Source organism: Salvelinus sp. IW2-2015, linkage group LG28 (assembly GCF_002910315.2).
Source record: "Salvelinus sp. IW2-2015 linkage group LG28, ASM291031v2, whole genome shotgun sequence".
In the NCBI taxonomy this organism is placed as follows: Eukaryota; Metazoa; Chordata; class Actinopteri; order Salmoniformes; family Salmonidae; genus Salvelinus; species Salvelinus sp. IW2-2015.
In genome coordinates, this window is record NC_036868.1 from 11,713,810 (window position 1) to 11,850,490 (window position 136,681).

Below are 136,681 nucleotides of genomic sequence, written 5' to 3' on the forward strand. Positions count from 1 at the left end.
GTGAAGTGTGAAAGTGTGTCTATGTGGTGTGTGCGTCAATAATGTGTGTGTGTCTTTTGTGTGTGTGTGACGTGGTAGTGTGTGTGTGTGTTGTGTTGTTGTGTGGTGTGGTGTGTGTGTGTGTGTGTGTGTGTTGTGTGTTGTGGTGTGGGTTGTGTGTGATGGTGTGTGGCTGTGTGTGGTGTGTGTGTGTGGTTGCGAGTGTCAGTGTAAGTATTTGAGTGGTTGGTAGAGTCTAGTGAGTGTACATAAGACAGTGCAAGGGGTGTTTAGTGAAAAATAAATAATGAATATAATGAAGTAAATAAATAAATAATGAGGGGTCAAGTAAATTGTCCTCGGTATCATTTAACTAACTGTGTTTCATGAGTTTGAGTCTCACTGTTATGTCTACACATGTTAGGAAATAGTAAAATAAAGGAAAACACCTTGAATGATAGTGTGTCAACTTTTGACTCTGTACTTTATATATAATGTGCATAAGGCTCATCCAAACCTGTTTAATTTATGTTTTCCCAATACTTTCCTAATCCTAAAGTACGCTAATACAATATCAGAGCTATTTTTTGTACTACCAATTGGTGGCTGAAAATGAGATATATGTCTTGTATTTGCGGCTTTCTTTCATTGATCCCTAATATCTGAACATTCTCTACCAGCTAGTTCTGTAAAAAAATCTAATTAAATGTACAACAAATTTTAAAGGGATTGCTTACAAAATGTACTGAAATGCTCTTAAATTAAACTCATGAGAAAACTATGTTGGCCAGCAAGTGGAGGGTTGGTTGAATTACATTTATTGCAGCGCATTGCAATGGAACACACCTGCCAACGCCATAGTACAAGCACCTGCCAAAGAAGTCAATAAGAAAAGCATACGTAGGAAAGGCATACATTTTTTCTGAGATGGGCCCATAGAGACGAATGGGTATTGGAAGTATTTGTGCGGGGCACTTAACTCCATGGCTCGTTGGCCAAAAGCCTATGGGCATTAATGGAGTTTGTAGTATTTTTAATAAACGCAGAAATGAAGCTCTGCGTAAACACAGTTTGTAGCCGAGGGTCTTATAAGTTTTGTGCATGAGTTCATTCTTCATCAGCCGACGTCCCTTTTGTAATTGTAGTGCATTTATGTAATTTAAAAAGCAACACAAGCCACATAAGGATCATAATTCATAACGGTCATGTTTAACTTGATTGATATTATCTCACATGAACAAAACGTATAAGATCTCCTAAACAGACACCTGTTTTAACCTCAAGACCTTATTTCTGTTTATCGCAAAACCCTATTCTTGTCACATGTTTTTCTCTATAGATGTTGAAGAAACATAAGTAAATCATTTGCGTATTTTATGGATTACGAGCTGGCGAGCTCGTATTGATTTCGCCGGCGCAGCTCTACAGAAATAATATTTGGTGCACGCAGACAACAGCGCAGCACAGACATGCCCCTTGCAACACTTTTCAACAACATGGTTTTCCAAAGGCAAGTGAGTTGAGTTCTGCTATATATCAGTTATCGAATAGTCGATTCGAGCATGAATTATCATTGTGGACAGACACATAGTTACTATCAGCAGGAACTCAAGACCACGATTCCTTAGAGATTGGGTGAATACTGTAGAACAATTGAACGGAATATGTTGCACATATCTAGTATTAAGGAAGTATCGAAAACAGGCGATTATGACAGTATAGATGAAAACATATAGATAGTTTGCTAGTGCTAGTGCTGTGTTTTATGAGTAGGTTCCACACTAGGCGTGAACAAATGATAGTAGTTATCTATTACGAAATATGAGCAACATATGAGCTAGACCGGAGTCGTAATACATATAAAAGATCACAGACGCTGTTGTACGAGAGCACTAGCTTGGGAAGAAGAGAATGCTGGCAAGGATACAGACATACACATAATAGAAATACAATCACACTATCTTGAGGCTTGTAGTCAGTAAAATCGAACTCAACATGAATTTACCATACTAGTGATGTCGGCAGACGTATGACATTCTCATGTAACGAACACTGTGCATGGATAGAGATTATTCAAAGGGAGTGTAATTGAGTTCTGTGCCAATGAGAATATAAAAAATAACATACGATGATGAGCATTAGAAGATGATAACAGATAGGAGCATGAGATAGGATCTGAATTAAGGACATCTCATTATACAATAGAAAAGTAGATGTTGCTTGATGGACTGCTGTTAAGAATAATAGAGCTCCGAGTTAATCCTACTAATTCATAAGGATCAGCAATGGAACTAGAACAGTTGTTCGTAATTTGACATATTAAGATGAGGGAAACTCCTACAATTTGTTGGAATGTTATATAGCTAGAGTCATATAGTGTAAACTGATGTATGGACTAATAGAATTTTTTAAACTAATTGTCACAATAGCCCCTCTCTACACTGAGAACTATGCGATCTACAGCATACCAGCTATCAAGCACAAAGGCTTTCGATGCGGACATGAGAAATAGCCAACTCATAGACGCCAATTAACTATAGTACAGAGTACTCAACGGTATTAGCCTTAGCTTATCCCCACATGACACCTTTTTCTCAAAATCATATCACACAGGAATCTCCTGAATGCAGACATACATATAGCGCAAGGCCTAGCTTATACCAGGCTATCCATATTTTCCCAATCCTTTGACTTTGTCTGACAATATCTACTATGACAGATCATCCTATACTGTACCTACTTCTGAACACGTGAGCAAAGCTTATTCAATCCAAGCTCTACAGTTAGGACTGCAACAGCACACTAGAGACTAAATATGTCCGAATACCTTGCTCTCAACAACAGGCTCCAACAATGATAGTCACAATGGAGATGTATAAATAAGTTAGTCGCGTCAACGCTATATAAATGAAGACTATAAACCAAATACTTCCACAGTTCAATGGTTTCATAATCAGATCATATTAGCGCTTCAACTAATATCGCTCACATAGTTTAGTACTCACGTACATATTAGGAGCTATTAGACATCGTTTATGACATAGTCGATAATGCGCGTCTAAACTATAATAATTGCAAATTGACATAAATTTGTCAAGTAAACATGTAGTCAATCAGGGCTTTGATTTATAACGCTAAGGGAGACCCTAATAAGAAGAGGTGGACCGGCTTGTTAATAAAGGTTCCTCACTAACACACAACTCAGGAAATATAAGAGCAGTTCTACCGCGACAAGCCTCATCATTTTGCTGAGAGTGCCAAGTAGTCCACGACATATATACCTTTTAAAAAAATTCCCATCATATGTGAGCAGACTTATTCTTTATCAATTTTGTTCATCTGAAATAGTGATTGACATCATACTCCTCTCCTCTTTGAGAAGATATACTTTCAGTTGAGTTCTTGAAAAGAGTAACTATGCTGCGTTTATAACTACCTAGTTGACACTCCCTCTTTGAGCATGTATTAAATGGTTTGTTGGTCACATCTCACGAGAACCTGATTGTTGCAAGAACACAACACACATGTGAATAGTATATGCAAAAAATAAGGAGAGGATAGATGAAGCGTAGAGTATGATAGCAAAAATGAACTCGACATATGTATCGACGAACAGACACTATGTATCATATGTCATTCGAGAATCAAATATACTACGAGTAATAAATAACCCTTTTAACTTTATTATTAGATATTATTAAACGTGTAAAGTCATGAACCTTACCAAGGCTTATCATGTTAATCATCGAGAAGGTCACTGTCGACAGTATGGTTTACAGTGGATCAGAAGGCATAAACACGATTGATGATATGAGGGAGGAGAGGACACCGTGCACAATAGATTAAACATAGCACGTAAGAAGTTTGATAAGAAAATGGTGCGCTCCGTGAGTCATATGAGCTTTTTACACATCAATAAGACCCTATCATAAATTTATTATGTTGTAACTGCCGGCCTTTTTAGTCATAAATAGTTAAATAATGCTGCAGATAGGGGGTGGATCTCACTTCCACTCTGGCTCAGGAGATACTTTCTGTCTTCTGATTGGTGTTTGAGCTTGTAAGTCTATGCTTCGATTTTCACCTTACATAGATATGCCAAGGCCATATTTGACACACCTATTGCAATAAATACACATATAGTTCTATCACTGCTAATGTGCATTGAATGCCAGTCATGCAGATCAGTCTATGTTGTGACTTAGAGTAAAATCCATACTAGCTACACTAGCCACGTCCTTGCTCTGCATGTATCAGACGGTTAATGATGGAATATTACAGAATCTAGGGCTTGTAAAAAACCCACCCAATTGGTATATCTAAGAGTTTGTTTGACAAATCTTTTGCTTCATTAAGTGGATTAATCCAGCCTACAACAAGGTCCATGGGCTTCTGCATTGAGGAACAGTTATTATCGCATTCTGTGTGGCATTCAAGTACTCAATGTATGTTTAGGGCAAAAGAATAGTATCTTACATTTTAAATTATCCTAAGTCTCTGAGGAAAGTAAAAAATCTAACATTTATGAATCTACAATTAATTGGCGTAAGGACTGTTGGATACTGTACCATTATTCGGCAAAATAGCATGTCAGGTTAAGGACTATTCTGATTAAAATTGATGAAAGACAACATGATGCTATGACATGTATGAATACATTAGGAGACCAACAATCTACTTTAATAAAGATTTTCAGCATAACTGTTTCAGTGCTTTGGCCTTCCAAGAGCTTTGGAAATTTAAATACACAGAGCTTTTTAGTGTAGTTTAATAGAAGGTATAACTGTATTATATCAGTAGCGATGAACTAACATCCTCCATTTGAAGAATATGTCTCCCTTGATGTATTGTTTATAGCTCATTACTCAGTTAGTAAGTTGCTTATATTATCAATGACCCTAAAAACCAGGTGTTAAACAACAATAATAATGGTATATTTGCCATGGATTGTAACAGATCCATCATGTTGGTGTGAAAGACTGATTGGTGCACTCCTCTGGCCAAAATCAGTCCCCACAGATAATTGTGGTACAATATAAGGAGATATAAATTACATCTACAAAAACGACAACATGATTACATTTTTCAAGGTATTGTAGCCTTTCATTCGTGGCAAAACAACGAACACCATACTCTGGTTCCATGGCTAAGAAAAAGCTCTGCTGATGTACTGATTATTGCAGATGACTTAAGAAAGAGTAGGAGAGACATGTAATCCCCATTTTTACTGCACTGATTAAACACAGGTAGGTTGGTATCTGAATTTCACTGTGCAATGAGATGCCTCTCTTGTACAAAGACAAACACACCATTCTTATTTAATTTTTTAATTACAGCATTCTGAAAAATATTTACACAATGCCGTATATAAAAGCATTATGTTTATAGCTGCAGTGGACATTGATAATGCATCATTAATGGGTGGAACGTATAATGTAAAAAGCTGTATTACGCCAAAAATACATATATACTTTTTATTTCTATAACTCGCGTTGTAACTATGGCATATTTTAACAGTAAAAAAACACACAAAAGTGAGGTTGCACTGTACGTGCTCTAATAAACAACAATGTAAGATACAAATTTGACTGTACAGTCACACAATGGAATGTTATTATTTGTTGTGCAAATATAAACATTCCTGCAACTAACATTTTGACATTTCTGAGAAAAAATGCTTCATTGGAATAGCTCTGGTATGCAAGTCGTATGTACAGTCGCTCGTTGCTCAAATAAGAAATGACATTTTTCAGTCATGCCACTTCACCAAGTTCAACTTCGATATGCTAATAGAACGGACGATAAGTGCAGTTTCATTTCAGTACATGTAATGAAAGTTATGGGTAATCTGAACAATTTACCCCCTTAACTTTAAAGAACAGCCTTTTCTTTTTATAGGCGGCTCTCCCTTTTTCACCAACTATTTAAGTTTCCATCGTCGGTGTCCAACATTGCATTAGCACAGTGCATGATCGATTACAGTGTCTAGTCAATCGGGTTTGTTTGAGCGAGAAGCGCGCCAAGTAGAGCCAGTCTCTCTCTGGTTCTCATCTTCTCTTAGTGTCAGTTAGCTAGAGACCACCAGCCCTATTACGTTCCCCTCCGCCTTTCTCTCACTCCTCTATAGGCAATTCGGTGGGCTTCTCGAGGACGTGCACTCTCCGCCTTCTCCTCCATCCATTGAGAACACCAAGAGCAACTTCATCATTCAGTCAGGAACATATCTTTGAAAATGCTCATTGCCATGTACGTAATTTATGTTGAAATGTTTGCGTTCCATTCACAATCAAACTGTAAGCGTTATACTTCCCATAATTTTGTGTTGTTTGTAAGACATGGAAGATACAGTATCTGCTTTCCACCAGATGAAGGGAATATGAGATTTGTCACCTCAGCACATAGGCGGACACCTTGAAATATCGAACAGAGACCTAAACTTAACACAGATCCTCACAACTCAACTGTTTGTTCATATCAGCATTTTAATACGCGTTATGAACACTGCAATTGAATTACTTCTACAGAGAGCCTTCACCATCATTGAAATACCGTCTTCAAGGGAAAATGAGCCAACACAGACTGCTTCTTGAACAGACAATTCCTTTCTCTGTCATTTAGTAGGGAATTTATACTGCAAATTGCACGCAAACTGGTGCATATATCTGGTTCATTGCCTTCTACAACGATAGATCTACAGTAAGTATGATGCTGGATTGGTTAAATCTGCTTAAATCAAGTCATGAAAAGAGCCAATGTGATAAAGAAGGAGAGATGTGAATTTCACACACAGCTTGTTTGACATTTGAGCTTTAGTTGTTTGTGTTTCTTGTGGTGTTTGCGTTTCTCTGTGTGTGTGTGTGTGTGTTTGTGTGTAGTATGTGTATATGTATGTGTATGTGTATGTTGTATGTTGTGTGATGTGTAGTGTGTATGTGTACTGTGTAATGTGTGTGTGTATGTGTCAGTGGTATGTGTATGTGTATCTTGTCGTTCTGGTCTGTCTGCTGTCGTCTGTCTGTCTGTATGCGTCTGTCTGGTCATTCTGTCTGTCTGTCTGTCGTCTGTCTGTCTGTCTGTCTGTCTGTCTGTCTGTCTGTCTGTCTGTCTGTCTGTCTGGTGTCTGTCTGTCTTCTGTCTGTCTGCTGTCTGTCTGTCTGTCTGTTGTCTGTCTGTCGTGTTGTTGTGCTGTGTGTGGTGTGTGTGGTGTGTGTGTGTTTTTGTTGTGCATGTGTGCACCGTGTGTGCATACTCTGTTATTGACTCGTACATTAATCGCTCAATGACCAGTCTTTAGTTGAAGGGTGCAACACTGCAGGCCACAAAGTGAAAGGAGCAATGCTGAGTAAAAAAATATATACATAAACAGAGGCCTCCAACTAACAACGCTTCCACCTCCTGCTATGAGGCAATAGTTGTATTGGCTTTAGTAATATAACGAGACAGCAGCTACTATTCTGGAGTCCAAACTCTGGCTTCCTCACTGATAGATAGTTAGCCCATTTCAACTCCCTCACAGCCCTTTGGCTATAATAATAGAGGAAGATGGCCTGATTCTTGTCATTTGTGTTGCATTTAAACAGTTAAAGGCTGTGGTTCATTTTACACATTCTGTTAATGTCTCAGATGCGCCTCCCATTAAACCGGTTGATTAATGGAAAGCTGGTTGTCCAGAGAAGACATTGATAATGTGATGGTACTGGGCTGGCAGGCCTCACAAAAGCAGTCAAACTTATCTGAGTAAAGGTTTCTTTAATGACAGTGCTTATTTAAGTGTTGCTCCACCACATTTTTTCTATAATGGCTGAACAGAAAGTATTGTGTATGGAAAATTGCATGTCTACATGATTAAAAAAAACAATGAAGTACAAATCTTAAGTATTTCCAAAATATATTTCTGAAATAAAACTGATTTCAAATTCGAATTGAAAGTGTTTAGATGAAAACTACTTTGAATTACAATTCACAGTACATATTAATCTTAACCTCAACAGAGTGAAAGCATGCAATCATGTACTGTAGGCGTATGTAAAATTATGTGTAAATATCGCAGAAACTTTTGTAATCTAGTACTGCATGTAATTGATAGTAAATTCACTACCCACTCTACACACAAGAGCTTCTTGCTATTGTCTGACAGGTCAGCATCCCTGCCGCCAGCGATATCAGGTACAGCGTTCTCCGGCCAGTCCTCCCCGTGGCTGCAAAATCATGACGAAAGGCCCAGGGCTCAGTCACTCGCCTGGGCCCTGTTCTCATAGCTTAGTCTGGTAACACAACATGGAACAACAGAGTGTATAATTTATGTCTAACAATTTCTAGTCGTTGATAACACTGGTGTTATTTTTAAGCAATAGTGCCGAGGAGTTGTGTATATCAGGCCCAAAATACGCACGCCAAGGGCTGTTCTTAGCACGACGGCAAAACCTCGAGGTTGCCTTCATGGCTATTCTAGACTGAGTTACGCAAAGTTAATCAGAGCAGAAAATAAATGCATTGTCCATACACATGGTATATGGTCCTCGATATACCACGCTTTCAGCCATTAGCATTCATGCTCGACCCACCAGTTTATAAAACTCATTACACAAGCTTTTCCGTCACACATTAGCAATACAAAAGAATATATCTGGCACATTACAAATGGTTAATGAATTGTAATTGTGCTATGCTGCACACATACACTGTTGCTATGGGACCGACCGCCTGGAGATGAGAAGCAAGGGTACGGGGATGTCAACATTTATATCAGGAACTAACAGAGTAACAAGACAGGCACAGCGGTCGGCACACGGGTTACAGGACATACGACAATCAATGCTGAAGCAGGAAGAGCGGCGGAACCAGACGTATATAGGGAAGGTTAATAACAAGGTGACTTTCCTGAGGTTGTGTCGTGTGTCCGTGCTCATTCTCTCGCCGCCCTTGTGTGGATTATCTTCTGTGCTCCTTCCTACCCATCCGGACACACTCCCCTGGATTTCTCAGCACGCTATCATCGGAAGATGCGCCCTAGTCCCTGGGTCGGATTCCGTCTGAGTACAGTCTGTCTGTCCTGTTGCTGCTGTAAACTGTATTCATTAAACCATCGTTGCTTGCATCTTGCATCCGCCTCTGTATTGTCACAGTGTGTGTCTTTTGTGTGTGTGTGATTGTGTGTAGTGTGTGTGTGTGTGTCAGTGTCAGTGTAGTATTTCTGAGTGTGTGGGTAGAGTCTAGTGAGTGTACATAGAGCCAGTGCAAGGGTGTTAGTGAAAAACAATTAAGATAAATAAATAAATAATGAAGGGGGTCAATGTAAATTGTCCTGGTATCCATTTAACTAACTGTTTCATAGTTTTGATGTCTTCACTGTTATTCTACAATGTAGAAAATAGTAAAAATAAAGAAAAACCCTTGAATGAGTAGGTGTGTTCAAACTTTTGACTGGTACTTTATATATAATGTGCATAAAGGCTCTCCAAACCTGTTTAATTWGTATTTTTCCCAAATACTTTCCTAATCCTAAATACTATACAATATCAGAGTATTTTCTTATCTACCAATTGGTGCTGAAAATGAGATATATGCTTGTATTTGCGGCTTTCTTTCATTTGATCCCTAATATTCTGAACATTCTCTTCATAGTCTGTCAAAAAAAATCTAATTAAATGTACACCAAATTTAAAGGGATGATCTTACATAAATGTACTGAAAATGCTATTAAATTAAAACTCCATGAGAAAATMTGTTGGCCAGCAAGTGGGAGGGTTGGTTGAATTACATTTATTCAGCGCATGCAATGGAACTACACCTGCAAAGCCAGTAAAGCACCTGCATAAGAAGTGCATAAGAAAAGCATACGTAGGAAAGGCATACATTTTCTGTCTGAATTGGGCCCATAGAGAGCAATGGTATTGGAGTATTTTTGCGGGCACTAACTCCATGGCTCGTTGGCCAAAGCCTATKGGGMAATTAATGGAGTTTTTGTAGKATTTTTGTATAAACGCAGAAAATAAGCTCTGCGGTAAACACAGGTTTAGCCAGGGGATCTTATAAGTTTGGTGCTATGAGTTCATCTTCATCAGCCGACGTCCCTTTTTGTCAATTGTGAGGCATTTATGTAATTTAAAAAAGCACACAAAGCACATAAAGGATTCCTAATTCATAACGGTCATGTTAACTGATTGATATTATCTCACAGAACAAAACGTATAAGATCTCCTAAACAGACCTGTTAACCTCAGACCTTATTTTCTGTTTATCGCAAAACCCTATTCTTTCACATTTATTTTCTCTATAGGAATGTCTGAACGAAACATAAGTAAATCATTTGCGTATTTTAGGATTACGAGCTGGCGAGCTCTATTGATTTCGCCGGCGCAGCTCTACAAAATAATATTTGGTGCACGCAGACACAGCCGCACAGACAAATGCCCCTTCGCAACACTTTTACAACATGGTTTTCCAAGGCATGTGAGCTTGAGTTCTGCTGATATATTGTATCGAATAGTCATGACATGAATACATTGTGGCAGACACCTGTTACTAGGCATGCCCAATCCTTGAGTGAGTGAATATGTGGACGTTGAGGAAATTGCACAACAATGGGTATCAAACAGTCATTTACATAATAGAGTAAAAACATATAGAATTTTGAGTGCATGTTCTTTTATTTGAGTATGTTTCACACAGGTTTACAAATGATGAGCTATCACCAAATAAACATATATAAAAATGTCTTACAAAAAAGACTTCCAGCCCATGTTGTAAAACATTTGGAAGGATGAAGTGCAAAGGTCAGCATGCAGTAAAAACAAAACACTTCTTGGCTGTAGTCCAGTAAAATGGACTCAAATGATTTAACTAGTGATGTCTCCCAGCTCATGCCTTCTCATAGGTACGCACTGCGACAATGTCTTCAAATGTAAGAGTCTGTGAATGAGATAAAATAACAAATACATCTCTGTGCATTGAGGATATCAAACATGAAATACAGTATAAATAACATTCATAATCATGAAAAGTAAGATGTTGCTTGATGGACTCTTAAAATAAGAGTCCAGTTCCTATATCCCATCAGGTCAGACTGGAACTGAAAGTTGCGTAATTTGGACTATTAGAGGTCACTCCTACAATTTGTGGGAAATGTAAAACTAGAGTCATAATGTTAAACTGATGAGGACCATGGAATTTTTTTAAACTTATTTGCACATATCTCTACACTGAGAACTATGCTACTATGCTCAGCAATACCAGCTTCAGCACAAAGGCTTTCAGCATAGAAATACCCTCTACGCCATTACTAGTACGAGTACTAGTGTAGCCTTGCTTCCCCATCACCTTGTTTCAAAATCCATATTACCCAGGAATTCTAATTTCAGAATACATTTAGGAAGGCTCTTACCATGACCAATTTTCCATCCTTGATTTCTCTCACAAACTTGGTCTCCTTGCCGTCCCACTTCTGAACGTGAGCAAGCTTATCTCCATCCAAGCTCACAGTGGACTGCAACCAGATGGGACAAATATGTCAGAATATTGCTCTCAACAACAAGTTAAATATAGTTACAATATATTATGGTAACTTCTATGAAGACATAAATGCAATACTTCCAAAGTTCCAATGTTTCATAATCCAGATCATATTGCTCTTACAAATAGCTTATATTTGTAATAAAGTCATTTTGGACCAAAATGTATGATGTTCATAATGCGGCTAAATATAAACAAATTGAATGAAATTTGTCAAGTAAACATGTTAGTCAATGCCTTATTAAACGCTGGAAACAATAACTGAAAACGTTGGACTGGGCTCTTTAACAGGTTCCTCAAACCAACCCAGGGAAAAATATAAGAGCTGTTCTAGCTGACAAAGCCTATATTCAAGTGCAGTGTCCAGTGCATATATCCCTTTTAAAAAATCCCATATTGTAGCACTTACTTTACAGTTTCTGTCATCTGCAGTGGCTTCATCAAACTCCTCTCCCAGTTTGAAGGATATTTCAGTGTTCTTGAAAGTACTCTGGGTTTTAACGACCACTTTGTCCCCCTCTTTTGCGATGATAACGGTTGGTTTGGTCACATTTCCGACCTGCCTTGTTGCAAAACCAACACCTGTGAAAGTAATGAAAAAAGGCAATGAGAGGTGGGATCATGCAAAATGAATCACCTGACGCGAACTACTGTACATTATGTCATTGAACAAATATACAGGTAATAAATAACTTTTCTTATTATTAGGTTATAACTGTAAAGTCATGAAAACTTACCAAGTGCTTTCATGTACTCATCGAAGTTGTCACTGTCGACCAGTTTCCAGGTGGCACAGAAGGCATCAACCATGATGAAGAGTTAGAGGACCGTGCAATAAGAGAACTGAGGTAAAGTTGATACAGATGGTGCCGGAGTCAATATGAGCTTTTTCACATAAACCTTCATTATTTGTCTGGGGCTTATTAATATGCTCGTAGGGGGTGGATACTTACTTCCCATTGGCTCAGGAGATACTTTCTGTCTTCTGATTGGTGTTGAGAGCTTGTAAAGCTATGCTTTGATTTTCACTTTACATAGCATATGCCATGCCATGATTTGACACACCTATTGCAAAATACACATATTATTTATCAACTGCTTGTGCATTGATTGCAGTTGCAGATCAGTCTTGTTGTGACTTAGAGTAAACATACTAGCTACACTAGCCACTGTCCTTGCTCTGCAAGACAGACGGTAAATGGAATGTGTCAGATCTAGGGCTGAAAAACCACCCAACTGGAATCAGAGTTTGTTTGACAAATCTTTGTCATTAAGTGGATTAATCCACTCTAACAGTCCCATGGGCTTTCTGCATTGAGGACAGTTATTATGCATTCTGTGTGCATTCAAGTACCAATGTATTTGTTTTAGGCAAAGATAGTTCTTCATTTTAAATTATCCTAAATCTGAAGGAAAGTAAAAAATCTAACATTTATGTCTTACATATTATTGGGTAGGCTGTGGATACTGTAATTATTCCATAGCATGATCAGGTTTGGACTATTCTGATTAAATATATGATAACAACATATGCTATGCATGTATGAATACCATTAGGAGAAAATCATCTTTTTAACTAAAGATTTTCAGCATAATGTTCAGTGCTTTGCTTCCAAGAGCTTTGAAATTTGATACAGAGCTTTTTATGTGTAGTTTAATAGAAGGTATATGTATTATTACAGTAGCATGAATAATCCCTATTTGAAGAAATATGTCTCCTTGATGTATTGTTTAATAGCTATACTCAGTTAGTAAGTTGCTTTATATTTCATGACAATAAAAAAGGTGTTAAAAAAATATAATGTATATTTGCCAGTGGATTTTGTAAAAGATCCATTCATGTTGGTGTGAAAGACATGTTTGGTGCCCTCCTCTGGCCAAATCAGTCCCCACCAGATACTGTGGTACAATATAAGGAGATATAAATTACATCTACAAAAACGAACAACATGATTACATTTTTCAAGGTATTGTAGCCTTTCATTCGTGGCAAACAACACACAACAATACTCTGGTTCCATGGCTAAGAAAAGCTCTGCTGATGTACTGTATTATTGCAGATGACTAAGAAAGAGTAGGAGAGACAATGTAATCCCCATTTTACTGCCACTGATTAAACAAGGTAGGTTGGTATCAATTTCACTGTGCAATGAGATGCCTCTCTTGTACAAAGACAACACACAATTCTTATTTAATTTTTTATTACAGCATCTGAAAAATATTTACCACAATGCCGTATATAAAGCATTATGTTTATTAGCTGCAGTGGACATTGAAATGCATCTTTAATGGGTGGCAACTATAATGTAAAACTGTATTTACTGCCCAAAAATACATATATATTTTTTATTTCTAATAACTCGGTTGTTAACTATGCATATTTTAACAGTAAAAAAACACACAAAGTAGAGGTTGCACTGTAGTGCTCTAATAAACAACAATTGTAAGATACAAATTTGACTTACATCACCAAATGGAATGTTTATTATTTTGTTGTGCAAATATAAACATTCCTGCAACTACATTTTGACATTCTGAGAAAAAATGCTTTCATTGGAATAGCTCTGTATGCAACGTATGTACAAGTCCCTCTTGCTCAAATAAGAAATGACATTTTTCAGTCATGCCACTTCACCAGTTCACTTCATATGCTAATATGAACCGGACATAAGTGCAGTTTCATTCTCAGTACATGTAATGAATTATGGGTAATCTTGAACGAATACCCCCTTAACTTATAAAGAAACAGCCTTTTCTTTTTTATAGCGCTCTCCCTTTTTCACCCAACTATTTAAGTTTCCATCGTCGGTGTCCTGACATTGCATAGCACAGTGCATGACGATTACAGTTGTCTAGTCAATGGGGTTTGTTTGAGGAGAAGCGCGCCATAGTAGAGCCAGTCTCTCTCTTGTTCTCCATCTTCTCTTGTAGTCAGTTAGCTAGAGACCACAGCCCTATTACGTCCCCTCCGCCTTCTCCTCACCCTCTATAGGGCAATTCGGTGGGCTTCCAGAGGACGTGCACTCTCCGCCTTCTCCTCCATCATCTGAGAAACACAAAGAGCAACATTCATCATTTCAGTCAGGAACATATCTTTGAAAATGCCTCATTGCCCATGTACGTAAATTAGTTGAAAATGTTTGCGTTCCATTCACAATCCAAACTGTAGCGTATACTTTCCCATATTTTGTGTTTGTTTGTAAGACATGGAAGATACAGTATCTGCTTTCACCAGATGAAGGGAATATGAGATTGTCAACCTCAGCACATAGGCGGACACCTTGAATATCAACAGAGACTAAACTTAACACAGATCCTCACAACTCAACTGCTTTGTTCATATTCAGCATTTTAATACGGTTTTGAACACTGTCAATTTGAATTACTCTACAGAGAGCCTTCACCATCATTGAGATGACCGTCTTCAGGGAAAATGAGCCAACACAGACTGCTTCTTGACAGACAATTCCTTTCTGTATTTTATAGGGGATTTATACTGCAAATTGCACGCAACTGTGATATATCTGGTTCATGCCCTCTACAACATTAGGATCTACAGTATATGATGCTGGTTGGTTAAATCTGCTTAAATCAAGTCATGAAAAGGCCAATGTGAGTAACAGAAGGAGATGAATTTCACACACAGCTATTGTTTGACCATTTGAGCTCTTATGTGTGTTTGTGTTTCTGTGTGTGTTTGTGTTTCTCTGTGTGTGTGTGTGTGTGTTTGTGTGTGTATGTGTATGTGTATGTGTATGTGTATGTGTATGTGTATGTGTATGTGTATGTGTATGTGTATGTGTATGTATGTGTGTGTGTATGTGTATGTTGTGGTCTGTCTGTCTGTCTGTCTGTCTGTCGTCTGTCTGTCTGTCTGTCTGTCTGTCTGTCTGTCTGTCTGTCTGTCTGTCTGTCTGTCTGTCTGTCTGTCTGTCTGTCTGTCTGTCTGTCTGTCTGTCTGTTGTCTGTCTGTCTGTCTGTCTTTGTTGGTCCTGTCTGTCTGTCTGTCTGTCTGTCTGTCTGTGTGTGTGTGTGTGTGTGTGTGTGTGTGTGTGTGTGTGTGTGTGTGTTTGTGTGTTTGTGCATGTGTGCAACCGTGTGTGTGCATAATCTTGTTATTGACTCGTACATTAATGCTCAATGGACCAGTCGTTATAGTTGAAGGGTGCAACACTGCAGCCACAAAGTGAAAGGGAGCAATGCTGAGTAAAAAAATTATACATAAACAGAGGCCTCCAACTAACAACGACTTCCCCTCCTGCCTATGAAGCAATATGTGTATTGGCTTTAGTATATAACCGAGACAGCAGCTACTATTCCTGGAGTCCAAACTTCCTGGGCTTTCCCTCACTGATAGATAGTTAGCCCTTTCCAAACTTCCCTCACAGCCTTTGGGCTATAACTAATAGAGGAAGATGGCTGATTCTTTCATTTGTTTGCATTTAAACAGTTAAAGCTGTGGTTCATTTTACATTCTGTTAATGTCCAGATGCCCTTCCCATTAAACCCTGGTTGATTAATGGAAAGCTGGTTGTCCAGAGAAGACACTTGATAATGGTGATGGGTACTGGGCTGGCAGGGCCTCACAAAAGCACTCAACTATCTGAGTAAAGAGTTTCTTTAATGACAGTGCTTTATTAAGTGTTGCTCCACCACATTTTTTCCATAATGGCTAGATACAGATAAGTATTGTTATGGAAAATTGCATGTACTACTATGATAAAAAAAAACAGATAGAGTACCATCTTTAATATTCACAAAATACTATTTCTGAAATAAACTGATTCAAATTCGAATTGAAATGTTTAGATGAAAATACTTTGAATTACAATTCAAAGTACAATTAATCTTAATCCATAACAGAGTGAAAGCATGCAATCATGTACTGTAGGCGTATGTAAATTATTGTAAATATCGCAGAAACTTTGTAATCAAGTACTGCATGTAATTGATAGTAAATTTCACTACCCACCTACAACAGAGAGCTCTGCTAGTTTGTCTGACAGGTCAGCAGGCCCTGCCCCAGCGATATCAGGTACAGCGTTCCTCCGGCCAGTCCTCCCCGTGGCTGCAAAATCAGTGACAACAGGCTCCACATCAGTCATCGCTGGGCCCTGTTCTCATAGCTTAGTCTGGAACACAACAACAAAGTGTAATTTATGTCTAAACATATTGTACCTGGTTGATAACACTGTGTTATGTTTAAGCAATAAGGCCCGAGGAGGTGTGGTATATGGCCAAAATAGCACGGCTAAGGGCTGTTCTTAGGCACGACGCAAAACCTCGAGGTGCCTTATTGCTATTCTAGACTGGTTACYAAAGTAATCAGAGCAGTAAAAATAAATGCATTGTCATACACATGGTATATGGTCTGATATACCACGGCTTTCAGCCAATTAGCATTCAGTGCTCGACCCACCCAGTTTATGAAACTCATTACACAAGCTTTCCGTCACACATTACAATACAACAGAATATATCTGTGCACATTACAAAGGTAATGAATGTATTGTGCATGCTGCAACACATACATGTTGTATGGACCGACGCCGGAGATGAGAAGCAGGTACGGGGAGTCAACATTTAATCAGGAACTAACAGGTAACAAGACAGGCACAGCGTCGGGCACACGGGTTAACAAGGACATACGACAATCAATGCTGAAGCAGGGAACAGAGCGGGGAACCAGACGTATATAGGGAAGGTAATAACAGAGGTGATAGAGTCCAGGTGAGTCCAATAATCGCTGATGCACGTGACAGGGGAAAGGCAGGTGTGCGTAATGATGGTGGCAGGAGTGAGCAATGCTGGGGAGTCTGGCGCCCTCGAGCGCCAGGGGGGAAGAGTGGGAGCAGGCGTGACACATGTACATATAATAATCAGTAATAGGCCTATTATTTTAATGATAATTATCAGAAGAATTCTTTGACTGTGAAAGTTTCATGCTTCTAACTAAATCTATATGGAATGGTATGGTTTAGTTTAGCTTATTATAATCCCCATTAGCTACAGCACATGCAGCAGCTAGTCTTCCTGGGGACCACATAAAACTTACAAATACATGAAAAAGTACAGAACAGTAGTAGACAAGAACAACACAACATATTATATTAAATTTAAAATTTAAAATCTAATAAGAGTTATCTGAATGACACCAAGAGACAACAAAAACAGATGTGTCTGTTACATGAACTCTTCAGCAATCTGAAGTACAGTTAACTCTAATGAACTTAATCCTCTGCAGCAGAGGTAACTCTGGGTCTTCCTTTCCTGTGGCGGTCCTCATGAGAGCCAGTTTCATCACAGCGCTTGATGGTTTTTTGAGACTGCATTTGAATAAACTTTCAAAGTTCTTGAAATTTTCCACATTGACTGACCTTCATGTCTTAAAGTAATGATGGACTGTCATTTCTATTTGCTTATTTGAGCTGTTCTTGCCATAATATGGACTCTATCTGGTCTTTTACCAGATAGAGCTATCTTCTGCATACCACCCCTACCTTGTCACAACACAACTGATTGGCTCAAACGCATTAAGAAGGAAATACATTTCACAAAATAACTTTTAACAAGTCACACCTGTTAATTGAAATGCATTCCAGGTGACTACCTCATGAAACTGTTTGAGAGAATGCCAAGAGTGTGCAAAGCTGTCATCAAGGCAAAGGGAAAGGGAAAAGGGTGGCTACTTTGAAGAATCTCAAATATGAAATATATTTTGAATTGTTTAACACTTTTTTATTTACTACAGGATTCCATGTGTTATTTCATAGTTTTGACGTCTTCACTATTATTCTACAATGTAGAAAATTGTAAAAAAAATCAAATAAAAACATGGGATGATTAGGTGTCCAAACTTTTGACTGGTACTGTATGTCTGTTTGAAGTGTATGCAAATAGATTATGCAAGTGGTTAGGCATTTTCAACACACAAACGTTTCTTAAAAAGACTAGAAGAGGTAGTGAATTTCTCCTCAACCCTGGTACAGTACGGTATGGTAAATCTCTACATACTGAACCATAATATGAGCACTATAACAGACCATAGTGCTTTCACAAAGAGCACTGCTTGCCTCAATACCCTGCTGTAAGGACATTTGGTCCCTTAGCTCTAGTCTAAATATCCAGGACCTTCGTTACCTTGACCTAATGGCTATTGATTGGTACTACTTTATTACTACAGGGGCATTGGTACACATGTGATCAATACTTAACCATGTGTTATGCAATCTTTCCTGCATGTCATTACTGCAGCTCTATTTCCCCTTAAAATATACAACTTTGCCTTTTACATTATGAGACCCCATGTAGTAATGGACAGATAACCAGTAAGTCTTAAAATAATATGCAATGCAGTATACAATTTGACCAGCAGGGGGCTCATTTCACAGCAGTACAGTACTGAATGACTAAATTACAAATCTACTGTGCATGTTAAACATTCCCTCTTGTTGCTTAATTAATGCAAAAAAAAACATATTCAGAGATTTAATTACAGTTTCTCCTGGCCTATTCACTATCTTTCAATGGATTACAGTCTCTCCTGGCCTATTCACTATCTTTATACCACACACATTTAGACACCCTATACATTTCCAAAGAAAACATATCCTACCTCCAAGAACACAACACACACACGTGCATGCACAACACACATTTGTGCACACACACACATTTACATCCTTACACACACACTTACACACACAACACACACACACACACACACACACACACACACACACACACACACACACACACACCACACACACACACACACACACACACACCACACACCACACACACACACACACACACACACACACACACACACACACACACACACAACACACAGAGAGAGAAGAGACAGTGACTAGAAAAACGATCTAGTCATCATTCAACAGACGGTGCATCACCTCCAAGTATCAGTCCCGTAGACGATAAGCACTCGCTGAATGTCACAACATTTAGAATTGAATCAAAACCCCCTTAGTCAAGACAGGCGATTCTTGCATTAGCTTTGTCACTATTTTTAACAGGGCTCCAGCATAACACCTGGGGCACCGGTGAAAGATGGAATCAGGGGGAGACGTTAGTCAGAATAGGGGCCAGAGCCAAGCAGGGTCATTTGACCAAAAATGTAATTGTCTTGACTTAGTGTTATGTAAACATTCACTAGGTGAAAAACACTTCTTAAATGGGCCCTCTAATCCTCATGGCTCCCTCTCCTTTATCTGTGGCCAGCTTTGGAATACGTGTTGTGCTGGTTAAGCAGTGTGGCCCTAAAGGCCCTGTGTGTGCTGAGATGCTCTGAGGAGTGTGTTTAAAGGCCCACTGCTAAACACATGCATCCATAACTGTGTGTGACTACAGATAGACTGCTCTATTTGGACTCGGTCCATACAACAGAAGTCTCTGGGTAGCAGTGGAACCCACAGTGCCCTCGCAGAGTGGAAGCAGCAGGAACTGGTGTTGGCATTCTCCTCGCAGTCTTCCACTCATCTATGTCCACTGGAATAAAAGGAGCTGTGTGCATTGCCAGCAGGCCCCTGTGCCAAGCAGCCAATGAGAGAGAGAGTCCAGTGCCAGAAGGCAAGAGGGAGGCATCAGCTTGTGTGTGTTTGACTGAGAACATCGCCCGCCCATTGCTGTTAGAAACACAAGCTTATCTCCGTACTGTTGAGCTTGCTCACACAGTGCAGCAAAGAGGGCGTTGTAAAGCATCATGTGCATATGTGGGTTGAAAGGTGTAGGTGTGTAAAGGCTTATGTTATCACAATCAGAAAGGATCACAGTTTAGACCACTAAAGACTAAAATATCCTAGTTAATCAGCAAACATATTCCCCTCGAAAGTATGCAAAGAAGGAAGTCAAATATTTTGAAGTCAACACCTCAACACAGACATGACCTAATAACAACCCCTCTAAAACAAAGACTGCTAATCCAGTCTTGATCTGTCCTAATCCTAAATAACATTGGAGCAGCACATCATCCTTCTAATACTGAACAACCACCTAGGACCTCAAGAAGTTGTTATTGGAGAGAAATGTTCATGTCTATTTCTAGGAATGCTCAATGATCTCTTCTGCGATTAGTGGGGGGTGGGATTGAAGGGACAAGTATAGGACAAATATACTGAATGAGCCCAGCCCAGATGACTGACATCTCTCCATCGAAGGTGGCCAGAACTACATTTTGATAAAGATGGACAATCTTGACAAAAACCTTAAAAAAAGGTAACAGTTAGGCTACAAACTGCAAACATTAATGTGGAATATCTCTAAAAAAACATGCACTTATTTTAGTCAACAACAGAGAGAGAGCTGTCTTCCATTTCAGCGACATCAAGGCTTTTATACAGTACCAGTCAAAGGTTTGGACACACCTACTCATTCAAGGGTTTTTCTTTATTTTGACTATTTTCTACATTGTATAATAATAGTGAAGACATCAAAACTATGAAAAAACACATATGGAATCATGTAGTAACCAAAAAACTGTTATTCCATATTATGCCCCCCCCCCCCACACACACACACTTATAAAACCAAAGTTGTGCCCCTGTGTCATGTAGTCTGCTCTCACAACCTTTGTCATCAAAGCTTTGACATTTTAGTGTCACTTGAACTAAAGGCAGAAACAGTATACAGTCTCCCTCTGTCCATCAGTGCTGGTGGGACCAATGTGGAGTGATGACCTAGAGCAGCTTGGCCGAGTGTGATAAGGGTAATGGCCATGGAAGCCTCCTGTGTCAGCCTCCTGTGCACAGCAAACAACACGCAAAGCCGCCCCAGCCAATTTATTCAGTGACAATGGCTTGAAAGAGAACCATGCCATGTGAAATCGCTGATTACTCTGGGCTAGGCTGACCTTGAAGCTCAAACATCCACCACCACTCATCACCAGCATTGCACACCCTGCCAGCCACAAGGTTCATTTATCCTCCTCATAGCCTCCCATTCTATGGAGAATTTAACAAGCTTTCAATAGCCCCACTGCCTATTAATCTGCACACTTTTACAAAATGGTTCMAAAAGGGTTATTCGGCTGTCCCCATAGTAGAAACCTTTTAAGTTCCAGGTAGACCCCTTTCCACAGAGGGTTCTACATGGAACCCAAATAAGTTCTAAATGGAACTTAAAAGGGTTCTTCAAAGGGTTTTTGTGTGGGGACAGCTGAATTACCCATTTAAATTCTAGATAGCACCTTTTTATAAGCTCTCCATTGTGGTAAGGTGCTTCTACACCTGCATTGCTTGCTGTTTGGGGTTTTAGGCTGGGTTTCTGTACAGCACTTCGAGATATTAGCTGATGTACGAAGGGCTATATAAAATAAATTTGATTGATTGATGATTGATGGTAAAAGGATTGATAAGTGAGGGAAAGTGGAGCTTTTACAACAGCTCAGATGAGACACGGGGTGCAGTGTCAACATGTGCATGTACTCATAAAGGAACGTAGAAAACTTCAATGCTATTTCAACCAACTATTTCTAGAACCTTCTGTAGTATTTTCTCTCTAGGTGACAAATTTAATTTGTTAGCGCATAGTCCCCCATAAATTACATTCAACCAGCTGTCATGAAGGCCATTGTTGTGATAAGTTTTTAATCGACAGTATACGTATGTCCGATTCCCAGGAGGCTTAAAGTGACAGAGATAAGTGGATGAGCTGCATGGAGAGAGGAAGAGGCTTGAGACGCCTCCACCACGGCCCAATCAGGACCCTGTCCCTGGGTCCCCCTCTTCCTTTCACTCCACTGAGAGAAGAGAGAGCTCCCAATGTCCGATAATGAGCCGTGTTCAGTGGGAAACTTCAAGGAATGAAGTCATATGGCAGCATTGTGAATGAACAGTTGACTGTTCATTATTCAGAAAGGCCTGGTGGGTCAGGGCCTCTCATAACTGTAGCCACACACAAACACAAGAGTCCTGCTCACAGAGCATAGGGAACTGCCTGCCTCTCCACCACCACTGTTACTCCCACTGTTACCCTGTCATATAGCAGTGCAAATCATAAAATTATATCATTGATCAGGCACCATTATCGAATTATCCACTGAGGTATTCTTGAAAACATTGATTTTCCAGATCCCAGATACTCTACTACAAAAAAGAGAAATGGCCTTCCAAGAGACAGTGCCTTATTTATATCTGGGAGATGGCCATCCAATAGTATTTTATCTTTCCCCTATGGGATCTTTATCCAACCCAGTGGTAGCTGTTGACGCCGCTGTGAGTGACAGTGTGGAAGGCTAGCACGTCCTCGGTGTGTCCCTCTCAGCAGGCTCAAAGGCTTTTCCCAGCACCCCTCTGTTCAAAAGGGCAGCATGTGACCAAGTGAGCGGTCAGATAAAATGGCCACCACAGAGAGACCCCACCAAGGCACCGAGGACGCCTGGCAAACCTAAAAATACTGTGACAACCTCTGACAATGGCACTGCAGAACATAAATAAAACACAAACAAACACGCTAATAAATAGCCATTTATGGAGAAAATCTCTTTGAATATTGCAGGAGCGTAATGCTTGTTTATGTAACTGATAAGAAAACACATTACATTGCAAAAACATGCAATTAAATTCATCACAGCAGTACAATATTTGCAGAGACAATGTTATTTCAGCATTACATGTGTTACTATAAAGGCCTCTGACAGCAAATGCCCATCTGATCATGTTACACTGCTCATTGGACCTCTTCTATTCAGAAATAAATCCCAGTGGGGGAGGCCACAATACTTCCTTTGTTTTTTCCACCTCATTTTCCTGCTATTTGTCCTTTTGCTTTGGAAAGACGTCATTTGAAACAAAGCCTACAAAGTTACCTCCATATTTTGAAACATAGGGAGGCTAATTAAGTACATGTCTCCCATAGCAGCCAGGAAGAGAAGAGAGCTCTCCTCTTCAATACAGGGCTATATTTGGACAGGCGACCTCCTGCTGAATGGGCTTTAGAGGATACACCTCCCAGGGTTGTTCAAATGTCAGAGCACCAAACTAACAAGTGACTTCAGTGCGCTCAAAAGTCACTGAGTAAGGCTCCTCCAGCGTACTTCCAATGGAGAGATTCCCAAGCCTGATTGATAGACCCATAGGGCTCTAGGGTGCCATTTGGAGAGCTCTAGGGTGCCATTTGGAGAGCTCTAGGGTGCCATTTGGAGGGCTCTAGGGTGCCATTTAGGATGCACATATGATCATGGTGCACAAGAAGACTGCATGGGCTGTGCTGTTGAAGTGTTGTTTCAATGGCAGGAGATGCCAAAGTGAATCTGTGGGATCCAGCAGTGTTTTGGGAGACACCGTCCCTCTTCCCCATATCCCGTCTCTGGATTGCTACCAGGGATTTCACAGAGCAGATCAGGAATAGAAGTCATGCACCATCTAAGTGAACCACAACATCTTTTCAGTAATGATATAAAACCTTTCAGTCATAACATGCCTACCACACATGTTTATTGTGTTGACTCACACCATGATTCATAGTAGATAATGTAAGCTATTAAAACCGATTACCATGTTGAAGGCTATCGCCTATTCAGACAATGTAGATGACTAAATCGGAGGTGGCATCTTGCTTTCCTTCAGTTTTGAAGACGTGACTCACTAATGCAGACCAAGCCAGACGTACAGTATATCTCAATCAGGACTGATTATAATCACCAGTAAATCAGACAGCTAGCGAATACAATCAGCTATAATGATATAACTCATAAATCATAAGCACTAAAATACTGTAATCAGAACATCACATAAAATATCCATAGAAGAGAAAATGCAACGTAATAATGCAATAAACAGATACGGATGTTTTCCATGCAGACCAAAACATTGTCTTATTCACCTTCATATTCAGTTCTCTTCCTGATAGCACACATAAAATGGTTATCCACACTGAAAGCGCTGGTCAAAGCTAATCCCTCCAGGCTTTACTCAAATCCTTTGAACTGGATAGTCAATTGGATATCTTCTTACGTGCTTTGAAGTGAAGAAAGCCAGACTCCACAACAAAATAGCTTTTGAAAACAGCTGCACATGGCTAAGTTGGCAATTTATAGAAAACATACAATACATTGATATCTTATTGACGTTGAGCATTTGCAGAAACAAAACGCATTTTTCACAAGTCCTAAGTCATTATATCTAGAAAATGTTCTGGATGCCTAAAATTGTTCCACAAAATGTAGAAATACCCAAACCAAAAAGCAGCAATTACATTCCTCTCACACCAAACAGTATGTTCCCAGCAAACTGGGAACATTCCCAGGACATTAGCTAACATTCCCATTAATATTTAGTTATGGTGTTATCTGACATTAGGATGATGACATCTCAAAAACATTATAATGTCAAAAATAATGTTTTTGATAACAAAATGTTTTTTTTCCCAGAAAATGTTTTAAATGAAATATCCTTGGAATGTTCTCCTAACATTCACTAAAATGTTGTGCAGAACATCTGTAACAGCCACCACAGAACATTCCCCTAAGGTTGTTTAGGTTTCAACGTAATAACAAAATGTGTTCTGGAAACATTCTTGCAACATCAGGCAAATTTTTTATACAAACATTGTATGATCATCAGCACAACCATCATTTTTTGTATTATTAGAACTTTTGGGGCAACATAATGAATGTTCTGGGAATGTTGACAGAACCAATTTTGGTTTGCTGGGTTGAAACTGAACAAAGCTATATTTAACCAATAAGGTCCAGGGACGTGTGGTATATGGCCAATATATCACAGCTAAGGGCTGTTCTTACGCACGACGCAACGTGGAGTGTAGGACACAGCCCTTAACCACGGTATATTGGCCATATATCACAAACCCCTTATTGCTATTATAAACTGGTTATCAACGTAATTAGAGCTGAAAAAATAAATGTTTTGTCATACCCATGGTATGCGGTCTGATATACCACAGCTTTCAGCCAATCAGCATTCAGGGCTCGAACCACCCAGTTTATAATTACAATTAATGCACATCTTAGATGCTGGTTGAAGCTGTGACCCATCGTGTTGCCAAGAGTAGCTTAAAAGTTATGACCCTCTCCCTCAGGAAGCAGCCTGTGACTTTGAGAAGGCCGTCTTCCTCCACGCTTTGTTGAAAAATCACCTTGAGAAGATTTATGAGGAGTTTAATGTTTGGGAGAGCAAGACTCAGAGAGAGGAAATGCACCTGAAAGCCAATGTATTACACACACCTGCCAGAAGAGGCATGCACGCACACCAACACTGTAACTCCTCTCTCTGGCAGGTCTATGATGGCCTCACCATTAAGTGCTCTGACTGACAGTGACCCTATGAATGGAAAACAGCTCTTTTTGCTCATGCAAGAGTGAATACAATTGAATAATTAATGACATAAGCATATTTGAAGGAAATCTTCATATATTGTACTGTGTATATTTGTACACATGCACAGGCATTCACTACAAAGAGTTATAGTGACTCACCTACACTTCATGACCAAAAGTATGTGGACACCCCTTCAAATTAGTGGATTTAACCTATTTCAGCCACACCTGTTACTGACAGGTGTATAAAATTGAGCATACAGCCATACAATCTCCATCGACAAACATTGACAGTAGAATGAACTTACTGAAGAGCTTAGTGACTTTCAAAATGGCACTGTCATAGGATGCCACCTTTCCAACAAGTCAGTTCGTCAAATTGTTCCCTGCTAGAGCTGCCCCGGTCAACTGTAAGTGCTGTTATTGTGAAGTGGAAAAGTCTAGGAGCAACAACACCTCAGCCGCGAAGTAGTAGGCCACACAAGCTCACAGAACGGGGTCGCTGGGTGCTGAAGCGCGTAGCGTGCAAAAATCGTCTGTCCTGTTGCACCACTCACCACCGAGTTCCAAACTGCCTCTGGAAGCAACGTCAGCACAACAACTGTTCGTCGGGCCATCATGAAATGGGTTTTCATGGCCGAGCAGCGGCACATAAGCCTAAGATCACCATGCACAATGCCAAACGTCGGCTGGAGTGGTCGAAAGCTCACCGCCATTGGACTTTGGAGCAGTCGAAACGCGTTCTAAAGAGTGATGTATCTCGCTTCACCATCTGACAGTCCGATGGATGAATCTGAGTTTGACGGATGCCAGGAGAACGCTACCTGCACCAATGCATAGTGCCAACTGTAAAGTTTGGTGGAGAAGGAAAAATGGTCTGGGGATGTTCTTCATGGTTCATGCTATACCTCTTAGTTCCAGTGAATGGAAATCTTAATGCTACAGCATACAATGACATTCTAGATGATTCTGTGCCTCCAACTTTGTGGCAACAGTTTTGGGAAGGCCCTTTCCTGTTTCAACATGACAATGTCCCCATGCACAAAGCGAGGTCCATACAGAAATTATTTGTCGAGATCGGAGTGGAAGACATTGACTGGCCTGTACAGAGCCATGACATCTACCATCAAACACCTCTTTGGGATGAATTGGAACGTCGACTGCGAGCCAGGCCTAATCATCCAACATCAGTCCCAGACCTCACTAATGCTCTTGTGGCTTTATGGTCCCTGCAGCACTGTTTCAACATCTAGTTGAAAGCTTTCCCAGAAGAGTGGAGGCTGTTATAGCAGCAACTCCATATTAATGCCCATGATTTTGGAAWTAGATGTTCGACGAGCAGATGTCCTCATACTTTTGGCCATGTAGTGTATCTATTTGGCTTCATGTGATATAGATACATTTGTAGTAGGCCTACAGACCCTCATTCATAATAAGTCAATCAATACTTCTCTTTCCAATTTCCACAGAAATGATGTTTAAAACAATCCAGATTAACAAGGTGTATTACACATGGAAGGAGAAACAATCGTCCCTTTTAATTATCATGGGCTTTAATAAATAATTTGTTTCTTCACATCAGAGAGAATTCCTGCCAGAGGTTGATAACAAACACTTCCTGAATGCAACCCTTGTCTTTATATCGGCCCATTTGTGTCACAGACTACATTAGCAGACAGGCAGTTTGTTTAGCAGGAAATGAGTGCCATTTCATAGTGCCAAATCACATAGGGCAGTCTAGAAAAAAGCATCCTCCTTGTTGAAGTGTTTACCAGGCAGTTGTGCGGTCGGTTGTGGCCAAACAATGACAGCTAGGCGGTCTATCTCATATTTGTTATTGATCATACAGTGTCTTGTTCAACCGCAGTTTTATTTTCAGAGTGTAACACAGGATATAAAGCAGAGCGACGAGTACAGCCTAGATTGCTAGAGGTTTATTTTTAKCCTCTGTGATAACTAAGTTCAAATCCAGTGATTTAAGATAACACGATCCTGGTCGTTTTATTGGCCCAAAACTCAGACTTTACACAAGGCTGGATAAAGATAAGGATTAGGCCACAGAGCTGTGTGTCTGTGGGGCTCTTCACCCGGCATTGTGTGTGCTAAGTGAATGATGTGTATGGTAATAATCAGATTTACAATGTAGTTTATCTGTGCTTTAAAGACAATCAATGTCTGGTATGGATTGCCACCTGTGGCCCTAGGAACAAGGAACGCAACCTCTGTTGTGGTCTTAAAATCACTCCTTTTGGGATGCACCACTGCACTGTGTAGACTAGAGTAGCATCATTGTTGGCACTACCAGTGAGAGCTAAGTGCACTCATGGGGTTCCTGCATGTGTATCATGCAATACTGGCACTGCAACATTATAGTACTCCACTGTCCTCTTGTCAGTGACAAACTGGCAGCTGGTGACCCAAAGGGATTTAGATACAGGCGGATGAACATGGACATACCCACAGGGTAGGAACCTCTGAGGAATACTGCGGTTCACAGTGGGTCGATGGGCCAATCAGCACATTTGGATCCTAATCCAGCGTGGCAACAACAGTGTAATGGAGCTTTAATCCCAAAAAGATCGAATTACTCCAAAAACCTAATCCAGGGGACGACCTTAACACTCTACTACAGTACACAAAATAAACACAACAATATGGGATTTTATTGTTTTGTTGTTTAACCACCTAACCCATGGCTCCTTTCATTACCAAAATGCCAGAGGTTTAAGGGGCTAAAAAGGGCTAAATGCGACCCAATAGCATGAATAAAGCATTAGCAATACATCCAATACATAGTTTAGTCTTATTTTCAATATGTCACAGAGAGAACATATGTGTGCAGCAGTCTCTGCAAGCTGTTCTGTCTCTGGCAGAGTGGTCCAGAATGCCAATATGATAGATTTTGATACATACCCCCCCACCCCCACAAGGACCTGTTAGTCTTCCACAGAGGGACCGATTTGTGATAATTTTATTGACTCAACAGTGAGAGGAGCGAGAGCATGCTTGGCTATGTGCTAAAACTGAGCCGGTTTCACAAGAGCCAATTACTGTGGTGCTGACTGAGCTGAGAGAGAGCCAGGCAGAAGAGAGGAATGATGGGAAAAAGGATCCCTCCTGGGGCATTGCCAGTGAAATACCAGCACAGAAACTGTCAAAGACAATCACAGGCGCCTTGATGACACTTGATGAAAAAAAAGACTTCAAACAGAGTGAGCTACAACTGTTACAAAAAGTATTTCCTGAGTCGCAGCTCGCAGGTAGTTAAGGATGTCCAAATTGAAATATCACCTATTGTCAGTGTTTACCTGACTAATCCCTTCAGACACCATCTTTAATTAAAAGACTATGTTGGTCTCTGGGGCTTTCAGGTAGGGGTGTCTTCGATCAAACACTGTAACTGATTTAGTTACACCTTACACTTTATTTGTTTGATACAATAACAGGCACAGTTTCTCTTCGCATTTGTTTTAACAGACGTGCCTGAGAAAAACTATGTGTAGACACGACACAATGTGACAACAGGAAAATAAGTGATACCAAACTGCACTTTTCATTCCCATGTGTGCAATTACACATCCTAGTAGGCAGACACCATTGCTAATTCTCTGTCATCAACACAGCCAATTAAGAGGATTATACAAATGGGACGCACCTGGATCCTCCTAAGCTCATTAACTGAATAGATGTTTTTAAAGTACAGTCACGACTGACCATATTGGAATTACCTACTGTGAGATTTAGATCCTGAGTGACAGGCTGGCAGATGATGTATGACACTAGTTCACATGAATAATGAATAGGAATAACTGCATATCTAACACCGGACAAGCTCCAGTTAGCAGGAATATAAGCCTATAGACAGCAGCCAGCTAGGGACAGACAAACCCCACCACTAATGTTAAAAGGGTAGCAGCGTTCTTCACCTTCCTCTTTACCTTTCCAGAGAATAATGATAACGACACAGTGTTGTGAGGTGAAGGGGCACCCTTCTGAGTCTATTTGAGTCAGTGCTGCCCAGAGGAAGCAGAGGGGTTGTAATGCTATGTCCCCTGCAACTTCATCTGTCACTCTGGATATGCGTTAACAACATTTCATTTCTACTTTTGGTATCCTCTTTAGAAAATACAGCAGTCAGTAGACAACAACAGCCTGGTCCAAGCTGAGTGGCACTGTTTGAATGTTAAAATGACACTTACACTACAGTATGGTGGAGAAGGTCAGACAGATTGTACGAGAGGGTCTGGAAATTACGTTACACAGGATTCTAAAGACTAGAGTAAGAAGAAGGGCGGGGGTGTATGCCTTATGATTAATGAGTCGTGGTGTGATCATAACAACATACAGGAACTCAAGTCCTTTAGTTCACCTGACCTAGAATTCCTTACAATCAAATGCCGACCGCATTATCTACCAAGAGAATTCTCTTCGATTAGAATCACAGCTATGTATATCCCCACAAAGCAGACACCTCGACGGCCCTGAAAGAACTTCATTGGACTCTATGTAAACTGGAAACCACATATCCTGAGGCGGCATTTATTGTAGCTGGGGATTTTAACAAGGCTAATCTGAAAACAAGGCTCCCTAAATTTGATCAGCATATCGAATGCGCGACCCGGGCTGGCAAAATTCTGGATCATTGCTACTCTAACATCCGCGACGCATACAAAGCCCTCCCTCTCCCTCCTTTCGGAAATTCTGACCACGACTCCATTTTGTTACTCCCAGCCTATAGACAGAAACTAAAACAGGAAGCGACCGTGCTCAGGTCTGTTCAACGCTGGTCCGACCAATCTGATTCCACGCTTCAAGATTGCTTCGATCACGTGGACTGGGATATGTTCCGGATAGCCTCAGACAACAACATTGACGTAATATGCTGATTCGGTGAGCGAGTTTATTAGCAAGTGTATCAGTGATGTTGTAACCATGGTGAATATTAAAAACTTCCTCAACCAGAAACCGTGGATTGATGGCAGCATTCGCGCAAAACTGAAAGCACAAACCACTGCTTTTAATCATGGCAAGGCGACCGGAAACATGACCGAATACAAACAGTGTAGCTATTCCCGCCGCAAGGCAATCAAACAAGCTAAGCGTCAGTATAGAGACAAAGTAGAGTCGCAATTCAACAGCTCAGACACGAGACGTATGTGGCAGGGTCTACAGTCAATCACGGATTACAAAAAGAAAACCAGACCCGTCGCGGACCCTGAAGTCTTGCTCCCAGACAAACTAAACAACTTCTATGCTCGCTTTGAGGACAATACAGTGCCACTGACACGGCCCGCTACCAAAACCTGCGGGCTCTCCTTCACCGCAGCCAACGTGAGTAAAATATTTAAACGTGTTAACCCTCGCATAGCTGCCGGCCCAGACGGCATCCCTAGCCGCGTCCTCAGAGCATGCGCAGACCAGCTGGCTGGTGTGTTTACGAACATATCCCGCACCTTAAAAGCGGTAGAGCTGCCGCTTTCAAGGTGCAGGACTCTAACCCGGAAGCTTACAAGAAATCCTGCTATGCCCTCCGATGAACCATCAAACAGGCAAAGCGTCAATACAGGGCTAAAATTGAATCATACTACACCAGCTACGACACTTGTCTTATGTGGCAGGGATTGCAAACTATTACAGACTACAAAGGAAGCACAGCCCCGAGCTGCCCAGTGACACGAGCCTACCAGACGAGCTAAATGACTTCTATGCTTGCTTTGAGGCAAGCAACACTGAGGTATGCATGAGAGCATCAGCTGTTCCGGACGACTGTGTGATCACGCTCTCCGTAGCCAACGTGAGTAAGACCTTTAAACAGGTCAACATACACAAGGCTGCGGGGCCAGACGAATTACCAGGACGTGTGCTCCGGGCATGTGCTGACCAACTGGCAGGTGTCTTTAATAACATTTTCAACATGTCCTCGATTGAGTCTGTAATACCAACATGTTTCAAGCAGACCACCATAGACCCTGTGCCCAAGAACACAAAGGCAACCTGCCTAAATGACTACCGACTCGTAGCACTCACGTCCGTAGCCATGAAGTGCTTTGAAAGGTTGGTAATGGCTCACATCAACACCATTATCCCAGAAACCCTAGACCCACTCCAATTTGCATACCGCCCAAACAGATCCACAGATGATGCACTCTATTGCACTCCACACTGCCCTTTCCCACCTGGACAAAAGGAACACTTATGTGAGAATGCTATTCATTGACTACAGCTCAGTGTTCAATACCATAGTACCCTCAAAGCTCATCACTAAGCTAAGGATCCTGGGACTAAACACCTCCCTCTGCAACTGGATCCTGGACTTCCTGACGGGCCGCCCCCAGTTGGTGAGGGTAGGTAGCAACACATCTGCCACGCTGATCCTCAACACTGGAGCTCCCCAGGGGTGCGTGCTCAGTCCCCTCCTGTACTCCCTGTTCACCCACGACTGCATGGCCAGGCACAACTCCAACATCATCATTAAGTTTGCAGACAACACAACAGTGGTAGGCCTGATCACCGACAACGACGAGACAGCCTATAGGGAGGAGGTCAGAGACCTAGCCGGGTGGTGCCAGAATAACAACCTATGACAAAGCCTATTCCCCCTCAGGAAACTAAAAAGATTTGGCATGGGTCCTGAGATCCTCAAAAGGTTCTACAGCTGTAACATCGAGAGCATCCTGCCTGGTTGCATCACTGCCTTGTACGGCAATTACACGGACTCTGACCACAAGGCACTACAGAGGGTAGTGCGTCCTGCCCAGTACATCACTGGGGCTAAGCTGCCTGCCATCCAGGACCTCTACACCAGGCGGTGTGAGAGGAAGGCCCTACAAATGGTCAAAGACCCCAGCCACCCCAGTCATAGACTGTTCTCTCTCGTACCACATGGCAAGAGGTACCGGAGTGCCAAGTCTAGGACAAAAAGGCTTCTCAACAGTTTTTACCCCCAAGCCATAAGACTCCTGAACAGGTAATCAAATGGCTACCCGGACTATTTGCATTATGTGCCCCCCCCAACCCCTCTTTTATGCTGCTGCTACTCTCTGTTTATCATATATGCATAGTCACTTCAAAGCTGGGACCGAGAGACTGAAAAACAGCTTCTATCTCAAGGCCATCAGATTGTTAAACAGCCATCACCAACATTGAGTGGCTGCTGCCAACATACTGACTCAAGCCACTTTAATAATTTAAAATTGGATGTAATAAATGTATCACTAGTCACTTTAAACAATGCCACTTTATATAATGTTTACATACCATACATTACTCATCTCACATGTATATACTGTACTCTATACCATCTACTGCATCTTGCCTATGCCGTTCGGCCATCGCTCATCCATATATTTATATGTACATATTCTTATTCATTCCTTTACACTTGTGTGCATAAGGTAGTTGTTGTGAAATTATTAGATTACTTGTTAGAGATTACTGTACGGTCGGAACTAGAAGCACAAGCATTTCGCTACACTCGCATTAACATCTGCTAACCATGTGTATGTGACCAATAACATTTGATTTGATTTGATGATGGAGAAGGTCAGACGAGAGGGTCTGGAAATTACGTTACACAGGATTCTAAAGACTAGAGTAGGCAGTCGACAGATTTAAGATTAGAATGTGTCTGCAATCTCTTCTTTCTCCATATCATAATCAACATATTTCCCCGGGCTGGCTTATTATTCTTCCAGGCATGTGGTCTCTCAGGGCAGGTGTTGACTGGTACAGTAGATGATGGTGGGTGTGGAGGGAATAACATGGTGCTTACCCTCTAATCAGCAGGAGCTAGAGAGTCAGAGCACTGGCACGAAATGCATGCTGCAACCAATAATAAACCTAGTGCTTGGAGGTCACCATAACTACAACATCTTACTGCATGATGCATGAAGGCCAAACACTATTTTAAACCATAGGGTTGAATTTTGTGATAAGAAAGCTGCTGGCTGACTCACATTCATCGTAAACAGCTCATTCAATAGACAAGACCCATGTTTATACGACCATGCTTTATTTAATCAGCAGGAGAATATCAACAAAAGGTATAAGGAAACATTGATTCATATGATCATGTTTGTTCCTAGTGATTGCACTGCAGTCAGGTCATTGAAATAAGCTATTTATTGCATTAAAGAAAATCAACCAGGTAGACGGACAGGTAGACAGAGGGACAGACCATTGTATTTGAGAGAGGTATGCAGGGTTTTCAAGTATTCAATAGCCATCAAAGGCAAACATCATTGGGGATGACAGGAGAGGAGGATGTGTCATTCAAATAAAACGCATTTATGATCAATTAATAGCATATGCCTTTTAATGATCCTGATAATCAATCAATCCCAAGTGGCATATGTATGACTGATATTCGTTGATATTCTTCTGCATCACATACAACATATGTTTTTCCATAACAATGGAATACATGTGCAACGGATCCATCAATTGCCAAAAAGGTTGCTCTCACACATCTGTGCATTGTAGCCTTTATGCATGACATTGCATACGGCATGGTCATGTGTTGAATTTACATGACCAACATTTTCTGGCTGCAGGTTTCAACAGCAAGCGATGACAATAATAACCAGCTGAATTAAAAATTGTAACCTATAACTTGCCCATAAATTAGGCTACAGCAGATTGTAGGCTACTTGTCGGCATTTGGCAACAACCTGACGACGAGAAACCTGCCAAAATAAGAAATATTGTGACACCTACTTACCCAATGTGTAGAACAATGGTTGTTACGAGAATGTTATTTAATTGCGCTCCAACGAAATAGATATTTCACCATCGACAACCCATGGATAGGACTCGGTGCACACAGTCTGCCCTCATCGTGATTTCCTCTACTCTCTTTATTCTAGTGCGAGGATAACTATCTCCGCCGCGGTGACATCACACAGAACGATATTTTTTTTTTTTATCACACAGAGCTATTATTCTGCCAGCAGCACAAATGATGACGTCACGTTCTTTCGGAAATTAAGAAACCTTCCAAATAAAAGCCATATTTGGTTAGTAGAGACTCTACTGAGTATTTCCCACACCACTTTAGCTGAGACAGCTAGAAAAGTTTTCTCTCTGTATCCCATGTACAGTCTATTACAGTGTATTGCATTGGGCTGTGGAGCTGGTGGAGAACGAAGTGCTGCTGGATATGTATGACACAGTCCCCTTCCAGAACTACACATATTTGGTTAGTAGAGGACCTACTGAGTATTTCCCACCCCAATTTAGCTGAGACAAGTAGAAAAGTATTTCTCTACGACCCAAAAAGTATCCCATACACCGTGTATTGCATTGCAGTGAATGAAGTGGGGGAGTAAGGAGTCCCCAGTACTCTGTATTGTCACGGATTCCCCCGGTACTGATGTTGACACTCTGTTCACCAGCTCCTGAGGTCTACATCACCAGCCTTCTAGGCGTCACTGAACTGGATCATTACCACCAACCCCGGACTGTCTTGTCTCATTACGCACACCTGGTTCCCATTCCCCCTGATTAGTATGTGTATACATGTGCCCTCTGTTCCCCATTGTCCTTGTTGATTATTGTTCCATGTCCGTTGGTCTTGTGAGTACCTGTGCTCTGTTGTATCGGCTTGCGTGTTACCGTGTTAGTGTGTACTAGTGTTATTACGTGTCTCGTCCCATGTATTTATTAGAGGTTTACATCTCACTCTTTGTTTGGGTTACAGCCCTGTGTTATATATATATATAAGTGTTTGTTTTGGGCTTCGTCCCCATCATGTTCATGACGTACACTATTTTGGGTAGAGAAATAAAAAAAACGGTATTTCGTATTCCTGCGCCTGTCTCCTATCATTATACAACGTGACAGAATAATCAACCCATCTAATGGAGACAGCGGGAAAGGCAGAGCTGGCGACCATCATAGGGACAGTCCAGCATCACGAGGACTGTCTCTCCAGACTCGGCAGCGCCATGGACAGCGTACTGGCAACCATCCTGCGTTTGGAGGGGAATGTGCAGTCCCTCCAGTCTCCAGCACCAGTTCTGGCACCAGCTCCCACACCACCAGTACCTTCCTCCGTCCCATCTGAGCCAGTACGTGGAAACGCCTGTCTCTCCACTTTGACGCCGCGCCAGCGAGACGCAAGGGATTCCTTCTGCAATGCGACCTGTACTTCGCATGCTACGCCGAGGCTGTCTCCGGGAGAGACAGGGTTGCCACCGTCATCTCGGCACTGACCGGACGGTCCCTGGACTGGGGTGCTGCGGTCTGACGGCACCCCAGTCAAACACCTCTTTGTGTTTGATCATCCTGTGGACGGCTGAGGGTGAGGAGGGCTCTGCACATTTGCCCGAGGCAGCGCATAGGAGAAGGAGGAATCTGGGCCTCTGATCCTATTGTGGAGAAAAGGGTAATTTCTGCCCAACCTGCCCTCTATCCACTAATAGGCGAGAAGGTGACGCGCCAGGGAAATCCCCTGTTCCAACCCAGGGAGAATACAAGATCTCCTCTCCTTTTCTGTCAACTCAACCAGTGTCTTTTCCCATTAAATTCCCTGAATATCCTAGCCCCTCACTCCCATTAGCTCTGATTGATTCCGGAGCTGGCCTCTGCATTACGCATTCCTTTGGTTCCCCTACAGTCACCCATTCCGGTTCGAGCCCTGGACAATTGTTTAATAGGGACAGGGCTCGTACATCACATTACTGTTCCCGTTTCTCTGCTGAACCATGACACTCATTTAGAACAGATCACCTTTTTGATTATTGACATCCCCACGCACCCCATTGTTTTAGGTCTCCCCTGGTTGAGTTGGCATGACCCTGTTATTTCCTGGTCCAAGAAGAGACTGCTGGGTTGGTAGCAGGAGTGTCAGGGGAGGTGTCTCGCAGTGTCTGTCAACACCACTATGGTGGAAAGTCCGGACCACGCCCCTCAAGTGGATTTACCCGGAGGAATAACAGGATCTGCAGCGGGTTTTCTCTAAGACCCAGGCTACACGCCGGCCTCCTCATCGCCCCTGGGACTGTGCCATTGACCTGCTGTCTGACACTGTCATGTTTTGTCATTGATCATCATGTCTTGTCCCTGTGCTTCCCTCTGCTGGTCTTATTAGGTTCTTTCCCTCTTTCTATCCCTCTCTCTCCCCCTCCCTCTCTCCCTCTCTCGCTCTCTCTCTCTATCGTTCCGTTCCTGCTCCCAGCTGTTTCTCATTCTCTAAACCACCTCATTTACTCTTTCACACCTGTCCCCTATTTTGCCCTCTGATTAGAGTCCCTATTTCTCCCTCTGTTTTCCGCTTCTGTCCTTGTCGGATTCTTGTTTGATGTTTGCTGTTCTGTGTCCTTGTTCCGCCTGTCGTGTTTTTGCCTTCTTCAGATGCTGCGTGTGAGCAGGTGTCTATGTCAGCTACGGCCTGTGCCTTCCTGAAGCGACCTGCAGTCTGTGGTCGCGTCTCCAGTCGTTCCTCTCTACTGACGAGAGGATTTCAGTTCCTGTTTTGGATTTACCTTGATATTATCCAGGAGAATCATTGTTTTGTTTTAGACTGGAATAAAGACTCTGTTTCTATGAAGTCGCTTTTGGGTCCTCATTCACCAGCAAAACAGAAGAATCCGACCAAGATGGACCCAGCGACTACGGATTCTCTCAAACATGCCGTCAGTTCCAGGAGCAATGCTCGGCAGACACGAGCAGGAATTGTCTGCTGCTCGTCATGCCGTTGAGACCCTGGCCGCTCAGGTCTCCGACCTGTCAGGACAGTTTCAGAGTCTTCGTCTCGTGCCACAGCTACTTCCTGGTCTTCCGAGTCTCCGGAACTAGGGTTAATAACCCACCATGTTACTCTGGGCAGCCCACTGAGTGTCGCTCCTTTCTCACCCAGTGTGATATTGTGTTCTCTCTCCAGCCCAACACATACTCAAGAGAGAGAGCTCGGATCGCTTACGTCATATCACTCCTTACTGGTCGGGCTCGGGAGTGGGGCACAGCTATCTGGGAGCAAGGGCTGAGTGTTCTAACGTTTATCAGAACTTTAAAGAGAGATGATACGGGTTTTGATCGTTCAGTTTTTGGGAAGGAGGCTTCCAGGGCCCTGGCTTCCCTATGTCAAGGTGATCGATCCATAACGGATTACTCTATAGAGTTTCGCACTCTTGCTGCATCCAGTGACTGGAACGAGCCGGCGTTGCTCGCTCGTTTTCTGGAGGGACTCCACGCTGAGGTTAAGGATGAGATTCTCTCCCGGGAGGTTCCTTCCAGCGTGGACTCTTTGATTGCACTCGCCATCCGCATAGAACGACGGGTAGATCTTCGTCACCGAGCTCGGGGAAGAGAGCTCGCGTTAACGGTGTTTCCCCTCTCCGCATCTCAACATCTCCTCCCACCGGCTCAGAGACTGAGCCCATGCAGCTGGGAGGTATTCGCATCTCGACTAAGGAGAGGGAACGGAGAATCACCAACCGCCTTTGCCTCTATTGCGGTTCTGCTGGACATTTTGTCATGTCATGTCCAGTAAAAGCCAGAGCTCATCAGTAAGCGGAGGGCTACTGGTGAGCGCTACTACTCAAGTCTCTCCATCAAGATCTTGTACTACCTTGTCGGTCCATCTACGCTGGACCGGTTCGGCTGCTTCCTGCAGTGCCTTGATAGACTCTGGGGCTGAGGGTTGTTTTATGGACGAAGCATGGGCTCGGAAACATGACAGACACAGCCCTCCCGAGAGGACACGTCTACCTCTCCCCTATGCGGAGACTGAGGCAATGGATACCTACGTACAGGAGAGCCGACAGCAGGGTTTTATCCGCCCCTACGTCACCAGCCTCCTCTAGCTTATTTTTTGTTATGAAGGAAGACTGCGCCCCTGCATTGATTATTATTGAAGACTGAATAAAACCACCATTAAGTTCAGCTATCCATTACCCTCATCCCAACCATCATCGTTATGGTTTAAATAGATTACATTTTGGTCTATTCTGCTAACAACGCCTAGCATGTCTCGTTGGTCAGGTCTGTGCTGGGAAGACTGTTGGAGCAGCCCTGTGATATATATATATATATATATATATATATATATATATATATATATATATATATATATAAGTTAAAGTCGGACGTTATACATACACCTTAGCCAAATACATTTAAACTCAAGTTTTTCACAATTCCTGACATTTAATCCTAGTAAAATAATTTGGAGAAATGTCCTCTGGTCTGATGAAACAAAAATAGAACTGTATGGCCATAATGACCATCGTTATGTTCGGAGGAAAAAAGGGGAAGCATGCAAGCCAAAGAACACCATCCCAACCGTGAAGCACGAGGTGGCAGCATCATGTTGTGGGGGTGCTTTGCTGCAGGAGGGACTGGTGCATTTCACAAAATAGATGGCATTGAAGGAAGGAAAATGATGTCTATATATTGAAGCAACATCTTAAGACATCAGTCAGGAAGTTAAAGCTTGGGCGCAAATTAGGTCTTCCAAATGTCAATGACCCCAAGCATACTTCCAAAGTTGTAGCAAAACGGCTTAAGGACAACAAAGTCAAAGTATTGGAGTGGCTTTACAAAGACCTGACCTCAATCCCAAAGAACTGAAGAAGCGTGTGTGAGCAAGGGGGCCTACAAACCTGACTCAGTTATACCAGCTCTGTCAAGAGGAATGGGCCATAATTCACCCAACGTAATTGTGGGAAGCTTGTGGGAGGCTAACCAAAACGTTTGACCCAAGTTGTCACGCCCTGACCTTAGAGAGCCTTTTTATGTCTCTATTTGGGTTGGTCAAGGTGTGATTTGGGGTGGGCATTCTATGTTTTGTTTTCTATGATTTTGTGTTTCTATGTTTTGGCTGGGTATGGTTCTCAATCAGGGACAGCTGTCTATCGTTGTCTCTGATTGGGAACCATACTTAGGTAGCCTTTTTTCCCTCCTTTTGTTGTGGGTAGTTGTCTTTGTTTGTGGCACTATAGCCCTTAAGCTTCACGGTTGTTTCTTTCGTTTATTGTTTTTGTCAGCGTCATTCAAATAAAAAGGAATATGTACGCTCACCACGCTGCACCTTGGTCCACTTCTTTCAACGGCCGTGACACAAGTTAAACAATTTAAAGGCAATGCTACCAAATACTAATTGAGTGTATGTAAACGTCTGACCCACTGGGAATGTGATGAAAGAAATAAAAGCTGAAAAAAAGAATTCTTTCTACTATTATTCTGACATTTCACATTCTTAAAATAAAGTGGTGATCCTAACTGACCTAAGACAGGGAATTTTTACTAGGATTAAATGTCAGGAATTGTGACAAACTGAGTTTAAATGTATTTGGCTAAGGTGTATGTAAACTTCTGACTTCAACTGTATACGTGTTTGTTTTGGGCTTCGTCCCCGTCATGTACATGACGTACGCTATTTTGGGTAGAGAAATAAAACCCTCTATCTCGTATTCCTGCGCCTGTCTCCTATCATTATACAGTACAACGTGACATGTATTAAGCCTGTTGCCCAGCACAAAGACCAATTAAAATTTTGCCGACTATTGAGTAATACCATTAACGTATCTTTGTATTCTATTAAAAGTGTATTTATTGGCCTCCATAGTGTCGCAGCAGTCTAAGGCACTGCATCGCAGTGCTTGAGGCGTCACTACAGACCCTGATATGGAAATTATAATTTAGTATTGGCGTTTGCATTCCCTCAGTTTGAATGTACCTGTCATACAATGAGAGACATAGGCCTATTTCAGTCATTGCAAATTTCTAATGGATTAAGGTATCCTACCAAATGAATGCTTGAATTCATTTCTTGTGTAGTGGTTCATCTATTTGTAGAATATGCCTATGCATCACTGAACACTAGGCGATGTGTCACCTCCACAATTGCTCTCTTCCCAGAAATAAAATGAGCAATGAGGTTTTCTGGAAACGTACTCAATTATGAAACGTAACACTGAATCCTAGACCAGACAGCCAAAGAGAAAATGAATTTTCCATGGTATAATTGTGATATTAAATATGCATGTATGCATGGGAGGGCAGGGAACATATGCACCCATTTTCAGCTGGAGAATACACAGACTAACTAAACTGGGACAAAGCCACTGCAATGTTGGAGCTAGAAACATTAGCATTTCACTGCAGCTGCAATAACATCTGCAAAATATGTGTATGAGACAAATAAAATTTGAATTTGATTAGCAACACAGTTTTGTGTTGTGAACCATGTAATGAAGCAAATCCATTTCAAGAGTCTCAAATTGTTGGGGTCTCTTGTGATGGTGGGAAAAGTGTTATGCATGAATTTCCCCTAGACTTTCCTATTCTACTAAATCATCAGTGACAGGCTATAGTCAGAGTTTCTTTGCTATAGTAGCTTGGAGAGGTAAAACGAACTGCCTCAATACATGACGACCCTTGATAGAATTAGGCTATTGTGTCCCTAATCTTTTCCGATTCCCATTAATGCAATTAGTTTTATGAGTACTGTCTGAACAAGGAGTCACTGCCTCGTATTGCACAGAGTAGGCCTATGTAAGGCTTTCATCCAAACCAAACAGGGTAAAGAATAGAATTAGATCAGGGAGGAAATGAATCTTCTTAATCAAACAAAAGCAATTAAAATAGCAACAAGCTCAGACTGTGCTCAATACACAGCCAAAATTAGGGTAGCCTCATGCTCAGTGAGGAAAGGCTCAATTATCACCTGAGCAAGGTATCTGGAAAACTGATGCCCATGTGAAACCCACAAGCCAAGGCTCGTGCGAGGCTACTTCTGAAACTCAAAGTACTCATGGATGACTTCCTAATTCTCCATATCCAGAATATGTGTTTATCCAAAATAGCCTAAAGGTGATAAAGTTACCAAATATCTGATCTAACATCATGTTTGATTTGTCGACTGTGAACTTTAACAGTAGCCCTTCACTCACTGAAAAAGCCATGCATGAATCATACTTATTTCCCACACTTTCTCTTTTTAATCTATCAGCAGCATTTGTGCTCAGGGGGCATTTACATGTTCAATGTGACTCAATTATTAAAATTAGAAAACAGCTAAGAAGTAAGTTAATTCAATGAGATTTTCTTCTCAAATCAAATCAAATTGTATTTGTCACATACACATAGTTAGCAGATGTTAATGCGAGTGTAGCGAAATGCTTGTGCTTCTAGTTCCGACCATGCAGTAATATCTAACAAGTAATCTAACCTAACAATTTCACAACAACTACTTTATACACACAAATGTAAAGGAATGAATAAGAATATGTACATATAAAAATATATGAATGAGCGATGGCCAAACGGCATAGGCAAGATGCAGTAGATGGTATAGAGTACAGTATATACATATGAGATGAGTAATGTAGGGTATGTAAACATTATATAAAGAGGCATTGTTTAAAGTGGCTAGTGATACATTTATTACATACATTTTTTCATTGATTGAATAGTGGCTAGAGATGAGTCAGTATGTTGGCAGCAGCCACTCAATGTTAGTGATGGCTGTTTAACAGTCTGATGGCCTTGAGATAGAAGCTTGTTTTCAGTCTCTCAGTCCCGCGCTTTGATGCACCTGTACTGACTCACCTTCTGGATGATAGCGGGGTGAACAGGACAGTGGCTCGGGTGTTGTTGTCCTTGATGTCTTTTTGGCCTTTCCTGTGACATCGGGTGGTGTAGGTGTCCTGGATGGCAGGTAGTTTGCCCCCGGTGATGCGTTGTGCAGACCTCACTACCCTCTGGAGAGCCTTACGGTTGTGGGCGAAGCAGTTGCCGTACCAGGCGGTGATACAGCCCGACAGGATGCTCTCGATGTGCATCTGTAAAAGTTTGTAGTGTTTTTGGTGACAAGCCGCATTTCTTCAGCCTCACCACGCTGTCTGTGTGGGTGGACCATTTCAGTTTTTCCGTGATGTGTACGCCGAGGAACTTAAAACTTTCCACCTTTCCACTATTGTCCCGTCGATGTGGTAGGGGCTGCTCCCTCTGCTGTTTCCTGAAGTCCACGATCATCTCCTTTGTTTTGTTGACATTGAGTGTGAGGTTATTTTCCTGACACCACATTCCGAGGGCCTCATCTCCTCCTGTAGGCCGTCTTGTCATTGTTGGTAATCAAGCCTACACTGTAGTGTCGTCTGTAAACTTGATGATTGAGTTGGAGGCGTGCATGGCCATGCAGTCATGGGTGAACAGGGAGTACAGAAGAGGGCTGAGAACCCACCCTTGTGGGGCCCCAGTGTTGAGGATCAGCGGGGTGGAGATGTTGTTACCTACCCTCACCACCTGGGGGCGGCCGTCAGGAAGTCCAGGACCCAGTTGCACAGGGCGGGGTCGAGACCCAGGGTCTCGAGCTTAATGGCGAGTTTGGAGGGTACTATGGTGTTAAATGCTGAGTTGTAGTCGATTGACCAGCCAATGTCTTGACATAGGTATTCCTCTTGTCCAGATGGGTTAGGGCAGTGTGCAGTGTGATTGCGTCGTCTGTGGACCTATTGGGTCGGTAAGCAAATTGGAGTGGGTCTAGGGTGTCAGGTAGGGTGGAGGTGATATGGTCCTTGACTAGTCTCTCAAAGCACTTCATGATGACGGAAGTGAGTGCTACGGGGCGAGAGTCATTTAGGTCAGTTACCTTCGCTTTCTTTGGAACAGGAACAGTGGTGGCCCTCTTGAAGCATGTGGGAACAGCAGACTGGGATAAGGATTGATGGAATATGTCCATAAGCACACCAGCCAGCTGGTCTGCGCATGCTCTGAGAACGCGGCTGGGGATGCCATGCGAGGGTTAACACATTTAAATGTTTTACTCACGTTGGCTGCAGTGAAGGAGAGCCCGCAGGTTTTGGTAGTGGGCCGTGTCAGTGGCACTGTGTTGTCCTCAAAGCGAGCAAAGAAGTTGTTTAGTTTGTCTGGGAGCAAGACGTCGATGTCCGCGACGGGACTTTTTTTCTTTTTGTAATCCGTGATTGACTGTAGACCCTGCCACATACCTCTCGTCTCTGAGCCGTTGATCTGCGACTCTACTTTGTCTCTATACTGACGCTTAGCTTGTTTGATTGCCTTGCGGAGGGAATAGCTACACTGTTTGTATTCGGTCATGTTTCTGGTCACCTTGCCCTGATTAAAAGCAGTGATTCGCTCTTTCAGTTTTGCGCGAATGCTGCCATCAATCCACGGTTTCTGGTTGGGGAATGTTTTAATAGACGCTGGGGGTACAACATCAACGATGCACTTGCTAATAAACTCGCTCACCGAATCAGCGTATTCATCAATGTTGTTGTCCGACGATATGCGGAACATATCCCAGTCCACGTGATCGAAGCAATCTTGAAGCGTGGAATCCGATTGGTCGGACCAGCGTTGAACAGACCTGAGCACGGGCGCTTCCTGTTTTAATTTCTGCCTGTAGGCTGGAAGCAACAAAATGGAGTCGCATTGTAACCATTTAGAGGGGGAAAACACGTTGTTTCAAGTTAAAGTCTCAGGAGAATCAGGTACAAATGTAGTCTTGGTCCTGCCACTGATAGCCAGCAAAGAGAGAGCAAAATGGTAGATACTGCTGTTTGTCTGGAGTGAAATTGAAGGGAATGTGAGACAATTAATTTGATTTATTCCACCCTGGATATTGTTGCATTCAATATGTAACAATGTTCATTGAACAACAATGAAGGCATTGTGTTTAGAACAAACTAACAGATTCAAAGCAACAAATATGCCCATTTTCTGAGTATGCTGCATTTATTCACACTGGTGCATGATCACATCTTTGATCACATACGCAAGGCTAACCGGAAATGAGTCATAGATGGTGGATTCCCATTAAAAAAACAGAAGTGGCAGTGAGATTGTTAAGAAAGAAGTGATAACAGGGGTGGTATTAAGTGTTGAGGAGGATCAGTTGAAATGGAAGATTCCCGGTGTCTGTGATGCCCACCGTTTGGTGCAATGGAGAGCGTGGGGAAACGGAGAAGACATTGTCTGTCCTGCTGAGCTTTGATGTAGAGTCTTTGTCAACAAGGTCAAGTTAGGAAGTGTAAGTTATCCCATGAGAACTTTTGTTTTCCGAAAATGCCAGTTATGGGCATGTTGCAGTAGTGTGTAGTAGGGAGATCCCTAGATATGAGAAGTGTGCAGGAGCAGTGACGAGAGTGGTAGCGGAAGATGGGTACAGGGTGAGGGATATTGAGAGGATTCCTGTGGATAGGCAGAGCTCAAGAGAGAGAGCGATGGCAAGAATATGTGCTTCAGTAAGGTGTGATTTTTAGTATTCATAGCCATGGTTGTCAATTGTACTGTAGAAATGGATCGGAAGTCACAGAAAATAGAGGTTGTGGTGGCTGCTGCAGAGAAGTACTTTGGATTGCAAGGATTTTTTGCAGAACAGTTGCATGGGGTGTTGAGTGGTAGAGTTCTATCCTCTCAGACCGTTGGTCTGGAGTAGGATTAGATAGGGTTAAATAGTGGAATGGGGTGTTTTTTAGTTTTCTTAGAGGGTTAATAGTTGGCAGGGGAATTTWAATTTTTTCAAATTTTGTGTAATTTAATGTAGGTACATAATTTAATGTAGGTACAGTAGGCCGTGACATGCCTCACACACCAGTACAGTAGATGGCGGTATATGCACCTTCAATTGGATGCGATTCACCAATCAAATCCTAAGAAGAAGCGCGATTGTATTGTAAACAGACGAAAAGCATCCATCTTTTACAGCACAGAGAAGTCTTATTTCGGCAAAATCATGGGGGCCGTTCTCGGACTGTGTTCCATGGCGAGTTGGGTAAGCCTTCGTTTTTATGATAATTAAAATAAAAGTCTACATCACTCAGATCCACTTTTTAAAAAACGGACCGGATCAAATATTTATTCAGACGACAGTTTCGCTAGCTACTGTAATCCTAAAGTAACTGTAGCTGTGTTAGCGTCAATGCACAACAACAAAGCCAGGGTGGTTCCCTGTTCAGTATGGCTTGGTGCATTGCCTTTTAATCAAAAACATTGGCCCCGGGTAATCTTTCTAAAACATGATCACAATTTTAGCTAGCGTCAGATGGTTAAAATGATCATCATGTTATTGATTAACAATCGTCATATGCAGGTTTTGACAGTTCCATCCCCGAACTGGTTTGCTTTGCTTGCTCTCTATACGTTTACATTTTCAATTCTACAGCAATGTAGTTGAGACCTAGCTAGATAGCCACTTTGTTATTGATAGTGCCTATATGTTCAAGAGTATTTTAATGACCCACATTTCACAATGCACTGGTAGCCTAACTGGAGACGTCATAGTTAACGTTAGCGGTTATCTAGCTAGGTCTCAAGTAGGCCTACATTGCTGTAGAATTGAAAATGTAAACGTATAGAGAGCAAGCAAAGTAAACCAGTTCGGGGATCGAACTGTCAAAACCTGCATATGACGATTGTTTATCAATAACATGATGATAATTTTAACCAGCTAGCTACTGCCCGGTACTTGGAAATATTGCAACACCGTAGCTAGGCATCAAAACAGAATCAGATGTCAGATCACCGTTAACTATGACGTCTCCAGTTAGGCTACCAGTGCATTGTGAAATGTGGGTCATTAAAATACTTTTGAATTTAACGGCACTCAGTTCAGTTAGGCATATGTCTGTTATGTGATTTATATGTTTAAAGTAATGGTAAGATAATTACTAAATTATTTATACTTTCAAATTAATGTTAAGGCAATAACTAACAGTATTCCACCCTGTCACTGGATAATAGAGTGAGATCTATTTGAATCATAAGACTAGAATTGTGCATAGAAAAAGAGGAACTGTTAACAGACAAGGAACTGTGGCAGACAACTTGTGACCACTGTGAAACTGATAACAGGGAAGGAGGTCTCCCCACCCAGAGAGGGGAGAAAGATTATGTAACGTGTTGCAGGATATGATAAGCAATGTAGGTGTTGAAGTAAGACTTGTAAATGGCATTGACAGTGTCAGGAGAAGAGGAGGGGCATTGATGACCAAATGTGAGGTATATAACCAAGTGTGCATTGTATGATTTTTAGAGCTCCCGTGAATAAACATTTAGACTATTGTAGCTGGGCCTCCGTCTGTTTCATTCAACCAGAATCTTACAAACTCTGGATTGCAGACTGAGTAGTTTAATTGAAGTTCGGTTTATGAACATTGAGAACATAATTATCTTAACAATGTCTGGTATTGTTTCCTATTTAGTTTAAATAATTATATTCCTGAAACTATTTTCAAGCTAAACGTGTACCGTTAACTGCCTGGTCTCTCTTCCACATTGGTATCAACTTGATTAGGTTTGACACCTGCCGTGACCAGATCTATTCTTAGCAGAGATTTGGTTTCCAACGCAGTTAGCAACTTGGGAAAAACAAGTGTGTTGGTGTTATGTCAACCCTACGTAGATGTATTAACTTTTATCAATGAATGAAAACTCTATTGACTTTGTACTTAGGCTATATTCTAACTGTAAAACCATTCAGCGGTGGGCAGATATATTATTCTGTCAGCATCAGTTCTATACTTGTATGACTTAGCTAATTGGTTTGAATCACATTTAACCTCATTCCCTTGTCTTGCCTTGTAGATCCCCTGCCTGTGTGGCACTGCCCCCTGCCTGCTGTGCAAATGCTGCCCCAGTGGGAATAACTCCACTGTCACCCGACTCATCTATGCCTTCTTCCTCCTGCTGTGCGTGGGCATCGCATGCATTATGCTCATGCCAGGGATGGAAGAGCAGCTCAAGAAGGTACCAAACTATGCGTTTTATGTATTTGATATACAACATTTACAATTAAGACAACTAATTCTACACATTTTTGTTTGGCCTGACTAATTACTTGTGCATCTTGGCTCTTGCAGATTCCAGGATTCTGTGATGGGGGAATGGGTACATCAATTCCAGGTGTGGAGGGTCATGTCAACTGTGATGTCTTGGTTGGCTACAAGGCTGTGTACCGTATCTGCTTCGGCATGGCAATGTTCTTCCTGCTCTTCTCCCTCCTCATGGTCAAAGTCAAGAGTAGCCAGGATCCCAGAGCTACTATACACAATGGGTAAATAGCACTGTGTCTTCTTCATATATGGGTAATGACAATATCAGTAAGCATTATATACTGCAATGCAGGAAGATAAATAAGGAACAAGGGTATCCATAAGTATATTTAAGTTCAAACAGGTCGATCAGTTAAAATACTTATGCTTTCTTTTAGGTTTTGGTTCTTCAAGTTTGCTTCTGCGACTGCCATTACCATTGGTGCATTCTTCATTCCAGAGGGTCCCTTCACAACTGGTAATGGCCCTTTTCATACAAATAATGTTTTTCTGTCTCATAGAAATGTACAGTACCAGTCAGAAGTTTGGACACACCTACTCATTCAAGGGTTTTTCTTTATTTTTTATTATTTTCTACATTGTAGAATAATAGTGAAGACTTTAAAACTATGAAATAACACGTATGCAATCATGTTGTAAAGTGTTAAACAAATCAAAATATATTTTAGATTCTTCGAAGTAGCCACCCTTTGTCTTGATGACAGCTTGGCACACTTTTGGCATTCTCTCAACCAGCTTCACCTGGAATGCTTTTCCAACAGTTTTGAAGGAGTTCCCACATGCTGAGCACTTGTTGGCTGCTTTTCCTTCACTCTGCAGTCTAACTCATCCCAAACCATCTCAATTGAGTTGAGGTTGGGTGATTGTGGAGGCCAGGTCATCTAATGCAGCACTCATCGATCTCCTTCTTGGTCAAATAGCCCTTACACAGCCTGGAGGTGTGTGGGTCATTGTCCTGTTGAAAAACAAATGATAGTCCCAATAAGCGCAAACCAGATGGGGTGGCGTATCGCTGCAGAATGCTGTGGTAGCCATGCTGGTTAAGTGTGCCTTGAATTCAAAATAAATCACAGTGTCACCAGCAAAGCACCATCACACCACCTCCTCCATGCTTCACGGTGGGAACCACACATCTGGAGATCATCCGTTCACCTACTCTGCATCTCACAAAGACACGGTTGGAACCAAAAATCTTACATTTGGGCTCATCAGATTTCCACCTGTCTAATGTCCATTGCTCGTGTTTCTTGGCCCAAGCAAGTCTCTTCTTATTATTGGTGTCCTTTAGTAGTGGTTTCTTTGCAGCAATTCAACCACGAAGGCCTGATTCACGCAGTCTCTTTTGAACAGTTGATGTTAAGATGTGTCTGTTACTTGAACTCTGTGAAGCATTTATTTGGGCTGCAATTTCTGAGGCTGGTAACTCGAATTAACGTATTCTGTGCAGCAGAGGTAACTCTGGGTCTTCCTTTCCTGTGGCAGTCCTCATAAGAGCAAGTTTCATCATAGTGCTTTATGGTTTTTGCGATTGCACTTGAAGCTAATAATACTCACTTAGCCTGTAGCTAGTTCACACTTCTCTCCCTTAGTTTGGTTCTACATAGGAATGGCTGGAGCGTTTTGCTTCATCCTGATCCAGCTGGTCCTGCTGATAGACTTTGCCCACTCCTGGAATGAGTCCTGGGTGGAGAAGATGGAGGAGGGCAACTCTCGCTGCTGGTATGCAGGTATGGTAATCAACAGGAGCTTCTCTTTAAGAATACCTTGTGAAAATGCACTGGTGCCAGGTTGAGTTAAAGCAACCCTCTGTGTCTACACTTTTAACTCCCATTGTCCAGAAATAACCAGTAAGTCTAATTTCTCCCGTGCAGCTCTGCTGTCTGCTACCACCATCAACTACATCCTGTCCCTGGTGTCTCTGATCATGTTCTACGTCTACTACACCCACACTGACGGCTGCACTGAGAACAAGGCCTTCATCACTGTCAACATGCTGCTGTGTGTCGGAGCCTCAGTCATGTCCGTCCTGCCCAAGATTCAGGTAAGGAAGTGCATTGGACCAGCATGTCAACTCACACTCCATGTTGTACCCCAAAAACCTTAGTCTCTGGACCTTCATCTTGTATAATAAACATGTAATTATAATATGTTCTGACACATTTACATCTTAGTGTTATCTCACCCCTTTTCTCAACAGGAGTCCCAGCCAAGGTCCGGGTTGCTGCAGTCTTCCATTGTGACTCTGTACACCATGTATCTCACTTGGTCTGCCATGACCAACGAGCCAGGTGAGAATTTTAATGATCAAATGTTTCCGATACACCAATAAATGGCTAGCTCTTCATCAAGACAAGCACTCGAGTAAATGTGTTTGTCTTTGCCATCCACAGACAGGAAATGCAACCCAAGCTTGCTGGGTATCATTGGCCTCAACAACACCACCCCAGCTGGTAAGGACCACCCTGTTGTTCAGTGGTGGGATGCCCAGGGTATTGTGGGGCTGGTCCTGTTCCTGATGTGTGTTCTGTACTCAAGGTAAGGAAACAAGTCTGACCCAAACAACAATGTCTGCAGTTTTCTCTTCGAAGAAACTGCTAATGCTATTTTACCATTTACCAGCTTTGTGCAGTTGCTATTGACCCTGACAATAACATGTTATCCATTCATTCCTATAGCATCCGCAACTCCTCCAACACCCAGGTGAACAAACTGACTCTGACCAGTGACGAGTCTTCCCTGATTGAGGATGGCCACCACCCTGAGAACTTTGACGTGGAAGATGGTGAGAACCGTGCCGTGGACAACGAGAAGGACGGAGTCACCTACAGCTACTCCTTCTTCCACTTCATGCTCTTCCTGGCCTCCCTCTACATCATGATGACCCTCACCAACTGGTACAGGTGTGTATCCTCACTCTCTTGGATTATTTGGTCTGGTAGGATGATAACTAGGCAATTGCAGTAATGAGTCTGTAGCCTTAGTATTGAATATTGTGAAATATACACAGGTCATAACATGTAGAAGTTGTCCCTTTTCAGGTTTAGAAGTGACTGCTAAATGCTAACTCCCTTTCATTTAAGATGGTTAGCATAGCTAGTAAACAAATCTGTGGTGGTACAGTCGTTTTTAACTCTAATGCAATTGATTGGTTAAGTATTACATGAACATGTATTTGGGTTGACATCCATACAAGCATTATACTCCGATTTTTACCTCAACAGTGTGAAATGCACACAAACAGTAGCCTAAATGAGATCTTTCCCTCACGGCACTTTTCCCCCACACATTTCCATGGCAATTCCATTGTTTTGGTCGAGTTTGATTGACCTCTTTTACCGCATCTATCCCTCCTGGGTTTGACTTGTCTGTTGTTTTTGATTTTCTCAGCCCTGACTCCAACTATGAGACAATGACCAGCAAGTGGCCCTCTGTGTGGGTGAAGATCTCCTCCAGCTGGATCTGCATTGCCCTCTATGTGTGGACTTTAGCAGCCCCACTGGTCCTGGTCAACCGAGACTTCGACTGATGATCTAAAGAATGAGGGCGGCAATCATTTGCTCATGATCATTTTGAATATTCAACTTTGTAAATACTGTATGTGTATTCCCCACCCACCCTTTTTGTTAATACACTGCATGCATGCTATAGTATTGAATACATGGGTGTTTTATGTACCATGTTTTATCCTATTGCAAAGTTAAAGAATGTTTTTTGCTGAGTTGGGGTTGTAAAGGTAGCCGGGGCTTGGAGAGATGGTCAGTGAAAGGAGGACTCTTCCTCAACTGTAATTGACTCTGGATAGGAGACATTCAGAAAGAACCATTGATTTGTTACAAAATGGGCAAGACTGCTTGATGTTTGATAATATGCTACACTTTGCTTAAAGTTATACATATGTAGCAATGAAGTGCAGGGTTTCAGATATTAGCTCATTGTTGTAATCCTAGGTTAATTTCCATCAGTGATGTACCAGTGGCATATTATAGGCTAATCTACCATCATGCTTTGCTGTGCTTTCCTTTTCAGAACATTCTCCCAAATAGCAAAACAAACTACAGCTTTCCCTTTTGTTATCATGCACATCTTGTGTTATAGGTCAAATATTAGTCCTTCAGTTTTGTGTACCTTGTTACCTATGATTCACACTGGAGTTATCTTAATGTAAAATACTGATGTTCAGTGGATAAATTATTTAACATACTAGAAATGTGTATTCAGTATTTCCAGCAGACTGACAATTGTTGTCTTTTGACATGTATTAAAGTGCATTGTAACCCACCTTTTAATAAACTTTAAGGCAAAGCATGCATTTTCTTGAATATACCTTCACCTACAGAACAAAGCATTCAGAATGTAATGATGCTTTTGCTGTTCTTTTAATGTCATTGTCACTGTTAAGCTTCGCAATCTATGAATCATAACATGAAACATTGATACACACGGTACATATCAGACTACAGTACTTGAAATGATCAACATTGGGGTTCTACTAAGGAAATGCAGGCACTTCTGTTTTTTGTTCATTAAAGATTAATGTGATCCTTAAAACATATCAATACAGAAATCAATAATACAGTGAAACATTCCCCTTTTCACAAGAAATGCTGAAACCTAAACCAACAACATAATTGCAGCCTCATCTTTATCGGGGTTTACGTACAGCTGTTAGTAGATTGTTTCTTCACTAAATGACGGAATGTCTTACTTCTGAACAGAAAAGTACCAAAAGATACGGGGAAATAGATCATTTTGACAAGTATCTACAAAAGGTCCAATCCTTTTTCTGCTCCTTAGTTAACCTTGTTAAATCTCCAGCTGTGTCAAGTCAGTGGTGTCGCCCTCTGGGTTGAGTTCACACAGGTAGAAGAGCGTTGACTCGCTGGCCTCTGCCTCGGTCAGGGGCTCCAGGCGGATCAGAGAGCTTCGTGGAGGCTCCTCGTCTGGCTCCAGGAGGTCTGTGGGGACCTCAGTGTTGTTCTGCAGCAGGCTGTCTCCCAGCTCTGTGGCTGTGCTGCTGTCTGCCTCTGTGGCCAAAGGGGTGCAGCCATCCAGGAAGGCCAGCAGAGGGCAGGATGTGTACTGGACCAGCTGGTTGTCTGCTGAGAAACTAGACTTGTCTCCTTTGGATAGCAGCCCTGCATTTTCTTTGGGACCACCACTCCCCTAAAGAGTGAAATGAATGAGGATTCAGAAACACAAATTAAATTCAGACAGACTTGGGGTATAATCATTATGTCAATTCTGTGGCAAAAGGTTTCGCAACAGAAACCGTTTACTCCAAATGGGAAATGCAAACGAGAGTTTCTATTGGACAAATTCAGGTAGGTCCCTCCATGTTTCATTCCATTTGCTGTGTTTGGTTCTTAAACAGTTTCTGTAACAAATACATCCCGGATATTGAATTGAGTGGGGTAACCAGGTAATTCTATACAAGTGCAAAACTGTAGATTTTGTATGGAAATGTAATTAACATAAACCTCTGTGGCCTCTAAAATATCTGGATCAATGCTGAACTGCTTCCCGTACAACATTGCCTGAAAGTCTTCCAAACTGCAGTCAATGCTGTCCAAGTAGTCCATCAGCTCAACCCTGTTAAAACATTTGGATGCCTATTAACTGTAAGACGAGACAATAATTCAATAGGTCTATATCCTTACAAATGAAAAAATGCAACACAGTAATATGGAACATAATGTGAGAAAGCCTTCTCAAGTTCTTCATGAAATACAGGCCACAAACGTAAAGCTAGTCAAGTCCACTTACTTGCCGAGGAGGTTGATATTCTGAGAAATAGCTCCACTCTCATTGAGGATTGAGTCCATCATCTTCATTGGATCCTCCAGGCTCAACCCTGACTGTTTGTTGAGCTGCAAGGTGCTGCTTGTGGGAAGGCTATCATATGTGCTTATGGTGGTCTCTTCTGGTTCGATTACTAAAGAGTAGGTCTGTCCTATACTGTCAGCGCTGTCTGTCTGTGACACAGTATTGCTGTTGAAGACCTCAACTATTTCTACATCCCTAAGAATGAAGGACAGGAGAAAAGGCATGAGGATGGATGATGGCAGATGGAAATATACATGAAACAATTTTTTTAAATGTTGAATTACGATTGATCCAATGCTCTTGAGGGGCCCTCTGTGATCTCTGTGTCATCGTCAGTTACATCACAGATGACGACATCGTCAGTAAGATCAGCATTCTTCAAACCACTGACAGAGGGCTGGGAGAGAGTTCAAAATGTACATCTTTAGAATAGCTTACATTGAGAAAACAGACTTTTGAAGTAACATAAACTCATATTATGGAAGAAATCTGCGCCGCCGCCAATGTCAAGTTTTGTTCTTACAATGCGGCATTTTCCTGGGCAGTGATCCTGCCTTAATATTGTAAAAAAAATAAAAAATATCTGTTTGCTAGCATTAGCGTCCTGACTGATTGGATGGACACCACCATGTACACCTTACATAGGGGGCGGCAGGGTAGCCTAGTGGTTAGAGCGTTGGACTAGTAACGGTTGCAAGTTCAAATCCCCGAGCTGACAAGGTACAAATCTGTCGTTCTGCCCCTGAACAGGCAGTTAACCCACTGTTCCTAGGCCGTCATTGAAAATAAGAATTTGTTCTTAACTGACTTGCCTAGTTAAATAAAGGTAAAATAAAAAAATAAAAAAAATAGGGAGGTAAACCCATTCAGACCTCTACACATACTTTGTTGTGGTCCAGAGGAGGATCATCGTAGATTTCATGGATGTATTTAGGCTTCTTTCCATTGCTGTTCAGTAGAATAGGCCTGTAAAATGGAGATTCAGATGTAAAATGAATTAATAATGTTTAGTAATCGATGATGTCATTCAGAGGAAGAATTGCTATACTATGAAGCCTTACCTCTTGCGTTTTAAACTCATCCGGTTCTTCTGTACCAATGTGACGATGAATTGTATCAACTGCAATGAATAAAGACAATTATCATCAAAGTTAGACAACTATTATACCCTAAAGGAGAATTGTTAAGCGTTTTTATTGTGAGCAAATTGTTTCCAATTCAATTCCTACTGAATATGGAAACTCATTCTTGGTGCAGAATTTTTTGCTGCACCTTCTTAATGATTTGGTGCTGTTGGGAGTGCTTCTGTCTCAGGTCTGATATTTCCCTCCATAGACCTTCATTATCTCTGTAAACAGAAATTCAAGCATGAGCATAGAACTGTCTCCAAACCAACACATCACTACTACTTTCTAACCTCCATTTGATAGCCAGGGCATGGCAGTTTGCTTACCTTTTCAGTGTGTTGAGTCTGGAATCAATGCTTTCTTGTTTTCCGTGAACATTCTGAACACTGGCCAAAATATTGGACAGGTCTTCCTGTCTGATCTTGGTATCATTTGGTCTTGTATTGGAAACCTGAAAAAATATGCCCTTATTCAGTTTGACGTACTTACTGATATAGGTGATTTATTTGTTTACCATCATATGTTTGTTTCCATGAGGTCTTAACTAGGGCTGTTGCGGTGACCGTATTACCACCACACCGGCGGTCACAAGTCGAGAAGTCAGCCAAATTCCACATGACCGTTTAGTCACGGCAATTAGGCTTCTCCAAGCTCTGATGCTGCTGCTAGTCATTAGTAGCCTACCAAACTTGCTAACTGCCTGGTACTCAGCACACTATTGTCCCTCTAATCACTATAACATCAATGAAAATGTTTTCGAAAATCTAATCAAACACTTCATGAGAACCCATCAGCTCATTTGTTTAGGCTATGCGGGAGAAAACAGAGTGATGGCAGCTAATAAAAAGAGGAGGATCCCATCAGCCTTCTATAGGCTTGCCCTACTATATTTTTTTCTCAACTTCCCTAATACTAAGCACATTGCTTATATTTACAACAGGAGTAGAGCCTACTTGGCTGGCATGAAAATAAACCACAGGGAAAAGTCCTCCATTCCCTATTTAAGTGCATAGATTACGTATTTTTCCCCACTGCCCCTGTTTCGATACAGGTGCATGACAATGGACCATTCTAAATCAAAACAAATGTCACACATACAGTACCAGTCAAAAGTTGGCTTACCTACTCATTCAAGGGTTTTTCTTTATTTTTACTATTTTCTACATTGAAGAATACTAGTGAAGACATAAAAACTATGGAATCATGTTGTAACCAAAAAAAAGTGTTAAACAAATCAAAATATATTTTATATATTTGAGATTCTTCAAAGTAGCCACCCTTTGCCTTGACAGCTTTGCACCCTCTTGGCATTCTCTCAACCAGCTTCATGAGGTAGTCACCTGGAGTGCATTTCAATTAACAGGTGTGCCTTAATAGTTCATTTGTGGAATTTATTTCCTTCTTAATGCGTTTGAGCCAATCAGTTGTTTTGTGACAAGGGGGGGGGGGGGGACAATATACAGAAGATAGCCCTATGTGGTAAAAGACCAAGTCCATATTATGACAAGAACAGCTCAAACAAGCAAAGAGACATGACAGTCCATCATTACTTTAAGACATGACGGTCAGTCAATACGTAAAATTTCAAGAACTTTGAAAGGTTCTTCAAGTGCAGTCTCAAAAACCATCAAGCGCTATGATGAAACTGGCTCTCATGAGGACCGCCACAGGAACGGAAGACCCAGAGTTACCACTGCTGCAGAGAATAAGTTAATTAGCATTACAAGCCTCAGAAATTGCAGCCCAAATAAATGCTTCACAGAGTTCAAGTAACAGACACATCAACAACTGTTCAGAGGAGACGGTGTGAATCAGGCCTTCATGGACGAATTACTGCAAAGAAACCACTACTAAAGGACACCAATAATAAGAAGAAACTTGCTTGGGCCAAGAAACACAATCAATGGACATTAGACCGGTGAAAATTTGTCCTTGGGTCTGGAGTCCAAATTGGAGATTTTTGGTTCCAACTGCCATGTCTTCGTGAGACGCGGTGAGGGTGAACGGATGATCTCTGCATGTGTATTTCCCACCGTGAAGCATGGAGGAAGAGGTGTTATGGTGTGCGGGTGCTTGGCTGGTGACACTGTGATTTATATAGAATTCAAGCATACTTAACCGGTATGGCTACCACAGCATTCTGCAGCGATACAACATCCCATCTGGTTTGGGCTTAGTGGGACTATTATTTGTTTTTCAACAGTACAATAACCCAACACACCTCCAGGCTGTGTAAGGGCTATTTGACCAAGGAGAGTGATGGAATGCTGCATCAGATGACCTGGCCTCCACAATCCCCCGACCTCAACCAAATTGAGATGGTTTGGGATGAGTCGGATCGCAGAGCGAAGGAAAATGCGTGCTCAGCATATATGGGAATGCCTTCAAGACTTTTGGAAAAGCATTCCAGGTGAAGCTGGTTGAGAGAATGCCCAACGTGTGCAAAGCTGTCATCAAGGCAAAGGGTGGCTACTTGATGAATCTCAAATATAAAATATATTTTGATTTGTTTAACACTTTTTTGGTTACTACATATGTTATTTCATAGTGTTGATGTCGTCACTATTATTCTACAATGTAGAAAATAGTAAAAATAAAGAAAAACCCTTGAATGAGTAGGTGTTCTAAAACTTTTGACTGGTAGTGTAGGAGTACCTATTTCTTTGTTAACCGCTCAACACAGAATAGCCGCATGTGCGCACTCCCTCAAATCATTTGGAGAAAATATTTATATTTTATTCAGCTTTGTTAAATTGTATTCTTCATACTATTAAATAATGCCAAGGAATTATAAGCAAATATTCTCTGTTAATTGAACTAGTGTAGCTCACAGCCATTTGGCATAGCCACATCTGGATCTAACATAAGGAAAACTCAGATTATGCTTTTCTTTTCTGAAACAGACTATATTTTCTTTAGACATGTCTAAAATAAATAATGGATTTATTGTGAAGGTGTAGGATAGATTACATGGATTTATTAGACTTTTTAAAATGGCTTGTAGACTATGCGTGGAAATGTTAAATGTGTTTATTTGCTTGACAATCAGCGGCTGACAAACCGCCACAGCCCTAGTCTTACCTTTCTTTTGATGTTTTCCAGCAAGTCATCCTGACCATGTTTAAAGTAATGATGCTGAAATTCAACTGGTCCATCCCTCTCTTGCTTTACTATGCCTGTGTCGATGTGCATCACTTTGCGAAATCCATCTGCAAATTGACCAGCCATTAGACAGCTGCACAAGAGGCATTCCAATAAAACAGCAGAGTCGCTATGTTTATAGAAGCGCTTACTTACACATATTCAGCTGTCTGACAAAGCTGGCCATGTTGTTGTGCTTGAAGAATTTGGGAAGGATATCCTTGGCAAATCGCTGTTCATCCATGACAAGGAAACTGTTACCTTCCTAAATAAATATGTATATATTAGGAGACTAGAATGTCTGCAACTACTTCCAATCAATTACATGTATGTGTGTTACATTTCAGGACCTAAATAGTGCATGGGTATTCTTGCTTTATTTGATCATGGAATGCTTATTTATATGCTCTTTTGTTAACTAGCCAATTTTATTGATATGCTATTATAAGAAGCTAGCCAATTTACAAACAGATCATTCAAAATAACGTGCTAGCTTTAGCCAGCAGGGACAACAATAGCAAAAGAGTATCACTAACAAAACAAAACGATGCTTCTTGAATCCTACTAATCGACACATGATTCTAGGACTAGGCAGACATAGCTACTATAACTGGCTAACTCGTTTCACACCCTGCAGAGTCAAGTGCTAGCGCTACCTAGCTCTGCCAGGCTGGCACGCTCAGTTGGGCAATTTAATTTACCTGACTCCAACAAATAAATTCATTTGTGTCAGAATCTTCCACAAGAGTCCAAAGCTTGGTGAGAAAGGCTGGTACATTTGAATTTTGTTTCATTTTGCAAACTAAAGATGGAAAGATGCCTTTTGGTGATGAAAGAAGCAAGTCGCTGAGAAGAAGAAAACAAGCGTCCTAAGCATGCATACGACTTCCTGTTTGAAGAGCAGCAGCTGATTGGTTGAATGTTGACTTACATTACGTTCACACGTGTAACATGTAGAATAATGCATAGATCATTATACGTTTGCAAATTATTGCTGAAATGTTTGAGTTTTTCTGTGACATGCATTAAAGTAACTGACCAGATTTCTATTAAATATGACCTTTAATAAATTGCAATATGAGTTAAATCGTTTCCTTCCAAAAAAAGATAATTAAGTATTGGTGAAATGTTGTAGTTTTTCTGACATGATTTAAAGGTACACTCAGCAATATGATATAGATGCAGAAACTGAACAGCATAGTGGGTCAATTTCTGAAACAACTAAGAGCGTTGAAGCGCGAGGCTCAACTTCTCTGACTTTTTGGTTACCTGCATGATGCGAACCCAAGCACATGCGCCTGTGTGTGACTTTGTGAGAGAGAAGTCTGTATCTTCTCAATATCTGTGGTGCTACTACCTGCAATGTCAATTTGCTGAGTCTACCTATAAGAGGTCATACAATACGTTTCGTAGTGATTCCTATGTTGTTGATGTTAAGAATGTTTGTTGGTCTGTGGTGTGTAATGAGGAGCAWCCAGACGCTGCACTTGACACATTTATGAAATTGCTTATTCCAGTTACTAATAAGCATGCACCCATTAAGAAAATGACTGTAAAAATTGTTAAATCCCCGTAGATTGATGAGGCATTGAAAAATTGTATGGTTGAGAGCGATGAGGCAAAAGGAGTGGCAAATAAGTCTGCCCAACCGATTGGAAAATGTACTGCAAATTAAGAAATCACGTGACTAAGGTTGATAAAAAGAAGAAACTATACTATGAAACAAAGATAAATTATATAAAGAATGATAGTAAAAAACCTTTGGAGCAGCTTAAATGAAATGTTGGGCAAAAAGGCTAACTCAGCTCCATCATTCATTGAATCAGCTCATTCATCACAAAGCCCACTGATAATTTTTTCATTGGAAATATCAGCAAACTTAGGCATGACATGCCAGCAACAAACGCTGACATTACACATCCAAGTATAACTGATCAAATTATGAAAGACAAGAATTATAATTTTGAACTTTGTAAAGGGAAAATGGAAGATGGAAAATTTGATGGAAAATTACTGAGGATAATAACGGCCAATATTGCCACCCCTATTTGCCATATATTCAATCTAAGCCTACTAGAAAATGTGAACCCTCAGGCCTTAAGAGAAGCAAAAGTAATTCCACTACTCAAGAATAGTAAAGCCCCCGTTACTGGCTCAAATAGCCGACAAACCAGCCTGTTACCAACCATTAGTAAACTTTTGGCCAGATACAATACTATTTTACTGTAAACAAATTGACAACTTTCAGCACACATAGAGAAGGACATTCAACAAGCATGGCACTTACACAAATGACTGATGATTGGCTGAGAGAAATTGATGATAAAAAGATTGTTGGAGCTGTTTTGTTAGACTTCTCTTTGGCTTTTGACATTATCAATCATAGTCTGCTGATGGAATAACATATGTGTTATTGCTTTACATGCCATGCTATATTGTGGATAAAGTGTTACCTGTCTAACAGAATACAGAGGGTGTTCTAAGGAACCGCCCCTTTTTTTTCCAATTTTCACTTAAAATGACATACCCAAATTGAACTGCCTGTAGCTCAGGCCCTGAAGCAAGGATATGCATATTCTTGGTACCATTTGAAAGGAAACACTATAAAGTTTGTGGAAATGGGAAAGGAATGTAGGAGAATATAACACAATATATCTGGTAAAAGAATATACAAAGAAAAAAATCAACCGTTCTTTTGTATTTTGTTTTGTACCATCATCTTTGAAATGCAAGGGAAAGGCCATAATGTATTATTCCAGCCAGGTGCAATTTAGATTTTGGCCACTAGATGGCAGCAGTTTATGTGCAAAGTTTTAGACTGATCCAATGAACCATTGCATTTCTGTTCAAAATGTTGTGGCAAGACTGCCCAAATGTGCCTACTTTGTTTATTAATAACTTTTCATGTTCAAAATTGTGCACTCTCCTCAATAGCATGGTATTATTGCACTGTAATAGCTCATGTAAATTGGACAGTGCAATTAGATTTAAAATAATTTAAGCTTTCTGCCAATATCTGTCACGGCCGTCAAAAGGTGGAGACCAAGGCGCAGCGTGGTAAGCGTACATTCTTATTTATTAAAAGAACGAACACTGAACAAACTAACAAAATAACAAAACGAACCGTGAAGCTAATATGGATAGTGCAGACAGGCAACTAAACATAGATCAAGAACCCACAAAACCAAAAGGGAAAATGGCAACCTAAATATGATCCCCAATCAGAGACAACGATAAACAGCTGCCTCTGATTGGGAACCAATTCAGGCCACCATAGACATACATATACCTAGACTTACCAAAACCCCTAGATATACAAAAACCCTAGACAGTACAAAACTAGCATTCCTACCCTCGTCACACCCTGACCTAACCAAAATAATAAAGAAAACAGAGATAACTAAGGTCAGGGCGTGACAATATCAGATATGTCTATGTCCTGGGAAATGTTCTTGTTACTTACAACCTCATGCTAATCGCATTAGCCTATGTTAGCTCAACCGTCCCGTGGATGGGACACCGATCCCGATTATTAATGGAAGCATATGCAACGTAATCCAGGTAGAATCAGGAATTCCCCGGGCAGCTGTCTAGGCCCCTAATTCGATTTTCGATCTTTACTAATGACATGCCACTGGCTTTGAGTAAAGCCAGTGTGTCTATGTATGCGGTTGACTCAACACTATACACGTCAGCTACTACAGGGATTTAAATCACTGCAACAAAGAGCTGCAGTTAGTTTCAGAATGGGTGGCAAGGAATAAGTTAGTCCTAAATATTACAAAAACTAAAAGCATTGTATTTGGGGCAAATCATTCACTAAACACTAAACCTCAACTAAATTGTGTACAAATTATTTTTTGGGGAAATTGAGCAAGTTGACTAAACTACTTGAAATAACTGTGGATTGTAAACTGTCGTGGTCAAAACATGTTGATACAACAGTAGCTAAGATTGGGAGAAGTCTGTCCATAATAAAGCGTTGCTCTGCCTTTTTAACAACACTATCAACACGGCAGTTCCTACAGGCTCTAGTTTTGTCACACCTGGACTTCTGTTCAGTTCTGTGGTCAGGTGCCACAAAGAGGGACCTCGGAAAATTACAATTGGCTCAGAACAGGGCAGTACGGCCGGCCCATAAATGTACACTTAAAGCTAACATTAATGATATGCATGTAAATATCTCATGGCTCAAAGTGAAGGAGAGATTAACATCATCACTACTTGTTTTTGCAAGAAGTGTTGATGTGCTGAATGCACCAAGTTTGTTTAAACTATTAGCACACAGCTCGGACACCCATGCATACCCCACAAGACATGCCACCAAAGGTCTCTTCACAATCCCCAAGTCAAGAACAGACTATAGGAGGCTAACAGTACTACATATAGCCATGGCTACATGAAACTCTATTCCACATCAGGTAACTGATGCAAGCAGTAGAATCAGATTTAAAAAACAGATAAAAATACACCTTATGGAACAGCGGGGATTGTGAAGAGACACACACACAGGCACAGACACACATACACATGATAAGACACACACGTAAACATGGATTTTGTATTGTAGATACGTGATAGTAGAGGAGTGGCCTGAGGAACACACTTAATGTGTTGTGAAAAGTGTTATGAAATGTGATGTAATGTAATATTTTCAATTGTATAAACTGCGTTAATGTTGCTGGACCCCAGGAAGAGTAACTGCTGCCTTGGAAGCAGCTAATGGGGAACCTTAATAAATACAAATACCTTTAAAGTGACAGACCAGTGCTTACAGATTTCTACGAAATATGACCTTTAATTAATTACAATAAGAGTAAAATAGATTTCCATACAAAAAATGGTAATTAAGTATGTTAAAAAGCAACCTTTCTGTGTTGGCAAACCCAAACAACAGAATGGTGTGGGCATTTACCGTTCATAAAAAATATTAATGCGAGTAGACCACTGATTGGCCAGCTCTATCAGGAAATATCTGTTTGAGTTAAAAGTTTGAGGTTGGGTACTTTAAATATTTTGTTTCCAATTTATGCTTTTGCCACAAATACAAGTATAGGATGAGTCAACAACATTATTTGGGTATGAGTTAAGAGAAAATGTACTTTTAAAAGTGAGATTTTCACTGAACAGTTATTTTAAGGTAACTGGAAATGTTCTCACACAGATATTGACAGCCTTTCAATTGACGCTCTTGAGTTAGCTGGCATGGAAGGATGCTCATAACACCCCTTACTACCTAGCTTTGTTTACATTAGATTGATGAGTCAATCTATGTCCTGCCACTAGGTGTCAGCCTTAGATCATGTAGTATGTAACATTTTTAGGATAGTTTCCTACCTCAGATACTTCTCAAATTTCTGCTCCTATAATTTCTGCTCTTGGCACTTTTCTTCTAATGTAAATATTTGTTTGTTTTCATTACAATATGCTTTTCTTCAGCTCTATTCCCTGCATAAAGGTCTAACACAAATAAAAGTATAGCAATTATCAAAGTGCTGAAGTGAAATTAAGAATAAATTGTCAATTGTTCTTGATCATTTATTCAATTTCTGGAATATCTGGAATAAATATTTGCAATGTTCAGGACAAAATGTCCTGAAAAAACTGAGAGAAAGAATCTATTTAGTATTATAGTCATTTCAGTGGAAAAAGCCATAAAGGAGAGTTCAGGGGTTAAGTAAAACCATTTCCCTCCGCAGTTTGAGAGAGCCACTGTTGACTACCTACCTGCTAGAGTGCAGCTAGAGTACAGCAGAAACAATGTGTGGGGGTTGGTTGGCCAAAACTGCCTCCTTTGTGAACCAGATAAGCAAGGACGTAACTTATTCCCAATAGAGGGCATTTCTTATTTGCCATAAAACGTACACTATTGTGGTCTATTGTTAGGTAACTTTTCATTCGATTGGTGTTTATTGCATTCTTCAGAGGGATTAATGCAAATGTTTAAGAATTCCTAAATGCTGCACATGAACAAAATGTAACGCTATTGTACTGTATTTATCTCACACACATGAACTTAATTTCAGTGCTTTTTTCCCTCTGTGGCTTAAAAACATAGGCTAACACACTACACCGAGAGGGGGACCATTTGCAGAAAGACCTATGTTGCCAACAGCGCATGCCTCTTCTAACATTCAGACATCATAACAAAATGAGGTTGACAAGTGCACAGCTAATTGGGACAGACGGTAATATTACATCAAAAGACGTCATGAAGTCCTTTTAAATGGCACTAATTAGGACATTCTTTGATTCTGAGACAGAGAGATTATAGGAAAGGCAAAATCACAGCACATTAAAGTAAGACAGGTGATATTCTGCCTTTCATTGTATAAGTACAGGGAGGTAAGTTCAGTGCCATATGTACAATTGTCCTGGATAAAAGTAAAATACTGCTCGACCCTTGAACATTAGTATATTTAGACAGTATGGTGCTGAAGTATGTAAGTTGCTTCTTATTATATTTGACAATATTCCTGCCACGGTTGAAAAACTTCCATTGTTGAAAAAATGCTGGAGTGTAGGCATAGCACCAGCAAATAGAGTGCTTATGGGGACTTACAGTATGTCTCACTTGGTGGCAGGTAGCATTATTAAACGGCTAATTCAGAAGATTAAATTGGCTTAACTTTTGCGTTTGGTGAAAGGTTGTGACACTCTTCCCATCTGACTTGTAAGGTGTTAATGCCAAAGGAAAATATTGATACAGTGTTCCAAAAGGAATTGGCTACATGACTTGACCTATATTTGTCGTATTAACAACTTTCCTTCAGGCCTGTGTTTGTATGCAACCATGAGGAGGACAAAAGCACTGTTAGGTTAAAGTTTTACCAATGCATTTCTTAATCATGCCCATTCCCTGGACCAGGCTCAGGGTGTTCAGGTAGTGGTTGTGAAGCTGCATACTCACTCTCCCTCTCTTTTTGCAGCAAAGTTGGAACAAAAATGTTGGAATGAATTTACATTTTCCATTGGATGTAGAACTTGGACCCTCATTTTATAGTTGTTGTTGTTCTCTCTCATTATTTGATTAATCTTGAAGTCTAACAGAACAGAAAAGAACCAAAGAAAAATATATTAGTCCAGATCTCAGCAGATTTATTTTTTACTTAATTAATAAATACGTTTGGAGTTTGCCATGTACTGATGGTATTAGACTTCCTTTAGACTGCCAACTGAGAAGTTTTACTGCTGTTTCAAACATCTTTGATTAAGTGTTACCAAATGGGAATGCCTCTGTATATTAATTGATGCTGCATATTCCACCACACAAATTGAAATAAAATGATCTCACCAAAGAAGTTATTTTTAAGAGCTATGTGCAACAATAAAACACACCTTCTCAGTTGGATGTTAGAGACAAATGTTCAAATTATTTCCTTTGCTTTGAGGAAGTTCTTAGTAAAAAGATCATTACATCCATTTATTTTCTTTTAGCTCAGTGAGACTTGGAAATGAAATGACTACTTACAAGCCAGAATCCATAAAATATATGTTTGCACATTTCACATTAGTGTTAGATCCTGGGTTGAGAATAAATGGGTTACAGCATGGTATCAATATCCAAGAGCAGAGAGGACATTTAGGCCAATAGCGCTGGGATGGAGGCCTTGTATTAAGTTAATTGGTTTTAACTTTGTCTTCAGATTGATGACATACTGTATAGGCCTGGTAAAACTATTGACAGAATTCAGAAAGCGTGCCAAAGTCTTTACTTACTCATCAGCTTGTGTAGATCTCTCTCATTTTCTTAAAGGAGCAATGATGGTATTGGGCATACATGGATGGCTTTATTCTAATGAAATCCAAAATCTTTGATGAAGTGGTTTGTCCAAAGGTAGATGCAAAGTGGGACCCTAGGCACATCCCTACCCTAAACTCTAACCCTAAACTTAACCCCCTACCCTTACCCTAGGTTTAGCCCCAACCTTAACCATAACCCCCTTACCTGAACCATTTTACATTTCAACTTCAATTGGCTGATGTCAGCGTTAGATGTCCCAAGGATTCCACTTAGACTTTTCCTTGTCCAAATGGTCTTATGTCCCTTTTTGCCTCCAGCTTCCATCAGCTGATGAGAATGACGTACACTAGATCACTTGACACTTAAAAAAGAAAGAAGAAAAAATAACCTGTACATTTCCCATTCGAAGGAATGTTGTGCTTTGCGACAGATGGGGGTTCAATACACTTTAGCTATCTAGCTAATATTGATTTGCTACTGCATTTTGGTATCTGTTTACTTTACAGGTGACATGCCTGATGAGATATTTTATCACCAGAGAATTTGATAGCTACTGATGTTAATTTCAGTAAAATTAAACTACTGGGGACCAGAGCTAGCTAGCAAAAGTCACATTTTCTAAGAAATAATCTCTCGTCGACTCGGACAATGTTCTGGTCTTACTGTATATTTTACGAGGTTGGCCTGCTATTTTACTAGGTTGAAGCACTTCTGACACCATGTTATGATCGATCGTAAGATATGACCAATACAGGGACACTACACAGAAGAGCCGAAGGGAACAAATGGCTTAGCTTCAAAATGTTAGTAATCCATTTAATCATTCATGAAAATTATACGCAAGCCCGGACCGTAACCCTAGTTTTTGATTTAAAAAAAGGCCCTACCCAGCCCTAACCCAATGTAAGATGTCGGGTCCCATAGAACTCGGGTTGGGTAACAGAGCTCAACTAGGGCGGACCAGAGCTACTGCAGACCAGAGCTAGCTAGTAGCTATAACCAGGATCAGAGCTAGTTAGTGCAGACCAGAGCTGGGACAATGCTAGTGCGTTCCAGAGCTAGCTAGTTACTAGGTACACCCTGGATCAGAGCTGGACCAGAGCTAGTGTGGACCAGAGCTAGCTAGCTACTAACTACTCCCTGGACCAAAGCTATTTATTGCGGACTTAGAGCCAGACTAGAGCTTTGATCTGGGGCGTAGCTAGTAGCTAGTCATTGTTTCTTATTGAAGCCTATGGAGCTTTTATGCAACTGTTAAATGGTTATAGTTAATGGTCCCGTGTGGCTCAGTTGGTAGAGCATGGCGCTTGCAACGCCAGGGTTGTGGGTTCATTCCCCACGGGGGGACCAGGATGAATATGTATGAACTTTCCAATTTGTAAGTCGCTCTGGATAAGAGCGTCTGCTAAATGACTTAAATGTAAATGTAAAATAGTATCAACAATATTTTGTCAAGCAATCTAAGTTGAGTCAGTCTGAACATGTCAACGTTGGTTTGATGTTTTTAGCTTTAACAGTTCAAGAGCAGTGGCGAATCCAAATGCTTCCCATTGAAGCCTATGGATCTTTTATACAAATTTAAATGAATATATTTACTATTAATGGTATCAAAAAACAGTATACAAGCAACCTATTTCAGACCAGTCTGCACCTTTTAGAGTTTGAATAGTGGTTCAAGCATAAACAGTTTGAAATAGTTCTTCTTCTTCTTCTGTGAGGTTTAATGGTGGTTGGCATCCAATATGTTGTATTACCGCTCCCAACTGAACTATAGTATACAGTATATCACTCATTGGCCTATCCCTCTGTTCTGGCACAGATCTACTATTCACAGGGATTCTCTCAGAATCGTTGACCCTTGATCCTGCTCTCCTTTCTTCACTGCCTCAGCATACAACCCCTTCTGCACTACTCTGACCCTGGCCACCTCAACCTGCCTCTCTCGCACCCTGACACGTCCGATCCTCAGCAAAATTAGCACCCCTGCAGTTGATATACACAACTTCTACACATTACTCTGTCCCATGTCCTCATGCACACTTCCCACATCTTGGAAACTCCCTCCTACACACTCCTGCGACATGCCCATAAACGTGACACTTATAACACCGCAGTGGATTGGGCACAAAGCTCTAACAGTATAACTCATATATCCTAATATTACTTTGTCAGGTAAAGACTCTAAATCAAAGTTCAAAAGAACAAGAGAGCATAACCTCTGTTTCACCGCCCTCTCTGCCAGGTCTGTGTCGCACCAAACGGTGGGCGTCACAAACACCAGGAATCTTCAACTTCAATTGTTCCACCTCCACACTTAATGCTACCCCAGAAATCATTCCCTTCAATGGTGTCCTGTACTTAAGTGCAAAGTAAGATACAGGCCTGCTCTGATCTGAAGAAACACAAGCAAACTTCACAAGTCCACTTTGGGTTACCTTCAACAACTCAACAGCACCCACCATCTTTTCCACCCAACCTGAATCCACCCATTGATCAGCCAAAAGGCCTGGTTCCACCCTCTTCAAAAATCTCACTCCCACTGGACCAAACTTATCTTTATCATAACCATTTCCATCAATGCAAGGCTCGGGCTACGAGTCCCTCACAACACCTTCTACCACTTCCATTTCATCTCCAGAACTCGAACTGGCATCCAAATTACTCTGTTTGAACTTGACACCAATCATTCCTCGACATACCCTCTCCCTTGTTATTGCTAGCTTCAACAGATTCAAACCTATCCTCTGCCTCCCTCAGTCTTTTCAACCTCCTCTATCTTTCCCTCCAATCCTCCTCCATTAACCAATTACCAATTACTCTTTTTGAAAATATTCAACTTTTACAAGACAAAATACATTTTTATCCGCCTTGAGAGACACGCTTAGCCCTGTACACACACCAATCTACCACAAAAAATTCTGAACCTACCGTTGAAAAAAGTAGCGACCAGAATTGGAATGGAATGCATTGGGATTTATGCAAATATGGTTGTAGTGTGAAAAGAATAAGTTGCATCAAAACATCCTTTTTTTCTCAAGTAACCCGAAGACAGTCTGCCTGCACGTTCTAACATTGTTTTGGTGTTGGTTCCTTTTACGGTTTTGGCCTTAAAGGTGGCAGTGTAAGGCAAATAATAATAAGTGTAAACAATTTCTAAAGTTGTGCTTGGCTTTCAGCAAGCACACCTAACTAGCGCTGGCTAGCTAGCTAACTAGTTAGCTAAAGAGCGTAACTTCCAGCATCCTTCGCTAGTCTATTGGTCAATTTCGCGCCTATCTCATTTTCTCATTAGACATACATTTTTGTTTAGCTAGCTAGCTAACACCTTTCATACAAACAATTATAGCTTGTCTTTTTACTTGCAGATGGAGGAACGAACTGCCTTTTGTGGCCCCCCAAACAGTGCATTAACCAACCTGCATTGATAGGCCAGTGATTGGTCACACTAACTCGTAGTTGACAGACCAAGTAGGGAGCTAGATGCACTTTCAACTCTCTCTGGTGCATCCCAGATCCCAATAATCTCTCCATCTTTCTGAAGTGTGCACTCGCTCACTACACTACTTACTCCCCACAAATTTAAACGCATTGGATTGGTGTTGGCATGGGCTACAGGGGGTTTAAATATATCTGACTTTTCCTTTCAAATCCGGGGAGAGATCTGTTTTTCTTGCTCTCTCTCTCTCTCTCTCCTCTCTGTGTCTCTCTGCCTGACCAGCTGTTTCTTAAAATATGGGGATGCTCTCATGGCTACAGTTTTTGTACAGGCATAGGCCTGTCTCTCCCTTCTTTACGTTAACCTTTGCTGTAACACAAGTAGCTAATAGGCCATTTGACTGTAAAATGTGAGTGTGTATGTAGCTAGAAATATTTATTAATGTGATGTAGAAATGTCTTTATAGCTATATAAATTGGATGGACATTTGTTTGTATGTGTCTCTACCTTGGGAAGTCCGGTTCGCTCCTAGCCGCCTAACATGAGCCCACAGTGCTACTTATTTACCAACCATTGTCTGTGCCTGTTTTGCGATGCTTTTCCCCCGTCTGAGGGTATATTCGGGGTCGGTGGATGGTTCTGATTCCGAATGCATTGTTTGCATCGCCGGGCGGTGCCCAGGAAAAGATTACATGCAATTGTTAGATGCCCCCCCCCCCCCCCCTCCCCCCCATCCATGTTTGGTTTTGATATGGAGGGGTAGGTAGCATCCAACAATTTGATTTAATAGTTTCTTGTGAACTGCTCTGTGATGTAAGATCTGTCTGCCGACTATGGATAGCCTATACATTCCGATGTGGAACACGGGCTGCTGCTACACAGGTACAGTCATTTGATCGTGAGTTATCTGGAACGCGTTCTCTATGGAATGCAATTAGACCTTGTCTTATTAGTAAATTAAATAATTAATAAAGAGGTCTAAGTTTGGGCTCCAAGACCACTCAATCACCACTGACAACCCCATTGTGTCCACCTTCCAGACTGTGAAGAACCTCAGTGGGACCTTGGAAGACACCTTGTTGTGGAATTCAGAGCCGGACCGATGTTGCTACGATGCATAGACTACTACTGCTGCAACTCACACTGATTCACATGGAAGTTCTACCTGGATATTTGATTTGATTTATATGTCTCAGGCTCTGCACTCTCTTTGTTGGCATCATGTACCTTGCTTTCTGTGAGTAGTCTCAAAAACCTGACCCTAGGCAACACGGTGACTGGGGTCTGGTTTCAATGATAGGCTCTTTTGGCATATTGAAACTACGTCATTACTTTATCCGCTTGAATAAAATACAAAATAGTAGCTAGCAAGATGGAGCTCACAGAGGTTATTTTTAATGAGTGCGTTTCGCAAGGGGCTAGTTTGCATCAACTACCTTCACTAAAACCACTGCAAAGGTTTTTCCTGCAAACTTTGGTTTTAAATCGCGACATTCTGGCATGTCTGCCTCGTGGCAGTGACATAGTTCCTCTAATCCAAAAGAGAACATCATTGAAACCAGTCACTGTGTTGCCTAGGGTCGGGTTTTCAAGACTATGCTGTGACCCAGTCATAATTAGCACACTAACTGTTTGCAGATGGTAAGTCTCACACATTGTTTGACTCACAAATGTGAGCTCTTCTAATCATGTGGTTTTATAAAGGACAAAACATGAAACTGGTTATTTTATTGTATCAAACGTTATCCTTTCTCTCAATTTATTTGCTGCAGGAATAGACAGATACAAATCTAGATTAGCATCTGTTTTTTGTATTCAGGTTAGAGACTGTTGATTCAGGGTTTCTATTCTCACCATCTGCGTGAGGTGACATAATTTTATGTACAATGACATCACTTTATAAAAACGATATCAAACCTTTGTAGAAAACACCTGATTCCTACATAAAATCATTAGCAAAGCAGCAGAGCTGGGATCAAAACGGCTCGGGCACATATGGCTTTGTTCTAACTAGACAGATATAGTTCATTACCTAACTAACACTTTCACATCCTTGGGGTTAGCTCCAAATCCTTCCAGGTGCATGATATACATGTCTGAAAATCCTGCTCACTCTTCAACTTGTTGCACTTTCTCACCAATTTCTTCCTTTTCGATAAATTAAATAAAGCAATTTGGCCTGCATGCAGGCTGCTTTATCCCAGTGTGAGACCTGCATTCCTGCATGCCAAGAGTAATAAAAGTAAATAAATATATAAACGAAGCCTCCAAACTTTCAGAACCACCTGGCACACATGTTTATATGCTCCGGTATTAAAATTTTCTTGTACTTTATGGCTCAGAAAACACTAACAACGGTGTCACAAGGCCACGGGGACACACAGCTCAGCCCCATTAGGCATTTATACATGACCCAGGAGTGAACTACAACGTGTGGAGAGGAGATGGATCACTGGAGGGTAACCAAGATTTGGCCTGGCTCAGTCAAGGTGATTAGGACAAACCTTTTTTTCTGATGGTTGTATGATCTTGAAGAGTGTAGAAAGATAGACAGCAGTTTTCTCTGTACATGACAGTGGAAGGGGAGAACCATCCATCTCAGGGAAATTTCCTAAAAATAAATATTGTGAAACATTAAAGAAGTTATCCTTTTTAGATAAACTATACTAAATATATTCATATGTCACCAAATAATTGGTTAAAATACACTGTTTTGCAATGAAGGTCTACAATAGCTGGAGGACAGATAACTTCCATCCCCCTCTGGCTACATTGACTTCAATACAAAACCTAGGAGGCTGGTAGGCCTCACCCCCTTCCATGGACATACATGGTAATTATGATCACTTCCGGAGGACGTCCTCCAACCACTCAAAGCTTTTGTAGTATGAACTGACATGTTGTCCGTCCAATCATAGATGTAGGATCAGAGAATGAACCCAATGTGTTGTATTGGGATTGTGCCACAGAGCATTATGGAGGTGTTATGTGTTGAGAAGCTTGGTGACATTGTTGGATAAAGATTAAGAGTGAAGAGTGACAGTTGAGCATTTTTAGGATATTATTCAATTTAAATGAGTTTTTTCAAATTACAGGAGACGGAGGAGGTATATTACACATTGTTACTTGGGTTTAGAACTTTAGAATATAAAAACATGTTGTGCTATTTATTTAAATTTGCCTTGCTAACTTCAGTAGCTAGCCAGCTACCAGCAGTTTTCTCTGCCAAAATGGTAGAATGGCCAACGCTACCGAAAATGTTGTGGACTTTTTGTTGAAGAACCCCTTTCATTCTCTGGGGTACATGGAAAGTGCGAATTAAAAGTGAGGGCCAACTTCTGCCTGAGATCAGTTTCATGAAGAAGGATGAAAAGTTGAGGGCGTTCAATACCAACTGGTATCAAATGTATAGCTCAGTAATAGACTGAGGTAAAGTTGGTTTTATATTCACACACGGACATTCAACAAACGTAGATCAGACATTCAGCAGACATTCGCCAAAAGCCAATTACAAATGTAAAAATTAATAACTAATTCACCGTTTGTCACAGAATCATGAAACTAGATATGATTTATTCTATAAATGTATAGCATACTTTTACAACCTTTGTTTTGAATACAAATTCCAATTATGATTTCATAGAAACACATAAAATCTATAAAATGCAATTTCAAGCTGTATAAATCAACAACTAATTCACCGTTTGTCACAGAAACATCAAACTAGGTATGATTTATTCTTTAAATGTCTAGCATACTTTTACAAACTTTTTGGGGAAAAATTTCAGTTTTGATTTGATAGAAATACATAAAATCTATAAAATGCCATTTAAAGCTGTATAAATCAATAACTAATTCATCGTTTGTCACAGGAACATCAAACTAGGTATGATTTGTTCTATAAATATCTATCATACTTTTACAACCTTTGCTTTGAGCAAAAATTCCACTTATGATTTGATAGAAATACATACATCTATAAAATGCCATTAAAAGTGGAATAAATCAATAACTAATTCACCGTTTGTCACAGAAACATCAAACTAGGTATGATTTGTTCTATAAATGTCTAGTATACTTTTACAACCTTTGTTTTGAGTAGACATTCCAGTTATGATTTGATAGAAACACATAACATCTATAAAATGCCATTTAAAGCTATATAAATCAATAACGTTTTCAATGATTATGACATAAAAATCTAACTAGGTATGATTTATTCTTTAAATGTCTAGCATACTTTTACAAACTTTTTGGGGGGAAAAATTCCAGTTTTGATTTGATAGAAATACATAAAATCTATAAAATGCCATTAAAAGGGGTATAAATCAATAACTAATTCACAGTTTGCCACAGAAACATCAAACTAGGTATGATTTATTTTATAAGAACCTAGGAAGAAACATAGAGAGGAAGCAGGCTATGAGGGGTGGCCAGTCCTCTTCTGGCTCTGCAGGGTAGAGATTATAACAGAACATGGCCACGATGTTCAAATGTTCATAGATGACCAGCAGCGTCAAATAATACTAATCACAGTAGTTGTCGAGGGTGCAATAGGTCAGCACCTCAGGAGTAAATGTCAGTTGGCTTTTCATAGTCGATCATTGAGAGTATCTCTACCGCTCCTGCTATCTCTAGAGAGTTGAAAACAGCAGGTCTGGGACAGGTAGCACATCCGGTGAACAGGTCAGGGTTCCATAGCCACAGGCAGAACAGTTGAAACTGGAGCAGCAGCACGGCTACGTGGACTGGGGACAGCAAGGATTCATCATGCCAGGTAGTCCTGAGGCATGGTCCTAGGGCTCAGGTCCTCTGAGAGAGAGAGAAAGAAAGAGAGAGAGAATTAGAGAGAGCATACTTAAATTCACACAGGACACCGGATAAGACAGGAGAAGTACTCCAGAAATAACAGACTGACCCGAGCCCCCCGACACATAAACTACTGCAGCATAAATACTGGAGGCTGAAACAGGAGGGGTCAGGAGACACTGTGGCCCCATCCGATGAATAAATGTCTAGCATACTTTTACAACATTTTGTTTTGAGTAAACATTCCAGTTTTGATTTGATAGAAATACATAAAATCTGTAAGATGCCATTTAAAGCGGTATATATCAATAACTAATTCACCGTTTGTCACAGATCATCAAACTAGGTGTGCTTTATTCTATAAATGTCTATCATACTTTTACAACCTTTGTTTTGAGTAAGAATTCCAGTTTTGACTTGATAGAAATATATAACATCTATAAATGGCATTTAAAGCTATATAAATCAAGAATGTTTTTACTGATTATGGCATAATCATCAAACTAGATATGATTTATTCTATAAATGTCTAGTATACTTTTACAACCTTTGTTTTGAGTAAAAATTCCAGTTTTGACTTGATAGAAATACATAACATCTATAAAATGGCATTTAAAGCTATATGAATCAATAACGTTTTCACTGATTATGACATAATCATCAAACTAGGTATTATTTATTCTATAAATGTCTAGTATACTTTTACAAACTTTCCTTTGAGTAGAAATTCCAGTTTTGATTTGATAGAAATACATAACATCTCAAATATTGCATTTAAAGATGAAGAAATCAATAACTAATTCAGTGATTGTTGCAGAAAAAAAGTGTAAATATGCATTTATTTGCAATAACTCTCAAGAAATGTTAATTTCAAGTGCAATTTGTTCTATATGAAGTTAGACAATGTTTACATGAAGTTGTATAATGTTTATAATCTTACTGTCACGCCCTGACCGTAGAGATCTTTTTATTCTCTATGTTTGGTTGGTCAGGGTGTGACTCGGGTGGGAAACTCTGTGTTCTTTGTTTCTATGTTTTGGCCGGGTATGGTTCTCAATCAGGGACAGCTGTCTATCGTTGTCTCTGATTGGGAATCATACTTAGGCAGCCTTTTTTCCTTTTGGTATTTGTGGGTAGTTGTCTTTGTTAGTGGCCTGTATAGCCCTAGTAAGCTTCACGTTCGTTTTTTGTTGTTCTTGTATTGTTGCTGTTGAGCCCTAAAAGGCTGTACGTTTCGTTGGGTTTCTCTTTCTTGTTTTTGCTGGTTATTCATTAAAGAATATGATTAACCTACCCCACGCTGCATCTTGGTCCACTTCTTCAGACAAGCGCTACACTTACATTGTATGCCAAATCAATGTTTGCATTTTTAGTGCAATTTATTTATACGTCTCTAATTTAACAGCGAAGAGGCCCCTTCCAAACATTTTCTATTATGGCTTTGTTGAAGTCCTTCTTTGTCATCTCCAGACAAGCTGAATGGTACCATCTCCTGAGGTAATAGATTCAACTGTTCAACACTTACAGCCAAATGTTTAATACCCTTGGTATTCTCAGAACACATTCTGGAAAGTCTATAGACACAGTGGTCAGTGGTCAGTGGTCACATTATTAGGTACAACCCCCTTTGCATCTGGAACAGCGTGAATTCAGAACTGTTGATGAAACTGGGAAAGGAGATAGACTGTTCACGTTTTTAAGTCCAGTTGGAGTTTATTACATTCAGTAATTTTGGAACTTTTCTGAGTTACAGAAGACCATCACAGACTGTGCTGTCCTTTTGCACATTCTAAAGTTCTAACAAACAGTAACAGAATACCTGAATACTTCTCTGCATGCTTTAGTGTCTAGCAAGCCAAGACCACGGGACTTGATGTATGTAGGAGCAATTAATTTTTTTGAATAAGGTGGTGAACTTAATAAAGTGGCAACTGAGTGTATATCACAAATAACTCATTTTGAGCAGTGTCTGTCTGTTATTATCAGGTTTCAGGTAAGACCCAAGTGCAGACTGGGTTGAAGTAACAATGTTTATTGCAACAACAGGGGCAGGCAAATCGACAGGTCAAGGCAGGCAGGGGTTGATAATCCAGAATAGAGGCAAAGGCACAGGACGGCAGGCAGGCTCAGAGTCAGGACAGCCAGAGGTCGGTAATCCAGAGTAGGGGCAAAGGCACAGGACTGCAGGCAGGCTCAGAGTCAGGACAGGCAAGGGTCAAAACCAGGAGGACAAGAAAAAGAGAGACTGGGGAAAACGCTGGTTGACTTGAACAAACAAGACGAACTGACCCAGACAGACAGAAAACACAGGTATAAATACCCAGGGGATAAGTGGGGAAGATGGGGGACCCCTGGAGGGGGGTGGAGACAAGCACAAGGACAGGTGAAACAGATCGGGGCGTGACAGTTATACGTTTGATCGATGGGTATAATGGTAAATCTGATCCCCAAGGTCCTCATAGGCTCACTTGGCTATTATAGAGTTGGAGGTAAAGAAAAAAATATAAAATTAGGACATTAAAACACATCCATTCACATAAAATATGTATTTTAAAGTATAAATACCCTTCTAAGACCACTGTTTTTCTGGACGTTTTAAAAGGTTTACAAATAGTTATTTCTGCAAAGAATGTGAATTGAAAGGGATATGGTAATACCAATGTAGGTGACGTAGTTTCTCCACTGGTATAATGGGTATAATGTCTGGTAGTGGCGCACCTCCCTGCTGAATTATGTAGAGCTGATTTGGGCCAGTTGATTCTTTTTTTCATGATCTTTTGTGATAAACCTAATTTTCACGTAGGCTTTGTGCTAGCAGTCTAAGAGAGAAAGAGAGCAAATAGCATAGTTGAAGTCCTATATTTGAATGGTTAGTGCCAGTAGATTGCAGAGGGGTTCACATACAGTTCAGAGGCAAATCATAATGTAAACATTTAGTCCAAAAACAGAACATGTACCTTCCACTTCTTATATTAGTGCTTTTTTTGTTATCCACCCTCTGGTATCTTTCAATACCCATGCTAATATATATATATATATATATATATATATATATATATATATATATATACAGTATACGTACACCATCGTTCAAAAGTTTGTGGTCACTTAGAAATGTCCTTGTTTTTAAATATAATTTATTTTTTGGTCTGTTAAAATAACATCAAATTGATCAGAAAATACATTGTAGACATTGGTAATGTTGTAAATGACTATTATAGCTGGAAACAGCTGATTTTAATGGAATATCTACATAAGCGAACAGAGGCCCATTATCAGCAACCAGCACTCCTGTGTTCCAATGGCACGTTGTGTTAACTAATCCAAGTTTATAATTTCAAAGGCTAATTTATCATTAGAATCCCTTTTGCAATTATGTTAGCACAGCTGAAAACTGTTGGTCTGATTAAAGAAGCAATAAAACTGGCCTTCTGGAGACTAGTTGAGTATCTGGAGCGTCAGCATTTGTGGGTTCAATTACAGGCTCAAAATGGCCAGAAGCAAATAACTTTCTTCTGAAACTCGTCAGTCTATTCTTGTTCTGAGAAATGAAGGCTATTCCATGCGAGAAATTGCCAAGAAACTGAAGATCTCGTACAACACTGTGTACAACTCCCTTCACAGAACAGCGCAAACAGGCTCTAACCAGAATAGAAAGAGGAGTGGGAGGCCCCAGTGCACAACTAAGCAGGAAGACAAGTACATTGGAGTTGTAATTGCACGTTAAGATTCTTTACACGCTGAACATCTTTTCTGGGATATCGAAAACAATCCCGAATGATTTGATAGCTTCCATCGCATCATCCATTCAAATTTACATTTACATTTACATTTAAGTCATTTAGCAGACGCTCTTAGAGAGAGGTAGACACAGCACATTTTTTTGTGTGCACTCATGTAGGCTTTCCACTTTCCTCCGGTATTTATTTAGCAAAGATGATAACACATACTCGCTCCGGACTCATGGCATAAATGTTGCAGCAGCCCAGGCTACACCTAAACATTACAAATCTGACATGCTGTATGGGATGAAAACGAGACCATTTTTCCGTCTGATCAACTGTAGGCTACTAATAAGAGCAGCTGCATACAACCTGTGAGCCCTGTCCATCTGGTCAGGGTAACTAATTGGTAACATTATGTATTTATAGTGTTTGTGTGTCAGGAGAAAATGTGAATGTGATCAAATTTGATTATATTGAAAATGATTACCTGGAATGAATCAGTCAGATGTGAGTCATTTTCTATAAGTCCTACAGTTGCATAGGCCTGCATGATGCAAACATGGATAAAGCAAGCTCAGCCCTGTGAGTACTATTACCTATCAGTTGTTGTCTGGGTAAAGGAAATCCCCCCCCCCTAATCTAGTCTAAATATAATGTATATGAACAAATATAAGGTAGCTGCAGTTTGAATGGATTCATCCCCCCCAGGGCCAGGAGTTTTTTAAAACCATGTGACCTGATTAGGAAAAACTGGTCCCATCATAGCCCATATAAAACCTTTTAACAACTGATTAATCACTGTCATACCTTATAGGGTCCAGAATAGCCTTCATTTCTCAGGTTAATATATAAGGAAAAACTTCAGGCCCAGGAGGTAAAATTTGCCCCACCGCTCTGGGACCTGTGTTCGACTCTGTGTTCGACTTTATGAATTCTGAGATGTCTGAGTTTAACTTCATAGAGAAACTCTTTGTCCAAACCTACGATGGCACAGCTGTAATGGAATGTGTCTGCTATTTGTATTTACAGCTAAGTCCCCTCATGTTCCATGATTAAGTGGTGATGACTACTCCACTCCACTACCATTGTCAACTTTCTCCTGACGAACTGAAGCCATGATGTCTCATGTGCCCGCTCATCCACTGGCACATTGAATGTTTCCTCTCCAAGCACTGAGAGTACCCCTATCAATGTTCTCTCATTACTGCATGTAGAGTCAATCACATACACAATCACATTATTACACATCAAAGATTTTACTCCTTGCTTGGACTAACTCATTATTAGCTCTTTTGTCTAACTGTGTAGTGTCTTGTGTTATTGTTTTTTGTCTTCCCTGTCAAGCCTCTGAACACCTCAACTCATGCCTCATACCCTCATTCCATCACTGCTGTGATCCCTTTCCAACACTGTGTAAGTTCCCATTCCCCATAATATTGTACTATAAATGCCTTTATTAAATGCTTTAGGTTAAAATAATTCGTCTTTGACGATTTTTGAAACACACTTTATGGTCTTCGTGTGTTTCGCGACTATACCGTGGGTCTCCCATCCTCCTCCATTTTTCAATTCACCAGCCTCCACTGGCACATGAGATGTAAGCTCAGGTGAGTTTAATTTCCAGCAAACGGTGCTTCTCCAGATGTTATTGTGATAATAGGGAATAATACAGTGTGTCTCGTTTTCATACAGAGGACGAGGAGTAGCGCTGTGCCAGCTGCTAGATGCCCACTGGGCTTCTACATATTCAGCACTTTAGAGCAATTGTTCCCAAACAGGGGCACTAGGACCTCTGGGGGTACTTGACCTATCCACAGGGGGTACTTGAGAAGACTCATGAGAACATAGGCCTACTGGTAAAATGCACATGAGGGGCTACTTCAGGGGTACTGGGCAGATCAAATTCAGTTGGTGGTACAGTAACCGAAAAAAGTTTGGAACCACTGCTTCAGAGAGTATTCAAGAGGTGGAGCCACTAATGCTTCTTGAAGCCAGTATCCTCTTAAGAGCTTGGGCGTAATCTTAATGGCTATCCCTCGCAGTCTTGAAGACCTAACGTTGCAGGCGTTAAAGAAACGCCTGAACAGGGTCAGCATAACCCGGAGGCTTGATGACCTGTTAAGGGTGCTTGGAGATAAACAGCACATGATTGTTAGGCATGGCTGACAGTGATTTCAACGCTCTGAAGCGTATTTCCATTGTAGAGCATTTCCACATACCTGTGGTGATGTGCACATGTTCAGTTTGTGATGCTTGTTTCTCAGGCAGCTATCGAGGTCTGTCTGTGTTGGGCTATAAGACTCACGTACTGGCTCCAATAGGGCTGTTGATAAGAACAGAAGCATTACTACCACATCACTGGCAGATGCTCAGGTCCTCTCTCTCTCTCTCTCTCTCTCTCTCTCTCTCTCTCTCTCTCTCTCTCTCTCAGTACCAACAGGTCCCCCTCAACCCCTCCCTAACAGAGACATTTTACTGGGTAATAGAGCTGCTCTCAACAGTTTATCCTTGCAGTGCCATCTAACATCTACTGTCTGGCTCTGTTTTCTCCTCTAGGCTGTTTTTGATACACAGCTCTGCCCCTTCAGTGTTTGGTGTGCCTCTCACCATGTCAAACTGAGTTGGACCATGGAAGCTGTTCACGTCGACTTGAACGTCCTCCAGTTCCTCCTGAGAAACTTCTAAACGAACATGAAGGAACAACACTGCTCAAAAAAATAAAGGGAACACTTAAACAACACAATGTAACTCCAAGTCAATCACACTTCTGTGAAATCAAACTGTCCACTTAGGAAGCAACACTGATTGACAATAAATTTCACATGCTGTTGTGCAAATGGAATAGACAAAAGGTGGAAATTATAGGCAATTAGCAAGACACCCCCAATAAAGGAGTGATTCTGCAGGTGGTGACCACAGACCACTTCTCAGTTCCTCTATGCTTCCTGGCTGATGTTTTGGTCACTTTTGAATGCTGGCGGTGCTTTCACTCTAGTGGTAGCATGAGACGGAGTCTACAACCCACAGTGGCAGGTAGTGCAGCTCATCCAGGATGGCACATCAATGCGAGCTGTGGCAAGAAGGTTTGCTGTGTCTGTCAGCGTAGTGTCCAGAGCATGGAGGCGCTACCAGGAGACAGGCCAGTACATCAGGAGACGTGGAGGAGGCCGTAGGAGGGCAACAACCCAGCAGCAGGACCGCTACCTCCGCCTTTGAGCAGGAGGAGCACTGCCAGAGCCCTGCAAAATGACCTCCAGCAGGCCACAAATGTGCTCAAATTCGAGACAAGCTTAAACTGAGCACATCATTTAGAAACAAACGTCTAAGTGTCATACACAAATGTGTCCAACTTCGCTTTGGTACTAATACTGTAGTGTAGGCCTTGGATGGCTTTACCACCCACCTCAGTTTGGGGTGATAGGGGACACTACAGTTACATTGGAGGAGTGTGTTGTCAAGGGCAGGCAATTACTTCCAGGGGACATGTGTTGGCCTTGGCATACTTATAAAGGGCAAACACTTGCCAAAGGAGATAGTCACATTCTTCAACATCAGTGGTTTCTAGAGATGATTGTGTCAGCAAATCTACTCAGTGTACTCACAAATCCCATCAGATTTGGTGAATATGTACATTCTGCATCTTCCCTTCTGTTATTTTACGCATCGACAGTGTAAGTTCTAATGACTTCTTAGAGAGAGTTCATCCAAGTCCCTGGTGCACTTGAAAAAGCAGGGCACCTCTTTGTCTGGCTTTGCAGTGCCCTTTTCCCAGTAACCCCATTGTGAATTCACTTAAGCATTCCATACACATCTACCCCCCACCACTCACAGTACCATAGGAGAGGTTAACCTTTGTAAGTCAATCGCTACAATTCACCATGTGTCTGATGGGCTGTACCAGCACTGCCAGAGAAATGAAAAAGGTCCAGTAATCATTGGGTAGCCCCAATTAAAGTACATTGAATTCCTTGACAATGCCCTTTTCTCTTGTCTGTCAAAGTGCCCTCTAGAGAAATCGTGACTTGTAATAAAGAAATTGAATTATCGGGGGTATAAAACACAGATTGTCTTTTTACTTACATTTTCTATGATTGAATAGAGACAGGTCCATAGCTTATTTGGGGTACAGGGAGATTAAGAGGTTTAGGAAGCCTGAGCAGACCTATACGATATGGGAACATTTTCCTTCGTGCTTTGGACAATGAGGTGTGTAGAAATATAAAATTAACAATTCTCAAAATAAATTATTGTATTAGTATCAGCCTTTAATAGATATTACATTTGTTCCAGCAATTTTACAAATTCACCCATAATAATTGGTTGACTGAGTCAAATAAAGTTTTTGAGTTTATTTAAATCTCATTACTTCCCTGAAAAAGTTTTGTGTCTTTGGCAGTCATGTCCCCTGCTCAGCATATTGTGACTAAACGTGTAACAATAAATGAAGCAAGAACTTTAATGGAAAATAGTTCCACACCATGAACGTTCAATTTTTTTTACTTCAAATACACTACACATTTTAAATGTCCTGCATTGCAGGAAAGTTCTCCTGCAAATAGGTTATCAAATTAAGATCCTACATCTGTAGGAAGTCCCACTCAGTTGACTACTTAAAAATGGTGAAAGTCCTTAATGGCGCTGCCCATACTAAAACTGGCTTTTGGGCACTAGAGTTCTCTATCTGTCTCTGGCACTGACCCACAGAAGTTGGAAGTATAGAATACTGATTTATAGTGCTCATTCCCATCATAATATTTTTCCCTGCTGCAAATTTGTACACCGTTTGGATTTGATTGTTTAATTGTATGTTGTACTGCACTGTTAGTTTCAGAAAGTATTCACACACCTTGATTTTTTCCACATTTTGTTGTTACAAAGTGGGATTAAAATTGATTTAATTGTAATTTTTGGTCAACGATCTACACAAAATACTGTCACGATCGTCTTCTTGAGAGAGATTGGACCAAGGCGCAGCGTGTGCAAAATACATCTTCTTTTATTAAAGAAGAGAGAAAAACCAAGAAACTAACAACTATACACAAACTAACAAAATAACAAACTGACGACCGTGAAGCTATACATAAAAATAGTGCTGACACAAACACTACACATAGACAATTACCCACAACCAGCTAAAGCCTATGGCTGCCTTAAATATGGCTCCCAATCAGAGACAACAATAACCAGCTGTCTCTAATTGAGAACCAATTCAGGCAACCATAGACTTTCCTAGACACCTACACTGAACACTAAACCATCTACTCTACTTAACCCCCTAAACCATACAACACCCTAGACAATACAAAAACACATACTACACCATGTCACACCCTGACCTAACTAAAATAATAATGAAAACAAAGATAACTAAGGCCAGGGTGTGACAAATACTCTGATGTCAAAGTGGAAGAACAATTCTAACATTTGCAAAAAATATATGAAAAATCAAACACTAATATATCTTGATTAGACAAGTATTCACCCCCATGAGACAATACATGTTAGAATCACCTTTGGCAGAGATTACAGCTGTGAGTCTTTCTGGGTAAGTCTCTAAGAGCTTTGCCCATTATTCTTTAAAAAATTCTTCAAGCACTGTCAAGTTGGTTGTTGACCATGACTAGAAAGCCATTTTCAAGTATTGGCATAGATTCAAGCAGATTTCAGTCAAATCTGTAACTAGGCCATACAGGAACATTCAATGTCGTCTTGGTAAGCAACTCCAGTGTAGATTTGGCATTGTGTTTTAGGTTATTGTTTTGCTGAAAGGTGAATTCATCGCCCAGTGTCTGTTGGAAAGAAGACTGAGGATATTCTCAAGGATTTTTCCTGTGCTTATAGCTATATTCTGTTTATTTTTATCCTAAAAAACTCCCTATTCCTTGCTGATGACAAGCATACCCAAAACATGATGCAGCCACCACCATGCTTGAAAATATGAAGTGGTACTCAGTGATGTGTTGTGTTGGATTTGCCCCAAACATAACTCCTGCACTCAGGACAAAAAGTTAATTTCTCTGCAACATTTTATGCAGTATTACTTAAGTGCCTTGTTGCAAACTGGATGCATGTTTTGGAATATTTTGTATTCTGTACATGCTTCCTTCTTTTCACTCTGCTATTTAGGTTAGTATTGTGGAGTAACTACAATGTTGTTGATCCATACTCAGTTTTCTCCTATCACAGCCATTAAACTCTGTAACTGTTTTAAAATCACCATCATCCTCATGGTGAAATCCCTGAGCAGTTTCCTTCCTCTCCGGCAACGGAGTTAGGAAGGACGCCTGTACCTTTGTAGTGACTGGGTGTATTGATACACCATCCAAAGCCTAATTAATAGCTTCACCACCCTGAAAGGGATATTCAGCATCTGCTTATTGTATTTACATTTTTTTGTACACCTACCAATCGGTACCCTTCTTTGCGAGGAATTGAAAAACACTGTCTTGTTGGCCCAACATTATATCCTAATTTGACTTTGGTGCAGATCATGTTGCTCTTCACGTTACCGTCTCTGGTAAACACACACTATATCAAATAAAATCTAAGTTTATTTGTCACATGCAAAGGATACAGAATATGTAAACAGAACAGTGAAATGGTTGCTTGCATAGTGGAGTTTTCAGCTTTGTTTAAATACATTTCAAAGATGTTTTATTAACAAAATTCCACTTTGACATTATAGTGTATTGTGTGTAGATCAGTGACACAAAATCTAAATTTTAACAATTTTAAATTCAGGCTGTAACACAACAAAATGTGGATAAAGTAAAGGGGTGTGAACACTTTCTGAAGGCACTGTAGCTTCCTCTCTTATTTCTTGTTTTTTCTTTATCAGATACATTTATTATTTGTATTAGTTATAGTATTTTGATATTGATTACTGCCTGTTGGCTGGAGATTGCAAGTGAAGCATTTCACGGTATTTGTGCATGTGACAATAAAACTTGAACTTGAATTACCCCCACTGTAGCTCTGTTAATTGTCTCCATTTACATCTAGGTGTTAAACCAAATCAAAGCACTGTGATGGAGAATGTCACATAGATTTGATAGATATGGATGGAACTGAAAGGATAGACCACTTGGAAGTAACTTGATTTCATATTTAGTTATTTTCTTACTGGGGGGAATAAACCAGGTTTCCAGTCAGTCATGTCCTAAGGATACATCTGCCAGTCTAAAGTATGGAGGACTGCCTGTATATTACTACCTGATTATATATGGAAGTTCTTAGTGCCTGAAACCAGGGAGAGTGTGAATGTTTCCTATCTGTAAACTAGGAAGACACTGATTCTGTGCTTGAAGTCAAAGTGGATAGGAATGACAGGAAGTAAGGGGGGGTTCTATGCCCGAATCCACTTCCTCTCAGTATCCTGTTTGGTGTTTGGTCTCTGAACACTATGGTTTTCAGTGCTCCAAGCATCCAGATGGTTGGTGTGACATATAGACCCAAAACAGAGCCACGACGAAGGATGTTCCTCAGCTATTTTTTCCCCTTTTTTCCAAAACACATGCGATTCCAGTCAGCCCTCCCTTCTCAGCCGTGTCATCTGAAACTTTGACACCTCCCCTCATGGGCCAAACCACAGTCGATTTTCTCACACAAGGTTATGTATATATATATACAGTATATATATATATATATATTCACTATTCTTCAACAATGTAGACAATTGTAAAAATAAAATAAAAACCTGGAATGAGTAGGTGTATCCAAACCTTTGACTGGTACTGTATATACAGTACCAGTCAAAGGTTCAAAGGTTTAGAATATACAGTACCAGTCAAAGGTTTGGACACACCTACTCATTCAAAGTTTTTTCTTTATTTGTACTGTTTTCTACATTGTGGGATAATAGTGAAGGCATCAAAACTATGAAATAGCACAAATGCAATCATGTAGTATTCATAAAAGTGTTAAACAAATCAAAATATATTTTATATTTTGAGTTTCTTCAATGTAGCTACACTTTGCCTTGATGACAGCTTTGCACACTCTTGGCATTCTCTCAACCAGCTTCATGAGGAATGATTTTCCAACAGTCTTGAAGGAGTTCCCACATATGCTGAGCACTTGTTGGCTGCTTTTTCTTCACTCTGCGGTCCAACTCATCCCAAACCATCTCAATTTGGTTGAGGTCGGGTGATTGTGGAGGCCAGGTCATCTGATGCACTCCATCACTCTCCTTCTTGGTCAAATAGCCCTTACACAGCCTGGAGGTGTCAACATTGTCCTGTTGAAAAACAAATGATAGTCCCACTAAGCGCAAACCAGATAGGATGGTGTATCGCTGCAGAATGCTGTGTGTGCCATGCTGGTTAAGTGTGCCTTGAATTCGAAATAAATGACAGACAGTGTCACCAGCAAAGCACCCCCACACCATCACACCTCCTCCTCCATGCTTCACGGTGGGATCCACACATGTGGAGATCATGCGTTCACCTTCTCTGCATTTGGAACCAAATATCTAAAATTTGGACTCATCAGACCAAAGGACAGATTTCCACTTGTCTGATGTCCATTGCTCATGTTTCTTGGCCCAAGCAAGTCTCTTCTTCTTATTGGTGTCCTTTAGTAGTGGTTTCTTTGCAGCAATTCGACCACAAAGTCCAGATTCAAGCAGTGTATGTCACTTAAACTCTTTGAAGCACTTATTTGGGCTGTAATCTGAGGTGCAGTTAACTCCAATGAACATATCCTCTGCAGCAGAGGTAACTCTGGGTCTTCCTTTGCTGTGGCGGTCCTCATGAGATCCAGTTTCATCTTAGCTCTTGATGGTTTTTGCGACTGCACTTGAAGAAACTTTCAAAGTTCTTGAAATTTTCCTCATTGACTGACCTTCATATCTTAAAGTTATGGACTGTCATTTCTCATTGCTTTTTTAAGCTGTTCTTGCCATGATATGGACTTGGACTTTTACCAAATAGGGCTATCTTCTGTATATCACCCCTACCTTGTCAAAACAAGGCTCAAACCCATTAAGATGGAAAGAAATTCCACAAATTAACATAAAAGGGCACACCTGTTAATTGACATGCATTCCAGGTGATTACCTCATGAAGCTGGTTGAGAGAATGCCAAGAGTGTGCAAAGCTGTCATCAAGGCAAAGGGTGATTACTTTGAAGAATCTCAAATATAAAATATATTTTGATTTGTTTAACACTTTGTTGGTTACTACATGATTCCATATGTGTTATTTCATAGTTTTGATGTCTTCACTACAATGTAGAAAATAGTAAAATAAAGAAAAACCCTTGAATAAGTAGGTGCGTCCAATCTTTTGACTGGTACTGTATGTATTTATTTCAATAGACTGAGCAAAACAGTTGCTATTAACATTTTACAGGGTAATTGAATAGACCCATAGAGACCCACAGATATCCACAGTGCTGCCTTTGATGTGTTGTATTGCATGTGCGTGAAGTTGATAGCATGGCTTCGGTCAAGCTCATGTATTACCCAATGCTAACTGAAACCTGGTACAATTTAAAAAATAATTTTATGATGCTACGTTGTACTACATTACAGTTGAATTAATTGTCAAACTATGTTTTTGAACATAATCTCGGCTGTTTATTGTATGATGTTATAAATTATAGTGTCCAAACACAACATTGTTCAACAAAATTGGTCTTGGGCTTAAAAAGTAAGCTCTTAACCCTATGTTTATATTGCTCTGAGGTCAAAAGATCACTGAAGTTGACCCAGTTGTCAGGCACTTGTTTAAAGTAACCAGAATGAACCCAATGAGATTTTTATGTCAAATGTTCACTCCTTTACTATGCTCCTTTGGCCACATTTAAGACACTGCATCGTGTGGTTATGGATAATCAAAGAGGAAGAGAGAATACGTAAAAAAGGAAGTATAAGGATCTGAAAACTACAAGTAACTGCATGTTGCTGGCAGAGGCAGTGCTACATGTCTGTTTAGTTTTGTGTGTGGCAGGAAAGTGGTTTGCTTGTTTTATAATAACCATCAGATACACACAAAGACCCTTTAACTAGTGTGCACTTATCAAATTGTAAACACTGGCAAGCAAGCCTGTATATTCAGGACGCAGGAGTGTGGGAGAACCAACATTGGGCAACAAGTGGCATAATGAGTGGTATTTACATGTACAAGGTATTTACATGTACATTTGAGAATCTTACTTGAACATATTTTAAGAGCTTAAAATCTATTGAAACTTATTTTTGCTGAAGTGTCTACAGATAAAATGTGCTAATATCCCTCTAATTATATTAAATTAAACTTGATACTGTATGTCCAGCCATGTCGACCACACCTGTTCCATTTTTATTAGGACAAACTATTAAGGAAATTCCCCTTTCAACCCAAAATGATCTTTGATGGAGAGAGATAAATGAGTTTGTTTTGTCACGAGTCCACCACATGCTCAAGATTAATTAAAATCGTATCAAGAACTCCACAACTCAATACTTCATCCACATTTTAGCAGTAAGGCTATCACCAGGAAGTAGTGGTGGAGGGCTGGTGCACACCTGTGTTTCTCACTGTCTGGTTCTCTGGCCATTCTGTCTGTGTCCTTCCAAAGATATACACAGGAAGAAAACCCAAACATAGCTGTTTTTGTGTTAGTCTCAGTCTTAATAACGGGCTCCATTCAGCTGAAATCTCCTTGATATGGGCCTTTGAAAGAGGGGATTTTTTTACTAGAAGACAAGCGACACTGTAATCACCAGCTCCCAAAGAAAACCACTGTGTTAAATAATTTACTGTAAACAGCAAGGGAATGTTAATTATCCACTGGCTCCGATCTTAAAGGACTAAATGGATTTAACTTGTAATTTTGAATGGCGGAGGAGGAACCTCACACATGGCTATGTGGGGCACTGCACTGTACACCAAGTTCAGTGTTTCACCAGCATATGCTTTCTCTATGAAATAATATTTTGTCCATCAGTAACTCTTCTCTAGCATGCTACCTATCTAAATGGCTATAGCAGGTGTTTATTCTGTCCATCTAGGGTTTTTAAACCTGTTTTTAGATGACATCATTGTGTACTGTTGGTTGAAATATATACTTACTTCTAAAATACCAACTGCATCACTGCTAAGTCCAACGTTCGGACACCACTGGCTATAGTCATGCCTGATAATCACACTATAAAAAACAACTTGTATTGGAGAGACTAAGAGAAAAAAACTCAAAAGAGTGAGCCTATGATGAGTTTCTTGATGATATCAGGCCAGTGGATATTGACTCTAACCAGCCTAATATTGTTCTGAACACCTGGCTTTTTCATTGTCTATGACGATGGTCTCATCCCTTGGACACTTGTATAAGCTAAACAATATGCATTTAAAATAAAATAGAAAGAACTGGATGGAAAAATGAAAACAGTATAATCCTCATCAAAGAACAGAGGTTCGTTCATATCAGTTAATGGTTACTGATTTATATCCAAAAGGTTTTATTTAGTTGTAGCAATGTGGTTTTAATTACATTATCCCATGTGCTTTCAAATCGAAGTTAGCTGTACTGGAAGACATGCTGAAGTCAGAGCATAAACATTGACTTGCCTTTCAAAGCTTGTGAAAGGTGATCTTTTGATCTAGTGCATTCGAAACAAAGCCCATAATTTAAAAAATAATAAATAGAAAATCCTAAAAACAAAAGCTGTACTGTCACCTGTTTTACATTTCTTTTCACTGTATGTAATTGTGGTTTTGTAGAGCTGATGCTGGAGGAGTGTAAAAGCTGTCTGGGATAATCCTCTATTCCCTGTCTAAATCCTCTTAGCTCCCTCGGGACCAGGACCAGAGTTGGCCATAAATGCAGAGCTTCCAGCAGAGGTCCTTCTTTTATACATTTTATAGTGACAGGTTACAGAGCGCCAGGTCAGGGGAGTGAACCCCACAGCTTTTACACAGGGATTCAGGCCCACCACACATGCTCAGAGTTTATGCCACACAGGAACACTCTCCGAGTCAACAAGGGGTCACACATTTTTCTGTTACTTAGGTAATTTACTGGGGTAGACTTAATGATGGAGCCTCAGGGATTGGAAGTGGCACTGAGCCGGTTGTCAGTTCATTTCACAACCACGCAGCACATGATGATGAGGCTGATTAGCATTGATTGCTTAGTCAGTTGATTAGCAAGTAATAATAGATTGATTGACCGTGATCCAAGGTATGGATTCTAGTTAGAGTTCCAGTCTCTGACTCACCATAATCTCAAATTAGAGGCACATTCCTGTTGAACTCATTAGGACAGGTATTTTTCCCATAGAGGGGCTAAATACATTTAGATACAAGAGTCTGCACACACGCTAAGTAAGCCAACATACATACACAGATGCATACTAACATTTGAGCAAATTAAGTTACTTTTAATTTACTGTAGTGTAGCCTATTCCTCTGTAATTTATGATGTAAATCTTGATAGTTAGCCCTTTCAACATTGACCTTTTCACTATGTCTTAAATCATTGTTAGAGGATGTTTACAATCTTTAGAAACTAACATTTTGATCTGACAGTATTTTTCTCAATTCCCTTGGCAACCGTCCAGGGACCCTTACTCTCAGCTCACCATTGGCACAGCAAACTTCTATGTTCAGGGCATAGTCAGTAATATATGACAACTGTGAATGATTATGATCATTAAAGGTCATGGCAAGCAATGATGTTTTTAGATTCATCTTCAGGTGGTTAAAACCTAGATTGCCATCAGCATGTAAGTAAATCTCCCTGAAGATTCCACATTCCCAGTAGCCTTTGAACTTGTTCTCCCTATATTTCAATTATCCTGCGTACCTGTGTTTCAATTTCCTGTGGACTTGAACACTGGCATTTCAGACAACTTCAATAAAAGTAAACAAATCCCCTGATGGAAATCAAAGCTGCTGTACTCTGGCAAATAAATACAAAACGACATACTCTAGAGTGGACAGTGTTTGTGTACCAGAGGCCTCCACTGTATTGTTGGCCCCCACTGATGACCAAAGGCACCAAAGAATCCATGCAACGTTGAGAGTAATTTGTGCAGTTTTCAAGGCTTCATGGAAATGTATTTTTATTTGCACTTGTATCTTTGTTATTCATGTGCAGCTAAAGCAAACTCAGTGTGGTCAGGCTCCTGCTTGAGTTTTTATCTACCAGACCGGAGCAGTAAACCCTGAACCTTTAAAAGCCTGGCATAGAGAGACAGTGGACTTCATATCTCTATTGCTCTCCTGAAGCTGCATCAGTTGGACAACAGTGTGATGAGCAGACCAGAGCCAGTGAGCAGTCAGTGACTGCAAGGACAGCACATTATGGTGCATCTATTTCCACTGACAGGTCAATCACTCATACACACTGATATGTAAAGGAAAAGAGGAGAAAATCTGATCAAAATGACGTCAGATGGACCCTTTCATTCCAGAAATATCATGCTCCTGTACAGGATTGTTTTCCGATGGCGACCTGCCAGGTATTCAACTACATTACAGGGTCTCTTTGTCGACTGTTATATAACACAGCATCCGTAAATAATGTGAGGACATTTCCAGCACCTTGTGTTCCGCATGTTTAATTCATGAAAAGTTCCTCAGTGGTATAATTTTGTGGTTGGGACAAAGCTGTTGCTAAGCATGAGCATTCACCACTGAAGAAATGCACTATTTCTTCTGGCTCTCCGTTGGAGGCTCTCTCTCAACATGCAGGAAGGTACTTTGAGGCTGCTGGGCAGCGCTGCTTTGCCTGGCTGTTTTGGCTGGATGCTAGAAAGCCATCAGCATGTGTGATGGGGCTAAAGGGATAAAGGGCCGGATACTCACAAAGAGGGATGGAGCTCAAGCCTGAACTTTGACCGTCTTTCTAAAACACTAGGCGTAAATTGGCACAGATGATTCAATATGTCATGGCAACAATGGGGGCATTCACACAGCCGTTTAGCTACTGGTCACAATAAACACACGTGGGTCTTCCATGTGATGTAGAATCCCTACTTGAACCCAGCGTGAAGTAGCTAGAACCCTATTTGGCTTAGCGTGTGCAGGTATTTGCAGTCCATCTGATGAGAGGGGTATCTGGATGCAACACAACTACTATCACAGCTTCTTTCTCGTCCTCAGATCATTTGTATTTCACTTCATTACCGTCTGTGTGTAATCATTCCACAGTCGAACGTCGAGCCCCATTAACAAAGGGGGAGCGTAGAAAAATTACGTGTCACATCACGTCTCTAGTTGGTGCAATGTCTATTCCAAGCATGAAATGATGAAAGTCTAATTAAGTTTCAGATGTCTGCTGCACAAACATTTAAACTCCAACCACTGCTTTGATGTTGTGTCATGTCTAGACCATACATCATTTAAGAGTGTGGCACCAGCTGGTACCATGTCCCCTCTCTACCATCTCTTCAGGGTTCCCACATACTGTAGAATGTCCCCTTGCTACTCTGAGAAAGTATAGAGGCTTATACTGAAGGGCCTTGCTCTGCTACGTTGTCTCAACTAAAAGACAGGGGAGACCGCAAGACTTACCACATGAGAATAGTTTGTAGAAAGGACTGCAGATCAACAAGATCAGAACTTGATTGAACTGTTGAACTATACCTGAACACCAGGGTCAAAGTCACAAGATCTAGACAAGGTCTTTGGAGCCCTAGTACCCTGGACTGTGTTGGACATGCATCAATAGTCAACGGCCTCCTAGGTACTCCTGTACAGGTTACAGGCTGGCCTTGTTGATGTCAGAAGTCACCTGTGTTTAAGGCCATGTCCAATATGTAAGCAAAACAGTTTGAGAAGCATTGAAACATATGTTCTCCTTAATTCCTCTCACCTTTTAGAAATGTGATGTGGAATTCTTATGCAGGCTTTACGCATGCTCTATGAAGGCTTTGTGAATATTCTATGAAGTCTCTCTGAATCTGCTTAAAAATGGGAGCGCATCTCATAATACCAGCTGCACCTGGTCTGAGTTAACATGACAGTCATACAACTGAAAATAGGCTGTTATGAAGTGATATGAATTGAACTGATGCAAAGCCCATCATTTTCAGCCAAAGGAGTTCATGTGTTTTGCCTTGTTTGTCTGTGTATCGGTCCGTATTGGGACTTGCCTGACTGAGAATACACTGCTGGTGAAAGACAACACCCCAGCACATGTGGATGAGGTTGTGAGCTTCGAGGTTTAGAGTATTCTCCTTACGAGTCTTTGCGTGACATGCCCTTGTGACACATACAACGCTAAGATCAATACCCCTGACAATGTGGGATATCTCGGATCACACAGGATCAAAGGCAGAGCTTCCGCTGGCCAACCTTCACAAAGACATTCAGATGCTTCAAAGGATTTAGAAAAACATAATGAAAAGCTGGATTAAAGGCCAGGTGATCTCAACACGAATGTTATGTCAGTAATGGTGCCTTGTGTTAAAGATCAACTGATCATGCTTATTAACAACAAGCTTACACAAGTGTCTTCAATTTAAAAAAAGTCCATGTTCTTTTATGTCATTTTCGAGAAATTGTAGTGCAAAACAATACTCTGTAGGAAGTCTTGCAAGGCATCTATGATTTTCACAATAGCTGGCAATAACACTACTGCAGCTTACCTTGGCAGTCCCAGATGGAATCCATATCCCCAAGGAATAGAGATAATTACTGGAGTCTACATGAGATGCTTTGGAAAATGTGAAGTGTCTTCTGTAGATTAGATACAGAACGGGCCAATGTTTTGTATGTTTATCAGGGCTCAGAGGTGATAGATAATGGACAACCTCATTGGATACAGTGTTGAATGTGCAATGCTAAGCTTATTGTACTTTCTTACTTTTAGATATCAGTGCCTTTGAATGCCCCCCACGCTGCTTTACCTACATGTGTTTTGGCTCTGGCCCAAACAATCGGTTTCTGGGACCAATCAGACAGTCTAGAATGGATTTTCATTCTAGAAATCGTCAGGGAGGTAATCCAATCCAGACTTAGTGCTGGAAGAAGAAACTAACATCCGTGGGCGTGGTGTAGCGTTTGGCCGGAGCAAGGAGTTTGGGTAGCCAGGTAAGTATTAGGCCACAAAACATGTCAACTCCTTGCCCCCAGTCATGCTCTGCCCTGGAAAAACACATGGCATTTGTTACCAAAGGACTCCATATGATTAGCAAGAGAGAGGGGTATAGTAGATGAAGCCCTGGGTTTATTGAGATGGAGGAGTCTCAGGGCATCAATCCACGCTGTGCGCAGTGCACCACTCTCTCCTATTCCCCTGGGCTCCTGCAGCAGGTGGTTCACATTTTTACCGAGAAGAATTCAATAATAATAATAATAACACACATTCAGTATGAAATGGAATGGAATGGAATGAAAAATTCATCCAGGAAACAAAAAGAAAAGTTTCCGACATGATTCCAGCCATGACTGAACTTCATGACACCATGTGAGTCAGGTGAGGGCTGGAGGGTGATAAATCCAAATCCCTTATTTTATTGTTCGCTTGGAATGTTGCATGTTAGCAGAGAAGCACTTTTATTCTTAAATGGGACCTCACTATTTGTAACTGATAAGGTTAGCGTTATTCCTTGAATTTAGTGCATATGCTTACGTTTTCCACCATACAATTCAAATCAAATTACATTTAATTTGTCACATGCACTGAATACAACAGGTGTAGATGTCAAATTGAAAAGCTTACTTACAAGCATGTAACCAACAAGTTCAAGAAAATGATTTTACTAAATAACTAAATAAACTAGAGTAAAATATAAAAAGTAACACAATAAAATAGCAATAGCGAGGCTATATACAGGGGGTACCGGTACCTAGTGTATGTGTGGGGGTACAGGTCAGTTGATGTCATTTGACTCCAACACTTATGTGTTATTGCCATCTTTATTTTGACCATATTCCAAATAAGTTCTGCAACTCATTCTGAAATTTCTTTCTCTCCCAATATCAGTTATCTGATGCAAACGGCTGGCAAGTTYTGCTACTTGACCTTTTGAGTGGGGTTAAGGAAGTCAGGTTGCTAAGACGCACACACACACACCACACTCTCTCCTACCCACACTGCAATACTTTCTTAATTAGATGATTTGGGATGTTACAGATATCCAGAGCCTATACCCAGCGGCTAACTCACCCTGTGTCTGATTTTCGTCATGTGAAAAAGCAGGTCCAGAAAAGTACAAATACACAATTTTTTGGCCCTTACTGAAAAGGTAATAATCCAATAAAAATATCCCATTGTTCTCTTCTAAATCTGTAAATAGCTCAACAATTCATCATTGAATCAACTTTTACCACTTTTACCACATACAATTACCACTGTGTTGATAATGGGTTCCAAGTCATATCTTATGAGATGAGACTACATGGGTGACAGGCCTCTTGACCAGTTCTTCAGGAAAGGTGGTTAGATCTTACAGGAATTGCCCATCTTTAGTATTCAGGACATAGTGGATGAATGCCAGCAAGGTCAAGCAAACTCTCAAAAGACAATGTGCTCATGGAATTGGTAGGCCAACTTCTCAAAGAGTGATCCTTTCTCACTCTCTCTTGTCATGTGATGGAAACTGGCTTTGGGTGGCCTCAGTGTCGGTCCATCTATAGCAGAATCTGTGCTGTTTTGTTACACCAACATTGTTGCTCTCATGATTTCAACTATAAAAGCATAACATTCCCTTTCTTTTTGATTCAAATAAGCATTTCATTTCTGAGGCCTTCTGTGGTTTGGCTGCCAGCTGCTGTTTGTACACGGAGATGCCCATGATGATAAGGTATTCGCTGGAGAAACTGGAGAGGGCTGCAGCACTGGCGAAACCCGAGTGCCGGAGACAGCCAATAAATACTATAAAATCCATGTGGTCCTGGTGGAGTGGAGGATATAACCATACACTGCTGCTCTGAGGCTTGGGCTTTGGCTCTTTCACATGGTGGGGGAATAAAAAGACTGAGTGGTTCAATGTGGCTCGCTCGCTGGGCGAAGCAGCTTGTCAACCCGCTGACCTCTGTAAAGGCTGCTCCATCTGCAGCTTACGCCTCAGACCGCCACTCCGAGGAGGAGAGAGGGGGAAAGGCCAACTCTGCCTCAGGCGCTGGTGCGGTTGGTGGTCTTTATGTATTTAACTGATTGGCTTTTTTCAACTGGAAGGTTTTTGCTCATACTTTAAAGGAGCACATAGAGAGGTGTGTTTTCCATGATGATCAGCTGTCAGAATCAACCAGGTAATGCCTCAGTCTGAAGACACTTTAAGCTTTTGGTTTGATTTGCCCATGGTTTGGTTTGGCTCCTTTCTGCCAGCGTCTGTCAGAACCATGATGCCAATGGGTGTTAGCGTATGGGCTGATAGGAAATTAGTGGTTCATCAGCAGTAGTGTCAAAAACAGTATCTCAGATCACATCTTCACACTACATGGCCCAGTCCAGGCCTGGCCCTAGGCTTGTGCTGCTATTATCTTTTCATTGTTTGCTCAACGCCACATTCTTTGGCCTCAGCAATGGCATGTAACAATTGCGTCCAGATTCATACAAACCCTCCACGGATTCATCAGAATCTTTAGAGGACTTGATTTACAAGCCAGTGTGGTGTGTTTATGCGTGCTAGATTACCTAGGTACAGGACTAAAGGAGCCCTAATGCTGCGCTGGTGACACTTACTCACTTTATTAGAAATAGTTGTAACAGTTCTGTGCCACTTGAGGAACTGCCCCCACTATTAATGGCTACAAGGGAGCTATGTAAGGTTTTTTATTTGAGAAATGTGAAAATCTTTCCAAGAACACCAAACCTCATAAAACTCAGAGAGCCAATAGAAATATGAACATCCCAGCAAACTGGTAACATTCCCAGAACATTAGCTAAGATTCCAATTAAGTTCTAGTTATGAAAGTTCTAGGCTATGAAAAGCCAACTGACATTTATTCCTGATTATTATTTGACCATGCTTGTCACTTATGAACATTTTGAACATCTTGGCCATGTTCTGTTATAATCTCCACCCGGCACAGACAGAAGAGGACTGGCCACCCCTCATAGCCTGGTTCCTCTCTAGGTTTCTTCCTAGGTTTTGGCCTTTCTAGGGAGTTTTTCCTAGCCACCGTGCTTCTACACCTGCATTGCTTGCTGTTTGGGGTTTTAGGCTGGGTTTCTGTACAGCACTTCGAGATATTAGCTGATGTACGAAGGGCTATATAAAATAAACTTGATTTGATTTGATTTAGTTAGGGTTTTATCTAACCCTAGGATGATAACTTCCCAAAAACACTCAGAGAATGTTTTTGATAACTTCATCTTTTCATTTTTTATTTTCCAAAAATATGTACTGTATATCCTTGGAATGTTCTCCTAACTTTCACTAAAATGTGCACAACATCTGTTTAGGTTTCCAGGTAATGTAATAACACAATGTACCAGTAATGTTTTCCCAGCAAACCAAAATTGGTTCTGTGAATGTTCCCAGAGCATTTGTTTGGTAGCTGCAAATGTTCTCATAACACGTATAAAACTTTCCACTGCAGATGCAAGAACGTTACTATAACACATTTAATCTGTTATTTAAAGGTTCCCAGAATGTTTCATTATGTTCTGGGAACATTGTGGGGGCATGACAAGAGATATGTTCCCAAAACACAAAAACTGTCCAGTTGTGTGGATGATTCTACAATGTTTATTTAATGGAGAAAAAACATTCACCTGATGTTCCCAGAACATGGGCATCTTTAAAATTGATATCATTACAATATTTATAACCAACACGCTAAGTTCTGGTTTTTCCTCTGCTAGAGGGACCTGTAACTCACATAGATACAGTGCATTCGGAAAGTATTCAGACCCCTTGATTTTAACGACATTTTGTTACGTTACAGCCTTATTCTATAACAGATTAAATAAAAACTTTTCCTCATCAATCTACACACAATACCCCATAACAGATTTTTAGAAATGTTTGCAAATGTATTAAAATTTTAAAACAGAAATACCTTATTTACATAAGTATTCAGACCCTTTGCTTGTTCATCCTGTTTCCATTGATCAGCCTTGAGATGTTCTACAACTTGATTGGACTCCACCAGTGGTAAATTATATTTATTGGACACGATTTGGAAAGGCACAAACAGTTGAAGTCGGATGTTTACATACACTTAGGTTGGAGTCATTAAAACTTGTTTTTCCTGTTAACAAACTATAGTTTTGGGAAGTCGGTTAGGACATCTACTTTGTGCATAACACATGTAATTTTTCCAACAATTGTTTACAGACAGATTATTTCACTTATAATTCACTGTATCACAATTCCAGTGGGTCAGAAGTTTACATACACTAAGTTGACTGTGCTTTTAAACAGCTAGGAAAATTCCAGAAAATGATGTATGGATTTAGAAGCTTCTGATAGGCTAATTGACATAATTTGAGTCAATTGGAGGTGCACCTGTGGATGTATTTCAAGGCCTACCTTCAAACTCAGTGCCTCTTTGCTTGACATCATGGGAAAATCAAAAGAAATCAGCCAAGACTTCAGAAAAAAACTGTAGACCTCCACAAGTCTGGTTCATCCTTGAGAGCAATTTCCAAACGCCTGAAGGTACCACGTTCATCTGTACAAACAATATTACGCAAGTACAAACACCATGGGACCACGCAGCCATCATACCGCTCAGGAAGGAGATGCGTTCTGTTTCCTAGAGATGAACGTACTTTGGTGCGAAAAGTGCAAATCAATCCCAGAACAACAGCAAAGGACCTTGTGAAGATGCTGGAGGAAACAGGTACAAAAGTATCTATATCCACAGTAAAACGAGTCCTATATCGACATAACCTGAAAGGGCGCTCAGCAAGGAAGAAGCCACTGCTCCAAAACCACCATAAAAAAGCCAGACAACGGTTTGCAACTGCACATGGGGACAAAGATCGTACTTTTTGGAGAAATGTCCTCTGGTCTGATGAAACAAAAATAGATATGTTTGGCCACAATGACCATTGTTATGTTTGGAGGAAAAAGGGGGAGGCTTGCAAGAACACCATCCCAAGCGTGAAGGACGGGGGTGGCAGCATCATGTTGTGGGCGTGTTTTGCTGCAGGAGGGACTGGTGCACTTCACAAAATAGATGGCATCATGAGGCAGGAAAAGTATGTGGATATATTGAAGCAACATCTCAAGACATCAGTCAGGAAGTTAAAACTTGGTCGCAAATGGGTCTTCCAAATGGACAATGACCCCAAGCATACTTCCAAAGCTGTGGTAAAATGGCTTAAGGACAACAAAGTCAAGGTATTGGAGTGGCCATCACAAAGCTCTGACCTCAATCCTATAGAAAAATTGTGGGCAGAACTGAAAAGACCTGTACGAGTAAAGAGGCCTACAAACCTGACTCAGTTACACCAGCTCTGTCAGGAGGAACGGGTAAAAATTCACCCAACTGATTGTGGGAAGCTTGTGGAAGGCTACCTGAAACGTTTGACTCAAGTTAAACTATTTAAAGGCAATGCTACCAAATACTAGTTGAGTGTATGTTAACTTTTGACCCACTGGGAATGTGATGAAAGAAATAAAAGCTGAAATAAATCATTCTCTCTACTATTATTCTGACGTTTCACATTCTTACAATAAAGTGGTGATCCTAACTGAGAAAAGACASGGTATTTTTACCAGGATGAAATGTCAGGAATTGTGAAAAACTTAGTTCAAATGTATTTGGCTAAGGTGTATGTAAACTTCCGACTTCAACTGCACCTGTATATATAAAGTTCCACAGTTGACAGTGCATGTCAGAGCAAAAACTAAGCCATGTGGTCGAAATAATTATTCATAGAACTCGGAGACAGGATTGTGTCGAGGCACAGATCTGGGGAAGGGTACCAAAACATTTATTCAGCATTGAAGGTCCTCAAGAACACAGTGGCCTCCATCATTCTTAAATGGAAAAAGTTTGGAACCACCAAGAATCTTCCTAGAGATGGCCGCCCTGCCAAACTGAGCAATCAGGGGACAAGGGCCTCGGTCAGGGAGGTGACCAAGAAACCAATGGTCACTCTGACAGAGCTCCAGAGTTCCTCTGTGGAGATGGGAGAACCTTCTAGAAGTTCCACCATCTCTGAAGCACTCCACCAACCAGGCCTTTATGGTAGAGTGGCCAGACGGAAGCCACTCCTCAGTGAAAGGCACATGGAGTTTGCCAAAAGGCACCTAAAGACTCTCAGACCATGATAAACAAGATTCTCTGGTCTGATGAAACCAAGATTGAACGCTTTGACCTGAATGCCAAGCGTCACATCTGGAGGAAATCTGGCACCATCCCTACGGTGAAGAATGGTGGTGGCAGCATCATGCTGTGGGGATGTTTTTCAGTGGCAGGGACTGGGAGACTAGTCAGGAACAAGGGAAAGAGCAAAGTACAGATAGATTCTTGATGAAAACCTGCTCCAAAACTGCTCAGGACCCCAGACTGGGGCGAAGGTTCACCTTCCAACAGGACAACGACCTTAAGCACACAGCCAAGACAGCGCAGGAGTGGCTTCAGGACAAGTCTCTTAATGTCCTTGAGTGGCCCAGCGAGAGCCTGGACTTGAAACCCATTGAACATCTCTGGAGAGACCTGAAAATAGCTGTGCAGCGACGCTCCCTATCCAACCTGACAGAGCTTGAGAGGATCTACAGAGAAGAATGGGAGAAACAGCCCAAATACAGGTGTGCCAAGCTTGTTTCATCATACCTGTAACGGATCTCGTTTGTAGAATGATGAAGAGTGGATCAAGGTGCAGCGTCRTAGGCGTGCATCGTAACTTTATTGATGACACCAAACAAAATAACAAAATCAAAAAACGAAAGTGCACAGTTCTGTAAGGCTAAGAAACTAAACAGAAAACAAGATCCTACAAAACCCAAAAGGAAAATGACAACTTATATATGATCCCCAATCAGAAACAACGATAGACAGCTGCCTCTGATTGGGAACCAAACTCGGCATAAAACAAAGAAATAGAAAACATAGATTTTCCCACCCGAGTCACACCCTGACCTAACCAAACATAGAGAATAATAAGGATCTCTAAGGTCAGGGCGTGGCAGTACCCCCCCGGCCGCAAACCTGAACCTATAGGGGAGGGTCCGGTTGGGCATCTACTCTCGGTGGAGGCTGCAGTGCGGGACGCAGACCCCGCTCCGCTTGAGGCTGCCCCCACTTCGGTGGCGCCTCTGGTGCAGGGATCGTCGCCGGGACACCCGGACCGTAGATCGTCATCGGGGACTCCAGGCTAGGAACCCCCCCTGTAAGCTCCGGACTGGAGACCCTCGCTGGAGGCTCTGGACTGGGAACAATCGCTGCAAGCTCCGGACTGGGAACCTTCGCTGCAGGCTCCGGACTGGAGAGCGTCGCTGGAGGCTCCGGACTGGGGAACGTCGCTGGAGGCTCCGGACTGGGGACCGTCGCTGCAGGCTCCGGACTGGTGACCGTCGCTGGAGGCTCCGGACTGGGAACCGTCGCTGGAGGCTCCGGACTGGGGACCGTCGCTGGAGGCTCCGGACTGGGGACCGTCGCTGGAGGCCCCGGACTGTGGACCGTCGCTGCAGGCTCCGGACAGGGGACCGTCGCTGCAGGCTCTGTGCCATGGATCGTCCCTACAGGCTCCTGGCCATGGATCATCGCTGGAGGCTTTGTGCCCTGGATTTTCACTGCAGGCTCCGGGCCATGGATCATTACTGGAGGCTTCTTGCCATGGATTATCACTACAGGCTCCCGGGCCATAGATCATCACTGGAGGCTTCGTGCCATGGATCATCACTGGAGATTCCGGGCCATGGATCATCACTGGAGGCTTCGGGCCATGGATTATCACTGGAGGCTCCGGGCCATGGATTATCACTGGAGGCTTTGTGCCATGGGTTATCACTACAGACTCCGGGCCATGGATTATCACTGGAGGCTTCGTGCCATAGATTATCACTGGAGGCTTCGTACGTGGAGCCGAAACAGGTCTCACCGTACTGAGGAGACGTACTGACAGCCTGGTGCGTGCAGCTGCCACAGGGCTTACCAGGCTGGGGAGACACACTGGAGGCCTGGTACGTGGAACCGGAACAGGTCTCACTGGACTGGGGAGATGCACTGGAAGCCTGATGCGTGGAGCAGGCACCGGATACACTGGGCCGTGGAGGCGCACTGGAGGTCTCGAGCGTAGAGCTGGCACAACCCGTCCTGACTGGATGCTTACTTTAGCACGGCAAATGCGAGGCGCCGGCACAGGACGCACTGGGCTGTGAAGTCGCACCGGAGACACAGTGTGCAGAGACAGCGCAGGATATCCTGGGCCGAAGAGACGCACCGGAGACCAGGCGTACTGAGCCGGCACAATCCGTCCTGGCTGAATGCCCACTCTAGCACGGCAAATGCGGAGAGCTAGCACAGAGCGCACCGGGCTGTGAATGCGCACTGGAGACACAGTGAGCATCACCGCATAACACGGTGCCTGACCGGTCACTCGCTCCCCACGGTAAGCACGGGGAGTTGGCTCAGGTCTAAACCCTGACTCCGGTATTCCCCCCATGTGCCCCCCAAAAATGTTTTTTTGGAGCTGCCTCTCGGGCTTCCGTTGTCTATCTGACTCCTCGTATCGTCGCCGTTCCGCTCTCGCTGCCTCCATCTGCTCCCTTGAACGGCGATACTCTCCAACCCGCGTCCAGGGTCCCTCTCCATTCAGGATTTCCTCCCATGTCCACTCATCCTGGCCACGCTGCTTGGTCCGTTTTTGGTGGGATCTTCTGTAACGGCTCTCGTTTGTAGAATGATGAAGAGTGGACCAAGGCGCAGCGTGGTAGGCGTACATCGTTACTTTACAGCTGCCTCTGATTGGGAACCACACTCAGCCAAAAACAAAGAAATAGAAAACATAGACTTTGCCACCCAAGTCCCACCCTGACCTAACCAAACATAGAGAATAATAAGGATCTCTAAGGTCAGGGCGTGACAAGACCCAAGAAGACTCGAGGCTGTAATCGCTGCCAAAGGTGCTATAACAAGTAAAGGGTTCTGAGTAAAGGGTCTGAATACTTATCTAAATGTAAAATTGCTAAAAAATCTGAAATCCTGTTTTTTCTTTGTCATTATGGGGTATTGTGTGTAAATTGATGAGGGGAAGAAACAATGTAATCCATTTTAGAATAAGGCTGTAACGTATGAAAATGTGGAAGAAGTCAAGGGGTCTGAAAACTTTCAGAATGCACTGAATAGAGTTCCCAAAGTTATTTAGAAATGCAAAAAAAAAATACTTTAATATGAATTTAAACAGCTAAGAGAAGGGTAAAACATCTGGGGTGTCACCACTGACCCTAAATCATATGATTTAAGGTGACATGGAGGATGCCAGATGGAGAGGGCCCAAATCAGTAACATTTAGGTTATTAAGACGCTTATGTGAGAGGTGCTTTATTCCAATAACTATTTTTAGAATTCAGAGCATTTTTAAAGAGGATATAAACAACCGGCAATGTATTCTTGAATGTTGAATAAATTGACCATTAGCTCTTGTAACTAATCACATGGTCTCTCTCCAGAGGTATGTGTCTGTGGGGTGAAAAATGTTAAGCAGGCTCACATGGTCAGGAAAGTGTGAACCTGGAAAAATGTGKGTTTGGTCTGCACCGCCAGTGTTTGTGCAAGGCAGTGCGCTTAGGGAGGTGGGAATAATACAGAGTTCCTCTCGTCTCCTGGGAACCGGGAGACATAATGGGCCATGAGGGAACCTATGTCAATAAAGTCAGCAAAGAAAGGGAAGGAATTCGATTTGAAGTCGGTGCTCATTTCAATGCTAAACCCATATCCCTGTCACACAAATAGACTCAAATCATTATGAAACATTCACTTCTACTAAGTACATGGCATATGTAGTGTGTATAATACCATAAATCATCAGATTGGTGTAACATTGGGAGGCATTTATTTTCTATCTGGTCCAGCTTTAACGTGGCAGAACCTTCAGCACACAGGCCTGCAGCGGACTGGCAGACTCTCGCGAACTTGGCAGAGACAGATTAGAGAGAGATTGGGGCTGCATAGAGCCGTTGGCATGCTGAAAAGAGAAGGCTAGTGAGACGTAACACTGTTTAAAGGGCTCTGAGAACCACAGCAGTCTCCCTCACAGTCTCACCCCACAAAGGGGATCCCTAACAACTTAGTGTTGCTCTGTTCACAGGACATATGGCTTTGAATACCGATATGTCTCTACATCATACATCTGATCAAAACATGTCAGGGAGAGCATGAGATTGTCTGTGTTTGTATGTTGAGGATGTTTTTTCTGCCTGCCACATATTTCACGCTCTGTGCTCTTTCATGTGCTGTAGTGTGCAACTGGTGGAATGTCTGCTACCTGCTTCAGTCAGTTCTGGTTCCGATTGTTCTCTTGCCTGCAAACCATCTGTCCCCTTTACACCTCCCATTTAATAAAATCAAATTGTATTTGTCACATGCGCCGAATACAACAGGTGTAGACCTTATAGTGAAATGCCTACTTACAAGCCCTTAACCAACAATGCAGTTTTAAGAAAATAGAAAAAAAAGTAAGAGATAAGAAAAACAAATAATTTAAGAGCAGCAGCAAATAATAATAGCGAGGCTATTTACAGGGGTACAGGTTCAGAGTCAATGTGTCAATGTGCGGGGGCACTGGTGTTGAGGTAGTTGAGGTAATTATGTACATGTAGGTAGGGTTACTAAAGTGGGTATGCATAGATGACAACAGAGAGTAGCAGCAGTGGGAGGGGGGGGGGGGGGGCAAATAGTCTGGGTAGCCATTTGATTAGCTGTTCAGGAGTCTTATGGCTTGGTGGTAGAAGCTGTTTAGAAGCCTCTTGGGCATAGACATTTTTTTGTTCACCTTTATTTAACCAGGTAGGCTAGTTGAGAACAAGTTCTCATTTACAACTGCGACCTGGTCAAGATAAAGCAAAGCAGTGTGACACAGACAACAACACAGAGTTACACATGGAATAAACAATAAGCCAATAACACAATAAACAAGTCAATGACACAGTAGAAAAAAAAGAAAGTCTATATACAGTGTGTGCAAAAGGCATGAGGAGGTACGCAATAAATAGGCCATATGAGCGAATAATTACAATTTAGCAGATTAACACTGGAGTGATACATGAGCAGATGATGATGTGCAAGTAGAGATACTGGTGTGCAAAAGAGCAGAAAAGTACATAAAAACAGCATGGGGATGAGGTAGGTAGATTGGGTGGGCTATTTACAGATGGACTATGTACAGCTGCAGCGATCGGTTAGCTGCTCATATAGCTGATGTTTAAAGTTGGTGAGGGAAATAAAAGTCTCCAACTTCAGCGATTTTTGCAATTCGTTCCAGTCACTGGCAGCAGAGAACTGGAAGGAAAGGCGGCCAAATGAGGTGTTGGCTTTGGGGATGATCAGTGAGATATACCTGCTGGAACGTGTGCTACGGGTGGGTGTTGTTATCGTGACCAGTGAACTGAGATAAGGCGGAGCTTTACCTAGCATAGACTTATAGATGACCTGGAGCCAGTGGGTCTGGCGACGAATATGTAGCGAGGGCCAGCCAACTAGAACATACAGGTCGCAGTAGTGGGTGGTATAAGGTGATTTGGTAACAAAACGGATGGCACTGTGATAGACTGCATCCAGTTTGCTGAGAGAGTATTGGAAGCTATTTTGTAGATGACATTGCCGAAGTCGAGGATCGGTAGGATAGTCAGTTTTACTAGGGTAAGTTTGGCGGCGTGAGTGAAGGAGGCTTTGTTGCGAAATAGAAAGCCGATTCAAGATTTGATTTTGGATTGGAGATGTTTAATATGAGTCTGGAAGGAGAGTTTACAGTCTAACCAGACACCTAGGTATTTAAAGTTGTCCACATATTCTAGGTCGGAACCGTCCAGGGTGGTGATGCTAGTCGGGTGGGTGGGTGAGGGCAGCGAACGGTTGAAAAGCATGCATTTGGTTTTACTTAAGAGCAGTTGGAGGACACGGAAGGACTGTTGTATGGCATTGAAGCTCGTTTGGAGGTTAGTTAGCACAGTGTCCAAGGAAGTGCCAGAAGTATACAGAATGGTGTCGTCTGCGTAGAGGTGGATCAGGGAATCGCCCGCAGCAAGAGCGACATCATTGATATATACAGAGAAAAGAGTCGGCCCGAGAATTGAACCCTGTGGTACCCCCATAGAGACTGCCAGAGGTCCGGACAACATGCCCTCCAATTTGACACACTGAACTCTGTCTGGAAAGTAGTTGGTGAACCAGGCAAGGCAGTCATTAGAAAAACCAAGGCTATTGAGTCTGCCAATAAGAATACGGTGAAGCCTTGGCCAGGTCGATGAAGACGGCTGCACAGTACTGTCTTTTATCGATGGCGGTTATGATATCGTTTAGTACCTTGAGCGTGGCTGAGGTGCACCCGTGACCGGCTCGGAAACTGGATTGCACAGCAGAGAAGGTACGGTGGGATTCAAAATGGTCAGTGATCTGTTTATTGACTTGGCTTTAGATAGGCAAGGCGGGATGGATATAGGTCTGTAACAGTTTGGGTCTAGGGTGTCACCCCCTTTGAAGAGGGGGATGACCGCGGCAGCTTTCCAATCTTTAGGGATCTCGGACRTTCCACAAGAGAGGTTGAACAGGCTGGTAATAGGGGTTGCAACAATGGCGGCGGATAGTTTTAGAAAGAGAGGGTCCAGATTGTCTAGCCCAGCTGATTTGTACGGGTCCATGTTTTGCAGCTCTTTCAGAACATCTCCTATCTGGATTTGGGTGAAGGAGAAGCTGGGGAGGCTTTGGCGAGTAGCTGCGGGGGGGGGGGTTGGAATAGCCAGGAGGAAGGCATGGCCAGCCTTTGAGAAATGCTTATTGAAATTTTCGATAATCATGGATTTATCGGTGGTGACCGTATTACCTAGCCTCAGTGCAATGGGCAGCTGGGAGGAGGTGCTCTTGTTCTCCATGGACTTTACAGTGTCCCAAAACTTTTTGGAGTTAGAGCTACAGGATGCAAATGTCTGCTTGAAAAAGCTAGCCTTTGCTTTCCTGACTGACTGCGTGTATTTGTTACTGACTTCCCTGAACAGTTGCATATCGCGGGGACTATTCGATGCTATTGCAGTCCGCCACAGGACATTTTTGTGCTGTTCAAGGGCAGTCAGGTCTGGAGTGAACCAAGGGCTATATCTGTTCTTAGTTCCGCATTTTTTGAACGGGGCATGCTTATCTAATATGATAAGGAAATTACTTTTAAAGAATGACCAGGCATCCTCTACTGACGGGATGAGGTCAATATCCTTCCAGGATACCCGGACCAGGTCGATTAGAAAGGCCTGCTCGCAGAAGTGTTTTAGAGAGCGTTTGACAGTGATGAGGGGTGGTCGTTTGACCGCTGACCCATAGCGGACACAGGCAATGAGGCAGTGATCGCTGAGATCCTGAAAACAGCGGAGGTGTATTTGGAGGGCAAGTTGGTAAGGATAATGTCTCTGAGGGTGCCCATGTTTACGGATTTAGGGTTGTACCTGGTAGGTTCCTTGATGATTTGTGTGAGATTGAGGGCATCTAGCTTAGATTGTAGGACTGCCGGGGTGTTAAGCATATCCCAGTTTAGGTCACCTAACAGAACAAACTCTGAAGCTAGATGGGGGGCAATCATTTCACAAATGGTGTCCAGGGCACAGCTGGGAGCGGAGGGGGGTCGATAGCAGGCGGCAACAGTGAGAGACTTATTTCTGGAGAGATTCATTTTTAAAATTAGAAGTACGAACTGTTTGGGTATAGACCTGGAAAGTATGACAGAACTTTGCAGGCTATCTCTGMAGTAGATTGCAACTCCTCCCCCTTTGGCAGTTCTATCTTGACAGAAAATGTTGTARTTGGGTATGGAAATCTCAGAATTTTTGGTGGCCTTCCTAAGCCAGGATTCAGACACGGCAAGGACATCAGGGTTGGCGGAGTGTGCTAAAGCAGTGAGTAAAACAAACTTAGGGAGGAGGCTTCTGATGTTAACATGCATGAAACCAAGGCTTTTCGATCACAGAAGTCAACAAATGAGGGTGCCTGGGGACACGCAGGGCCTGGGTTTACCTCCACATCACCTGAGGAACAGAGGAGGAGTAGGATGTAGGTACGGCTAAAGGCTATCAAAACTGGTCACTAGAGGGTTGGGGACAAAGAATAAAAGGAGCAGATTTCTGGGCGTGGTAGAATAGATTCTGGGCATAATGTGCAGACAGGGGTATGGTGGGGTGCAGGTACAGCGGAGGTAAGCCCAGGCACCGAGTGATGATAAGAGAGGTTGTATCTCTGGACATGCTGGTCTCAATGGGTGAGGTCACCGCATGCGTGGGAGGTGGGACAAAGGAGGTATCAGAGGTATGATGAGTGGGACTAGGGGCTCCATTGTAAACCTAAACAATGATAACTAACCTAAACAACAGTATACAAGGCATATTGACATTTGAGAGAGACATACAGCGAGGCATAAAGTAATCACAGGTGTTGATTGGGAGAGCTAGCTAAGACAACAACAACAGGTAAAATGGCGATGAATGGGCAGAAAGGGTCGGTTAACTACACACAGAGCCTGAATTCTCGGCTGGGGCCGACAGATAAACAAAAAATAAACAGAATGGAGTGTCGTGATTAAATGACAGTCCAGCAGGCATCAGCTATGAAGCCAAGTGTTCATAGGGTCCAGGGGGCAGCAATAGATGGAACAGGGAAGCCGCGGRGTAGTCGCTACTACGCTAGCACGCGGGCAACACTGCGTTTAAAGTTAGTAGCCCGGGGCTAGTGGAAGCGTCTGCTCCGATGTAGGACGGTTGAAGGCACAGCGGATGGAGTATTCGTCGGCAGACCAGTCGTGGTGGTGCGGCAGGGCGCCGTGTCGACAAAGGATCCAAGCCAGATGGCGAAAGAGGTATTGTAGTTGTAGTAATTTAGTTTGCTAGCCGGGAGATGCGCCTGGCTCACAGGTAACTGGTGCTAACTTCGGTAGCGCTTGCCGTGCGGTAGCAGAGAGAACAGTCTATGACTAGGGTGGCTGGAGTCTTCGATGGCAGGAAGCTTGGCCCCGGTGATGTACTAGGCCATATGCACTACCCACGTATGCACTACCCCCGGGTTGCATCACTGCCTGGTATGGCAAGTTGCCATACCAGGCAGTGATGAAACCCGCCAGGATGCTCTTGATGGTGCAGCTGTAAAACCTTTTGAGGATCTGAGGACCTATGCCAAATCTTGTCGGTCTCCTGAGGGGGAATAGGTTTCGTCGTGCGCTCTTCACGTCTGTCTTGGTGTGCTTGGATCATGTTAGTTTGTTGGTGATGTGGACGCCAAGGAACTTGAAGCTCTCAACCTGCTCCACTACAGCCCTGTCGATGAGAATGGGGGTGTGCTCGTTCCTCCTTATCCTGTAGTCCACAATCATCTCCTTTGTCTTGATCACATTGAGGGAGAGGTTCTTGTCCTTGCACCACACGGTCAGGTCTCTGACCTCCTCCCTATTGGCTGTCTCATCGTTTCGGTGACACTGTTGTGTCATCAGCAAACTTAATGATGGTGTTTGAGTCATGCCTGGTCATGCAGTCATGAGTGAACAGGGAGTACAGGAGGGGACTGAGCATGCACCCCTGAGGGGCCCCAGTGTTGAGGATCAGCGTGGCGGATGTGTTGCTACCGACCCTTACCACCTGGGGGCGGCCCGTCAGGAAGTCTAGGATCCAGTTGCAGACGGAGGTGTTTAGTCCCAGGGTCCTTAGCTTAGTGATGAGCTTTGGGGGCACTATGGTGTTGAACGCTGAGCTGTAGTCAATGAATAGCATTCTCACATAGGTGTTCTTTTTGTCCAGGTGGGAAAGGGCAGTGTGGAGTGCAATAGAGATTTCATCATCTGTGGATCTGTTGGTGCGGTATGCAAATTGGAGTGGGTCTAGGGTTTCTGGGATAATGGTGTTGATGTGAGCCATGACCAGCCTTTCAAAGCATTTCATGGCTACAGACGTGAGTGCTACGGGTCGGTAGTCATTTAGGCAGGTTACCTTAGTGTTCTTGGGCACAAGAACTATGGTGGTGTCACGAACGTCGTAATCCTCCTCGTCTGAGGAGGAGCAAGGATCGGACCAAAGCGCAGCGTGGTTTGAATACATACTTGAATTTATTTAACGAAGACGAAACGAAGAACACTTGACAAACTAACAAAACAACAAACGAACGAACGTGAAGCTATACTACGACAAGTGCAGACACAGGCAACTTACGTAATGACATAGACAATCACCCACCACCCACAATACAAAACAGACTACCTAAATATGGTTCCCAATCAGAGACAACACAAAACACCTGCCTCTGATTGAGAACCATGTCAGGCCAAACTAGAAAACCCCACATAGAAACAGACAACATAGAACTTCCCACCCCAACTCACRCCCTGACCATACTAACTAAAGACAAAACAAAGGAAAATAAAGGTCAGAACGTGACAGGTGGTCTGCTTGAAACATGTTGGTATTACAGACTCAGACAGGGAGAGGTTGAATGTTGACCTTTTTAAAGGTCTTAATCACATCGGGCGCGGAGAGTCGTCCGAAACAGCTGATGCACTCATGCATGTTTCAGGGTTACTTGCCTCGAAGTGAGAATGGAAGTTATTTAGCTCGTCTGGTTCCCTGGGCAGCTCTCGGCTGTGCATCCCTTTGTAGTCTGTAATAGTTTGCAAGCGCTGCCACATCCGACGAGCGTCGGAGCCGGTGTAGTACGATTCGATTTTAGTCCTGTGTTAATGCCTTGCCTATTTGATGGTTCGTCGGAGGGCATAGAATCTTCCGGGTTAGAGTCCTGCTCCTTGAAAGCGACAGCTCTACCTTTTAGCTCAGTGCGAATGTTGCCTGTAATCCATGGCTTCTGGTGACCCAGTCACTGGTGCTTCTTGCTTTCATTTTTGTTWGTATGCAGGAATCTGGAGGATAGAATTATTGTCAGATTTGCCAAACGGAGAGCGAGGGAGAGCTTTGTACGCGTCTCTGTGTGTGGAGTAAAGGTGGTCAAAAAATGTTTTTCCTCTGGTTGCACATTTAACATGCTGATAGAAATTCGGTAAAACTGATTTAAGTTTCCCCTAAATTCACCGGCCACTAGGAGCGCCGCCTCTGGATGAGCATTTATCTGTTTGCTTATGGTGGAATATTGTGGGCTATACTCGGCCTTGTCTCAGGATGGTAAGTTGGTGGTCGAAGATATCCCTCTAGTGGTATCAGGGCTGTGCTTTGGCAAAGTGGGTGGGGTTATATCCCGCCTGTTTGGCCCTGTCCCGGGGTATCGTTGGACGGGGCCACAGTGTCTCCCGACCCCTCCTATCTCAGTCTTATCCGTTGTCCTGTGTGAATTTAAGTATTCTCTCTCTAATTATTTCTTTCTCTCGGAGGCCCTGAGCCCTAGGACCATGCCTCAGGACTACCTGGCCTGATGACTCCTTGCTGTCCCCAGTCCACCTGGCTKTGCTGCTGTTCCAGTTTCAACTGTTCTGCGTGTGGCTATGGAACCCTGACCTGTTCACCGGACGTGCTACCTGTTCCAGACCTGCTGTTTTCAACTCTCTAGAGACAGCAGGAGCGGTAGAGATACTCTGAATGATCGGCTATGAAAAGCCAACTGACATTTACTCCTGAGGTGCTGACCTGTTGCACTCTCGACAACCACTGTGATTATTATTATTTGACCCTGCTGGTCATCTATGAACATTTGAACATCTTGGCCATGTTCTGTTATAATCTCCACCCAGCACAGCCAGAAGAGGACTGGCCACCATCATAGCCTGGTTCCTCTCTAGGTTTCTTCCTAGGTTCTGGCCTTTCTAGGGAGTTTTTCCTAGGCACCGTGCTTCTACACCTGCATTGCTTGCTGTTTGGGGTTTTATGCTGGGTTTCTGTACAGCACTTTAAGATATCAGCTGATTTAAGAATGGCTTTATAAATACATTTGATTTGATTTGGTTTGTATACAGCTCCTTGAGTGCGGTTTTAGTGCCAACCTCGCTCTGTAGACAGCTACAAAAAATACAGCTGAAAACTCTCTAAGTAGATAGTGTGGTCTACAGCTTATCATGAGATACTCTACCTCCGGTGAACAAAACTTTGAGACTTCCTTAGATATCGTGAACCAGCTGTTGTTTACATAAATGCATAGGCCCTCGCCCTGTGTCTTACCGGAGGCTGCTGTTCTGTCTTGCCGATAGAGTGTATAACCTGCCAGCTGTACGTTCTTAATGTCGTCATTCAGCCACGACTCGGTGAAACATAAGATATTACAGTTTTTAATGTCTCGTTGGTAGGATATACGTGCTTTCAGTTCGTCCCATTATTTTCCAGCAATTGAACGTTAGCTAGCAGAACGGAAGGCAAGTGCAGATTAGCCACTCGTCGCCTGATCCTCGCAAGGCACCCGGATTTTTTGCCTTGAAATCTCAGTTTCCTTCTCCGGCGAATCATGCTGGTCGGGTGTCTGCAGTATATCCCTTGCGTCCGACTCATTGAAGAAGAACTCCTCGTCCAATTTGAGGTGAATAATCCCAGTTTTGATGCCCATTAGCTCTTTTCGGTCATGAGAGACGGTAGCAGCAACATTATGTACAAAACAAGTGACGAACAACGTGAATAAACAAACAAAATAGCACGATTGGTCGAGAGCTGATAAGACGTCAGCCCTACCCTCCGGCGCCATAATTTCCTCCTTAATCAGAAGATCATCTGCGGCTGGTCTCCAAAGGCATGTACTGTCGCTTTAATGTCCTTCAGGGTCCACAAACATTTTACATTTGAGTAATTTAGCAGATGCTCTTATCCACACACACACACACACACCAACACACACCCACACACACACACACCACACACACACACACAACACACACACACACACACACACACACACACACACACACACACACACACACACAACACACACCACACACACACCACACACACACACACACACACACACACACACACACACACACACACACACACACACACACACAAACGTCAGTGTGGAGCAGCAGCTTGCCCTGCTTTGTATCTTCCATCAAGTCTCTTTAAAGAGGAGATGGGAAGTGAAGAACAGAGCGTTGCTATTTCCAGAGTGGATACATCGCCACATAATTTATGGCAGCGTAGTGACTGGATAAGTGGATAATGAACTAGTACTCAATGTTCTATCATCCCGCAGATCTATTGGGAATGCAGATGCATATGGGCCTATGAGCATAATCTAGCACCACTGTTTGGACATCTCCGTGGCACTGTTTTAAAGCAGACTAAGCATCATGCAATAGTATTGGCGTGACCCTATTAATACTTATTTTGTGTTAACTAATGCTTTGGATTACTTACTGTGTGGCTGACTTACTTTCTGCCATCATGAAACATTACAGGACATTACAGTAAGTGCATGAAAAGGTATCACATGAATCTTTGATCTCTGTCAGTATCAGTGTATCAACGGTTTTGTTTTCCCGGCAACATTTTTAGTAGGCATGTTTCTTTGTAAGTTAAATGTGTTGAACATAAATACAAAGGGCTACAACCAGCTTTGACAGACAAGCCAAGGTTTTACTCACCCCCTCATAAGTTCATGCCTTCTCAATAACTCTTAGTGTGTGATGGTCAGCCCTGTCAGACTGGGTTATTTATATCATCTTGCATATTTGGGGAAGTGAGCCTTAGTAACCACTTGTGACCACGAGTGAGACATATAATAATATCCCCTAGATGGAGGGAGTTGTTCCATCCAGAGTTTGGATCTGGTCCGGCTTATAACACAATGAGAAGGACATGATGAACATCCAAAGCTCCTCTATGATTGAAACAGACCCAACTGTGTGTTTAACTTTGCCATAGGAATTCACTAAACGTCCATTTATAGTGTTAAACCTTTACATTATTGGCAATGTATAACTATTGATGTCACAAGCAGTAAACACTGTGGTGATTGATCCACAATCATTATGAGAAAGGAATGGAGGTCAGTACCCAGGAGTCTTTTCAGGACACCACTTGGCCCTAATGGAGTAACCTACAGGAAATAGAGCCTGGTGCACTCTTATGGCCTTCTTCCCCTCCACGCCACATATATACACATCACCTCAGGGGCCAAACAGCGCTCATCTTTGCCATATCAATATTTGGGCTAAGTTTAGATCCAGCTTTCATTGGAGGAGACAAGATGAGGATGAGAACACACGTAGGCCTACATCACATTGGTCAAATGGCTCTCCCATCATCATTTCCCATTACTGGACCCCTGGTAAGAGTTAAAAAGGGAAAAGGTGGGTGTACTGTCTGTGCAAGGCCCACAGACTGAAAAATATTCTTGGAACATTTTGACGTGAGACAGCACACTCTCTTAGACATTTTTCCTGTCCAGAACAAATTTTGGGAGTGTGTTTTTTCTCACCTTTTAAAAGATGTGGTGGTGTTGGAGGTGTTGAAATACTTTGCATTGTCATGTGTTCTGCAGATGTTAGGAGAAGGTGGGGGGGGCACTCACAGCCTCGTGGAAGAACTAAAGTACAGATAAATGTATCCCCACTGCAAGGTGAGGCCTTCTTTTTCCTGCTCATATACCAGCATTAGAACAATGAAGCTGATTCCTGTATGCATTCACTTGTGACTCAGTAGAGCCTGCCATCTGTAAACATTTCTAATAGATTGTCATATTAGCCTCTTAATTGATGCGATGGGCCGAGCTGGGTCCTCCCTCCCTCAAAGTTGACTCTTTCTCTCACGCAGCTTGGGTTTATGCTTTTACTCTGCTCCGTCTGGAGACGCCTGCGTGCTGTCAGTGATGTAGTTCACAACAAAACCCACTTCGTCCAAAATAAACATGTGAAGATAAAATATTGTATTTCACAATAGTAAGACAATGCTTTGCTTAGGTGAGGGCTGACGTGACTAGTGAGTGCGTTTCCAGCACTAAGGCATGTGTGCGTGGTGAACACATGGTAACCATAATATTTGCCAGTCCGTCTGGCCACAGGTTACTTCATCCAGACATCATTTCCACCCCCACACCAGCACAAGGAAAGAGTGATGTGTCTACAATACAACTGAGCAGCAATGTTCTGTGAAGTGTAATTGCTTTGTTTATTTCTCTGGACGTGTTTTGTACAGATAGATATGTAAATGTTTATGCGTATGAGATCCGGTGTAGAGGGTGCTAAACTCAGAGGGTGTGCAGGTAGTCCACCTTATTAGCAGGCCCTCTACTCTTTCTCCTAAAGCTGCCTGTGTCTTGGCAGTGCAGTGCTGTCCAGGCCAGGGTGAAGGCAGGGGCTATGGCTGCTCCATCGTAGGATGCTGTGTGAACTCATGCTCCTCTCTCTATCAGTTCCTGCTGCCTGACACCAAAACACAGATGTTCACAGAGACGTTGCATGAGATGACTAAATCAGGTCCGCTCGGCACGTCCAGCAACATGTGACTCGTTCTACCTCAAAAAGCACAAGAAAAATCATTTTGACAGATTGTTCTGAAATCGTTTCTGTTGTAGAAACAGATAATATTAGCATTCCTGCAATATTATTATGTTTAAATATAATTTGATCTCTGATAAATACATTTTAATTGATAGGATTCATATAAAATTCTGTAAATATAGTACCTAAGATCAGAATTGTATCAAACCTTTTTCTAACAATGAGTTAGACCTGAGGAATACAAAGGAATAGTCAAAAGCCACCTACAGACCCTCCACACCCCATGTCAATCCCAACCCAACAACGACTATATAGTTTCAGTTCTCTGTGTCTGACAAGTAGTATAGAACTCCGGCTTGGAGTATTGTTTCTTCATTCTATGAAATGCATTCCCAGTGAATGTGGTGATTCAGTTGGTTTGATCCTGGGGGAGACCCTGGGGGAGAGTTGCTGTTCAGCTGACAATGTGATCTGAGGCAAGTCAAACAGGCAGACCGCAGAGTCTACAGAAAACACACACACAAACACACAGATCATGCCAAGCGCCTTCCGAAACAAAGAGGTTAATGTTATGTTGATGTTTACCTTAGAGACTTTCGGTGAACTTCAGAATTACCTTTCTTCTAGAATAGGAATATTGCATAATGTCTGCCACTAGGCCGAGAGAAATTCACAGAACGAAACAAATAAGTCAAATATGTATTCAAAAATACATAGAGTGCACATACATATCACATGCACATACCAGATATATTTTCTCTATGCAATATATTCTTCAATGAAGCTTTCCGTCTGGTCTGATGCCAGTTGGTATGAATGAAACATCTGTCCCTGTGAGAACGTACACAGACTGGGAGACTCATTAAGAGACACTGGATCTTCTCAAAGTGTCCCATCCCTGTGCCTGGGTGTTGTCAAGCTGCATGAATCACACAGGCCTCTACAGGCCTCTCCGTCCCGCTCTGGGAAGGGCATTGACTGACTGACTGTTTATTTGTAGAGGTGGTGGTGGTGATGGTGAATACAGTTTTGAATATTCTGAAAGTACAGGTTGAAGCAGTGTGACATCAGCATCCAGCCTCAGAGTGACAGTTTGTTGGGAGAACTCTGTATCCAGTTTTCTTCGTATGGTCCACCATATCTTCAGCAAGACCCGATCAGGCAGAATAGACAAGATGATCAGATCATGGGTGAATTACGGCAATTGCTTCCACGCATGCTCTGCTTCAAACACACTCTTAATATGCAGCGGAGGAAGAGACATTCATCATCTGCAGAAATAAATAAAAGTACATGAAAGATTGAAAAGCCTTTAAAAATGTTCAACATTATGAACCGAATCCCAACATTCCTCCCTTTCCTGCAGTGGACGACAAGTGCAAACAGAATTCCAGTATGATCTATTGCTGGTTTCCTTTCCTATTTTACTAGGCCCTATATCAAGCAGACCGCAATTCCCCCAATGACTCAAGTCTGAAAACTCCATCACTACACACGGCGATCTTTTCCCCCGCTGAAAACTATTGAGCGATCAGCAGCATGTCCCAGTCCCATTCAGTCCCACACAACCTCCAAAGCAGGAAGTGTTCACATCTGGACTGCTGGCGTATAGCGTGGCAGTGAACTGGAGCTCTGAACTCTCACTCTACCTCTCATGTTGAGTGAAAACAAACACAACTCCCATGTTTTCAATTGTGTGTCAGGGGCAAAGGAGTTTGTTTCTCTGCCTAGCCTGGGCCAGGGCCCGGACTGCCCCAGCCTTGGAACAGGCTGTCCGATGTGCTGACATTTGTCTGGAAAATAAACTAGCTTTTAGGGTCAGCAGTGCAGCCTGTTTGTTTACGAGTGCCACATTGTCGGTTCTGACATTAAACATCACGTGGAAATGGTAATGTACCATAGATCCACAATCACATCTCTAGAGCAGCCGGAACAATGCTTGTGTGCCACTAGCTACCAATAGTTGTTTATGCGGCCAGTGAGAGTCAGTGAAGAAACATGACCTGGTATGAGATTTGAGACTTTACCAGACTGTATTAAGTACATTTTTCATATTCTTATTTTATCTGAACTATGATTTTAAGTGTGCATGTAAATTTCACTCCGTCAAAATGTGTATCTATCGATTATTATTATCTGTTAAAGGCCCAATGCAGCCATTTAAAAAAAAAATCTCAATATCAAATAATTTCTGGGTAACAATTAAGTACCATACAGTGATTGTTTTAAATTAAAATGATAAAAAAAGAAACAAAAATTGTTTAACAAAGAGCAATTTGTCAAGCAAGAATTTTGCTAGGACTATCTCGAAGTGATCTAAGTGAGGATTGGAAAACTAAAAACAAGCTAATGGCAGAGAGGTTTGAAATTCTTTCTTATTGGTCTATTAACTAACTTACCCCATGGTGATGTCACCAGGCAGGCCAAAACTCCATCCCACCAAAACAGGCTGAAATTTCAGATGGTCATTTCAAATAGCTCTTACACTAAAAGGGCATTATCATAATTTTCACATCTTCACAGTGTTATTCCAAATTCATAGTGGGGAAATAGATGTAAAACACAGGCAAATCTAGTTTTCTATTGCACTTGGACTTAAGAATGCTGTTCGGGGCAGCTCTTAGGAGAGAGTCCAAGGTCAAGAGTGCACTGTAAAACTTTGATTTAATTTAAGGACATACTGCTCCCCAATTAGGTAGTAATTTGTGAGGTCCTGGGTGTGTTACGGCTAGCTGGTCTTATTGGATATTAAGTAAATGTCTATGGCATGACATCTACAAAAGGCCATTATGCTGAAAATACTGCTAGACAACCATTTAATATGTTTAAAACTGGGGACTTTAGGTAAACTTTCTGTTAAGATTCCTTACGTTAAATATATTAATATATGTGTGGCAGAATAAAATCCAATAACTCAAATGTATTATCCCAAACAACCAGTTGCTTTCATGCCTCAAGGTCGTTTGAGTAGAAAAGGCACGCAACATAATTTGTTTATATCCAACAATCCATCAAACCAGTTCCAGTGTCTGGACCAGCATTGCTGTTGTGCATCTGCCTTGCCCAGATTGAACTCTAAAGGGCTCTGTTTGTAATGCACAAGACGATGTAAAACATTAGGTGTTATTGGGCCATAGCAGCCAGCCGGCCATTTGCAGTCATCCCTCTTCTATTGAATCAGTGGCCGCAGCATTGTCATAGATTTGATTTGTGTCTCAGCAGTCAGGCTCTAATGAACGCAGGTTTGCCAACCTAATATAGGACCTCCGCAGCTAGAGTTGGAACACAAATAGAGCACAACTGCCCTAGCAGCGAAGTGGCAGCGAAGTGTTGGAAAGTGTTTTTCAGAAAGTGTTTTTGTAAAAGTTACCACCCATAACTGTATTTGTTATTGACAGATAGAAGGGTGTTGCATTCATCCAGTTTCAGGCCTGTGGCCTTCACCTAGTGAGATCCTAAGATAATATATTATAATTAAAATGTTAATATTTAACAAAATATGACACATATTTCATAAGGCCTTATTTTGAGGGCATAGTTTTACCCTAATACAGTGGCCTGAAACTCATGGTTTACAGGCAACATCAGGCCTGCAAGTCACATTATGCTGGCTTGCAAAGTGATGTGTAATTCCTATTGGAATTCAGCCAGAGTGGGGATATCCCACTGCAAATATTCACCTGCAACCTGCATTCTGAATGACTGTCGGCTTGGGAAGATTAAGATATGAGACGTCTAAACTGGAACAACCATTTCAGTAACAGGTGAAACAAGTCCAAGTTTGTATGTTATTTATATTTGAGGAGTATAAGATTAATTAATCAAGTAATGTACATACAAAAAATCTACCTGCAATAGGGTATGCTGGGAAATATGACGGGCATGGTTTTAGTTTAACTCTGGTTATTAACACCAACACAGGGTTATTTCACACTATTGAGTGTTAATTTACCTTCTGAATCAACACTAGACATGTCACACTGAATAATCAACACTAGGTAACACTGGCCAATTTGCTGTGTACGTAACATTAGTTCAACTGGTCATCAAGTTCACAGTGCAATTTATGGTCGTAGATGATGCAGGAGCCTTGCATGTTAGCGCACAGTGTGGATTTACACTAAGTGTACAAAACATTAGGAACTGCTCTTTCCATGACATAGACTGACCAGGTGAATTCAGGTGAAAGCTATGATCCCTTATGGATTTAATTTGTTAAATCCACTTCAATCACTGTAGACGAAGACAGATTAAATAATTATGTTTAAGCCTTGAGACAATTGAGACATGGATTGTGTATGTGCGTCATTCAGAGGGTGAATGGGCAAGACAAAAGATTAAAGTACCTTTGAACGGGCTACGGTAGTAGGTACCAGGCGCACCGATTTGTGTGTCAAGAACTGCAACGCTGCTGGGTTTTTCACGCAAAAATGGTCCACCACCCAAAAGACATCCAGCCAACTTGAGACAACTGTAGGAAGCATTGGAGTCAACATAGGCCAGCATTCCCGTGGAACGCTTCTGACACCTTGTAGGATTCATGCCCTGACGAATTGAGGCTGTTCTGGGGGCAAAAGGGGGGAATCGTGAATAATGATGAGTGAGAAAGTTACAGACGCACAAATATCATACCCCCAAGACACGCTAACCATTACAATAACAGGGTGAGGTTAGCATTTTGAGGGGGGAAGTATGATATTTGTGCACCTGTAACTTTCTTACTTATCAATTTTCACAATTATCCTTAATCAAGGTAGTATCCACATTAATTAATGTAGTGTTTAGAAACATATTCTATTCTTATTTGCAATAAAAGTGACTCCAAAATGACACAATACATTATTAACCAAACTAATCTGAAGCACAACCAAAACAAACAGCAAATGTTTCCAACAAGATTGTAGAGTCACAAGATTTTGGGTGCTGTGAATATGGGACCAAATACTAAACTTTTGACTACTTTAATTCACATATAAGGGAGTTAGGGCCAATAATTTTGGTCCCCTAAAATTTGGAGAATATGTACAAAAAGTGCTGTAATTTCTAAACGGTTCACCAGATATGGATGAAAATACCCCAAAATTAAACATGACAGTCTGCACTTTAACCTCATAGTTATTGTACCATTTCAAATCCAAAGTACTCAAGTACAGAGCCAAAACAATACAATTGTGTCACTTTCCCAATACTTTTGGAGAGCACTGTGACACATGTGGTTCCAGATCAACTAGTTTCAACATTGTGAGCACGTGCTGAGTGGTCCTTACCCACAGCTCTCACTGCAAACATCCTGCAAAGCAGCAAAAATGGCATGGGAGGCTTAAAGTCATAATGGAACTGCTTCTGCATGTAATGCAAGAGCATGTTTATGCTATCATACATACACACTAGCGACAGACATTGTTTACAGCCTGTGCTGGTGCTGAAACATCCCCCACTGTGGAATTACAGGAACTGTTCACCATGGAAACTGCGTAAGGAGGAGGAATCAGAACCCTGTCAGCCCTGAGGTTCTGGAGCCTTATTCAGTGGGCTGACACACATACAGAAGCGTACACACTCACTCAAACACTCGTTTGAGAATCCTGTCAAACAGACATGCTACATGTAGAAAGGTACTGGATGCAACCACTCTCTCTCTCTCTTGCTTTCTTTTCCTCTTTCCAGAGTCTGTCTGTAGGTTTGTATGAGTAAGAGGAAGGGAGGAGCGGCATCATGACATCCTTCTATAAGAGGAGTAACCCAACCTCCCTCCTCCTCAGGATGCCTCAGTCACTCACTATTCACTTCCCGACCGAGAAGCAGAGGAGGAGAAAATAATGAGCAGGGTAGTCTGACCAAAACGTGACATAAGCCCCTTCCGCATCTCTATGAGCATCTAATGCCTCTTTCTGTGCTGTGCCAGGCCGGTTTCTCCTGCTCTCTCTGACCTTAGGCACAAATACAAGGTGTGATAACCGACCAAACCCAGAGAGGTTACAGTATCAGAGAGCGGCATGGCAAAGGACTGCTCCGTGGCCCTATGGCATCCAGATGCTGAATATCACTTCAAAACCAAACAAATTGTACTGCATTAGTTTAGAGAGACAAAAGAAAAATGTCCTATTTCAGATTGTGTCTGGTATCCAAGTTGTAGCATGAGAATGATAACAAGTATTAGTTTAACTGTCTTGCCAGCCAAATGCCACCATAATTTTGTTATTATTGCAAGGTCTCAGTCCCATTTGGGCACAGTGGCACACATACGTCAGCAGAGTAGTCTATGGAACACAGTTGTTATAACAGCTTTAACACATACCCTCTCCAGATGATTGTGCACGGGCCACATCCTGTACAATGGCCGTCATCCCATCCCTTCCTGTTCATCATTCTGGGGAAACCTGGGCAGGCACCTCATTGTGTTCACTGTGTTTAGTGTGTCTGTGATTCACCAGAAATGCCAGGAAGTCCTGGAGACATTGCTTTAGCCAAACTGACCAGCAAAGAAAAAATAGAAACAACCACCACACAGCCAATGAAATGAATATAATCACATGGTACGTGGAAACAGTGATACAGAAACCACTCTGGAATTGGAGGATAAAACAAGATTGTGTCTGACTCTAGACTTGTTCTTAAGATAATGATCCAGGGTTATCACTGTTCTATTAGAAAATGTGGGGCAATTATTCAATTCTATTTATATGAAATCTGGGGCATAACTGCAGTAGAGAACATTAATTTTTTTCATTGAAGGGATCACAACCAGTCAGCAAACATGTTGCATACTACAGTATTCTAACTGTCTAGGTATGTACTGTAGATCTGCAAACGTCTGCAGGCAATTAGGAGATGTTCTTTGGAGATAGCGGCAGCACGTCAGCCTCAGAGCACACAAAACTGATTACAGATTAGTTTTATTACTGCAAAATGTCAGCATTGGTTGGTTGAGTGGGCCCTGGGCCCTCCTACTCTACCCTGGCCCTGGCTCCCTGCGTCCAGCAGCGTCTGCCCTGACCCCTGTGGCTGGGAGAAGGCAGCAATATGCGGGAGCCGAGGGGGAGAGTGAGCGGCAGTATGCACGGATATCCTGCCATACTCCAGCCTCCTCCAGTACCTTCTCGCAGGAGAGAGAGAGAGAGAGAGAGAGAGAGAGAGAGAGAGAGAGAGAGAGAGAGAGAGAGAGAGAGAGAGAGAGAGAGAGAGAGAGAGATTCCTCTGTGCTGAGTGGGCCGGAGCTAGCCCAGTTTCCTGAAATGAAGTGCTTAGTCAGCATGCCTTTGGTACAAGCCTCCAAGGAGAGCCTTGTAAATGAGCCCCAGAACAGTGACACATGCCTGGGAATGAATGGCACTTCAAACCCCAGGCCAGAACCCCCCATCATGGTACATTGACTGACCCCCCTCACTGGGTGTTTGGTACATTGGAACAGTGCACTAACTTCAAGCCACCTCTGATTTGAAATACCACAAATCACTAAATAAATCTCAGCATCAGAAAGTTTGGTTTTATGGCAATTTTTTACTAATTGGAGTCCCAAGAAACCCAATACAACAATTATATTCTTAATTCATTGCCAAAGGAGACTTCACACGATAATGTAAATGTAATCAGCAATGTTGTCATTACCTCATGTTAATTTGCCCATATTGACAGTTGGCCTTCTTGCTCTTTCATTTCCCAATCATCAATGACACATTGTGTTACACCAGTAACATTGATGATTGGGAAATGAAAGAGCAAGAAGGCTAATTGTGGTGTCCTGTTGTGGCATTTCAAATCTGTTGAGCAAACAAGTGCTACTAAAACAACATGATAAATACTTAATTTAAAGTGAGTCTGTGAGCGCTAGTTAACAGTCACAGTACGCACTACGCAGGGCCCAGCCTATATACAGTATATGCAAAAGTATTCATACCCCTTGAATTTCTTTCCATTTTATTGTCTTACAAAGTGGATTTAATTGTATTGATTTATCAACAATCTACACAAAATACTCTGTAATGTCCAAGTGGAAGAAACATAAAAAACGTAACCTACAATACAAGGCCAAATCTACACTGGAGTCGCTTACCAAGAACACAGTGAACGTTCCTGAGTGGCCAAGTTTGGACTTCAAATCTGCTTGAAAATATATGGAAAGACTTGAAAATTTCTGTCAAACCATGAACCCCAACATCTTGACAGAGCTTGAAAAATTATTAAAAGAATAATGGGCTAATATTGCACAATCCAGCTGTGTAAAGCTCTTCGAAAATAACCCAAGAAGCTGTAATCACTGCCAAAGGGATTCTAACCTGTATTGATTCACTCAGGGAGCTGAAAACTTATGCAACGAATATATTTTGGATATTAATAAAAATAAATATATATATATATGTATTTTTCTTCCACTTTGACATTACAGAGTATTTTATGTACATTGTTGACAAAAAGTACAATGACATTTTTTTATCCCACTTTGTAAAACAATAAAATGTGAAGAAATTTTTGCAAGGCACTGTAGGTCAAACTCATGGAAGATAATGTATTGGCTATGTGTCGGCAGGGGGTTATCCTCAATATATTGCTAAAATACCCATTTCATGACATCTTGGTCACATTCCAGGCCAAAGAAGACTTTTGGTAAACCACTGGCTGTTGGGTTTGACAGTAATTTTCTCTCACTGTCTATCTTCACCTTGAACTGAGTGGAACAGCTTGTGTGTTTGTGTGACTCTGCCTTTTATTATTCAAAGTCAAATAAGGCCGGTCTAACGATGCCCTTGATGGGTGACTTAATTAAGAAAACAACAGGCTTTTCTCTGGGTGGTTAAGTCATTAACGCTGACATGGTGAATAATAACAGACACGCCGCTTCATCAGAGGACTACAATCCAACATTTCCAACGGCTTCAGTAAGATGTGCTGTAGAGAATGCTTTTTAAAGGGAAAATAGAAAGGGGGGAGAAAATAAATATCTTATCATCAGACTAATTCTGACAGTAAGATTTAGTAACTGTACTTCTGTTTCCACTGAGGTATATTTCATGTTGTGACCTTCATCAGTCTGTGTTAGCAGCATCACTCCTGGCCTCTACCAAGGGCTGTTAAAACAAACGTCTGAGAGATAAACACAGCCTTGTTATCAGAGAATCTGTGCCATGTTATTCTGCCAATGACTCATACTGCTGCAGATAAGATGCTTGTTGTTGAGTGTCTGGAAGTTGATAAAGAAGAGTCATTTTAACTCCAATGTTGGCTACTCAGTGAAGATACTATGACTTCCTAAGGAAGAGTTGCTTAGGAGTGCTCTCTGTATTTCATGATTGTTCATGCCCTAGCATGTTGATGCCCTTGCATATTGATGCACTTGCATATTGATGCCCTTGCATGTTGATGCCCTAGTTGGGTACAACGTCCTATCTGAGCATGTAAGGATGTTTAGAGCATTGCTTACATTTACATAATTTAGAAGACCCTCTTATCCGGAGAAATTAGGGTTAAGTGCCTTGCTCAAAGGCACATCAGCAGATTATTCACTTAGTCAGCTTGGGATTCAAACGAGCAACCTTTGGGTTACTGGCCCAACACCCTTAACCGCTAGGCTACCAGGTACTCAAATTAATCACTGTTTGCTCAACCACTGACTGCTTTTGTCAGAAAGTATTCACACCCCTCGACATTTTGTTCTGTTACAGCCTGAATTTAAAATGGCTTAAATTGAGATTTTTTTCACTTGTATGCAACAAGGCAGTAATACTGCAAAAATACACTTTTTGCCCTGAATATAAAGTGTTATGTTTGGGGTAAATCCAATACAACACATTACTGAGAACCAATCTCTATATTTATAGCATAGTGGTGGCTGCATCATGTTATGGGTATGCTTGTTAATCATTAAGGACGGGAGTTTTTCAGGATAAAAAATAAACAGAATGGAGCTAAGCACAATCCTATAGTTAAACATGGTTCAGTTGGCTTTCCACCAGACACTGGGAGATGAATTCACCTTTCAGCAGGACAATAACCTAAAACACAAGGCCAAATCTACACCGGAGTTGCTCACCAAGAAGATGTTCCTGAGTGGCCCAATGACAGTTTTGACTTAAATATACACTGCATTCGGGAAGTATTCAGACCCCTTGACTTTTTCCACATGTTGTTACATTACAGTCTTATTCTTAAATATCCCATTTGCATAAGTGTTCAGACCCTTTACTCAGTACTTTGTTGAAGCACCTTTGGCAGCGATTATAGCCTCGAGTATTCTTGGGTACGATGCTACAAGCTTGGCACACCTGTATTTGGGGAGTTTCTCCTATTATTTTCTGCAGATCCTCTCAAGCTCTGTCAGGTTGGATGGGGAGCATCGCTGCACAGCTATTTTCAGGTCTCTACAGAGACGTTCGATCGGGTTCAAGTCCGTGCTCTGGCTGGGCCACTCAAGGACAGTCAGAGACTTGCCCCGAAGCCACTCCTGCATTGTCTTGGCTGTGCTCTTAGGGTCGTTGTCCTGTTGGAAGGTGAACCTTCGCCCCAGTCTGAGGTCCTGAGCGCTCTGGAGCAGGTTTTCATCAAGGATCTCTCTGTTCATCTTTCCCTCGATCCTGACTAGTCTCCCAGTCCCTGCCACTGAAAAACATCCCCACAGCATGATGCTGCCGCCACCATGCTTCACCGTACAGATGGTGCCAGGTTTCCTCCAGATGTGACGCTTGGGATTCAGGCCAAAGAGTTCAATCTTGGATTCATCAGACCATGTTTCTTATGGTCTTAGAGTCATTTAGGTGCCTTTTGGCAAACTCCAAGCGGCCTGTCATGTGCCTTTTACTGAGGAGTGGCTTACGTCTGGCCACTCTACCATAAAGGCCTGATTGGTGGAGTGCTTCAGAGATGGTTGTCCTCTCTGGATGGTTCTCCCATCTCCACAGAGGAACTCTGAAGCTCTATCAGAGTGACCATTGGGTTCTTGGTCAGCCCCCTGACCAAGGTCCTTCTCCCATGATTGCTCAGTTTAGCCGGGTGGCCAGCTCAAGGAAGAGTCTTTGTAGTTCCAAACTTCTTCCATTTAAGAATGATGGAGGCCACTGTGTTCTTGGGACCTTCAATGCTGCAACATTTTTTGGGCACCCTTCCACAGATCGGTGCTTCAACACAATCCTGTCATGGAGCTCTACGGACAATTCCTTTGAYCTCATGGCTTGGTTTTTGTTCTGACATGCACTGTCAGCTGTGGGACCTTATATAAACAGATGTGTGCCTTTTCAAATCATGTCCAATCAATTGAATTTACCACAGGTGGACTCCAATAAAGTTGTAGAAACATCTCAAGGATGATCAATGGAAACCGGATGCACCTGAGCTCAATTTCGAGTCTCATAGCAAAGGGTCTGAATACTTATGTAAATAACATATTTTTGTTTCTTATTTTTAATCTATTTTGCAAAAATGTCAAAAAACTTGTCATTATGGGGTATTGTGTGTAGATTGATGTGCAAAAACATTTATTTAATACATTTTAGAATAAGGCTGTAACGTAACAAAATGTGGGAAAAGTCAAGGGGTCTGAATACTTTCCGAATGTACTGTACTTGAAAATCTATGGCAAGACCTGAAAATGGTTGTCTAATAATGGTCAACAACCAATTTGACAAAGCTTGAAGAATTTTGAAAATAATAATGGGCAAATGTTGCACAATCCAGGTGTGAAAAGCTCTTAGAGACTTACCCAGAAAGATCACAGCTGTAATCGCTGCCAAAGGTGCTTCTACAAAGTATTGACTCAGGGGTGTGAACATTTATGTAAATTCGATTTCTGTATTTTATATTCAATACATTTTCAAGCATTTCTAAAAACACATTTTAACTTTGTCATTATAGGGTATTGTGTGTTTAAATTCAGGCTGTAACTCAATAAAATGTGAAATAAGTTAAGCGGTATGAATACTTTCTGAAGGCACTGTGTATGTGTGTTAGATGTTTGTGATGAAACCCCAGCTATAATTTTGAGAAGGTGAGAATGCTGCCAACATAAATCAATGAAAATGTAATTAGGTTGTCCATAGCAAACAAAGAACAACAAAACACGCCGAACTTCAGGACCAGCACAATGGAACATTCGATTAATCAGATGAAGTCCTCAATGTTGACTTTTAAGTGTTTTGAGTTAATCAAAGTGTTGATCCCAGTATAAATAAATGCCATCCATTGCTATCTTTGGATCAGAGGTAAAAAGCTAATTGATGGCTTGGTCCTTCACTGAGGTAAATAATATATTAATTGCTGAAAAATCGGAAGCATCCTGCAGAAACCGTGCAGCATAACCACGCATGTAGAAAATCCATCATAGCAATTGCTGAGAATCTACAATAGTTTGTTTAAAAAAATATATATWTTTTTTTTTGAAAGCCGTGTCTCCCGCTTGCTAGCGTAGTAACGACTTCCTAGCGGCGTCCCTGTTTCATCTATTGCTGTTCCTGGACAATATGATCACTTGGCTACATAGCTGATGCCTGCTGGACTGTTCATTAATCACGGTACTCCATTTTGTTTATTTTTGTTTATCTGTCTTAGCTGATTAGCTGTTGTTGTCTTACCCATTGTTGTCTTTGCTAGCTCTCCCAATCAACACGTGATTGCTTTATGCCTCGCTTTATGTCTCTCTCTAATGTCAATATGCCTTGTATACTGTTGTTTAGGATAGTTATCATTGTTTTAGTTCACTGCGGAGCCCCTAGTCCCACTCAACATGCCTCAGATACCTCTTGTGTCCCACCTCCCACACATACGGTGACCTCACCCAGCAAAACTAGTGCGCCCAGAGATGCAACCTCTCTTATCATCACTCAATGCCTAGGTTTACTTCCACTGTACCCGCACCCCACCATACCCCTGTCTACATTAAGCCCTGAAAAATTCTGAGATTTCCATCACCAGCTACAACATTTTCCGTCAAGATAGAACTGCCAAAGGGGGAGGAGTTGCAATCTACTGCAGAGATAGCCTGCAAAGATCTGTCATATTTTCCAGGTCTATGCCCAAACAGTTCGAGCTTCTAATTTTAAAAATGAATCTCTCCAGAAATAAGTCTCTCACTGTTGCCGCCTGTGATAGACCCCCCTCAGCTCCCAGCTGTGCCCTGGACACCATTTGTGAATTGATTGCCCCCCATCTATCTTCAGAGTTCGTTCTGTTAGGTGACCTAAACCGGGATATGCTTAATACCCCGGCAGTCCTACAATCTAAGCTAGATGCCCTCAATCTCACACAAATTATCAAGGAACCCACTAGGTACAACCCTAAATCCATAAACACGGGCACCCTCAGAGATATTATCCTGACCAACTTGCCCTCCAAATACACCTCTGCTGTTTTCAATCCGGATCTCACCGATCACTGCCTCATTGCCTGCATCCGCTATGGGTCCGCGGTCAAACGAACACCCCTCATCACTGTCAAATGCTCCATAAAACACTTCTGCGGGCAGGCCTTTCTAATCGACCTGGCCCGGGTATCCTGGAAGGATATTGACCTCATTTCATCAGTAGAGGATGCCTGGTCCTTCTTTAAAAGTAATTTCCTCACCATCTTAAATAAGCATGCCCCGTTCAAAAAAATGTAGAACTAAGAACAGTTCACTCCAGGCCTGACTGTCCTCGACCAGCACAAAAACATCCTGTGACGGGCTGCATCGAATAGTCCCCGCGATATGCAACTTTTCAGGGAAGTCAGGGACGAACACACACAGTCATTTAGGAAAGCAAAGGCTAGCTTTTTCATACAGAAATTTGCATCCTGTAGCTCTAATTCCCAAATGTTTTGGGACACTGTAAAGTCCATGGAGAATAAGAGTACCTCCTCCCAGCTGCCCACTGCACTGAGGCTAGGAAACACTGTCACCACCGATAAATCGAGAATTTCAATAAGCATTTCTCTACGGCTGGCCATGCTTTCCTCTTGGCTACCCCAACCCCGGCCAACAGCGCCGTATCCCCCGCAGCTACTTGCCCAAGCCTCCCCAGCTTCTCCTTCACCCAAATCCAGATAGCAGATGTTCTGAAAGAGCTGCAAAACCTGAACCCGTACAAATCAGCTGGGCTAGACAATCTGGACCCTCTTTTTCTAAAATGTAGTTTGAGTTTGAGTTTATTTTATTTTTACAGGGACAGTGCACATTAATCAACGTTTCAGTAAAAGTGCCGGTTTTAGCCAGCCGGCTAATTTTCAACCTCAGTCCCTGGGCAGGTTATTAAAAACAATTACAATATAGACAATCATTGAGCAGTGAGCACATGCAGAGCAACATAGGACAAGCAAGACGTAGCATACAGACAGAGCAACATAGGACAAGCAAGACGTAGCATACAGACAGAGCAACATAGGACAAGCAAGACGTAGCATACAGACAGAGCAACATAGGACAAGCAAGACGTAGCATACAGACAGAGCAACATAGAACAAAAAGCAGCAAGACAAAATTCATAAAAGCAACAAAGTGTTTACACACCTCACAAGCTACAGACAACAGACAACATGGAAAGCGGCAATACACAGCTAGGGATTATGTTCACAAATCTGATTGATTGCTGCCCGCACCCGCACATCCGACTAGCATCACTACTCTGGACGGTTCTGACTTAGAGTATGTGGACAACTACAAATACCTAGGTGTCTGGTTAGACTGTAAACTCTCCTTCCAGACTCACATTAAGCATCTCCAATCCATAGTTAAATCTAGAATCGGTTTCCTATTTCGCAACAAAGCCTCCTTCACTCACGCCGCCAAACATACCCTCGTAAAACGAACGATCCTACCAATCCTCGACTTCGGCGATGTTATTTACAAAATAGCCTCCAACACTCTACTCAGCAAACTGGATGCAGTCTATCACAGTGCCATCTGTTTTGTTACCAAAGCCCCATATACCACCCACCACCGCAACCTGTATGCTCTCGTCGGCTGGCCTTCGCTACATATTCGTCACCAGACCCACTGGCTCCAGGTCATCTATAAGTCTTTGCTAGGTAAAGCTTCTCCTTATCTCAGCTCACTGGTCACGATAACAACACCCACCCATAGCACGCGCTCCAGCAGGTATATCTCACTGGTCATCCCCAAAGCCAACACCTGCTTTGGCCGCCTTTCCTTCCAGTTCTCTGCTGCCAATAACTGGAACGAATTGCAAAAATCACTGAAGTTGGAGACTTATATCTCCATCACTAACTTCAACTATCTGAACAGCTTACCGATCGCTGCAGCTGTACAGAGCCCATCTGTATATAGCCTATCCAATCTACCTACCTCATCCCAATATTGTTTTCATTTACTTGTTTGCTCTTTTGCACACCAGTATTTCCATTTACACATCATCATCTGCACATCTATCGCTCCAGTGTTAATTTGCTCAATTGTAATTACTTCACTACTATGGCCTATTTATTGCCTTACCTCCTCACGCCATTTGCACATACTGTATATAGACTTTTTTTCTATTGTGTTATTGACTGTATGTTTGATTATTACATGTGTAACTCTGTGTTGTTGTTTTTGTCACACTGCTTTGCTTTATCTTGGCCAGGTCGCAGTTGTAAATGAGAACTTGTTCTCAACTGGTTACCTGGTTAAAAATAAACAATCATTTGTTATAGCACTTGCAAAGAGGTGTCTGTTAGTCTGTTGCAGCATTGCATTGGTGCAGTCTAAGGTCTCTGCTGCTTCGCACCAGTCCTTGTCTCCAAAATAATAAACCATTTGCCGGAGTTAGTCTTTATTCATACAATTATCTTGTAATCTTTAAAGTGTTTACTTAATATTTTTATCACTTCTAAAACAGGGAGCCCTTTAGTGATTGAAGTACTGTAAAAACACAACACTTTGGGAAACCCTTGGAACTACAGTACATTGAACAAGGTCATGTTCACAGTGACGTACTGTAGTTTCATGAGCTCCCCCCCTTCCACGGATTTTGCCATGGGGCAGAGAGAAAATGTTGCCGTTTTAAAGCACATTTCCTGTAATTCTAAACATTTTTCTATGGCTTATGACATGTTCATATGCAATCTGAGGGATGGCCCCCAATCAGTCCGTTCCCCTTTTTGGGAATGGGTTCTACTTGGAACCCAAAATGGTTCTACCTGGAACCAAAAAGGGTTCTTCAAAGCGTTATCCTATGGGGACAGCCAAAGAACCCTTTTAGGTTCTAGATAGCACCTTTTTTTCTAAGAGTATGTATCACTTTTCAGTTTGGACGTGCAAAAGGTACAGCGTGTTGGCCAATCACTGCTGCATTCGAACAAGGGCACCAAATAATCAGCCTATTAAAAGAAATATGATTCTGGAAAATACAGTCTTTATTCATTCTCTCTCCATGCCACATAGAGTTAGACTTTATTGGTATATAGTGAACCAGGGGAATGCACTAAGGCTCTATATTTTAAAACGCTAAATTGGGTATAAAGAACAATTTTACTGCGTACCTAACAATGCTTTTTTCAAGCTGTTACCGCGTTACAGCATGTGTCCTGGGACTCTCGAAGGGGGTGAAACCCAGGAACCCAGGAACAGTGCTGTTTTCAATTAGCATGCCAGTCTGAATGGCATGTCCGGCTGACAGGGCTTTACAAGCGGCTAAGCTACGCACAGGCAGAAAGGGCCGATGGGAGCATTGCAAACCGCCCAGCTACCTCCTACTGCAGCCCTGCAGCCCCTGGGAGGCTAGGAACCTGCCATGACTCTGGGGGGAGGGAGGAGGAGAAAATAGAGGAGTGGAGGAAGCTGAGAGAGAGAAGAGAGGAGAGAGAGAAGAGAGAGAAGAGAGAGAGAGAGAGAGAGAGAGAGAGAGAGAGAGAGAGAGAGAGAGAGAGAGGGAGGGAGTAGAGAGGAGGGGAGTGAATTAGTGAGTTAAGACATACATGGTATAGAGAGAGGCATATGGAGAGAGATCGGGAGAGAGGAAAAAGAGGGTAAGCAAGAGAGAGAGGTGGGGAGGGTAGAGAGAGAGAGCGAGAGAGAGCGAGGGAGAGAGAGCGAGAGAAAGAGAGAGAGGGGAGGGGAGTGAATTAGTGAGTTAAGATATACATGTATAGAGAGATGCATATGGAGAGAGATGGGCAGAGAGAAAAAAGAAGGTAGGCAAGAGAAAGAGGAGGGGAGAGAGAGAGAGCATTCAGGCTTTAGCGGCAAAGAGCCCTGATTGACATGAGTACCCCTGCTCTGACCAGAACTTAAGCACCCTGTTACTCCTTAAACAGTCCTGTGGAAGCACGGGTCTTGGATGTCTCACACAGGTTGGGTTATAAGGACTGCTGTTGGCATGGGTATGCTGAAACCCATTCATTTATTTTGCTGGGCAAGGCCAAGTGAGGACACTATAACAAGATGAGTCCCACAGCAGGCAATCACGCTGGGATCAAATGAACACTATGTCCTCTTGATACTGTATGTCTCCTATGATTCTTACAGGATCAGCACAGTGATTAGCTGTTCACTATGAAGATATACAGTATGCAGTTATTCAGGATATACGCCTTGATTATATACTTTTATGCTAGAACCATGAGAAACAAGGCTCTGTAAGAATGATTTAGGTTTTTGGGTCAAAAAAAGTTTAATGTCTGTGCAATATTTGTCAGGTCTTTAAAAAGTTTCAACAAATAATACAATAAGTTTCTTTGCCAGAAACCACAATTCAGCAGAGTTACAATAAACTACAGGAGACAAACAACCCGTACATTATCAAATCATTAGAATCCTTTTCCAACTCAATCTTTCATTCCATAGACACAATAGGTCCCCATTAAACATGAACCATGGCTCAGTTAGTTTTAAAACAAGTTTGACACAAACCAAATTAATTTAAGTAATACAAAGGTCACAACACAGCTGTGATGTATTAACTGGAGATTGCTGCAGAAGGGTAAATCACCCTTTAATTGATCTGGTGATTTCCATCAGGACCTGCCTCACAAAGAGTATTTGGGAATATTTGTACAACAATCATCCTACCAATGAAAATAGACTTGTTTTGTGTCTGTGATTCTACAAGTGGTTTCGTGGGGAATATGTAGGCTGTGTCAAGCAACTGTACTCCAAATTGGTTCCTTACACCATGATCATTTTCTAACAGCAATCAATTAAATTCCCATCGTATCAAATGTCTAGTACTATACTTCAGCCCCAATTTGACCCTCAGTACAGACTTCATTTTTCATATACCCCTTGTCTGTGTGTTATCATGTCAGCTTCCTTGAAAAGCTAGGCCTTTTCCCAGATAAGAGAAGCAATGTGGAAGTGTGTTTTTGAACATCACACCACTAATATACCAGCTCATATAGCCTGAATTCTAAATAATAAAAGAATTACAACCAAAGCCAAATTGCTCCAGATAGCGTTGGAGTGTGTTGCCTTTTCATAAAGGAGAATACTCTGACTTTCAGGGCTTTAAACAGGGCTCCGGGTAAGGAGGGAGCACTCAATCACTGTTGGGAGAAGCAGAATGAGCTTTTTATTCCAATTTTGGCACAATTGCAAGCCATGGAGGGTCTCAATGGAGGCAGCATGAAGGTCCCAGTCCTCAGTGTGCTCTTCACGTTTTCCCAGCCGAAGACAAAATCCCATGGTGCTTTTGTTCAGTTCGGGTGCACAACTCAAGCAGAACTACTCTCCTTCAAGGAATAACAAGAATGAAAACTCATTCTAAATCAAATAGCTCACCCCTAAAGAAACTATGTGTAAAACTTTGCGTTGCACATTGCCAGGCATTTGCACAAATAGGGTTAAACCAGTGCCTGAGCACCTGCCCTTTGCCGATCTATGATAAAGTGCCCTCACATCTTGTGGATTTTATTTTATTTTATGAATGACTTTCACATTTTATTTTGAGTCTCTTTTAATTTGTAATGTTAAATGTAACGAATTGCAAATCAAATTAGGTAATTTCATAAGCTTTTGAATCGTTGAATATTCCCCACTCTCCCGCCCAAAGAGCGTACTCTAACTTGCATGCAGTGGCAACTGGCTGCAGGCGCCAAGCAGGGAGACTTGAATACTTGTAGGAGGCTACTTTCGAGTTGGTTCTGTCGTGACTCTCACTGTTATGGATGTAATGGAACTAACTTGAATATGACCTTTGACTGACCATTGACTTTGAATTGATACCTTTTTATCTAATATCTAGATACATTAAAAATAAGTTGTGAGTATTTCTATGACACACATTCAAATAAAATCAAATCAAAATGTATTGGTCACGTACACATATTTTTTGCAGATTTTATCGCAGGTGTAGCGAAATGCTTATCTTTCTAGTGCCAACAGAGCAGTAATACCTAACAACACAAAACAATTGGGCAGCAGTTTCTAAGATGCAGGTTAGATAACAGGATATATGCAGGTTAGAGTACAGGTTAGAAGCAGGTTAGAGTACAGGTTAGATGCAGGTTAGAGTACAGGTTAGAGTACAGGGTTAGAGAACAGGTGTTAGAGTACAGGTTAGAAGCAGGTTAGAGTACAGGTTAGATGCAGGTTAGAGTACAGGTTAGACAGTAAGCAGGTTAGAGTACAGGTAAACGGTTAGAGTAAGGTTAGAGATGCAGGTTAGAAGTAGGGTTAGAAAGCAGTTAGTACAGGTTAGAGTACAGGTTAGAAGAATACAGGTTAGAGTACAGGTTAGAGCGATGGTTAGAGTACAGGTTAGAGTACAGGTTAGAGTAACAGGTTAGAGATACAGGTTAGAAGCAGGTTAGAGTACAGGTTAGGATGCAGGTTAGAGTACAGGGTTAGATGCAGGTTTAGAGTTACAGGTTAGAGTACAGGTTAGAGAACAGGTTAGAGTACAGGTTAGAAGCAGGTTAGAGTACAGGTTAGATGCAGGTTAGAGTACGGGTTAGATGCAGGTATAGAGTTTACAGGTTAGAGTACAGGTTAGAGTACGAGGTTAGAGGTTACAGGTTAGAGTACAGGTTAGAGTACAGGTTAGAGTACAGGTTAGAGTACAGGTTTAGAAGCAGGAGTTAGAGTACAGGTTAGAGTACAGGTTTAGAGTACAGGTTAGAGTACAGGTTAGATACAGGTTAGAGTACAGGTTAGAAGCAAGGTTAGAGTACAGGTTAGGTGGCAGGTGGAGAGTTAAAGGTTAGAGTACAGGTTAGATGCAGGTTAGAGTACAGGTTAGAAGCAGGTTAGAGTACAGGTTAGATGCGGGTTAGAGTACAGGTTAGATGCAGGTTAGAGTACGGGTTAGAAGCAGGTTAGAGTACAGGTTAGAGTACAGGTTAGAGAACAGGTTAGAGTACAGGTTAGATGCAGGTTAGAGTACAGGTTAGAGTACAGGTTAGAGCTCTAACCTGCCTTTCTAACCCGTACTTTAACCTGCATTTAACCTGTATCTAACCTGCATTTAACCTGTACTCTAACCTGCATCTAACCTGTACTCTAACCTGCTTTCTAACCTGTACTCTAACCTGTATCTAACCTGTACTCTAACCTGCTTCTAACCTGTACTCTAACCTGCATCTAACCTGTACTCTAACCTGCATCTAACCTGTACTCTAACCTGTACTCTAACCTGTACTCTAACCTGTACTCTAACCTGCTTCTAACCCGTACTCTAACCTGTACTCTAACCTGTACTCTAACCTGCATCTAACCTGTACTCAAACCTGCTTCTAACCTGTACTCTAACCTGTACTCTAACCTGTACTCTAACCTGCTTCTAACCCGTACTCTACCCTGCATCTAACCTGTACTCTAACCTGCTTCTAACCTGTACTCTAACCTGTACTCTAACCTGTACTCTAACCTGTATCTAACTGTACTCTAACCTGACTAACCTGTACTCTAACCTGCTTCTAACCTGTACTCTAACCTGCATATATCCTGTACTCTAACCCTGCATCTAACCTGTACTCTAACCTGCTTCTAACCTGTACTCTAACCTGCTTCTAACCCGTACTCTAACCTGCTTCTAACCCGTACTCTAACCTGCTTCTAACCTGTACTCTAACCTGCATCTAACCTGTCTCTAACCTGCATCTAACCTGTACTCTGACCTGCTTCTAACCTGTACTCTAACCTGCTTTTAACCTGTACTCTAACCTGCTTCTAACCCGTACTCTAACCTGCATCTAACCTGTACTCTAACCCGCATCTAACCTGTACTCTAACCTGCTTCTAACCTGTACTCTAACCTGTATCTAACCTGTACTCTAACCTGCTTCTAACCTGTACTCTAACCTGCACCTAACCTGTACTCTAACCTGCTTCTAACCTGTACTCTAACCTGTATCTAACCTGTACTCTAACCTGTACTCTAACCTGTACTCTAACCTGTACTCTAACCTGCTTCTAACCTGTACTCTAACCTGTACTCTAACCTGTACTCTAACCTGTACTCTAACCTGTACTCTAACCGTACTCTAACCTGTACTCTAACCTGTACTCTAACCTGCATCTAACCCGTACTCTAACCTGCATCTAACCTGTACTCTAACCTGCTTCTAACCTGTACTCTAACCTGTTTCTCTAACCTGTACTCTAACCTGTACTCTAACCTGCATCTAACCGTACTCTAACCTGCATCTAACCTGTACTCTAACCTGCTTCTAACCTGTACTCTAACCTGTTCTCTAACCTGTACTCTAACCTGTACTCTAACCTGCATCTAACCTGTACTCTAACCTGTTCTCTAACCTGTACTCTAAACTGTACTCTAACCTGCTCTAACCCGTACTCTAACCTGCATCTAACCTGTACTCTAACCCGCATCTAACCTGTACTCTAACCTGCTTCTAACCTGTACTCTAACCTGTGCATCTAACCTGTACTCTAACCTGCTTCTAACCTGTACTCTAATAACCTGTTCTCTAACCTGTAACTGTTTCTACTACAATCTAAATCACGACA

General features: G+C 41.8%; 4 protein-coding genes across 5 annotated transcripts; 1 reads left to right on the plus strand and 3 right to left on the minus strand.

The window, feature by feature from the left end:
• Positions 1–10,609: 10,609 nt before the first annotated feature.
• LOC111954577 (fatty acid-binding protein, brain) lies at positions 10,610–12,386 on the minus strand. Its single transcript, XM_023974422.2, has 4 exons — positions 12,228–12,386; positions 11,900–12,072; positions 11,363–11,464; positions 10,610–10,890 (listed from the first exon to the last, which is right to left on the minus strand). Exons 1-4 carry the CDS (start codon positions 12,298–12,300, stop codon positions 10,840–10,842), a joined length of 399 nt encoding a protein of 132 aa, XP_023830190.1. The 5' UTR covers positions 12,301–12,386; the 3' UTR covers positions 10,610–10,839.
• A 1,292-nt stretch (positions 12,387–13,678) lies between these two features.
• Positions 13,679–34,705, minus strand: LOC111954460 (cAMP-dependent protein kinase inhibitor beta-like). Its single transcript, XM_023974230.2, has 3 exons — positions 34,503–34,705; positions 16,463–16,622; positions 13,679–14,536 (listed from the first exon to the last, which is right to left on the minus strand). The coding sequence occupies exons 2-3, from the start codon at positions 16,593–16,595 to the stop codon at positions 14,448–14,450; spliced, it is 222 nt and encodes a 73-aa protein (XP_023829998.1). The 5' UTR covers positions 16,596–16,622; positions 34,503–34,705; the 3' UTR covers positions 13,679–14,447.
• Positions 34,706–45,411: 10,706 nt separating this feature from the next.
• Positions 45,412–51,705, plus strand: LOC111954247 (serine incorporator 1). The gene is made up of 10 exons (XM_023973814.2): positions 45,412–45,521; positions 47,333–47,494; positions 47,608–47,801; positions 47,958–48,037; positions 49,170–49,307; positions 49,452–49,621; positions 49,778–49,868; positions 49,971–50,115; positions 50,256–50,480; positions 50,968–51,705. The coding sequence occupies exons 1-10, from the start codon at positions 45,483–45,485 to the stop codon at positions 51,104–51,106; spliced, it is 1,383 nt and encodes a 460-aa protein (XP_023829582.1). The 5' UTR covers positions 45,412–45,482; the 3' UTR covers positions 51,107–51,705.
• Positions 51,706–51,937: 232 nt separating this feature from the next.
• LOC111954245 (heat shock factor protein 2) lies at positions 51,938–58,566 on the minus strand. Of its 2 annotated transcripts, none has more exons than XM_023973813.2 (11): positions 58,373–58,566; positions 57,828–57,936; positions 57,612–57,739; positions 54,857–54,981; positions 54,676–54,751; positions 54,465–54,523; positions 54,288–54,369; positions 53,688–53,800; positions 53,344–53,598; positions 53,107–53,169; positions 51,938–52,743 (listed from the first exon to the last, which is right to left on the minus strand). In XM_023973813.2, the coding sequence occupies exons 1-11, from the start codon at positions 58,463–58,465 to the stop codon at positions 52,494–52,496; spliced, it is 1,353 nt and encodes a 450-aa protein (XP_023829581.1). In that variant the 5' UTR covers positions 58,466–58,566; the 3' UTR covers positions 51,938–52,493. The 2 variants fall into 2 exon arrangements, with proteins under 2 accessions (XP_023829581.1, XP_023829580.1); XM_023973812.2 differs by having other exon boundaries at positions 53,058–53,169.
• Positions 58,567–136,681: the final 78,115 nt, after the last annotated feature.

Bases quoted from the DNA above. Each gene is read 5' to 3' on its own strand.
- LOC111954577 (XM_023974422.2), bottom strand. From the start codon at position 12,300: ATGGTTGATGCCTTCTGTGCCACCTGGAAACTGGTCGACAGTGACAAC. The intron at 12,073-12,227 runs GTAAGTTTTCAT...TTACTTTCACAG, and splicing joins TGAGTACATGAAAGCACTTG to GTGTTGGTTTTGCAACAAGG. The intron at 10,891-11,362 runs GTAAGAGCCTTC...TCTCATTCACAG, and splicing joins AGGATGGAAAATTGGTCATG to ACTCTTACATTTGAAGACAT.
- LOC111954460 (XM_023974230.2), bottom strand. From the start codon at position 16,595: ATGACTGATGTGGAGCCTGTTGTCACTGATTTTGCAGCCACGGGGAGG. The intron at 14,537-16,462 runs GTGGGTAGTGAA...TGTGTTTCTCAG, and splicing joins AGCAGAGCTCTCTGTTGTAG to ATGATGGAGGAGAAGGCGGA.
- LOC111954247 (XM_023973814.2), top strand. From the start codon at position 45,483: ATGGGGGCCGTTCTCGGACTGTGTTCCATGGCGAGTTGG. The intron at 47,495-47,607 runs GTACCAAACTAT...TGGCTCTTGCAG, and splicing joins TGGAAGAGCAGCTCAAGAAG to ATTCCAGGATTCTGTGATGG. The intron at 49,622-49,777 runs GTAAGGAAGTGC...TTTTCTCAACAG, and splicing joins CCGTCCTGCCCAAGATTCAG to GAGTCCCAGCCAAGGTCCGG.
- LOC111954245 (XM_023973812.2), bottom strand. From the start codon at position 58,465: ATGAAACAAAATTCAAATGTACCAGCCTTTCTCACCAAGCTTTGGACT. The intron at 54,524-54,675 runs GTGCAGCAAAAA...TATTCATTGCAG, and splicing joins AGCACCAAATCATTAAGAAG to TTGATACAATTCATCGTCAC. The intron at 53,170-53,343 runs GTAAGTGGACTT...ATGTTTTAACAG, and splicing joins AATATCAACCTCCTCGGCAA to GGTTGAGCTGATGGACTACT.